This window comes from Ammospiza nelsoni, chromosome Z (assembly GCF_027579445.1).
Source record: "Ammospiza nelsoni isolate bAmmNel1 chromosome Z, bAmmNel1.pri, whole genome shotgun sequence".
NCBI classification, from domain to species: domain Eukaryota; kingdom Metazoa; phylum Chordata; class Aves; order Passeriformes; family Passerellidae; genus Ammospiza; species Ammospiza nelsoni.
The window spans coordinates 44,781,396-44,925,574 of NC_080669.1; the positions used below are offsets into that span (position 1 = coordinate 44,781,396).

Sequence of the window (144,179 nt, forward strand, 5' to 3'; positions counted from 1 at the left end):
TTAATATCCGATCTCGCATCCTTGAAAATACAAAGAAAACAGCATATACATTTGATAACACTTGGCTACATTGTTTTTTCTCTCCCCGCTTCATCTCCATTTAAGATTTTGATGAATTCACAGCACTAGCAGAATGATTCAAGAAGTGCATGCTTTTTAGTTTACTTTTTTTAATGATGCATATGTATTTTTGAGTTACAATTTTTCTAGAAAATAGGTAATACTTCTAAAGGGGAATTAATTTGAATTAAATTAATATAATGAGTAAAGTACCAATGAGAAAATATCAAGCTCAATATCAAAACTCAATTTTGTGTAATTCTGCCACTTCCAATGTGCAGTAGATGGAATTTGAGTCTATTGTTTGAATGCTAGGGTAATGGTTTATTTTAACTTCAAGCAGGGCTGGATCAGTGTGAATACAATGGAAAGAGGTGTGCCAAAGGCTGTTGAGTACATGTAGTATGACATTAGGGTAGAACCTTGTTCTTAGCCTGTTCTATGGCTTGAATTCTCCTATAGGCCTGGAATTTGGTATGTAATAGGAATTTCTTGCAGAATTAATTTGCTCATGTAAGACATTGAAAGGCAGATACGAGTGGTAGAAATAGCTAGAAAAATTTTGCAAGTTCTACCTAAAATCTTAACAATTGTGACTGAAAAGCATGGAGTGCTGTTAGGTCCGCCCTTAAATTGGGATGTGAACAATGTATGTTCCTGACTACTACTGTTACTGGTTTTGAATAGTTAGAATGATAACAGGTAATAACAGGAACAAACTTCAAACTTTAGTTTGCTTACTTAAATATTTTTATTTTTTATTTTGTTTGTGTTAATAGACCTAGAACCTCTTCTGTCTTTTAGGAAATCAGTGTACTTTTAATTGTGTGGCTTAATCAGGCAATAGCACTTAGATTTCACACAGAATTAATTTTCGGAGTGGAGATGCAGGGGATGCTTATCTTGGAGCATCCTTATTCTGTGAACTAGTACTGCTTAGAGTTGAGGGAGCACATTTCTCTTTGCAGCATAATTTTTTTTCTATGGCTTGCAAACCACAAACGTTGACATAAAACATACTCTTAGTTCTTACTGACAGTATTCATGTCTATAGTATGTATCCATTTCAGTGCTCTAAAGTTTGATGTATGGCTAGCAGAAGCATAGGAAAATGTTAGATTAAAATAGTGATTAATTGGATCTAAAGTAGAGAGAGATGGATTTGATGGTTGGACTCTTAAGGGGATGAGAATTTGGTTGGTTGTTTGCATCCAGAGGGTAATGGTCAAGGGCTCAATGTCCAGTTGGAGATCAGAGATATGTCAGCAATGTCCCTTAGGAAGGAATTCATATTGGAACCAGTACCATTCAGTATCTTCATCAGTCACATGGACAGTGGGATCCTTAGCAGGTTTGCAGATGGCACCCAGTCAAGTGATGCAGCTGACACACATGAAAGGTGGGATGCCGTCTAGAGGGACCTGGACAGACTTGGAGAGGGGCCCATGTGAACCTTAAGAGGTTTAACAAGGCAATTGTGCAAGGTGCTGCCCGTGGGTCAGAGCAGCCCTGGTACCAGCACAGGCTGGGCATGAACAGATCCCAGCAGCCCTGCCCAGAAGGAATTGGGGGTGCTGGTGGCTGAGAGGCTGGACATGCCCCAGCCAAGGGCACTGCCAGCCCAGAGAGCCACACGTGTCCTGGGCTGCATCCAGAGCAGGGTGGGCAGCAGGGCAGGGAGGGGATTCTGCCCCTCTGCTCTGCTCTGCTGAGACCCCACCTGCAGGGCTGCATCAGCTCTGGGCTCCCAGCACAGCAAGGACAGGGAGATGTTGGAGTAGTCCACAGGGGGGCCATGAAGATGATCAGGAAACTGTAGCACCTCACCTGTGAGGACAGTCTGAGAGAACTGGGGTTACTCAGCCTAGGGAAGAGACAGCTCCAGGGGGACATTATCGTGGCTTTTTTTGGCACTTGCAGGAAGCTGATAAGAAAGATGGGGACAGACTTTTTAAGTAGGCCCTGTTGTGATTGGACAAGGGGTAATGGTTAAAATGTAAAGGGAAGATGTAGACTAGACATATGCAGCACCGAGCGGGACAGGGCACCGCTCCGCTCCCGAGCGCGCCAGGGCTGCCCCCCCCCGCCCCGTGGCTCCTGCCTTCCGTTCCCCGTCCCTGGAGCTGCGGCGGCTGCCCCGGGCCCTGCTCCCCGGGAGCCTCCCAGCGCCGGGGGCTGTCACAAAGCGCCTTTGTTACCGCGGGCTGCCGGGGCGGGCCCGGGCGCGTCCCGCAGCGCTCCCGCGGCGGCTCGGCAGCACCGCCTCCCTCCCTCCCTCCGTGCCTCCGTCCGTCCGTCCGTGCCCCGGCACACGAGGCGCAGGTAAGGCGCCCGCTGCCGCGGAGGGCGAGGGCGGCCGCAGATGCTGCCGCGGCCCCGGGGCACGGTCCGAGCCTGCGGCGCCCCGCTCCGAGCGGCTGCGGCGATGTTCCGCGCTGGGACCGCGCCCCGGCGCCGCCGTGCGCCTGGGCGGGCTCCGCCTCTGCGTGCGCTCTCAGTGGCCTTCGGAGCCCCGAAAGGCGGAGAGCGATTTCAGTGGGGTTTTGTTGTAGCTTTGTTGTTGTTGTTTTTAAATATATGTGGCTGTTTGTTGTCCTAAGTTCACTACTTTGCCGTAAAAGCTACTCTCTTCCCCCCCCCCCCCCCCTCCCCCAGTTTTTCCCTCAGTGGGGACAAGGTATTCGGTCTTAATCATAAAGATGCTTGCCTTTCTCATACAGAGCAAAAGAAGTTTTTAACTACGTTACTCTTAACTTTTTTAGTAGCCAAGAATATAAAGGAAATTAAAGCGTTTCTAACGGTAAAATTCTGAGAAACAACTTTTGAAGCTGTTCTTGTTGGGGCACTGCTGTGTGCAGTTTAGAGATGTGCCACTAAAAATCCTTCTTCACTTTTACGGCCTTAACTCGTGCCTCTGTATCTGATCTTATACAAAAATGGTTGAAGTTCTGCTCATAAATCTTTTAAAGCACACAGATGTGACTGAAAATCTACCAGATGTTTTATGTTACAGAAGTAATTTGCTCTTTACTGCACATTGTGGAAATAGGATATCAGGGGGCATTTTACTAAGTGGGATTTTTCCACATAAGTAAAGATGGAGCTGTATTCTGTATGCTCAGGATGAAAAACTGACAGGACAACAGCTGGTGGAAATATTGAACTACTTAAATGCTTTTGTTTTTCCATAATGGGTTCGAATATTAATTGAAACAATGAAAGTGGTTGTGTAGGTGTATCTTGGTAATAGGCAACTCATCTGGCCTTCTTAGTTAACTTGCAAATTAGATATTTATGCCAATGATTTGTGGAATTTTCAAAAACTTACCTACAAACTAGTTGAGTTGTATCTTTCAGGCTTAGCATCATTAAGACAAGCAGATACCACCAAACCACATTAATAGTTAAAAGAGGGTTATAAGTTGCACTTCTCAATGGAAGCTGCTGCTTTGATTATTGGAATTATATTTAATGAATTTTGGTATAAAATTTTTTTCTGGTTCTTGGTGTAGAGCTTGTAGCACAGTTCTAGTTGTCCATGAAGATGGAATACCAATTACAAAAGTATCTTTAAATACACAGAATATCCTCTTGCTTTCTTAATTGTAGCAGTTTGGTGGATGGCCAAGCCTGAGGGATGATGAAGTGTCACAAGATAGCACTGGAGCCCTCAATTTTATGCATTTGTAGAACCAAAAGTTTCTGGTCCATTTCTTTGCTACCTTGTCATTCAGCTGTACAACTGTGATGCATGAACTATTTCAAGGGTTTGCTGTTGCTCTGGGTTCACAGAGCCCAAACTAGGGAGTAATAAATGGTAAAGCCGTAAAAAAATTCACAATTAGAAAGCTACTGTCTTTGTCAAAACAGGTGTTAAAAGGAGTGAGGTAAGACAGGTGTCCCACAACATTATCAAACATATTTTATTTATTTCAGTAACCTTAGTAATACATTTGATTTTATTTTTGCCTTTTGGTAATGTAAAACCCACATTTCACATTTTTAAGGTCTAGGGCCCCATTTTCTTTTTAGTTGAAATGAAAATGCTACATTAAGAAGGTTAATACAGGAATACATAAAGAATGTATTTTGCCAACCTCAACAGCAGACTTCTGTCAGAAAAGAATTTTTTCCCGTGTTTTAAAACCCAAGGCTGTTCTTTAAAGGTGAAGAAGTATGGTCCTTTTTTGGAGACTCTTGAATTTCCTTCTAAGGATCACAAAACGGCTATGCTTTTCACAAAATAATTTGTGTGTATTTTGGTATTGCAATAGCCCTAAATGGGGTGATTTTTTTGAAATAAGATTTAAGCTTCTGTTTGTCTCAAATTGTTGAGAAGAGTGACATTTTAAAAGATGGTTAGCTATACTTCTTCTGTTCAGTTGCCTTCAAGAGCAGCTAGTGTCTGGTGAAGTATCAGCGCTAGTGCATGCTGCTTCATGATAAATGTGACAGGCAAAGGTTTATTTCACCTCTCAGTTTGAGTAGTGTTAGAAGGCAGTAAATGAATGTGCTTGTGAAGCTATGAGCTGAGGGCTCTGCTTTGTCCCCTCCCTATTGCCCGATGCTCTCTATATGTTCAAGAGACCGTAGTGGAAAAATGGAAGATCATGTCAAAAACCTTGGCTGTAAAGTTAAATCTCCGACTTTGGGAATGTAATATTTATTATGTATGTATTTTCAGCTTGCTAGTTTTTTCCCTTTCATTTATTTTATCCAAGATCTTTTAGTCAGGTTCAGAAAAAAGATCTGTACTTAAAAGACTGTTCTGTACCACATTTGACCTGGTGGCTGTGCAGTGTAGTTCCTGGTGCTGGGGAAGCTGTGAGTGAGCCTTTGGTGTACTAACATAACATAACATAACATAACATAACATAACATAACATAACATAACATAACATAACATAACATAACATAACATAACATAACATAACATAACATAACATAACATAACATAACATAACTCAGATGGAATCTATAAATTCAGGAACACAGTTTAGTTCTGTTGCTGTGCTTTTATAGTGGGAGCTGTGGGATGAGTGTTAGTAGTGGGCACTGGCTTGTCTGTGAGCACCATACTGAAATCTCACAGGTTTTGAAGAGTATTAAGATCTGAGAAATATAAACAGATTATTTGCGTGGTCAAAAAAAAAAAAAATAGAATGGTGGTAATGGTTAGTTACACAATCAACAAGCAAAAGAGAGCTCAGTAGAAGACCTCTTGATCTGCATGTGCTGCTAGACTTCTACAAGACATTTTGCTAAGACAAATATGTTGGATTTTAAAGCATTACAAATGATGCTCTGAGGATTCGTGCTTGCCTTCCAGTGGCCTCTGGGGGGGATGCATCCTTGCTTTATTGTTGTTTTGGTTGACCACAAATACAGATTTAATATTTCTTGATATAGTGGTAATAAGACTAATTCTCAGTGTTTTATAGACATGGGTTTCAGTGTGACCGTCACCAAAAAGAAGTGTAGTTAAAAAGGAAGAATTGAGTTCCAGGACACCTCTGCAGAATCATTTAGGGTTTATTTATATAGTATATTTTTGGCATTAGGTCAGTTGCTTTGCTGTTACGAAGCAGCAGGTCTGTGGCATGGATTGTGATCTGAAAGGAGAATGTAGCAAACAGAGTACAAGCAAAGACCTTATGTTTTGTTACCTTTGAATTGACATTCAATTGATATTGATATGGGAGTATGAAATTAATGTTTTGTACCACTGCTCACACTTTGCATCTCTCTGTAAGGCACAGTATTTTTGCACAAACTGATCTGGTGCAGCTTAAAGAGCTGTGGAGGCTTGCTGGAACAGCCACAGAGCACAGAGAAGTTCAGTGAAGTTTGTACAAGTGACTGCTGGATTGCAGAGCAGCATCAAAGCCAGAGTGCCATCTTTACATTCTCTGTCTCTTTCTTCCGCAGTGATATGCTTTTTTTACAGGGAAGAGGAGAGACTTAAGTCCCTGGTTGTGAGCTGAGTTGCTGTAGGATCAGGAAATGTCTTTCTGTGTTTAGGAAAATGCTGCATAGAGAGTAAGTGCTAGGACAGCCAATAGTAGTCAGTGTTGGCTGAAGGGTCACCTTGTCAACTGGTAGAAATGCCTTTCTGCTGATAGTTAAATAATGCTTCCCCTTATTTAATTTCTTGGTGTGTACAGAATAAAAATGTTTGATAACTGACATCTTATAATGCAGTTAAGTAAATAATGGATGTCTTTATTTTCCATGGGTTTATTTTCTGTCTGTAGTCCTTCTAACATATCTTGATAATTGGGGAACCCATACTGTAAAATGCTAAAATTTATAATGTTGAAAAAATTTGAATATATGACAGTCCCATAATTGACAACCAATAAATAAAATATTGGGTGAAGAATATCGGAATTACATATTCCAGCTATGAATGAAACCTCTACTGCAAGTCTTCCCAGTTTGCACCATATCACAACATATGATTCTATTAAATTAACTGCTAAACTGGATGCTGAAAAGGTTTTTTTGTGTGTATAGACGAATTCTGCTACTGCTGTCATTGGCAGTGTGGGCAATGCCTGAAACCAGACCTGTTTGTTAGATGTCCGTCGTGCTGGTTTCTGTGTCAGAGGCACAGATGTCAGAGGAAGGGATCAGGTGTTGCTCTGTGAAATTATGTGCATTCATGATGTCGGGAGCCTGACCCTGCCCTTGCTGTGTGGGGTAGGACTCTGCCTTAGCACTGGAGAGGATTTGTCTGCATGGCACCTTGTGTGCTCTCCTGCCTTTTGTGGACGTGGGCAGTTCTTTGCTGTACAGAGGAGGTGAATGGTGAGTAGTAAGCTGCATGTGTGGTGTCTCTTTCAGTCCCAAGATCTGAAATGGAGATTGCACAAGTGCTGTGCTGTAGCCAGAGCTGAGTATTTCCTCCCTACGTGCATCCTCTTCTTCCTGCCTCTCCCAGCCACTTCCAGCAGCCAGGCTGAGTTACTGTAAGCCCCAGACAGAGGAAAGACGTGAGCCATACACGTGGAATTTTTTCTAAACAGCCAGCATTCTTAAGAGTGTGAGAAAAGCAAAAGAAGCCACTTAGTACTGTGTGTTGATATTTATTGATTGTTCTGCAGAAAGCAACAAGTACCATTAGATACTCCTTTGCATCCAGGAATCTGTTGTAAGCTGGTTTGTCAGGCAAGTACACAGGGAAAGTACTGATACTCTTTCAGCATGGTTCCGGTCAGTGCTGTATGAAAAACCTTGTTTGGTTCTGATGAGCTTATTCATCCACTCAAAATTCGTGTTGAGCTAGGTACTTAGTATTTCCAATGCCTCAGGCTCCCAGGGGATCCACAGTGTGATGCAAGCAAAGGGTGGAGGGAAGCTAGGATGGCACCACAAGTGAGTTGTGTTTGTATTTGCCAATACAAAACAACTTTGTTGTGCTGGTGATGGAATTTTTATCCTCCAAAGGAAGAGCTAAGTTATGTTTTCTTGCTCACGCTTTCTGTAGAGTAGGTAGACTAGACTGAGTACCTGCCTATCTCATCCTTGCAGAGGAGGTAGATGTTGAGATACATCTCTTAAGGCTTTGGAGGTCAGAATAATAATTTGACAAAAGCATCCAAGAGTAGTTCTTACTCCCTTGGCATGGTATAATGACTGGAATGTGATCATGTTTTCTTGAGGAGAGAGGAGATGGTGGATTTTAGTTTGGATGTGTTCCTTGAAAGATTGAGAACCATTGTAGGTGGAGGAGTTTCATACATAGGAATAAAGCAATGATGTCAGGTGGCTGACTAATGTGTCTCTTGTTTCAGACAGCCATGAAGTGATGCCCACTTCAGAAGAGCAGCCGTAATTGTGAGGCCTGGGATAGATATTAATGTGGGTCATCTATTCTGTCAGCTAACACTTGTGGAGGGCTCTAGCTTAAACTACTCCTTGTGGAACTAAGGTCACTGTTTCTTAACTTCTCTTGTAACCGTGTTTTCTTCTGTACCAATAGGGCTGTGCTTCACAGGCTGGTGCTATTAAGGTTGGGCTCAGGATGCTGTTGCTGGAAGCTGCAGAGCTTTGTCTGTTGAAGTGAGATGCCGTGGAGTCAGCTGGAGGATACCTCCTTTCTGCACAGAAAATAAGAAACCCCTCTGCCTGAATCTTAATGCTGAATAGGCTGGCTGGATTAGTGTTCGCCTTGATATCTTTTTCTCACAGTATGAAAGGTTTGGATGTTTTTTGGCTGAATCTTTGTGACCAGTGATTTTGTACGGGACTTTGCCTTGTTTTATAACTGCAAGAATGTGTGGATTTGTGAATGTACTTGAATTGATGGGCACCCAAAGATGAAAATTAACAAATTTGAGGTACATGCATGGATGGTAATCTTTGGCTTCAACTGAAGCCATGGATTTAATTTCTGCATTTGTAGGCAGGGAACTTCTCAAATCCCATCTGACTCATACAATGCTGTATATATACATAAGCATGCAATGAGCTGCACAACTGTGTTGTTCTTGGAAACTGTTCAGCTGTAAAAACAAGGCCACATCTGAGCTGAGACAGCCCTCTCTTAAGACAGGCTTCTTTTTTTGTAGCCAGTTGTAGCAAGCTGAGGAAGACTTGTGCATAGTTGTTGAGCCCACCTTGCTGCTCTTGTATGCTTTTCCCATTTGAAAGGAATATTACTTTTAGACTATGAATTTTGAGGGTGTAGTGAATCTCAAATATAATTATGGAAATCAGAGTTGCTATGATGACTGTTGCTGTATTAGATCTGGTGAGGACTTGTCTCAGTAGTTTGCTGTTTATGGTAGTTAAGGCAACCTGCCCTGGGGATGACTTCTATCAAGTTGCTGAAAAAAATCAACACCAGATACTTGGGAAATTGGTGGGGAGTAAAAGTTGCTACAATGCAGTTCAAGTTCAATTCTTAACTTCTAGGGATAAATCCTGAAATTCCTGCTCCTTAATTGGCTGCAGCTAGGAGTGTCTCAGCAGCTGGGCTCAGCCTGACCTGTTTTGTTCACTGTTTCTATTATCTGAAATGCATGCGACATGTTAACTAACACCAGCCACCCCTCCTCCAGCCTTACATAGGCATTATGTGACTCTGGTGAAAACCAGTGTTTTCTCATTCTGGGGAGATTTAGGGCAATTGATAAGCTTAACATCTTTTCTCCCACCTTGCCCCTCCCAGTTCTGGAAGATGTTGACCTAGTTTGCAGACATGAATTGCACATTATATCAAGGCCTCATCATGGGTGTGTAATAATTCCACTGGTTTATTCTGTTTTTAGATGCTGTGACAATGGAGTTAAGCTGCTCTGAAGTACCTCTTTATGTAAGTCCTACAACACTAGGCTTCTGCCTGGAGAGTTGCTTTCTTTCGGGTAATAGCTCATTCAAAATCAGGATGAATGAAACTAAAGTCCATTCTCTGTTTTTCTGAGACTGGAGGATGTTGAATGTTGCTGTCTGATGACACACATGTGAAAGTGATAGTTTCCAGTAGTGCAGTTCAGCTCTCTGAAGGAAGTTTTAAATTATTTCTCTTTTGTGATAATTATTTTATTCTCCTTCAGTATTCTCAATTGCAATTTTCACAATCAGTTTTACTGCCTGTGAAGAGACACCTCTCATTTGCTTTCCCACAATTTTTGGTTGTTTTTTTCCTTACAAAATTCCAAACTACCATTCCCTCAGTTTCCACAAAGCAGGAAATTTTGTGTTATGTAAAAAAATAAGTTGAGATTTCTAATGAAATGGATTTTTTTTCTTCAAAACAATAATTGCTTAATTGCTTAAGATAGATGTAAAATAGAAATAATTGCTTAAATTAGATGAACTACAAGTTAAAAAACAAGTAGTAGCGTGACTGAGGACATACATTAGATAACTTAAATTTTTTTTGTGCCTTCAGGGGGATGTGATTGTGAGTATTAAATCTTGGGAACTCTTAACAGTTATTATTTAAACAAGTTTCTGTGTTTTTTATACCTGTTCTGCTTTGCAATGAGGGTAGCAGTGGTACATGGATGATGCCTAGTGGAAAAATGAGAGAACAGTGAATGGTTTTCAAAAGGGTGGTAAAAGATTAAACAAAGAAACAAAACAATTATCTGCTTATTGTGGCGAGATGGGGATGGGAAAGGAGGAGTACAAATAATCTGTACCCTGGAGCATTTAAGGAACATATGATTGGTAATGCACCATCACAACTTTTCATTATATTGGTCAGCTTCAGACTTGGAACCTCAGGCTTGCAAAAATTAGATGCAGTATCTTTAAAGACTTTGGTAGAAAAGTATTTTTGAGGCCTGCTCATGTGATGTTTATTATGTGGTGCAAGGCTTTAAAAACAAATTTTTACAGGAAAAGTAGTAAGGGACATGGTGATAGCTGATCTGACTGATCTGGTATCTTCCCATAATGAGGTAACTGACCACTTTGCAAAAGGCAATTCAGTGGTTTTAATCCAGGTTGTTGAAAATGAAACATTTGGTACTGTGTCTTGCAGGAAATTCTTATGGACAGTAAAGAAGGGGAAGATTAATATAAAGAGATAAAGATGTATGGGTACTGCAAGAGCTCTTAGGGTAGAGAGGTCCTTAAGTGTCATACTTAAGGCTACTGTAGTACTTTGATTATAACCCTATGAGTCAGATGTAGGTTTGCAAAATATATGTAAATCTATTGACATCATAGTTTTGGGAGATGCTGGTTAGTACCGAGAAGAATTCAGTGATTATGTGGGAAGATTGAATTTTCCCACCTGTTATTTATGCCAGTGAGAAGTGCAAAGAATGATACAAAACGGTGCATTTGAAGACTAATAATGGTACATCTCTTATGAACAAGGGACTCACCAGGGGAGGCTTGGAATGTTTTAGTCACTTGTAGTGTGTTGGATGAGAGAATGTGATTTCAGTTGAGAGCATTCACCCCAAGCTTTGCACAGGTGAGAGTCTGTACCAGATCTAAGGTTTGCTGATTGTCGTCCTGTGCTTTGGTAACTTTCCAGTTGTGGTCTTCAGCCTCTCACCAACCCAGGTGGATAAATTCCAGAGGGAGCTCATAACTTGCTAGAAACCCAGTGAGAGCAGTTTGAATTGTCACCAACTCATTTTCTTGTGGGGGCAGCAGATGGAGATGGTGTCTTTCTTGTGGGTCCCCAGTGTCCTAACATGCCTGAGGTTAGTGGAGAAAAATGGACTACCAGGGACTTGCAGTGGGAGCACCTGGGGTGAGTTTCTCAGAACCTGGGATTGTAGTAATTTTTTAACAGTCTCCTATATTTATTTCTGTGTGTACGTGTCGGAAAGATGGAAAGTTTTCTTTCAACCCACATCTCAAACTTGGAAAAATCTTAGCAGATCTTATACTGACCATTTGAGGTTGATGTAGTTAATCTAATGAGTTGGTGCCTGAAAGTGTTGCAGCTTCACAGTCTTGCACAGCACAGTATTGTTCATAATGGAAGTGCCTTTGCAGTGTGTTTGGGAAAATCAAAGAGTTCTGAGTGTCCTGAAAAAGTCCTTGAGTAAGGGCAGTTATCTTCTTTAGTTAGATCCAGTTATTCCATAAGTTCTGGAAACGCCTTCCAAGTGTTTCTGCTTTATTTAAGTGACTTTGTTGGAAAACACAATCAAATCAGCATTTAAGTTAAACATGAAGGCCCTTTCTGATTATTCAGTTGCTTTGTCAGTTTTCATTAAGCAGTTCTTCGACAAGCTGAGCTTGTCTAAATACTGTTCCATCTCCATCAGCTGAATGTTGCTGCCATGTTCCATAAGCAGGGATAGAGAAAACATCTCTGGACAACTGAGGAAACAAGACAAATATTTGCCCTGCTGTGAATTTAGGTATCTGTCTGATGTATTCCGGTCCCTTCTAAAAGGCCACAGTGGAACTGCAGAATACCATGTCATGGCAATTGCACACTGTTCACATGTGACTTCAAATATGTCAGCATATGGTTCTAACACATTGTTTTCCACAAGAAAAGTGAGAGAGATCAAAAAGTAGGAAGTAATATCTTCCTTCCAGCTTCTGTGAAAGCATAGGTTTTGTTCATTGAGGGAGGGAGAGATCTGCTATATGCTGGGTCCAAAATTAGGATTCTTTTCACACTGTGTGTAAACATGCTTAGCATCTATATCCACTGGATTTTACCCTCTTCTTTGCGGTAAGGATGCCTGTTTTGAGAGGTTTGTATTTCATGCCACATTATCTGAGAATAACTACAGTTTTGTGTTTATAATATGCATTTTTAAAGATTATATGTAGGATATTTTGTTGATTCACTCTATGTGAGCAGCTGTTAACACAGCTGGAGCATCTGTCCATACAGTGTGGCTTCTTCAAACTGTCACACTTCAGCATGAAATGTGACACTGAATTACTGAATTTCTTGGCAAATCTAAAATAGTATGTGTAATCTTGTTGGTCTAGTGACGGCTGTTCTGTTTTTTTACCTAAGAGGGAATGCTTTCCAAAAGCTCAAGGATCTTGCTGATTTGATATAATTTCTGTGAAATATCATTTAAGAATACTCTATACAATTCCTCTATTGTGAAAATGCATTATTCAATACTCTTCTTCTGTATTTAATTTTGGTGGCAGCAGTACATTAAAATTTAATTACAGCACACATCAGTGCCATGATTTAAAAAAAAAAGGTAATGAAACAGAAAATCAAGTATTTGAAGCACATTTCCTCAGTTAATTTGAAGAGCTTGTTTCTGCCTTCTAGGCAGCAAATTATTGTTAACCACTCTATAAAGTTACTCTTTACAAGCCAATATAGTGTTCAGGACTGAGTACACTGACATAGTTCATAGTTCATCTTTTTTCAATGCTAATAATACATCATTTAAGTATATAGAACTTGAATGTAAGTAGCTTTTGCCCTCCTAAATTATGCTTTTTTAAACCGATACAAATAAAAATATATTTAGCCAATTCTATTTGTAAGAGGAGCAGCAAGCTGAGTTTTTAATTTCATTGTGTACTTAAGACACAATATGGAATAAAACCTCACTATCTTCTGGAAGACACTGGTCTCATTGTAGATGGAAAAAAGTCTATTCATGAACGATGAAAGATAAAAGCAAAATATTTGATGAAGCACTCTTCTGATATTAAAGAATTCATGTATGGCAGTTGTTCCTCCTATTGTAGTGTGGAGAAACAAATCTCCCTCTTGGAAAAGCATTCCATCTTATTTAATGGTAAGTAACTGGGTTTTGTTAGTTTTAAATAAATGTTATTGATTACCAACTTTGATATTGGCAAAGAAATACCTTACTGCCATGGGGCAAAAATACTGTGGAAGTAGTGAGTTCCCAAGAGCAGTAAATAAGTGTTCTCAGCAGTTTGTAAATGATTTTCTGCTGGGAACCTTAGGAATGTTTCCCATGGGAGCAGGAGAGATAAATAAATAAATAAATAAATAAATAAATAAATAAATAAATAAATGCTGAGCCACGGGGGGTATTCCCAGCAGTTTTGTGGAGACACCAAAGGGACCTCATCTCTCCAGGAGATGGTGCTGAAGGGTATGTATCTGTCTTTCCAAAGGAACTTGTGGAATTCTCTGTGAAGAGGCAGAAGCACAGGCTCCTGCCTTCAAGACTCAAGATCTCATGGAAATTAGAACTTTCATTTGCTCTTGTGCTGCAAAGTGCTTACTATTCTCAAAATGTACTCTCCTAAGGTATCACATGTTCCTATGTAACCACTGGAGCTGGCTTAAAGTCCTTAAGGTTTAAGCTTAATTACCTTCTCTTGTGTTCTGTTATACAAAGTCTTCCTCTTAAGGTGCCCCTGCTCCAATGTTTTCACTTGGGGACAGTTTTGTTTCTGACACTATTACATCTTCTTGGGCAAAGCACAGGTGCCAAGGAGAGAGAGGTGCTTAATACTGATGTATGGAAATATTCCTACAGGGAAGTTTTGGAGGCGTTCTTGCCTGGGTTGGGAAGGGCAGAAAGTAGGATGTGGCACCAGGCTGCTTGCAGCTACAGTGTCTGAGGGCCTGGAGACTCTCAGGCTTTGGGTAAGCTCAGTGATAGTCTAAGCCTGGGCTGGGTCTGCAGAGTGCCAAACTCTATTCCAGCATGATTTTGTGTGATTTGGGTGGGAAGCGGCAGTAGGACTTAGGTATTGATTGTGAGTAGTTGACTGTCTCCCTTGCCCAAGCTGTCTGCCTTCCCAGTTCCTCCATGCTGTAGTTGATGTTTGAAGAGGGGTGGAAAGGGATGATTTTCCATGGTTGGATACAGCTTGTGTATTTGCTGCTCTTGCCAGATAGTTGGTATCTTCTAGCCAGCCCTTTGTGGAAAGAAGATGGTTTCTGGCCCGTCTTGCCCATTCTGTGCTTTCACTTTCTTTGCTTGCAGTGGGTCTGGCCCTAATTCTGGGCCTATCTTTGTGTTCAGTGAGGCTGAATGACTGCCTTACTTAGACTTCAAAACACAAAAAGTAAGTGTGGTTTAAAATGTGAATTTGTATTGGCCTTTCAGCATACCTTTGCTAATGCACAGAGCTGTGTTGCACGGAGCTGATCCAGCTCTGGCTGGAGTCAGGAGCAATTTGTTGTTCTCTGCTCTGGGAGCCTGGTCAAGTCCATCGTGGAATGCCTGCATGGGGATGCACAAAAGAGTATGCACAGGCTGGCCTCTGGATGCAGGCTTGCTGCCAAAATGAGACTGAGAAAATGTATCTGAAAGTATGGGACTTATTTTAAAAAATATGAAAGAAAAGAATGGGTGCTTCAAAAGGTGTCCATCAGCAGGCAGATAATTTTTGTTCCACTGGTATATTAATTTTTTTCCCCTCAGTCCTTAAACTGAGATTTTTCTGGGCAGGGACTTTGAGCTTACATGTTTTTGTGTAGTGTCTGCAGCAGTAGAGCCCTGATATTACATAGGACATGAGAATAATAACTGGTCTGATTTGTATATTTTAAACCAAGTCAACTGAAAGAGATTACTCCTTTTCTTTTAGTCAGCAGTTGCATGTCGGAAGGGAAGTTAATTTTCTTATTGCAGAAATTTTCTGACCTATGTTAATATCTCTTTCTTAAGCTTCCTAATTCCACCATATTACTTTATGCATGAACATAAGTTGTGTCCCTGATGGCAAAACACTGAATGATATTTTCAATGATAGATGAGCAAGCACAGTAATGTATGTTTAAGCAGTGGCTTTAAAATTTTTTCTATTTCTTCTGCTTTCTCCCCTCTCCTTTCTGATAAAAGCATTCCAGATATTTTTATGTTTATCCAGTGTTTCCAGAATTAAAAGGTATCCCATTTATTTATTTATTTATTTATTACTTCTGTTATGTTGCTACCAAATAGGACTCTGAAAATTTTTCTCCAACTTTGCTGCTGTCTCAGTTTGATAATTAGCTAAACACAGCTTTAAGACTGGTGGTGCCAAGGTAAGGAAAATAAAGTCAGTTTGATGTAAAGTGCTGATTTGCTGTAGACCTGTGCTGCGGTTCAGACTGTTTAAAAACACTGGTAGATTAATTCTGCATGAATGGTCAGTTCCATGACTGTCTCTTATACTGCTGCTGACATAGAGCAGCCGTAAAAAGCACAAAGCCAGCAAAAGCTCTGTATCGTATGCTCTCACTGATGCCTTAGGATTTTAGCTTTAATATTTTTCATGTATTTGTAATCCTGCAATTCTTTAGTGTATAACTCTAAACTCCATATAGAGTGCTATTTAGTGCCTTCCCATTTTGATCAGACAAAACAATTCCTCTCCAGGCCTGGGGATCAAGGGTTCCTCACTGTCTCAGGCGCTGAGAAATGTGGACAAAATGTGGACAAAATGTAGACAATTACAGCTGCAAGTCATGAAGTCAATGCTGGGCAAATGGGGGTGGGAGCAAACTTGGGGTAAACGACTTCATTACTTGCAGCTGTAATTGGAAGATTAACCCCCAAAATGCAAACAGACCAAACTTATATAAGTACAAAACCCCGTGACCCATTGTCCATTTTGGGTGTAGTCCCTGGGGAGGCCTTGTCTGCCCAAAATGTACCTGAGGGCCCTTCAATAAATATAATTGTTTTTTCTTCTCTTAATTTTGTCTGGTCTCTGTTTTTTGGTAGCTCCAGCAGACACCATTCACTAATTCAGCAAAAAAGAGGTTGTGCACCCAGAGTCTGACATGAGTCAGGTTAGTGTGACTGGATGTTGCTTATGGTGACGTGGAAGTGGTGGTGGTGCCAGCTGTATCTTAAATTGAGTAAAGGACTGGTTGAGAGGAACAGGGGTTAAACAGAAGAAACTCCTTAGGACTGAGGAGGACAATTTTTTTGTGGTAAGATAATGCCATAGAAAATAAAGATCTGGAAAGCATCTGGACATGTTGCATGTGCACTAAATGAAAAACATATGTCTAATACATGATTTTTAAAGTTGGTAATGTTAGAGGCAGCTTAACAGTGCACAGTAGCGTAGTACATGACATATGTACTTTGTTTCTTCTGTTACTTTGTTTCTTCTTATTAGAGGAATTTTTTACTGTTACTTTGTTTCTTGTTATTAGAGGAATTTTTTTTCTTTCTTCTTTTTTTTTTTTTTTTTAAATTCAGTTGGATTCTAATTCCTTTTGCTGGAGGCAAATCTTGCAGTTCTCAACAAAAGCCCTTGTTTTTCTGTTTGTGTCTCTGAAGAGAGTAAACCTTTGTTGAGGCAAGTGAGGAGGTAGAAGGTGTAACTCATTTTGAGACATCAGCTTTGGGTAAAAGCCAGTGTATGCAATTTCAGAAACTCCCAATACATCGGATGCCTTTCAGGCTGTCACTGTAAGGGGAGTATTGCAGTAAGCTTGACTGAAAACCCACAAGGTGTAAGGATGGTCTCCTATTAAACCCCAACAACATAAAACAATCCTTTCTCTCTCTTCCCCTAATCAAGGCCAAAGACCAAAGTCTTGTTGAGCTGTTAAAGAAGCACAAAGTTTGTACCAGGCTCAAGAAGTGTGAGAGGCCAGACAGGGATTGTTTGGGTGGGAGGAAGTTTACAGTGCTGTGTGTTAAGGGACTGTGTGAGTGGTGTTTTCAAGCAGGATGAGGAAAATCCATCTCTGGAGAGTAAACTTGGGCAGCTTTTATCATATTGTGAGGCAGGGGAGTCAGCTAGTTAATTTGTCAGTATCTCCTCCATCCTTCTTTGCTTGGAGTGTACTTTTGTGGTCAGTTTGGATGTAATAGAGTGCTTAATTTTTTTCCAGTTTATGTGGGCTACTTACTCATAAAGGTGGCTCTAACATCTACCAGTACTTACTTTTTCTTTAAAAAAGGCAGTGCATCTGAACCAAAATGAGGAGCTTCCTGCTTTTTCATATCAAAAGAGGGAAGCTTATTAGGAAATTAGCTTAATTAGGATTTTCTCTTTCAGTTCTTTTCTATTCAAGATAGTGCTGGGGCCTTGCTAGAGGCATCTTTTAGATTTTGATTTGGTGGTCACTGAACACTTTCTTTTCTCACTTTTTTGACAAGAACAGAGAGCTGCCTCAGCTGCTAGTCAGTGGACTTCCTGTGTGCTGTATTGCCTTGAGCACCTGTGGGGGTGATGCTTCTTACTTGTGCTGGAGGTATCTGTGCAAATGCATCCTCTGCATTTCTCAGAAACCTGCCACATACTGAAGAAATACCTGCAGGTGGTTGATGCATAAAGCTGATGTGGTTTGGAGAATCTGCCATGGTGCACTTTTAGCTATACAATTTGAAAGCTAATGCTTCTAGAGAAATGTTCAGCTTTTATCTCTCCTTTTTTTTTTTTTTTTTTTTTTTTTTTTTTTTTTTTTTTTTTTCCCCAGTTTGTAACTTCTTCCCTTCCCTGAATACAGTGTTGCTGTTTCATTGCATTCAATTCAGTTGGAGTGCATGCTTTTTAAGCAAGTCCATAACTGCATTTGCTGCAATTTGTAGACAAGGTCTGTCTGGTGGACACTGTAAAAACATCACAGAACATTGGAAAGGCATATTTATACCTTTTTCTTGCTATTAATATTTTGAATATGATTGATTTGGATTCATTTAGAATTTTCCTACTGCTAAAATTTCCCTATTTTAGCATCTTTTGTGTAGAAGTGTTCACAGTTGCAGGTGAGTTGCAAAAGGGTCATTAAAACTATATGGCTGCTACTGTTCTTGTCCAGGCACAAGTAAAATATAAACGTTTTCTGAAGTGAACCTTCTCAACAGTGAAAAAATATATATGTGAAATTGCAGTGGCCAGTAGCAGCTGACATAGAGGAAAATATTCCTATTTTAGCTGGCAATACTTGGAGATTTGCATTTGCTTCAGTGTGTTGGGACTTGTGTTTTGGGAACAATTAAGCCACTGTTTTACCCCAGCACATAAATATTTTTCTTACAGCATGTAATTACAAAGCTGGTATTTGTTTGTCCTGTTACATTTGGAGATGATATTCTTGAAACCCTGCATAAAACATTACTTCTCAAGCTATTACACTGCATGCTTAGTTTGGTAAGGAAATTTTAAGCATACTTTAGAATGTGTTATTTTTCTGGTAAAAATCTGCTGGGAAAGTAGATTTTTCCAGGCTATGTATACACGGATAGAGAGCAATTGTTGAAATTAAGCATGGTGGCTTGTATCTGGAAGTCCTGTAAAGATCTTTTTGTGCTGCACCTGTTTTGCTGGGGCAGGTTCCTGGTGAGGAAGATGGTGGTATTCAAAGTGGAAGAAGCACAGTTCACATTAATGGCCAGTTATTTGTTGAGGCATGAAGTGTCTTGCAGCAGGCTGGGGATGAGGCATAGTGGAAGTGCCATGGTCAAACCCCTCCTGCCTGCCTGGATGCTGCTGTGTTTCAGCTGTGAGGGATTCCTACCCACACTGCCTTCTCCCCAGAAAGCCTGCCTCAGTCCCCTTCAGGGAACAGGGACATTCCTCAGACCCTGTTCCCCCGCAGAACAGGGTCAGATGAGTGTCACGAGGTGGAAGTTCTCCCAGGTCTGGCCTTTGCTGTTTCCTGCCCAGGACAGGGGTTCAGTGGGCTCTGTTGCTGCAAAGCTGACGTGGTCAGTTCTCAAGTGCCCTAGACAAACCAAGGGGAAATGTGTGTCTGGAAAACCTGATTGGTGATGCTGAAAGAGTGCATAGGCCTATAAATCCTATTAAAAACACAAACCTTGCTAATCTGCTCCCTGGTGCCAGTACCAGGACAGTGCCTTCCCTGGTAATGAAAGGTAGACTTTACTTTATGGATCCCAGAGACACAAAAACTAACACTTCCTCAGCCACAGGTTTAATGTGTTCGGAGTTGAGTCTGTGTCTCACTCAAGGTCCCCCCAACAAAAAGTCTTCTCCCCAGTTGCTGTGTATGCTTTTCTGGTTTTTATTTGAAGGATTACAATGACAATCTTGGCTTTCTTTAAATTGATGTCAAAACTCCTCTTGGCTGCAGTAGGCTGACGACTATAGGTTGGGTCAAAGGTGTTGCTGACTAAATTACTGCATCTCATTGCAAGATTTAGCCTGCTCCCCTCTTCATTGTGTGCCTTGTTAGGAAAGGAGGAGGAAGAAGGGAGCTGGAATTGCTCCCACTCCTGTGACTCTGAGGTAATTTTTCTGTGGTGAAAAGATCTGTTCAGGTAGTTCCTGCTGCAGCCTGCTCCTGGGGCTGGACTGACCTTGCATGAGGGACTCAGGATATAAATACTTCTGCAGGGAATGGGTACAAAACTTGAATTACATTCTCAAAGTATTTTTCTACATAGGAATTTTCAAGAATGGACTGTAAGTGATCTTTTTGGATAAAAAAAGTGGTTAAATAGGTCCTGTAATATATTTGGCTTCATACAGAGACAATTTGAAAGTAAACAGATACATGTTTTAGTTGCAGCAGCAGCAGAAAGAAGAAATAGTTTTGAACAGAGCAACATGAAACAGGAGTATCTGAAGGCAGGGTAGAAAGTGCTGGAGATGATGATAGGAACTTGTATGAAATAACTGTTTCTGATGTCAGGTGTGATAATCATACAGCACAAAAAATAATATTCCACTATTACTTTCTGTGTTGTCTCTGAATCTTATACTGTAATACAGGGTTTAATCTCTTTTTGGATAATTTGGGACTTTCCAGTTGAATCACTTAATTGTTTGGCCAGATACTAGGTAGCTGCCAATTTCCTTCTTTTTGTAAAATATTTGCTTAAATGACCATGACTTGAATTTTCTTTAGTGTTGCAAGGAATGAGCTCTACAGAACTTGTTTTTTATTATGTGTGCGCAAGCTTTCCACTGTCATTTTTCCTCTAGACAAGGATTCGTGAAATTCTCTCTCATGCTTACATATTATGTAATGTAATTAGTTTAAGATATTTCTCTGTCTTTTGTGAACCTGTGTTAGCATTTTTTAAAAAGGAGCAGTATTGCTAAAATTTGGCTTGAATTTTTTCCCCTGCCAACAGTGGCTAATTAAGTGAGAAGAGTTTCCACAGAATATCTCCCTTATTTTGCATAGTTAGGGCAAAGAAAACATGAAAACTGTGTGGCTGTGTACTTTCTCTGACTCAGGGGTCCAGAAGGCATAGAGATGGTTTCGGAGTTGTGGTCTCAGGCACCCATGTGGAAGAAATTCTGCTGTGCTCCTGTTTACTAGGCAGCTGAGCTCACTGGAGCACACTGTGGAGGGTCTTCAGAGACTTACCCTACTCCTGTCTCCCCACATTATTACTCAACAGACCAAAATGGTTATTCACAAATACAATAATTTCTTTTAAAAGAAGACTGTTTTAATAACAACAGTAAAAGCAGCAACTGCAATAATCATAACATGTTCTGGTTATAGTAGTGCAAAACCCAAAGACAAATAGGAGAAACACTTTGCAGCTATAATAACACTTCAGGCCACTTAAAAAAGGGGTGTTATCAGTGTTTGGGGATAACAGGCATGTATGCTCTTGATACTGAACTCATAATGTTGTTTCCATTTGTCCTTACGGGAAGAGTCCTATCTGAGGAAGATTTTGGGCTTGAAACCAGTCTTTGCCTCTTGACCCCAGTTCATTAGATTTGTCTGCATTGAAGAGGAAAACACCTGCAGAGTTTGCATTGTTTTGAGTGATGAGAAAGATGTCCTTGGGAAAAGTAGGCTGAGGTCCGAAGTTGTTGAGGGTGGCAAGAGTCACCCTGCAGTGAAGTGTTTGGCTTATAATGACCAGGGTAAGGACAGTCAGAGGTGTAAGCGTGGCTTTCAGCCACTGAAATTTCTGTGTTACTGTGTTTTGCTTTGTTTTTTACAAGACTTGTCTGTCGAGCTGGTGGAGCCAGTGCTGTGGTAACTGTTTGAATAGAGCAGGGCAGGCATCTTTGGAAATATGGCTCAGATATTCTTTTGTAGCATGCTTTCTGCCAGATGTTGGGGCAATTCTGCCTTATTTAGAACAACTGTGGCAGTCAGGAACTATGCTGTAGCACACTATCCTCCTCCACAAGGAAATGCAGCTTGATCTAAATTTCCTCCCTCAGACTTGTCAGGCATCTGTTATTGTTTGCCACTTCTTAGATCCTTTTCCTGCTCTTTTTTGAAGCTATTGTATGACAGGTTTTTCTTGGCCGGTTGCTTTCTATTTACTATAAAGAAACCCACAGACAAATATCTGGGAACTAGTGTTCTTTGAAACCATTTGTAGAATTGCATTGGTGCTTCTTTTTGAAGACTGAAGTCTAAGGTAATTTAAATAGCTTCTGAATTTTTAAAATTTTTTAAAACAAAACTTGCTTTTGTAAATAACAAAATATTTGGGTTCAGTTATTCTGATGCATTTTAAATAAAAAGCCAATTGTATTTGTGTGGGGTAAGATGAAATAAATTTCTTTAAAGATATTATTTAAAAAGCATTTTTAAAAATTAGCTTTGCTGTTGCAGGCATAAAACCAGTGTTGGTTTCTAAGTGGAAGTAGGAAATGGAAGATTTGTCACTCTATCAGGGCCTGTGTATAGCAGAGTTATGAAGATTACAATAAGCTTAGACCTGAATTATACATCAGTGGGTCTGTTGAAGATGAGAAATTTACTGGATGTTTCAGAATGCACTTTCAATTTCAGGGACAAGTGACTGTACATGCAAAATTTGACAAAGACATTTACCTCCCAGTGGATGCTGAGTTTTACTTTTTTTGTGATGGATCCCTGAAGAGACACATAATGTTTGCTGAGCGAGTTAGTGACAACACTCTTCAGTCCATAGCTCCAGGTGAGCCTGAGTTCATGTTTATATTTTTCCACTCTTTGCTCTACCCCAACCCCATTTCAAAGCTCAGCATGACTGGACGGTTTGATAAAACTGTTTTATGTTTCTGTAATGGAGAAAATGCAGGGATTTGAATGATGGGCTTTAGGATCCAGGTTGAGTTTGACTCTCCATAGGTGATCCTGCCTTTTGTAGCAATCCATGCCAACGCAGTATTGGATTAAGTTTTACTGGACTTGCACCACGGGGTGTGCCTTAAAGTGCAGTCTTCAGGGATGGCAGAATTTTTAATGTGACTTGATCCTGTGCCACAGCCATTTGCCTCTGGTAGTCCTAACACCTGCAAAAGTCCTGTTATTTCTGAGCCTTCTGTTGGTGCAGCTGTCAGCCTGGCTTGCAGGACTCTCCTGCTGGTGATGCTCAGAGCTCTGCTGGAGCTGCACATGGTACAGAAGGGTCTGGGAAACTGTTCCAGGGTGCCTCGCTGGAAACAAGGGACATCTGTGTTGCCTCCCAGCTGGCTCTCTGCCTTGGGCTTGTCTGCCTCATGGATGTAACATATACCCTGCTTGTCACCTTTATAGTGTGCTTTGTGACCTTTTCATTTGTGTGAGTAGGAGGCAGTAACCTGTGCAATTGGATCTTCTTGTTTTCTCTTGTGTTCTAAAGGGGATTTAGAGTCTGAAAATAAGTGCAGAGTATAAAAAAAGGGAAGTTCATTGCTGTTACATAGTGACTCCTCTGAACCTGTAAATGCTAAATAGTTGTCATGGATTACAACTGGGAAAAATACAATGCTAGGCTTGTTCCAAGTGGGTTTTAATTTTGTTTTTAAGATCTCAGCATATTGTGTGACACTGTTAAATGGTTGCATCTGGGGGAGGAGCACAATCCAATGGCTACAGGCAGCCCTTAATCATGACTAAAGCCATGAACACATTACAATAAAATGTGAGGTTAAACTATATCCCTGCTGATATTAGTGTTATTTTATGGTAGCCAAATTGCACATAAGGGAACACAGAACACTTTAAAAACAGCTAGTTGTGGCAAGTACATGCTTCCTCCTGCAGTTACTAGATTGCACATGTGCTCATAGCTTTTCAGAATACATTGGAAAATTTAAACTTGGGCCCTTAGTACATCGCATTTAACTCTCCAGTGAGAGGTACAGCTTGCACCTCATTTAGATATCCTCTTTTAGGCGTCCACCCTGCCTTAGATGTCAAAGGAGTAGGAGAGAAAGACAAAATGCTGATGAGGTTAAAGGGATAAACTCCCTTGGACTGGGAGGGTCCCAGCTGTAAGTAATAGAATTGATACAGCATTTAATCAAGTTTGCCAAGGCCCTGAAGAGTGCATTAGTTAAAAGCTTTTGTGTTCTGGCCTGGGTAAATGCAAAATTTGTTTTAATAAATAGATGTATTACTCAGAATTAATTTTGCAGGCCACAACCCCACTCTTTTCAAGAGCATCTAATTTTTCTTAATGCTTATCCAAGAATCTTTATTTCTTTCTACTGTGGTTGAAGAACCCTCACCTAAAAAGACTGGTTCTAGAATTAATCAAGTTGGTATAATTGGGAGGACTGTCAGTTCAAGTCTAGTTGAATCCAAGTTCATCAGTATAAATTCTTGGTGGATGTCTAAGATGAATCAGTGTAATGAAAGGGAAGAACAAAATAATTCTGAATGAGCAGCCACAGCTCTTAGATGCAGATGAGATGAAAAATAACTGATGTATTTTCTGAACACAGATGATGTTAGTGATTAATTTACATTATAATTACAGGCCACGGATACCAAGAAGCAGTTTCTGTGTCTGTGTCAAAGTACGCAGTGGGTTTCTCACCTGTGGTCCTCAGCAGCTGTCCCATCACTTACAGAGAGAATCTGTCATGCAAGTTGTCTCGCTTTCTGGTTGATCACGCAGAATGTGTCACTGCCAGTAGTCACAAGATGTTGCTGGATAAGTTTGGGCTAAGGATGAAAGATCTGCAATCACTGGATAATGACTTGATGATGGCTGTTGCTTATGAAAAGTTGCCTTCAACTTGGAACATCCTTGGAAGCTGTCCAGAAGGTGGTAGAGTTTTATTCGAAGTTAGAAAGCTTTTATCAGTGGTTTGGTGCACGGTTCAGAGCAGAATATTTCACTGTTTGGTCCAAATTCTCTACTCTTGTGCTTTATTTTGAGGTTAATGTGAAAAATTGTTCAAGTGCGAGAGGGGTAATCAGAGATTTGGTTTATGCCCAGAGAGTTAAAAAGGATGGTTGTTGTACCTCTGTCTCCCTAGAAGGTTTTTCTGCCTTGACTCACTGTAAACACAGTTCTTATTTATAATTAGAGCTGTTTAAAAGAAGCAAGAACTGTATCATGAAGCTTTGCAGCCATAATTCTAACCAAGTGAGATATTTTGTCTTGGGAGTAAAAGGTGATAGAGGAGAGTATGTTACTGTAGGCATTCCAGTGTGCAGAATGAACATAGTTTTTGCCATTGTTCTGTCAATGTTTATCCTTCATTTATGACTGTGGTCATTCTGTGGGGAAATACCATTAAATAAGTTTCTAAGTGGTTTTTATTTTTTTGTTTTCAGTTGCAGAGGAAGTGGAATGAAAATACCTGTGCAACATTATGTTAGGGTATGCTACTGAAAAATTTCATAACAAAATCAGGTGGGATTTTCCTAGTTTCAGGTTTCATTGCAAACAAAGAACTGTAGATAGGGTTTGCTGAAGAGTTTATTTTTCTTTTGCAGAGTCAGCTGATTTATAGCTGAGGGTGGAAACTGTGTTATACTTGATAGCTTCACATGTTTTTCACCGAAAATTTGGTAGTTTTGGCTGTTTTCCTTTTAGTACTTTAAATTGCTGAAAATTAGAAGACAGGCAGTTTCCATGTCAGCCAAACTGAAAGAGATGCATGCAAGCTTTTGGGAAATAAAAACATGTCAGTTAAGCTCATTTCTTTGGGTAAGGGCTTTTTTCACATCTTAAATCTTTCTAATTCTAAATGACAGATAACTTAAAATCTGAAGAATGTTTTTCGTCTGTCTGTTGCAAACAGTTGTAAAACCAAATACCAAGTCTCATTCAAATATTGGCTAGACAGGAGAGGATAAAAAAGGCTGTTAGTTGTTTCATTTTTTGTGGAGTAAATATTTGCTCAGCTTCTGGAAAAACTGTTGTATTTTAGCAGTGAGGACTTTGTATCAAAACCTGAAGAAATCAGTGTAGTTTTGTTCACAGGCTTATCTAAGCATTTAATCAGCTGAAACCCAACCCAGAAGCATCAGCAGGATGCCAGGGGTACTGAGAGATGCTTGGGCATAGCCAGCTGGGTGCCTGCTTGCTTGAAACATGGGGAAAGGTTATCCTGGTTGTGTTGTGGGCCCAGAGAGTCAGAGATCATCTTAGCTGGTATCTCAGAGTAAGCTCTGCCAGGGCAACTGCTATCCACACAGCAAAATTGTTTAATTTTCAGTTGTCCTAATTGTTAATTTTCAGGTGTACTGCAATGTTTATATGGAAAAAAAATATGTTGCCCTTGCAAGACTTTTATAGATCTTGTATTTTTTGTTTCTATGTATTTTTCATACTTTGTTCACTTTTCAGATTAAAATACTATATATAAATGAAATTTCATTGCAGCCAAAAATGTTGGGATATGTGTCCTTATTGCCATACAGAGTCTCTGTGAGCATCTGAAGTGTTAGACAAGCATGTCTTCAGCATACTGTGGTGGGGTTGCCTCATGGGCACAGTTGCACTTGAAGAAGTGACATCTCTTTTTGTGCAACAGATGCTGCGCTTAAATGAAACCAGGGTCTTTTGCCTGGTTTCTGAATAAAATAATTCCAGGGACCTGGTAGCAATGCTCATTTACAGTGGGATCTGTCAGTGCATTCCTGCCTGGGCAGTGCTTGGGCCCACCTCCTTTCAGGGGGACTCCTGAAAGCTTTTGGAAAGCTTTTCCTTCAGCCCAAGGGAGGCTACTCCTTCCCGTGTCTCGCTCTGAGGTCCAGGCTTGGGCTGGGCCTCATATCTATTTTGCTCTCCTCTAGACAGTATGTATAATATTTCTTAAACTTCTGTATCCTTTCTTTTTCCTTTTGGAAAGTATAGTTTTGATCCTCTCTCCTGGCTCTGAGAAGGACCGACTGGAGTTGCTTCCTTGTGCTGTCCCCATCCCTGTATTTTTGTCCCCAAAGCCAAGAAAGCCCAGCAAAGCCAAGAAAGCCCAGCAAAGCTGAGGACTGTCTGTGGCTGAGGGAGGCCTGTGCACAGAGGGGAAGGAAGGGGAGGGAGAAGGGGATGGACTGAGTCTGGAGAGCTTCATGCTCAGCACATGAGGAGAAGTCCTTCATTTTCAACAGTGAGCTAATCAAAGGTTATCCCTGTGCTTTTCTACATGCTCTGAAAGTTCAAAATGGGTGAGAAATAGGATCAAGAAATTTATGAGTATTTAGAAGTAGAATGAGAACTTTCCCTACCTGCTGTCCCTATGATTCCTCGTACCAAAGATTGGAGATACCTTGACACTTGACATTGTGAGGACGTTCTTTTTAATATGCATGTTATAAAATATATGGGTGCTATCATCCAACATTACTTAGGGCATAATACTTTTGTGATTCAGTCAGTTTTCAGAGCTGCAGGGCTATTTTTGTTGGAAAAAATACTTTTGAGTGACATGTTGCTGGAGAAAACTATTGCACTATCTGCTGTTTTTTTACCTCATTGATTTTTATGAGGATTTAAAAATGTAAGGGTTGATGGAAAGATAGAGGAACTCTTTGGTCATAGGAGTTTTGGTATTCAGGAAAAATGTTTGAATTCCTTATAAGAAGGATTGGATAAAGAGAGCCAAAAGATTATCTAGAGAGCATTGCAAATAATTCAGGAATTTAGTGTAGTTGCACAGGTCAGGAGTTGTTTGCCACATTATAGAAAGCTGGACAAAAGAAATAAGAAAGCATGACCCTCTTTGTAATCCTTCCCTTTTTCTTTGTAATTAATGCTACTCTTTTCACTTGGTAGTCTTTCTAAAGTGCACAAGCTCAACCCTGACCGATGGATGTCAGGATTGTGTTGTAAATTAAAGAAAATTCTGTCTGTGTCTCCTTTCAGCTGGTATTTTAGATTACTTTTTTTTTCCATTGAAGGAAATGGAAAGGAGTGCAAAGTGCTTGTTCTCCTTCACAGAATTAGAAAAACACTGGGAACAGTGGATAAGTGTGTCTGGGTCTGGTGAGATTTGTGAGGAGAGGTAATTGTATTTTGGTCAAAGAATTCAGGAAGTTAGAGAAACAGATAAATCTTTGTCCCAGTTGGAGTTTGTACTTTTGGAAACTGTGCCTGGCAGAGGGAGGAGGATGCTAGCTTGTGCGTTGTGAAGCAGATGTGTGTCTTCTAGAGCCTGCTGCTGACCCAGAAACCTGCATGGGGCAAGATATTGTCAAGCACATTATGATTCTCATCTCCTGGTCAGTGGAAACAATGGCAGAGAGGAGGCATTTGGTGTCCCTTTGACCATGAGGAGGTTTTTCTGGGAAAAGTACTGAGCACTTGGAGATACACAGAATGACAGGAGAGTGACTACTCTAAGAGATACAGAAGATAAAGTTTCCCATTGAGGGCAGTAGAGAGAAGTGGGGCTCCGGAGCCACTCTGCTGCTGAAGATACAAAGCTGTGCTCTGACCCAGACCAAAGCCTTCAATCAGCACTGGGCTGGAGAGCCCTGGTCTTCTCCTGGCTGAAAAGGGGTCCCAGCTGGTACTCTGCACTTGGATGGTGCTCAGCAAACAAGTGTCTTACACCAGACACCTCGGGGCAGTGTTTGGCTGCAGTACTAGAGGACGAGGACTGTCCCTCCCAGCAACAGACACCATCTCCTGTGGTGTTTTGCATCCTAGCTGGGGTCACCCAATCTGTAGAGTCAGGTGGAACTCCATCTGAGGCGTAGGTGTGGCTCCATGATGCGTGGGGCTGGTGGATGGGAGCCTTTTCTGGCGGCCCTGCTGCTAAAACTGCTGGGGCAAGACTCCCTTTGCAGTGGATTCCCTTTATCTTCTCTCCTTTTCTTCTGTAGGATTGATGCCAGTCTCTGGGAGTTGGTTCGCGTGGGTATGCTCTCAGATGGTCTGTCACATACCTGACTTCAAGCATTGTAGCCTGATGCCCCTCAACAGAACCACTTGTGTGGGTTTTTGCAGAAGTGGGGTGCACTGGAGACAACTTTATAAATAATCTTATTTCTAATGGAGCAATGAAAAAAAAATAACAGTCATGAAGTATGAAGCCAGGAAAAAATTCAATTTGTTAGCCAGTTTTGATGTCACCCCCTGCTTTTCAGTCTTGGAGTTTTTAGTCTCCTTCCAGTAAATGAATGAGATTCAGAGCCCAGAAGGGGTTTAGTCATTTCTGTCAGAGAGAAATATTTGGTTTTAGTTTGTTTTTTTGGACAGAGGAAGGGATTCAGGTGCAAGGAAGAACAAAAGGATTTTTTTTAATGTTGAAAACAGACTGTTTGAGTCAGCTCTGTGTAACCCAAACAGAATGTTTTGGCTGGAAAACAGGGATGCAATGCAAAACAGTCTTGCTAGTGCCTGTCATTTACAGCCCCACTACAGCTACTTGCAGTAGCTGACCCTGTCTAAATCAGCCAGCAGCATGTCCTTCAAATCACAGGAGTGGTATTGTTTGTACATTGATGGATAATGGCATTTTATACCATTGAAATTAAATATCATTTTATACCATTTAAATATGAATATGTTGAAGAAGTCTTGTGTTTTCCTTCTTTTCCTTATTTTGTTCTTGCTTGCCACAGAATGCAGTTGAATTATGTTGGGTTTTTTCCACAATATTGGTCTATGTGTATGTTTATTTCTGGAGAGTTTTCTTTCTGTTGTGTTTTCTTTGTGGTTCCCCCCACCCTGCCTTTATGCCACACTTGAATTCTTCCCCAGAGGTATGGGAAAATAAAGTGAGAAATGTAGGAAAATGCCATTTGTTCTGCCACAGTGAGGAAGTATAAGAGAAGGTGGTAAAAGTAGAGAACTGAAACTAGAAATTGTTCCTAAGGGAAAGAATTGCTAACCTCCTGTTGTTTCAGAACTTTACCATCTTTTAATGAAAATATTTTCTTTATAGGCAGGTCTGTTTAAAAAGCTTATTATCAGTCATCATGTCTTTTTGAATTTTTTTTGGTGGTTTTTTTTTTTTTTTTTTTTTTTTTTTTTTTTTTTTTTTTTTTTTTTTTTTTTTTTTTGTTTTGTTTTGTTTTGGTATTGCTGGTTCTGGAATAGGACAACAGCAGATTTTGGATGTAAGCGTCCCTGGAGGTGGCCAAGCCCAGTGTTCCTGGAGGTGATCTGGTCCTACCCTCCACTTGCAGCAGGGCTGGCTTTGGAGTTGTATCAGGTTGCTGAGGATCAGGTTTTGAACGCCTCCAAGGACAGACAGTCTGTAACCTCTCTGGGCCACCTGTCCCAGTGCTTCACCCTCCTTGTGGTGAAAAATCCTTGTACTGGAGAGCATACTTACCTTTCCATTTATCCTTCAGAGTAGACAGCTCAAATTTCAGATTTTCCTTTTGTGAAGGTATTAGTAATTGCTTTATGTCATCAGTTTCTGTTCACTTCTGGGCAAGCCATGTGGGACTAGTAAGAAGAGAGTAGCCTAGCAAACACATTATCTAGAGAGATAAAGGATGGGGAGATATCTGAGTGTTGTTTCCTACTAAGTATATCAGGGCTGAGAGCAGACACTGAACCTGCAGGGTGGTTCGGCTACCATGTGCATTCAAGCTGGCCATGAACAAATTTAGCATAAGGTTAGATGGAGGTTGTTAGGTTAGGCAGATAAAGATCAGTTACTAGACTATTTGTGGTGAGATAGTAGAACTTATTGTTTCAGATGGCGGTTTCAGAAGACAAAGATTAATTACTGTTATTTTTAAAACTTGTTCTTTTGCAGCAGACTTATTCATACTGCATTGTTTGTAAGATTTGGCTGCCAGAAGAGTAACTTTATTTGCTGCAGTATTGGAGCAGAGAGAAGGCTATTCCTCCTCAGGGCTATCTAAGGGCTCCCTTTTTTGCTGAGTGGGAAAGTGCTAATCTTATCATCCTCAGAGCAAGCTTATCTGGCTTTTTTTGCATTGTTATAGTATACATTGAAACCCAGCGGCCACCGGCCAATGTTCAGAGTAAAGTTTACCTTTTTGTTTCAATGCATTTAGTCTGAGGATTAGGGTTACATCTATAGATATTTGGCATGCTTAATATTGAATGATGTATTTGCATGTGTTTTAATTAGATTAGTGTGTCTGCTGTCTTGTTACTAACAGTGTAGTGTAGTGTAGTATGGTCTACTAGAAGCATCTGAAGAACACAGCTTGATGTCTAAAGTGTTAGCACTTTACACATCAAGACTTTAGCAGAGTTTCAGTATGCCAGATCAAGAAGCGATTCTGAAATTATTTTTTTTTCCTGTGAATGCATAATATTTGTTCAGGGTCTGCATTTTGGACCACATAATTTTCTGTGTATTTAAACATGAACTCCCTGGTGTACATATAAACACTCCAGACCAGGTTTTCTGCTGGGCTCCAGATGGGTAGCACAGCCTTGAGTCTGCTGAAATCCTTTCAGGGGAGACTCTGAAGTACAGAAATAGCACTGGGGCCAGTGCTGAATATGCAAAGCACACATGATGTTATCAATCTGTATTCAGATATACAGCTAGGGAAAGGGAAGATACTGGCACACATTTTCATACTGTGACTGAATTGTTAGGTCATTCTCTGAGTGAGTGAGAGATCCGGGCTTTGAGCATTGTTTTTCACTTCTGACAACAGTATAATGAGAAAGGCATCCACGTCTAAACAGCAGAGACTTCTAGCTGATTGTTGCATTGTAGTCAGTCTGCTGTTTTTTTGCTTTTGTGCCCTGCATCCCCTGGATTTCCCTCTGCACCATGCCCTATTTTCAATTACTCTGCAATGGAGGGAACATGGTATGCTTCCATCAGATGAAAACAGACTATTTTTTGGAAGAAATTTGAAGATGTGTATGCTCAAATCACATCTGCCTGGGGGGGGAAATTGTACTGTGGTCTCTCATTTTTCAAGTAGCACATTATCCACAAGTTTTGAGAAGCCTTAACTGTGCTTGTTTAAATGTCCTCCATAGAAGAAGGTCTCAGGTCCAAGCAGACCATGGTGTTTGATGAGGAATGTTTGACTGGGCTTCGAAACAGTGAGTAGCAGTCAGATCTTCTGGGCTGCGTTGGTCACGGCCAGGTTAGATGGTGCTTTGAGAAACTTCCTGTAGTGGAAGCTGTCCCTGTCCATGGCAGGGTCTTTGGAGTAGGTGGTCTTTGAAGTTTACTTCCGATCCAGGCGTTTCTGTGGTTCCATGTTGCTTGTGGTTCCGTTTAGCAAAGCAGTCTGCAAGGGCTTCAGTTGGATTCAGTGGTGTAAAGATTGCACATGCTCAAAAACTTTGAAACATCTGTGCTGTCTTGTTTCATAGATGTGTAAACGCTATAGATCATATTAGTGTTGGTAACTAAAATGTAGCAATGATCATCCTTTCCAAAGACTGAAATAAGAAACGTGTTGTAGACCTCGGAGGAAAAAAACTCCCCATGATTCATTACTTTCCTCTGTGGCTCTGGATCCTACAGCAGATCCTGTGCCCAGATGGACATATATTTTCCTATAATCTGAAATGGGGAGACCAAGAAAAAATTTTAAAGACTGAAACCTGTGGAGAAAATTGTTGCATAGGCAGGCTAGCAGGTCACATATTGGCTAGCCACAGTGAGATGAACTTTAAAAAATAGTGGTGTGACATTTTATATGTGTGTTCCACAAATACTTAGGTACATATTATGTAAATGTTTAATGATATTCTGATATGAAGAATTCTCCCTGTGTCTTGTTAATGTGTCCACTTCTGTTAGAACTGCAATAAAAATAGTTTTCAGACACTACATTCAAGTGTGCTGGCTGTTAAAGTGCTCAAGTGCCTGGAATTTCTTTCATTTATTGAAGGAAGCATGGCGTCTTTTTCTGGGATTTGACTGTCTGGAAGTTTTGATTCCATCTGAAATGGAAGGGTAAAAAGTCTGGAGGGGTTGCCACCAAATACTCAATACCAAATACTCAGATAAAAAACTGTATTACCAGAGGAGATCCAACAGCGATTTTCCCTCTGTAGTGGTAGGGAAAGTTTCTTAAGTTCCTTGCAATTCTGGCTCTATAGGATATGGAGATAAAGGATTTTTTGGACTATAATAACACTCTTAAGTCCAAGAAGGAGGCTAATGGCTTTCCCCCCATTGCCTCCAGAGAAGACATTCGGCTTTGTAGAACACAGCTCTTCTGTTAGAATGTCCAGAGAGGATGTATTTGGCTCAGACATGACAGCAGCCTTCAGTTATGCAAAAGGAAGCTGTGAAGGGAAAGAAATGGAAATTTCAGTAACATTTATTAAATCACTGGAAACCTAACACATTTTAGCTGATTGTTCTGAAATCTGTAGAGCAATGGTCCCTAAATACTTGACCCTTGTGGAGGAACACTTATGTTTAACTTCATACCAAAATATCAGTGTAATAAACTGGTTGAGTGGCACTTGAGAATATTTTATTTATTGCCTTTATACTGCAGAGACCTTTTGTTTGAGAATATATGTATTGAGGCAAATAAATCCTTCCTTGAAGAGAGGCCAGGGAATGGTGTGAATGATGATTCAGCATCTAGTGACTAAATCATGGTTGTGTACTCCTTTATTTTAAACTTCATCCCATTGAACTTGATGATTATGTGCTAAAAAAGTGGAGAGGAGAGGAAGGATTGACACATGCAGTTAGCTTTTGAGAAGAGAGAAGCAGGAATTATCCAGCATATTCTATGTATGTGTGTGTTATTTTATAGATTTCTTACTGTCCTGATAAGCAGCCTGCCTTGAGAAATTATATCCCTTTTTGAAATATTTTAAATTTTTTTTAGTTTAGATACTTGGCTCTGCCGCTGGATGTTTTGTGTTGCTGAGGCAAGGCAGATTGCAGGAAAATTGTTTTTTACCTATCTTCTCCATTGGGACATTTACTGGTGCTGAGTGCTATATTACATACAGGGAATGAGAGAAATAATAATTAATTAACAGCTGGAATTATCTAATTTCAGCTGATTTCTTTGACAGAAGAAATTATATAGCATTTAGCTATTCTTTAGCTCTGCATATGCAATTAAGTAGGTAACTGGTGTTTTCAGTGAAAGACCTAAAATCTTCTGCCAAAAAGATTTTGTAGGTCTGAACTTGAGCTATATTATTTCTGCAGATGATAATAAGTGTCTTTTGATGCTTCCCAGCAAGTAAAATGCTGGGGTTTGTTACTGATGATTTTGATCTGCTTGCTGTGTTTATTTTTAAGAGCCTGAACAAAGAGAAACTCTTCTCCACCTTGTGATGAAGTTGGGCTTGGTTAAGCTTTCCCTGTTCTTGGCAGCCCAGCCTGGAGGGTCATCAGCCTTAGCATTACCTAATGAGGATGGAGCAGCACCTTTAGATTTGGCATTGCAGATTGGACACTCCAAACTTGTTGAGATCTTTACAAAGTGTGTATAATGCTTTCTTTGCTCTTTTCTTTGAAATGGTCTCGTCATTTAAGGGATATGGGGAGTACTGTTATTTATCTGGAGAGAGTTGCCTATTTTGTGCTGGTTTCTGCTGCTTTTTGCCAGTATTATAATTTTTAATGGTAAATTTGCATTTACAATTGTAGGAAGTTTATTATTTGTGTCCTTCATTACATTTGAAGTCAATTAATAGTTATGATAGAGGACCAGCTGCACCATCAGGTACCTCTCTCAGCACTGTATCAGCTGAATCCTGAAACACTAAAAACATGCAAAGACCTTCTTTAAAATATATATAAAGAAATATTTATATACGAACAGAACCATAGGAAAGCTCAAGTTTGGACAACAAATAAGGGAGAATTAGCAACGAAGACAGTGCTGCAGTTATGACTCTGTTTTGCCAGAGTGCTGCCACACTGACAAATAACTCAAAGGACAAGTGCTTTCTGGCACCTTTCAGCTGTCTGGAGCTCTGTCTGTACAGTCCTGAGGAGCTGCATGGGGTGTATGTATGTGTCTTGGGATACCAAACGGTAAGCATCAGACACGCCTTTTTACTCTTGGCTTTTCTTTGCAAATAGAAACACACGAGAATTAGGGTGCATTTTAATTTTGGTATGTGGTTCTTTCAGTTTTGGCTCCATGCAGCCTGTAGTTTATGTGAGACTTATCTGTACTTCAGCTTAAAAAAAAATACAGCATGGGTTCAGTACATTATGTTATGACTGTCTCATTTACTTGTTATGTCCAAACAATACCGTATTCCCTTGAGATACTTTCTGTTTTTCACTCTTGTGGGATAATAAATCTGCTAGCTGCCAGTTGTGTCCTACTGCTATATATGGCAACATTGACAGGAAAAGGTACTTTTTTGCTCATTTACAGCAATAAGGAGAAATAGGTATTGTCACAGCTTGTTCGTTCTGGCTTCTTTAAGTAGTAACTGTCTAGAGCTAACATTGTTTTTTCCCAGTTGATAGCTAGAAGTAACTCTGTGTTCTTAAGGCTGAAAAGAGTCATTGGTAGGTTTTTGTTTGCCCAGCTGTGTTTTCAGTGGCTGTTTCAGATTTTCTGACTCTGGTTTTTGCGGTGGGTGTGTTGGGGTCCTGACGGGCTGTGCTGGAGGCGAGCCGGATGCTCCCTGTGGCAGCGCTCTCATTCTGCCTGTGCAGAGGGCATCTGCTGTGGCTAAAAGGGTTTGTCATTTCAGCTTCCAGGGCAGTCAGTCGCTTGACATTTCAAGAGCGGAGATCAGCGAGGGTGCCTGCATACAGTTTGTTCATTCATCTGGAGCTCTGACGCTGATGTTCAGTCGCACTGCACAGCACTTGCTGGAGTCAGACAGTAAGCTCTTCAGAAAATACTTCTGGGACAGAGACCTCTTCTTTACCAGGTACCACGGATTTTCTTCATGATTTCCAGCTGTAGACTTTTCAGGCTGGATTTGTTTTCATTGAGTAGCCTTTTAATTTAGGCTGCCGTGTCACTGATCGCCAGTATAACTTTATGATTACTGGTTTGGGTTTCTACTTTGTGTAGGTGCAGCACTTTGTATGTCTGAAGCTGGAGCATAAGAGGCGTTGAGAACTTCGTAAAAGCCTCTTTTGCCTCCCAGGTTGTTTTTCAATCATGGTGGACTCTAAAGGGAGTATCTTTCCCTGAAATCTCTGTGTCTTCAATTGCATTGCCATTGTATTAATGTTTGTACTTGAAATATTTAATTTAGTTCCATTCTTCCGGTAGTGTAATGCCTGGGAGCCTTTATCAAGAGCCAACCCTGGTCTGTTATTTTCAGCAGAAATACAGAGTACGGACTTTTTCTATGGAGTTTAATTTAGTTTTTCTTATTTTAATGTAAAATGTCTGAAGCACTGTTGACTTATGCTTCAGGACATCTCTTGATTCAGTAAAATAAAGAGAATGCTTGAATGTATAAGTTCTTTAATAGCAATGCAAATGCTTACCTGTATTTTTAGACTGAGACTGCACAACATGTATAAAACTAGTTAACACACTAAAAGTTGGCTTTTTTCCTGGTCTTGAAATTCAGCTTTTCTTTTCCATTCTTAGCTTTGGGTTTCCTCATTTGGGCACTGATTTTCCTTGTGTTACCTTTATTTCATGCTGCATTTTTTTAAACTTAGAAAATTATTTAGATGTTATGTTTAATACAGAAATTTAAGGCGCGGCGTACTGTAATAGTCCTTATGTATATTCTTACATAACTACATTATTGAGATTTTGATTTGTTTCCATACAAAAAGTTATTCTCTGTAGTTTGCAGAATCCCTGCAATTTGTGTGTGGCTTTTCCATTAACAATAATGAACTCAAAAGGAAAACCAAAACTATAATCAAGAACGCATTGTTATTTATATGATTGCCTTTTTCTTGCACTCACAAAGTCCTTGTTTTGCATTCAGTCTTTGAAATGGAAAAAGAAAGTGGCAAGTGGCATGTTGGGTATTCTCAAAGACTCTGAAAAGCTAGACAATTCTGCATTTGGTATTTTCAGGAAAGAGCCTACTGCCCTGGATTTGTAGGTTCCCCTTTTGCCATTCCTCTAGCTGCAGCAGTCTAAGTTCTGTTGTGGGGACCTTATTCCCCTCCTGCTCAGCATCAGTGTTGCAGCACTTTGAATCAAGCAGGAATAGACCAGAATAATTGGGAAGATCACATGGTTCATTTAGTTAGTTTCTTATAGAAAAGCTGTTGTTTTTAGGCTACGTATTATGTCCAAAAGCAAAGATAAAATTAATTTTCCTTCTGTTGCAAACAAGAATTTTGAGCTCTTTGGTTGTATCCAAAGCATTGGGAGGCAATTATAAATCTTGGGTAGGTATTAGAGATTTCACAGTACATAATCTTTTAAAAATAGAAATATAATTTACTGCTGTCCTAGAGTATTCATTTAATTTATAGAAGACTAAGGCTGTACATCTGGTGTCTTGAGACTGTACCAATGACCAATGATTGTCTCAGACAGCAGCACATCTATTCATGCAAGAAAAGCATGAATTTTTCCCAAGTATATTCTTCGCTCTTTGCTGTGTCAGTTCTTTCAGTTAAAACAGTAATGGAGAAGTTAAAACAAGCTGCCAGTAAGCTAAAGTCACTTGTATGGGAGCCATGCCTTCATTCAGCAGTTCAAAAAGTGGAAACTCTGTGGTCACTCTAGGCAACAGAGATGGGGGAGATAGCTGAAATTGCTGAAAAAGAATGTGAAGTTGCAAAATTCTGTGTGACCTCCTTGGGGCAGAGATTGCTGTGTGGTAGTGGTGCCTGCCAGTGGGACGATGTGGTTGGTTCCTTGTGCACCTCCAGTGGAGACCTAGGCAGCAGGAGAAGGTGATCCACGGGCAGTCTGAGCTGCGGCAGGCAGCACAGCCAGTGCAGGGCCCAGGGCTCTGTGGGAGCAAGTGAGATCTGGGGACTGATGGATACATTTGAAACGTGTCAGAGTAATAAAAGAAGCCAGAATTGGCAAGCCGGGCTAATCATCCAAAATGATTACTATAGTTTATGGTCATTTAAGTAATTTTTTTTTGCCTGATGATGGACAGATTTAATAGTTTCCCAACTTTCTTTTGACTTTTTCTGCCTGACAGGTGTTCAAATGGGAAACTGCCTAGCACAGCAAGAGATGAGCAGAGAGAAATGCAACTTGCCCCACTGAGGTGGGACTTCATGGCTTTCAAATTAGTTTGGCTGCAGTATTCAACCCAGGGTCATCCCTGGCTTTTTCTTTTGTGTTCAGGTTACCATGTCTTTTCTCTGTTTGCAGCTCTTGGTAGTTGGCAAATAGACAGACAGTCTACTAGAGGGAAAGACTAGAAGCAAGCAGAGTAGTAGACGAAAGGACACAAAAGAATCCATTCTTTCTTCCTCCCACTTTGTTTTTAATTTCTGAGAGTAATTTCTAAAATAGGAGACTGTATCCCAGCCCTCTCTTCCTTTTGAGCAGGAGTTGGTGTGTATCTGAGTGAGGGAGCAGCCTGGCCAGAGGCTACAGACACGGGGAGTGGAATGTCTCCTGGCCTCCCGACTGGATCTGTCATGTAGTTAGTGTTTAGTCCCAGTTTATTCTCTTTGTATTACCTATCCCTCAAAATTGCTTGCTTTACAGGATGCTTTTAATGTAAACTAGAATTCTGAATGGAGCTGTTGTGCAAAGCTGTTGTGCTGCTTTTCTCATAGAGAAGAAGGCTGTAAGCAGTGAAATGCAAATGGCAAATCTGTTCCTTTAGATCTTTCATGTATTGTAAGCAGGAGGTGACTTCTCTCTGTGGTTAAAAATATTTTATTTCTTTTCCTCTTGAGGGATTGCCGTCAGTTTCCTCTGGAAGGTAGCCAATAAAATATTCTTTGTGGAATTTCTCTCAGTCATCTTAGTATTGCTCATAACATAAGTGTTTGTCAGTCTTCGATACTGTTCTTGAGTTTTCAGATAAATGTCTGGGCATCAAATACAGTTACTGTAATTTTGATTTTTTTTTTATAGAGTATTAATTCAAATGAAGTTGAGACAGTGGAAGGTCCAAAAATGCCCTGCAATACAACACACTTTGTAGAAGGTACAGTGTTTTTATTCCATAATGTTGCAATCTTTCAAAGCTCTAGAAAGTTGACACAGACTCATACATTAATTATTTCTTCAGAAAGATCGTGTTTCATATGGTTTTAGAGACCTGTTAGTACAGAACAGTGGAATAGGTAAGTCATACATTACAAGAGTTTTGTAAATCATGATACTCCCCACAGAGCTTGGTTTTCCAATGTCAGACCGAAACTATTCACAAAATATTATGACGTTTATAGTGACTGGAAAAGCCTTAACTGATTCCATTTTAAGAGCTAGAAAAATGTCAGGTGGTTCCAGGAGAGGGCAGTGTTTAACTGAATGAACTCTCCTGCAAATTCCAGTAAAGCCTAATAAGTTAATAAAGATAGGAGCAGAGTAATGATTTGTATGGATAGTTCTGGGATCCGGCCTAAACTTCTTAATGTGGCAAAATCCTCATTTGTTTCCATTAGATGTTCACTATTTTGGTGAGCAGTTTACCTCTGCAAGGATTGTGGGACTGTTCTTGCGGGTGAGAATGCTCTTTCATTACCAAAATACCTCCCTGTGTACCTCAGAGCAAGCAGGTCTTAGAGCTGAAGAGAAAATCACAAAAAAGTATCATTCTTCAGCATCAGAAGCATGAGGCTTGGAAATATATGATTCTTAGGAATGAATTAAAAGTTTTTATCAGTTATCCATCAACCTTCCTTGAGGGCAGCAGAAATCTGAGCACCTGCACAAACTGCTGACAGGACCAGGACCTGATGCAGGGAAAGAAAGGACGGGCACTCGTTTGATGGGCATCAGCAAGTAACTTCAAGTGAATGGGTAAAATAGGGACAAAGTCATGAATTTAAATGTATATGCTGCCATTGCTAGTGCTGAAAAACAGCTTTATACCCAGTTTCTCTGTCCATCTTCAGGCAACAAGTATTCTGCCATTAGAAGTTAAATTTGCAGAGAAATAATAAACAGTTGTTAACAGTTACAAGCTACATATCTGTTATTGTGAGTGCAAGTGAGAATTTATTGTACGGGTTTTGTGAATGACCTTGCTGATACAGTGTGAAAATGCATTTACTCTGGGTGTTCACCTGAGCACTCCACTCTGATCAGGGTGGTCTTTATGCTGCTGCTTGGGGATAGAAAGTGAATGGCCTTCATTGGCAGTCTATATGTGGCAGTCACTTGGCCAATGTGACTTGTAGGTGGTGATTACTTCTATATTTTTCACAAAAAGCAGCTTTAACTTGGTCTGACTTGCACAAGCAGAATGCAAACATCAATGTGTATTCATAGCCCAGAGAGAGAGCGAGAGAGTCTCCAGTTCAGGACATCTACTCTTATTTTGGATTCTGATAAGCACCAGAAATATTTGGCATAGCTATATGTGTTTTCAGTGGAAGCTGTATACTTTTGTGCCTTCATGCATCAGAGTTACTTTGCACATGTTTAAAAAAAAAAAAAATCATTTCAACACCTTGAAAAGCAGTTTGTAAGTATTGTAAGTACATTTTGTAAGTATTCAGGACCAACACAAACAGATTGTAGTAAACATATTGCATGTTCTATGCTCTGTGATATCTGCTTGTAGACAGGAGAAGTCTATAACTACTGTTTGTATGGTGTTAGTCAACAAAGTTTTTTCATCTTCTGGTATTTGAATATTTAATCGGTTACCATATTTCTGCAAGGCAGACTGTTTTCTAACCACCAAGTAAAAAAAATTAAAAATCACTGAATGGTGGTTACTGGTGACTAGTGGCTTGTCTTAAAATTACCATTTGCCAGCACTCAGGAGATCAAAAGAACTTTGTTCCAGATTGAGTTAAAATTGTTGCTGCTGGAAGCAAAATTATATGAAATTATTGTGCTTTTTTACTACTTTCTGAGTTGCATGCACTGAACTCCTTTATAAAGTGTCTGCTAAGTTCAGGATTTTATTTTGGCAGACTCATGTCATGAAAGTATCCCCCTCAGATTTTAAAACTGCTGCTGTTCCAAGAAGGAGTAGCTACTCGCTCCTAAAGTCAAGATCAACAGGCCTTTAAAACCCCATGCTATCAGAACCTCTCAGCTGTTAATGAGAGGAGGCTGATATAGCCAACCTCCTCCATTTCTTGTGAAATGCCATCATATGAAGGCAGTGGGTCAGTGTAAGGTGATGCTGCTATTTTGATCTCCAATAGCAAGTTAAATTCAAATATATGGAGTGATACATTCTCCTGACAGGATGCAGAACAAAAAGTGAAGTAGGAAGTTTTTTGGCTAATTTTGTACTTTGTGCTTTTCTTTTCTCTTTTCTGAGTTTGAAATTCCGTAGCTGTGAGTTGACTGAACACTGTTACTAAGAATATAAGCCAATTGTTGCTACTGTATATATTGTACAGAGAAAATGGCTTTTTATTTCTGACAATTGTGGAACTGAATAATAATAATAATGACAAGTGCATGTCAATACTGTAGCAAAATCTCATGGAAGCTTTAAAGCACTTACAGAAGAAATAGTCTGTTCCTACTAGCTGAAAGGTGGAGTCTGGAATGTTTAGTTTGACAGCACCAGGGATTTTGTGTTCTGTGGTTGTGCTGTATTAGAATCCAAGGGGAGATGTATTCATGAGTGCTGCAGGAGTTTAATTAAAGAAGGTGGATTAATTCAAAATGAATCACTTGGGTATTGATCAGCATGGACCCAGTCCTAACTCCTGCCAGTGTCCAGGTGCCCTGCCGAGGTCAGGGACAGCATCTTGCAATGGGCACATAACTGCATCTCAGAACTTGTGTGATTTAGGTAATGGGCAGCATTCTTTGAATGGTTTTTTCCAAGATGTATTGATAGAACTCTTTGTTTTAAAACCTTGAGTGTATACTTTGTTCAATGCCAGTAAAGGTCCCCAGGCTCCATATACCTCAAGGCACCCTATGCTGCCTGCTGAAGCATGCTTAGTTTAACTGTTTGCTGGAGCTGGAGAAATGAAGAGGATGTCTGAAAACAGATATGAACCTAGAGTTGAAAGATGCAGTATAAAATGAAGCATATCTGCCATGATGACTCTATCTATATGATTTCAGTATCATTTGATTTTAAAATATGTTTGCTAAACAATAATGTTCCTGGATGCATGAATGAGGCTTGTGTCCATTTACATTCCTGTATCTTTGCTGTTTCACAGTAGTCCTTCAGGCTGCATTTGTGTAAAACTTGAAAAGTGTGGGAGGTGTTTTTTTTTGGTGTTGCTGTCTCCTTCTCCACATCCCTTGGAAGAAAATATAAACCAAAACCCAAACAGACAAAAAAAAGAGCAACGGTGAAGTGAAGATATTTTTTACATTTTGGGTTAAAAATGCAAAGTCCGATTTCAGAAGATGCATGACATCCCTGCAAAAGAAAAGCATTGGTGTGAGGCACAGTCCTGGAGCTGTTGATTTTCTGAGTGTGTGGGGGTTAATCAGCCCAAACATAACTGTGACAATAAAATAGCGCTTGTTGTGAATCCAGCTTGCATGCTGCCCACGGGATCGCTGCTGCGGGGAGATGCATGGGCTGCCCATGTCCATTGTTCTGGCTTGCCTGCGTGCTTCTTGTGTCCCCTTTCCTATCTGAAAAAAGAGACAGACCAGCAGCAGAAACCGAAGCAGACCCAGACTGAATTTCCTTGTTATGAAAGGCAGCAGTCTTTGCTCTTGCAGGTCCTCTGAGCTTGGCTTCTGATGAGCTGACCCAGGATGATACAAAGGTACAGATTGCTCTTTTTACTAACAGGTAAGCTTTATTTAGGGTGAGAAGCAGCAACCTCTGCATGCCTATCTGAGCTAAGAAATAAGATCTAGCCTGCCAGGCAACACTTCCTGCTATTTCTAGGCTGCAGGAGTAGTTATGTATGTGGATTATAATTATTTGAAATAACCTATTATGTAGTTGTGGGTTGGAATGCTAGGTTACAGAAGCAAGCCCTGCTTTTGGACCAGAAAGCTCTTGTGTTTATGGTGAAGCTTAGTGCCTTTAGGGAGCTGGCAGCTGCCAGTTTGGGGTCAGCACCAGACCTACGTCCAGCGTAAGTTTCATCCTTCAGACAGCGTGGTTCCTTACATCTGAGGAGTTAGTCTCTGAGGGAGACTTTGTGGGTAGCTGTGAGTCCTTAACAGGATGCAAATGACAATAATGCTTGATGCAAAAAAATACTGCAAGTTCCCATTGTCATCTACTTGGAGGTATCTAAACAACTTAGGGGAGAGACCAAAATATGTGAGAAATGCCATTACATCTGTATTTGTGTCAGTTGTACTTGATCTCTAGTCTTATATTCTGCTTTTTATTTATATGTATTTGTTTACAAAACTAGAAAATCTTTGTCTTGGTATTTGTTAAGTACCTTTAAATCAGGAGCTTGATTAGTACCTCAGTGGGTATGAAGCTAAAATAGTAATTTAGATTAAGAGAAACAAAATCTGGTCAAACCAGGTAAATCTAGTAAAAGTGATATCCATACCAAGTGACTACTGTTGTTTTGGGTTCTTTTAATAACATTTGAATGTAGTGGAATGTTGCTGAGCTGACATGTTAGGTAATTTTTATAAATGTGATGACCTCTTTAGGCTTTTTTTTGTTTGGTGTCTTGGATTTCTTTAATTTTTATTGCCAACTGTGAGGGAGATTGACCATTTGTTTGGAACTCACATTTTGGTATTGTAATCTGTGACATCTCAGAATTAAATCTGCAGTATGCATACATTTTGGAGTCTATACTGAAAGTGTGTGTTGGAGGACAGTGTTGCAGCTCATGAGTCTTGTTGGGGGGAAAAGATTCTGGTCCCATGCTGATTGTCTCTTGTTTTGATCTAGCAGAAAGAATATAATGAAACTCTAATTAGTGAACTGAACTGTGACATTTCTATAGGTATGAACAGCTCAGGCATTAGAAATATTTCTAATCTTAGAAAATATTGCTGTTTTCTCCATAGCACTGTATATTGGCTATAAGCCAATAAACTTCGTAAGAGGCTGAAAATCAAGTTTGCATAGGAAGTAAGATATGATTTGGTCTCTCCTTTGATTATGGTTAGGATTTCAGTCCTTGGAGTTCATTTGCATATGGAAGTAGTGTGCTGTATCAATTGCATTTATGAGAATGCCTAAATTGAATAGTACTTGAACTGAATTATGAAGACCTGTAGCACGGTTTGCAACTAAGCATAAATACAGTGTTTGTCTTCAGAAATATAGCTCACTTTTTCTGTTTCTAGCCTTTCCAAGACTCTGGGGTTCCTTCTAAAGAAAATGAAGATAGTGTCTTGGTGGCCTTAGGTAAGAAAGAATTAAAAATTTTTACTTCCCAAAAACTGCTGATAGGTAGTGTTATGTCAGTTACACACAAGACAGTTTCTTTTAAAGAGATGAAGGTAATTGACATTGCAGAGTAACTTGCTGAAAATCAGCCAGTTGTATCTATGTCAAAGAGGGAACCTCTTTTGTCCCTGGCTTACATAGATGGTGTATCCAACAGTACTGTGATTCCAGGACTTTTCAGTAATGTGTTAGGTGTTGTAGGAACAACCACCTTGAAAATAATATCTAATGGAGCAAACATTTGTGACTGAAGCCATATAGGTGACTGAAGGCGAAATAAAGTCTGCAGAAATATTTAAATGACACAGCAAGTTGTAGGCCTGGTAGGATAATATAGCCAGCTGTGCTAGACAGCACATTTATAGGTTGAAACTCCACTGGAAAGGTTTTTTCAAGCCTTGTGGAAAGCTACAAGAGCAATAGACAAACATGGGCTGGTGGAAAGCACAGCAAGTTGGAAAATATAATAAAATAAAAAATATAACTAAGCTCTGCAAGTGGGAGCTGCCACTCTGATGTCACTGGCTTGTGGTCCTGTGCTGAGCTCAGAAAGAGCAGCCCAAATGGAGGCATTCTGTATGCAGATTTTGGTGCTGCAAAGTGAATATCCACTTGGTGTGTGCCGAACGGAAGGGGATAGATGTGCATGCATAGGGGGGATATATGTTGGAGGGAAATGAGCTGGCATAAACTCAGAGACAGTTCTAAGATAAGAAGCTGGCAGAGTGTTTTATTGCCTCTCCCTAAATCAGCATTTAGTTATCTGTTGTTTTAGTTACTGTTATGCCAAATACCTGTACTTCAACTATTTGATGATGATTTTCTCACTGTCCCATACAGGGAATACGAGAGCACCATGAGGGATTCAGGACTAGTAGCAAAAGCCCTAATATTCACAGTCATTCTAACTTTAGTACTTTTGAGAATAGGACACTGTACCACTCTTTGCCTTGCTCAAAAATGCAAGGTATGTGTGATGTTAGTGCCCATGGGTTCAAATCTGTTTTGTCAAGCAAGACTAAAGTATTGGACTGTATCTCAGTGTAGGAGTGTGTGGAGCCACTGGGGAGTGATTATGGTTTGTTAATATGAAAGCCACATTTGCTCTGGTCTTTGTTCCAGCTATACCATCTAGACAGAACATAAAGTAATTTAGAAGTTGACAAAGTAGAAGTTCTCCACTCTGAAATGATAGCTGATATTTCTTTTTCTTACTTCTGAAATGCTTTTTCCTTCTAAGGCATCATTTGCACAGAATTGCTTGTGACAGCTGAAACAGAAGCGAGGCCCTCTGGCTTCAGACCTGCTCATTCTCTTGTGCTTGCTTGGGCAGATGCATCAGATCCTGAGTCCTCTTGGAGGAACAAGCAAGTGACTTTGGCCATGGTTCATACTGTTAGGAGTGGTAGTGCAGATTTTTAGAGGAGCTAAGCGGGTAAAAAGAGTGGTGAATTTGAGTATGATTTGAACAAGTTTTAGGTGCTTAAAATTTGATTTAAATAAATTTTATTAGGCATCTTATTTGCATAAAAGTAAAATTATAATGTGTAGATATACCTATACGTGTTCATACATGTGTGTACATGAAATGTGTCCTCAGCACAGGATTATCTTGTGCTAAACTAAGAAAACCTCCTTGTTGTAATGCCTATATGAGAAAGAAGCAGCCGTCTGTCACCCTCTTTATCTTAATTACTTTAGAGTGTGTTTAAGGAGTTGACTTGTGGAAAAACTGCAGTGAAATCAGTTCTACTCATTTTAGAAGTCTCTGTAACTGAGAGTTTGACTGCCCTGTGTAAGGACTGGAGCATGGATTTGCTGCTGGCCCTACTGTGAGCTGTCCTTGCCCATCTCCGGGTTGTGCTCTCAAGTTGGGCAAAACACTCATTATGTAGACATCCAGTGGGATTTTGCCATTGACCTCAGTGGGGCCTGAAAGGCTTCCATTGAGCACTGTGCATGAGATCTGATGGGGCTGGATTGCAGGCTAGGGAATGAGTGGACTGTTGGGTGTGCAATAAAAAGTGGATGCGGGGAGGGATGAAGAAGGATGGAAATAGTTTGGTGACAGCCAGAAATTTTTAAGTTTACCAAAGCTGTGTTTACTGGTTTATGTGAATGTAAAAATCAGCATATGTTCTAACCTGACTCATTTAACCATATTGCTGAATATCATAGTTTTCTTACCCTGAATTGTTCCAAACTATTCTTAAAAAAAAAAGTTTGTTTGGCAGTGCTGTTAAATGGCAGTGGTTTTGGCAGGAAAAGCACACAGTGGGGGATAAGAAGAGAAATTCAAATAGTTGTCAGTGGGGGAGAGGGAAACAGCTAAAGGGGATTGAATGAAAAAGAATGAATAGAAACAAACAAACTCTGGCATCTCACTAGTAGCTGGATGTGCAAATCAGAGAGTACTTGTAAAAGTGAGAATGTGAGTGCTCTTTGAATGGGGGTACAAAGTCCCCCACTTCTGTTTCTCACTCCTTTTCCTATGTGGTTCTTGCTTTAGAGATCTTCACCAAAAAATCAATGTTGTCATGGAATGGTTTTCATTGGAAGGGACCTTTGAAGTGACTACTGGAAGGGCTCTCCTGTTCCTGCTCTCTGTGTTCTTCCTCAACAACCCTTTCAAGCATGTTGTTCATTATGGCACTTTCTCCACAGAGTTTGGGAAGTGCCTTTGCAGAAGTGCTATCAATGTTTGGTTGGGCACTAAAAGGGCACCAACACTCCCTTCTCCCTGTTTTCTTCATCTTTGGATTGGGACCTGGCTGTCTTAGGCACCAGGTCTAGTAGTGAGTCTTGTAGTTTGGTTTTGAGAATTGTAGTTCAATTTTTGTTATGCAAAATGTTTCTCATCCTCCAGGATCTCTGAAGAGCCCCAGGGATATCAGTCCAGGGGGTGATGGGCCAATAAGAAGCCAAGAAAATGATGAGTTTTGGGTTTGCACTATTTAAGAATGGAAGGAGCAGGAGTAGGGCACAACAGGATGCTAGACCATACTTAAGGAGAGGCTGTAGGGAGATGCTTCAGTGCTAGTCATGCCTGCCCGTGTTCTTTCCCCTCTTTCTGGCTCCTTTGGAAATTGTTAGATATCTGTTTTATGTATACAAGAGAAAAAACTGCTAAACAAAACCCAAAACCAACCAACCAAACCTCACCCCCCCCCCCCCCCCCAATGGACTTTTTTCCTTTTTATCATTTAAGGTAAATGTGCTGGCAACACTGTGAGAAAACCAATATCTGTTGGGAAGAACGAATAAAAGAAATAAATGGAAAGCAACAAAAAAAGGATTTTTTTCCCCCCTCTCAATATTATGCATGTGTTTTATTGCCAGGCATTATCATCCTTAGAATCAGCAACCCTGTATGTACATTTTGGGAAAAGTCTAGGAGGTGACAGCTGTATGCTGTCCCTGCTGGGCATGTAAAAGTGTGAGCAGAGCATGGGTTTTTAAACATTTTTAATTCCTTACTGTTCTTCATAGCTGGTTGGGAAAGATAATGTTCACAGGGCCATTTGTAAAGCTGCAAAAGTTTCTCTTTCCCATTAAGAAAAAGTGACCCAAACATCCAGTTTTTCTTCCAAGGAAATAAAGCTTTCCCCCACATCTCCCCTAAACTTCAGGAAGGGATGATGATGATGATGACAATTTTTCAAAATAATTTCCATTATCTCCACGTTACATTGCCAAAAACTTAGTAGTGTCTGTCTCTTCTATTCTGTTTGCTCTGCCAGTGATGAAAAACCCCTGGAAGCCATGTTTTGCCAGAGATGAAATTACTGATGCCAAATTTTTGGCAGTTCACTGTGTTACCAGGCAGCTACAAAATATTTTTAGTAGAGTCTGCCCTTTGATTTTCATGATTCCACAGAAATTCTCATTTATCCACGGATCAGTTTAAGGAACAGAACATAATTGCCATACTGATCTTCTTTTCTGTATACCAGTGGGCCTGTACTGAAATATGCAGAAAAATCTGGTCTCAGTGTTGCTGTTTTGTTATTTTCTTTGATTAGATTTCCTCACCATGGTGGGTAACACTTAAAAGTGGTATTTTTTTTTCTTTTAAGACAGAAAAAAGCATGTTCCTGCTGTCTGGAATTCTACCTTTGTGCACTTTTTAATGCATGTATATTTATTATATTTTGTACTTACTGCAGCAACATATTTTGCTCCTTTTTTTTTTTTTTTTTTTTTTTTTTTTTTTTTTTTCCTTCTGGGGTTTTTAGGGCAGAATGTTTGCATTTGGAAGTGTTTGGAGTCAAGTGTGCCTGTTTTGACATTGGAACTACAGGAAATAATTTTATGGTTACTGATAGGTAAGAGTGAAAGTTAGTGTGTTAAGTGTTGCCTATTTGAGACAGTTACAGGAGTTCTCTGATTCAGGCTGTGCAAATCTTTTCTGTTTGCAGTCCTTTTTATGTTCTTCTGGCAGCTTTCCATCCTATCTTTGCTTTATGTATGCTTTGAGAGAGGTGGAGTGATCCAGAATAGCATTTCTAGTCCAGGACCTGCAGACTTCTGCTTCAGTTTCTCTCCTTAACAGATTTCTCACAAGACTTTGGGCATATCGCTTGTCTTTTCTCTGCAACTCATTTTTTCCTGAAAGTAAGAGGACTATAGAGAGCAAGCTGATAAAAAGGCACTACAGTACTTGGATGATTGGAGATATGCAAATACTCAGATTGGTTGTGCCAAAGAAGTTCAGTGTGTGGTAAAGGAAGATTTAAACCCGCTAATTTTTAGTCAAAAGGTAGATGATTTGTAAGTTGTGGAGAGAAACATCAACTGAAGAAAATTTCAGGGTTACCACTGCAGCTAATGATGGTGACAACTGCACTCTGGCATTTTGGGCTGCAGCAGTGCTGCTTCTTCCACTTTGCAAAATCTTTGCATGGTTCCTCACATTAGAGGCATACCTTGGGGTTAGTCTGTCACAGTACTGCCAGCACCACCAGCCTTTGAACAGCATTTAAACATGACAGTAACGTATTTCTGTAGATAAAAATATTCACATTTGTTTGGAGTATCTATAAACAATGCTATATTGAAAACTGCAGAATAGTTAAGAGCTGCAAAAGATACAGGAAGTCACATTTTCCTGGAAAAATGTTCCACAGTTCAGGCTGTGAGCCTGAACTGAGTTTAATTAAAAAGCTAGGGAGAAATCTGGAAGAAGCAGCATTAGGCATTGAAACAAGCTTGTTCTTGTTGCTTGGAATTTCCTCCACTCTTGATTTTCTGAGGCAGTATAATTCAAGCTAACCTCAAAAGGAAGAAATAAAGGAAGAAAGAAAAATCAACACGCTACAAACATATGGTTTCTGGCTTCCCAGAACTTGTTCTATTCCTCTGCCTAAAATCCCAAACAAATTGGCTCAACAAAATAAGCCTCCATAAAGGCGCTTTTAAAAAATGGATGTTTTAATTACCTTTTTTTCAGCCTGTCTTCTACCCAGTTTCATTTCATGCTAACATAAATGAGCAATCTGGGATGTATCTAATGTCAAATTACTCTGTAAATGTGAAATATAACCCAAAAATATATTATGAAGTAAACAGTTGTAGTCTTGAGAGTGCACACAAGAAAACATTTCTCAGCTTTCTTCCTCCTCAAGAGGCAACCTTCCCTTGAAGTCTTCCCTGAAACATAGAAAAATTGATTTTTAATGAGGTGGGTGTTTGGTGAACTTTTTGGCATCACAGTCTGCCTGTGTGAGTGTAGACTCAATACCCAAGTCACTGCCACAGCTTCAGTAGAAGCGAGGTCCAAGTCAAACTTCGGTTTGCTTTCACATGAGGCAATATGCATGCTCCCCGTTCCTGCTCTCACAGGCCTCCACGGACCTGAAACAAGGAAGACTAATCCCTTAGCCCTCCTGCTTTTGCAAATGATCTCTTATTTTCATCAGGGAGCTTTTCATCAGGATACTGAACAAAAAAGTGACGAGCTTTCCACCCACATTTGTTCTGTGTTTCTCAGCTAGTCTTTTGATCTGAACAGATACTGGACAAGGAGATCATTTAGGCAAATTATCTCTATATGTGCTGTGCTTACTGGTTGTTTCAAGAGTCAGGGCATGCTGACCGCTACCATGTGAAAGTAGTATTTATGTGCTTCTTATCCTCAACCGAGCTTGCTTGCTACCCTACAGTGATACTGGTGTTTTATAAAAAGGATATAAAAAAGAAAATATCTGCCATCAGCCATGAACCAGACATCAGAAAGGTCTGGGTTGGAGGAATGCTGTGAAATCCTAGCAGCATGTGAGTGAACTAGGCAACACAAAGATTTTGAGACAAACCCCAAGATTCTGTGTGTGTCCATGGGCTTTTTGGAGCTATGTTGAGTCAGTACTAGGCACAGGTCTCGTTCTTGCCTAAGTTTTGTAAAAATATTGAGCCCTTCTCTATCCCAGTCTGGCCGGTGTTTTCCAAGGATCTTGGAGTACTAGTACAGTTTGTGCAAAGCTATTTTTTTTAAATTTGTGAAGGTATATTGCTTTTTAGTTTATCAAAGAAAGCCTTAAGTCCCACCACTTACAAACTGCTGCTTTTCAAAAGTGGTACCTATGGCTAAGACCCCTTTGTAGGAGAATGCATCATTCATTGAATATCACAAACATAATATTTTTATCATTTATAACAGTGTTATTCTTATTATAGGTGTTCTAAGTGTAGTTGTCACCCTGCTTTCAAAGAAAGCAGTAAAAAAGTAGCCTGAACAATTAATTCAGTAATTCACATTAAAATTAGAAATGTATCTGCTGGGGAATAGTAAGGAAGTCGATGGAAATTTAGATAGTATGGTCTTCTCTCAGTCTGGATGATTTGCTGCAACACAGTGATTCCATGTGCCTTGTCGGGGAATGATAAAAAGATATCACTACCTTTGGAAAAGGATATATAACTACCTTTGGAAGTAAATGCAATTAAGTACAAATACTTCTGGACTGGAAGTCCAGCTTAAAGCAATCCAGAAAGCAGTGTGCACAAATTGTCTCTGCTTTTTCTGCAGCCTGCCATGATTGCAGAGTGTTTCAGTGAACTTGCTGTGTCTTAGAACAGTGCTTTTGGAGATGGATAGGATGCTCTCAGCAGAGTGTCTGGGAAGGCAGCAGCTGCTCTGTATTCTTTCCAGGCTAGTATCCAAAAATTGTTCAAATAAGTAAATGAAAACTTGACCCAATTTCTAGTGCTGTATTGTTATCTTATGTTTTTCCTTATTCTTTCTGTTATCTGTTTACACAAGATCTACAGAAGATCTACTTGTTACAGTAAGAGGTCCCAAATGGGTATGAGTTTTATCTTCAGCTGTTTGAATGGAAGAGTGATGAACAGAACATGAGGGGGACATGTGAGCAGGAGGTTTATGGGCTGGCGATCAGGGCCATTTAATCTCATGTCAGAATGTGGCCGGCTTTGATACCTAAGTCACCCAGGACTGTGCTTTTCTGGGAGTGCAAATTCTGCTGCTTTAAACTTGTAGTAGGAGGAGCAGGCTCTGTGATGATGAGTGGCTATGATCCTCCACCCTGTTGAAACCTGTGGCTTCATCAGGGTTAAAAGCATGGAAAACAGGCATATACCCCGTTAATGTGTATAAATTATGAAAGGGTGGGTGTCAAGAGGCTCTTCTCAGTGGTGACAGGCAATAGGACTAGAGGCAGTGAGCAGAAACTGATGCACAGGAAGTTCTACCTGAATTTGAGGAAGGAGTTCTTTACTGTCTGGGTGACTGGGCACTGAACAGATTGCCCAGAGGGTGTGGAGTCTCCTTCACTGCAGATACTCAAGAACTGTCTGTGCTCAGTCCTGTGCCATGTGCTCTGGCATGACTCTGCCTGAGCAGGGAGATTGGACCAGCTGACTATTGTGGTCCCTCCCATCCTGGGGTTCTGTGATTCTGTTTGCAAGGAAAGCATGCAGTGCAAGAATTTTTGTGTTCTTCCTTCCCCTGCCCTTCCCAGCTCTGATCCCCTCTGGGTGATGCAGTGTGGGTGGGCTGCCACAGGGTGCTGGAGAGGGAGAGGGAGATGGAATCCACCAAATACTGCCATGACATTGAGTAGTGGTGAGGGACAGAGACTGCCTGCATGGACCATTTGAAATCCACTGCTGAACAGTTTAAATCCCAAACTGCTTTGTTACTTGTGGGAGACCTCTGCTTGCAAAATAAGAAAATAATGGGTCAGTTCCCTAAAAAAATGCCTGAATCTCCCATCAGAAACTTAGCAATAAGGAGCATCATAAAGAATAGGTGAATGAGGTTATCAACTAAGATCTCAATGATCTGGACTTGGTCCTTTTTTCTTTAGTGATTGGTTCATCAATGATTTGGGAAAGGGAGAGGGAGAGAATAGTGATGTGGTGAAGCTTTTCTAACTATTCTTGTATAGACTTCCATAAGAAAGACCCTGGTCTTTACTAGAGAAAAGAAATGGTAAAACTCTTGTCTGTGACAAGCCATCTTTCGAGACATATGAAGATGTTGTCAGCCACAGTCTGCATAGCCATTGTGACATTTTTGTGGGCTAATAGTGTTACAGTTGGCAGTTGCTTGGTGCCTGGCATCTGGTTGGTAATGTTTTCCTTTAGTTGCCTTTTTGCTGAGTCTTTTTAAGTCTAATGTAGGGTAAAGCAGATAGTTTGTGTAGGTGCATTGTCTGATCCTCTCTGTGGGAAGATATGCTCTAATTAGTAAGAACAATGGAGTGAAGAAGGTAGGGAAGCGATGTGTGCCTGTGGATCACAGAGACCAGTGGTGGAGATCACCTAACCCTTTCTACTCCATTTTATTTGTCAGATGCTTGGATGTACTTTGGGAAAGGATTGCAGGCTCCACTGGGCCTAGGACAGAATCAAGCTGGGGGAAATAAATTTGATCGCTGATACCAGAGGAGACTATTCCCAGAGCAAAGTGAACAGGGTGGTTTTGGCAGAGCTTTTGTTTAGGTGGCTCTCATTCTACCAAAAGTGTCCAAAAGTGACCCCCTCCTGCTCTGTTTGTGGTTGTTAACCACATTTTCCATCCTGTATATGTCCCTTCTCCATCTGGGGAGGGGGTGGTGGCTCAGGGTTGTCCCCTTCTGCTCTGCCTGAGAGAGAGAACTGCCAGCTGTGGTTTAGCAGTGTGTGGGGACAGGCAGCCCACCCACTTGGTACCATAGTGCTGTTCACTGCACATGCAGGGAGGCAACAGTGCTCTTGCACGGAGTCTGCAGATGTGGTGACATTCCTTTTCTTCCTTCCATCTTGCCGTGAACCACAGGAATGGTATGACAATAGACAATACACTGTACTATCTCTGAAAAACATTTAGATTTTATGAATGTATTTAGGTAAGCAATGGTTGAAAGAATTTAAGGCATTACATTATTTATCAAAAGTGTTAGCTCTAGATAATACACATGTTTATGTGTATTATAGTTGTTCTTTATCTTCCCATCTGTGTCTTGGTATATATTATGAAAAATATTTTGTCAGTGGAAAGAGAGGTTAATATTTTCCAGCTAAAAGCACCTTTTATCTCATAAGCGGTCAGATCTCTTCAGTAGCTGCCTGCAAATGCCACTACTTTGGAAGGAAGGAGTGGCAGGTGAAAAGTGGGTTGGATCACCCTACAAAGTGCAAGAAACAAAATATTTTTAGTCAAAGACTGTACGGCAAAGCCCTTCTTTGTAGCAAAGAACAGCATGACATCTTTCATGGTTGCATAAAGGAGTTTTACAAATAAGAAAAAAGAAGCCTTTCACAAGGCCCAAACAGAGCAAGTAATGTGAGTGATATTCTATTAACCCTTCAAAAGTAGGGGTTAAGGTTGACAATTTATCTTCAGAGTGGCATTGACAAATTCTCATGCAAGATCCTGTTCAGGAGAGGTTGCAGTGTACAGGTGAAAAGCCGAAGAACTTGGACAAAAAAGAGATGATAAACAGCAGGAGTGCATGTTCAGGGTTTTATCACTGCTGAAATTTAGTTGTTGGATTCTCTGAGAATTATGTAATAGGGCTGCTGTTGAAAAATTATTTAACAATCTTAATTACTTGTTTTTGTTAGAATGTTAAATGAACACGGCTTGCTTAAGGAAGGTAGGGCAGGCAATAACTGAGCAGTCAGTGCAAACATTTATGCAGTGTACAGAGGTCATTCAGGAAAGTAAATGTCTAGGCATGTAAAATATTTTAATGCCATTAAATACATTGGCTGCATTTCCTCATGGTGAGTGTTTTGTTCAGCTCTAGTCACCCCTCCCTAAACTGAACAGAAGTCTAGAAAGGCCAATGAGAGTGAGTTCTTTTAGCTGAATCTGTAAGTGAAAAAAGCCAGATTTGCAGAAAACAGTCACAAATGGAGGTATCACAGAAGTAAGCAAATTTTACCATTTCTTGTAAAACAGAACAAAAGAATAATTGATGAAATTGAAAGGTGAGAAATTTTACAACAGCTCTCTACATTTAAAATGCCCTTTGTCCATGGAACACTGCCATTTGTGCATGTCTGAAATGAAAACTTTTATTCTGGTTGATGTGAAATACATCCAATGAGCCAGACAGCACACTTGTGTAGAGAAAGTTACTGTGTAGAGGGGAAATCTTCTCTGTTGGAGCAGTTGGGAAGGCTTTCCTTGATATGTTTTGTGCTATCCATTTCTCAAACTGTGGCCATGGTGGGAGGCAGGCGAGTGCCCTGGGTGGTGTGCAGGTGGGAAGGGCTACGTCAGTGCCTGCGTTCCTGTATGCCCAGGGGAGTTATCAGTGCAATTTGAACCTGACATTCCAGGGAGTGGAGATATTTTGAAGTGGATGCTTAAAGCATGGATTTATATCCTCCCTGTATTTTCCATTGTCTGTTGTAATTCCCTGGGGCTGTTAATTATACATATAAATCAAACAAAGTCTCTGAGAGTGTCTAATATTTAAAGTGAAAGTCTAAGGCTTCCAGTGTCTGGGGTGAATTATTCTTTTCAGGCCTAACAAAGCTGGCAGAACTTCAGTTAAGGGAAGGGCAGAACAATGATGTGTTTCAACTGTGTTTTATGTAATTTGTGCATTTTATGAAGGGTTTGTATAATTATTTTATCCCTGAAAATATGATGGATATTTTTCTAATGGGTTTTGAATTAAATTTGCATTTGAATTGCATTATTTCCTTCAACAAATACATTGTTATCTCTGACTGAAATGTGGATCAAAGAATCACTTGAAACATAATACAGGAGTAGCGCCGCCGACCCTAGCAGCCTGAAAAATAATTGAAGTGAAGTAAGGAATGTTAACAAGCTCAAATGTCATCATCTTCCAAAACCTGACATTTAAGCTGATCCACATTCCCTCTCCTTCTTTATGTGGAATACAAAACCACATGCATTGTGGGGTAACTAAAAGAAATGTTTGCTGGAGTTGGTTAAGAAACAGTGGACATGTTATTTTTGTATTAGCTCTTGTATAGCCACATATAAGCCTGTTTGAAAAAAATGTAGTTTGTGTAGCGTAAAGATGTTGGGGGAAGGGATAATGAGTTCCTACTGAATACTAATTGCCTGTGAGTTGTTCGGGGAGACTGTATAAGAATGGAAGATTTGTTGTAAATTAGTCACTAGCTGTATTGTGCATTGCAGTGAGGTTAGACCAGAGCTGTAAAGGTGCCAGCTCTACAAAATCCTGATGATTCACTGTCTAACTTGGTGATTGTGTGAAGGAGAAATTAGTGTGCAGACTAAATATTATTGGAAAAAATGCTCCTCTAATGACAGTGTAATCTTTCTTCAGGACACTTAAGTTTTAAGATCATTTGAGCTAGAAAGATGGGAGTGACAGATTTTGAGTGAGTTATCACTGCTTTTCCAGCTGCAACATCCCAAGGTCTGCCAAAATTATAAACGCTGAGAGGAGGGGTATTGCTCTGGAGTGATATAGAGCTCAGTAGATTGATTAGTCCTCATAGCTTGGTGCTCATCTTTGGCTACCTTAGTTCCAGCATTTTGCCTGACCTTAATTTGAGATCTTCTAACCCCCACTTTTAACAGGGAAACAAAGCTTTGCAATAGTTTATTTGCTTTTGAGAAGTATTTTCTCATTCCTTACTTGGCTTCTATTGTTTTCATTTGCATCGAAATGGAAAGGTGAGTTAATGATTCATTGGCACACAGTGACCTTTCAAATAGTTCTGGACCACGATGCAGCAGCTCAGCTCAAAGCTCTCATACTTCAACCTTCTTGCTTCTGCTTTAATATTTGCAGCCTGATCTGTCTACATGCCTGGACGCCTGAAGAGAGCAAACATTTACAGCTTCTCCCTCCCCTGTGTTTAGTGGGCAATTCGATCCTTCTTTGTCCATTCGTTTATTCCACATTACTCTTAGGCTTGACTTGCTGTTGAGAACAACAAAGTGCAACTTTGGGAATCTTCTCTCTGTTTATTTAGCACAAAAATGGACTCAGACTCTGATTCACCTTTTAATTACTCTTGGCCTTCCTTACCTAAAATGAGGATTCGAAGAAGGGCATCCAAACCAGGTAGAAAAAGCTATCTTCTTTTAAATGACTCTTGCTTTACAGCTCTGACTCCTTTTCATTTTCTGCTTCTGTGAAGGTGGCTCTATAAACTACTTGTGTGAGGTAGATTTTTTTCCTATCAAAAGTCCATCTCACTGTTTTTAATGCCTTTTTAGATAATGGAGTTGCAATTCTTTAAGAAGAAAGAAAGTATTTTTTCTCCAGATTATGTACTGTTCTTTACGATTGTTTTTATTTCTTTACTCTCTTAAAGCTTTTTTTTTCACTTCTTGATGTATATGTATCTCTAACTGAACAATTCTGACACCCTGGAGCTGCACGGGATGGCAGCAGCTGAAAAAGTTCTGCTGGTTGCAGTTATTCTCACTTAGGGAGAATTTGGCAATTCAATTATGCCTCAACAGCTAACAGGTTTTTGGGTTTTTTAAAATAATTATGAGAAAAAGCATACCAGAATGAAGAGAAAAATGAAATGGATCAGTTACTGTCTTTGCACAGTTAGACATTATCTTTCTTTGTGGAGAAATCTTCGGGAGGTAGGGATTACAGATGCTGTCAGTATGGGAAAGGGGGGTTTTAAGGAGGCTCAAAGACACTGACTGGTAAGTTTATGTAAGGAAAAGCTATGATTGGAAGTTTTAATGAGGAAAGAAAATTTTTTACTACATATAAAAGGAAAAGAATGAAGAAAAGAATGGCAAAAATATGATTTATGCTTCCTTTCTTAGAATTGGGAGGGTTTTTCTGTTTCAGAAAGGGAAAAAAACAAATCAGAGAAGTAAGATGCATCAGTGTCATTAAATACAGTAAGCCAAGAGACTCATTTTTACACAGACTGAGACTTTGACCTAGTTTAGAGTGGAAAATGTGTACAGAATTCATGTTTTAATGTGCAAGGCACTTCCTCAACTTTTTCCTGCTTTTCATGAGGAAATCCAGTATTTCCCAGCTGCACAGGAGTTTGTGCTGTGTGTATGAATGCACATGCAATTTGCAGAGACGAAATGAGTTGCAAGTTGCAGAGTATGTGTTTACTCCATCTCAAAAGAGGGCTTGTTTTATCTGTAAATACTGTAGCTGTGCGCTTAACCATCATTCACCTTTGTTTAGACAGATCTTTTTAAAATATTTGACCAGTTGTAAAGCACGGGATACAGATGTGGTGTTAGTGTGTTACAGTATTGCACCTTATTTTCCACCCCTGCTAATAGTATACCAACACAGTATATACACTGCTGACCTTATATGTGGGGTTGTTGGAGCAAGAAGGTGCTTTTGGGTACCTGTGCATATTTCAGTGGCAAAGTTCAAGGGTTTGTTTGTGCTTGGCTGATTGAAATTCTGTGTGTTGATGTGGTGGGAGAAGTGCCTTTGCAAGGGGAGAGCAGGCTCATGATCTAAGCACGTGATCTGTGTTATTTTCTGCAAGTGTTTGAACGTGACCAGTTGATCCTGGTGTGTAGGTGTGGGGCACCTAGCTTATGCCTGCATTTCATTCCTGCAGGGCTTCAGGTCTCAGTGAACAAGAGACTTGCAGTGCCTGGCAGGAAACAGTGCAGGGTTCTTCCAGACACTCCACAAATCATGAAATCTGTGCTGGGTGCTCCAGCTGTTCTGGACCATGGCATTTCAATGGCCACCCTTCCCCTCTGGAACATCAGGCTGTTGGTATCCTGACCTAGGGCTGCTCCTCTTGAGAGGCCGGGGAGCTGCACAGACTGTCCCACTCTTTGGAATGGAGAGTCAAAGTTATCACACATCACTTCCCATCATGTACATCAGTGTTTTCACGTTTTAAGGCCCAAAATTTCATTGCTGCTCAGGAACCTTCAGACTGTGTGTTCAGCTCCTGCCCTTCCCCTGAACTCCTGAAGTCTGTCAGGAGCCAAGTGCAGACTTATCTCCTTTGGGACATGCATTGCAGATTGCCCCCTCCTGCTGAAGTTGCTGGGCATGGAATATTTAAAGGGTAATTAGGCTATACAGAGAATGTGAACATGACTCTGTCTTAGTGATTGGACTGGGGAGAGGATCTAGGATTTTCTCCTTGTTGCAAGACACAAAAGATATTTATTTTGTTTTTTTTATGTGAAATTGTCACCAGGCATAGTCCTTGCTCTGCACAGTCCTACCTGCTCAGAGACAGTGACTCTCTCAGGCTTTTTGTGAGCTTTAAAAACCTTCAGTGGTGCTGAGAGTATCTGTCTCTGATAAGTCTGTCCTACCGCACTGGGAGGTGGGAGTTACACACTGAGTTCACTCTTGCAGAGGTGTGAAGTGAAACCAAACATCCCATATCATGGGAAAGTTTGTTGGGTTTTTTGTATACTGTTCTGTAAAATGAGACACGAACTTATTTCTGTTTGCATATTCATTTGTGTAGTAGGTAAGGTGCTTTCTTCAGGGAGGGAGTCAAGACTGTGAATCTCATGTTGAAAACAGCCCACATTTAGGTGAGCCCACATTTAGATGAGCAAGACCAAAAGTCAGATTGACAAGTGATTTTATTCTTAGTGGCTACTTTGGGATTACATTTTGAACATGTTGGCATTATTTTCCAGCATCTATATGCCTGATCCTCCTTGTTTAGTATACAGGTAACACAGTGCTTTAGTTTCCACTTTGTAGATTTAAGACAGTTAAATGTTCATCCATGACAATAGCACTTCAAAGCCTACCTCATTTTTCCTCCATGTAGGCTTATTCTCAAGTACTTGCTTAATTTTGCTGTCAGAAGTTGTGCTGTCTGAATGAAGGCCTAAGAAACCTCAATTAAGAGTGCAGTTCTCCCCCTGAAACTGATTGTATGGTTCATTCTGTAGATGTGCATGTTGCTTCAGTTGGACCTCTGCTAGGAACTTCTTTTTAAAAATTCAGGTGAGCTGTTTTTACAGCAGTAGTTCTGCAGTCCTACATGACCCATGCACTTAGCTGTCTGTAGTTTTCCCTGACTTCCAATTATACATTAACCCCTGTTCAGATTGCTGGGGGTAAATATGATGAGCTGTTGGAAAACTGTTCATGGTATTTAGAGAAGGGAATTCCTATTTTCTTTCCTGGCTCTTGGCTTGGTCATGTTGATGTATTTAAATGCTCTTTTACTGTGTGTTCTCCCATGAAACAGGTTAAGTTTTGATTTTTGTGAAAAAAAATCAGTGTTGTGTTCTTGCCATTTTCTGACACAGGCCATTCAAGGCTATGTGTTTTCTTTCACCAACATAAACCATGTTTTTAATTACTGCTATGATGATCTTTAAAGTTACAGTATTTGTATAAACGTTGTGGCTGGCAGAATACACAGACCTTGCTGTGTAACTCTACAATACTAGACAAGATGTAGAGAAGAGAAATTGTGCTTAGTTAGTCTTTGATCAAGGTCTTTTATTTTACCCATGTTTGGAGATTATTCTTTCCAGCATGATAGCTAAATAACATGTACATCTATCTTGACTGTTTATCAGGCAGATGGCAGAGAGCCACAGGGTCTTCTAAAGAAGGCATGTCTTTATTCTTTTTCTGTGATCACAGTGTAGAGCCAGAGGGTGTTCAGTTCTGGCAGAAGGGTTAGCTTGTTGAGCTGTGCTTGCTAGGTTGTTTCGGCAGCAAAGGTAATTCTCCTCTGTTCTATTCATGTAATTCTTACTGTAGTAAGCATCTTGAAATCCATTTCCAGTACCTTACAGAACCTAAACCCTTCTGGGGACACCTTTGCCGGTTTGCTTTGGCAGTTCTGTCTTTTCGCAAATGATGCTGAATTTTTGCATCTGCAATGTGAATAACCTCATTGAATGCTCAGGGAAGATTTTTGAGGCGTTTTATTTGAAAATGGATTTTGTTGATATGCTTCATATTTCAGGCAAGTTCAGCCTTGCTGCATATTACTGCTGGCGCCCAGTACACTGAGCTGTTACCTGCTGCCATGTTAACCTGGAGGGAAAGGTGTGCTGATGGTCCCTGTAAGATCAAGAGCACTTGTAGCCAGCAAGGCAGGCTGGAGGCAGTTAGCAAAGCTGTGGGAATGCAGTGTGTGATTTGGACATTTGCAATGACTTTGTCACTTTTTAAACTATGTGGGCCTTTCCAGTGGAAATAAGTTACTAGCACAGTCAATGTGTAATTAATATTGCTCTCCCCCACATTCAGCAAGGCTTTAAACTTCTCATGTTACAAAGTTAGTTTGATGTTGTCATTCCTTCACATGTTTGAAATTGAGGGGACGAGACAGCAGAGTGGGAGTAAAGAGGTACAGTGGGGTCATACTGCCATTGCACTCAATGATCTTGAAGAACTTTTCCAACATACAGAATTCCGTCATTCTATGAAGCCTGAAATAATTTGTTACCTTTTAAAACTCCAATGAATATTAATTTAGTCATCTCACATTTAACCACAGGCTAACTGGGGCATCTCCAGGAAAACATATGATATTTAATGTGGATAATTAATAAAGGTTTACAGACTGAAGATACTGCAGGTAGCATATTGTGCTATAGCTTGTACTTGCAGCATTTTTCTCCAGAATTTGTTACTTAGGTTTTTACTCTTGTACAGAATTTTAAAATAATGTAACATATTATTAGAAGGGGGATGGCTTTCTGGCTTGGGATGTTGCAGTCCACTAAGTGACTGTGAAGACCCAATGTGACATCCCACCCTGAAGGGGAAGAGATCACCCAAGATGCTCATAGATGGTCAAAATGAATGGCAAAAGAGAGCCCATAAAAGCTTACAAAATTTTAGTAGTAAATTACAATGTGGCATGGAAGATGTTATAAGGTAGTTCCTGGTGTCATCCTGTGTAAGCACACAGCAGTGGGTTTTTGATAAAGAGGTGGGTTGAAAAGGGAGATCACAGTCCTGGCTTCAATGTCAGTCCAGGCAGTGGGCTGTCCAGAGTCCTGGGGCTCATGTACAGCCCAGGTTTAGAGAAGTATGTTTATTTATATAATTTTTTTCACACCCAGGAGCTGAGTTTCTTGCTTTCTATACAAAAGAGTTATCATGCACAGTCCATTTTTCTAGATCTTTCTTGACCTGGGTAAGAGGGCTTTTGGCGGTCTTGGGATGTCTTGACCTTTCTCCTACAGTCCATGCCTACTTCTTTACCTCTTTCCTGCACTTGAGCTGTATTGTGTTGTGCTTATCTCCAGGATCCAGAAGAAGGATATTTGTCTCAGAAAAGTGCTGCCCTACCTCTTGAGCCACATCCTGTTCCTTCTCACAGCATGTCATTATGGACAATCCTTGGCTGGCTCCACAGCTGTCTGTCTGTTGGTGTTTGAGACATACACATCAGCCCCCTTATCTTTGAGGTTTCTGCACCCAGCAGTAGGGACTATTGCTGAAATCAAGAAACTGACTTCTTAGGGTGAGGTTTACGCTCTGGTGTGGGAATCCCTTAATGCCTGTTTTTCGGGGTATGTGTTGAACCTTTGCCAGCCTAACACTGGAGGCGTACACCACCCTTGCCTGTTGTACCCCATGGGTTTATATAAGAGAGGGAGTGCAGGCTGGAGGCGGCATTAAGCATACAAGAAGCAATGCAGACTGACACTTTTTTGCCTCGTTGTTGGTTTAAGACCAGCCCTTGGAAAGCTTTATATGCCTCAAGAAAGTACTGTCAATTTTGCCAAATCACATTTCCTTATGATGTGAGATGCCAGAGTTTGATGAGCTGCTGTACAAAACAATGCTTTTATATTATTTATAAACAAAGGCTTTGGGATCTTGTCAGACACAAGGAAATGGTTTGCAGCTTTAGCAGTTCTCAATATGAGAGTCACTAAAATCATGTTAAAATTCTTGCATTGATGGAGAAACAAAATGAGATGCGTAAGGATGTTTTAATGGTATGAGATCCCACAAGTCCTGCCAGGACTTGAAACCAAAAATTCATATTGTGCCATTTCTAAATGGGAATTGCCATCTTTCTCTAAGTATAGAAGTTACTGTTCTTAGGCTTTATGAGATGGAATCTTAAAATTAAATAAAAGCTGTGGTGTATCATTGCAGATTTGGCAGTGGTCTTGGTTTTTTATTTTTCAAAGCAACAAATGCACCAGATCTTAATAAGTGTTGTTTCTAATCCAATTCTATTTTTTTTTATTATGAATTTTCTTGCAATCTGATTCCTATAAGCGTCTTGGATGGGCTTTGAGCAACCTGATCTAATGAAAGGTGTCCCTGGGCATGTTTATGGGGTTGGATTAGATAAACTTTAAACTTTTCTTTCAACCCAAACCATGCTATATGGCTCTGTGACCTTCCAAAAGCAGTTACATTGCTATATTAATATAGTGTGAGGAAAGTCTTTAGTGGTATCTTTTCCTTTACATCTCAGTAGAAAATAAATTTCTGATGCAGCATAGAGAAGATTTTAAAAATAATATTCAATAAAAGACAAACTCAAATTAAATTTATTGAGTGGTTTGATTTTGGATATTTTACTGTGTGGAATAGTTTCCTCTATCACATCATTCTTATGCTAGTGTGTCTCCATTCACTTCCAATGGCAATGCTTGCCTTACAGTGTTTTAAGGAAAACGGTATTATGAACTGTATTTTTTTTAGCCCATTTTCACACAGTCTGTAGCAGCCTGTTTTTGTGCTTTGTTAAATTTTACTTGTTTTACATTCGGAAGATAACCCAGCTCAAATGCTGGACCCTTCATTCTTATAGCCAGTTTTAAGAGAAATGGGCCTGTAGGACAAGATTTCTGCTGCTCAAAGGCATAAAATACACAGCCTGTCCAGCTTTTTTTAATATTTGTAGTCACGAGCACACTTTCAAAAACTAAACTCTGGCTTTCTGTTAATGATTTCTGGTGAAACTGTTCAAAAGCAGATCAGATGCAGTATTCATCCTAAACATCCTCTTAATGGATCAAGTCTTCCTTGATTGCTGTCACTCTGTAAAGGCAGTATTAGTGGTATTTTATTTATATCTCTTTTGCAATTTTATTGTGTTTTTCTAAATTTTGTTTTTTTGTTTGTTTGGTTGGTTTTGTTTTAAGAACATGAATTTGATTCTTTGGTCTAAGATTAATATTTATGTGGTTGCCAGTAGGTAGAATACTTTAGTAGAATCATTATTTGATTGCAGTTGAACAGTATTTCATTTATTTAATGTATCAAGTGTCAGGCATTTAATGTATAGGCAGAATCATGCATAATTCTTCCCAGCCCATAAATCTTGTGCTGTGTTCTTCTGCAACCACAAATCTCTGCAAAGTTCTCCTTAGGTGTAAAATAGTAGCTTTTGCTAGCCAATACACAGGAACATTTATTTTTTATTTATGTGAATTATTCTGTGGTACCCTTGAGAGTCTTGACAGCTGTAAGCTTCCTGGAACATATAGCAAATATTGGGCAGTTATGAAATGAGCACATTTTGCTGTGGTAGCACAAGTATTACTCAAATTGTAATGCTAAGATTTGGTTCTTAATGCTTAACTTTGCATTTTTTATGGTAGTACATATACATGAGAAGGAAATGGTTTGAGATTTAATGGAAAATTTCCCATACTTTTTATTTTCCAGAGCACAGACACTCTACCCTTGATGTTCTTAGGAAATTGAAGTCTGCCCCTACTTTCTTTGCTGCAACCAGGCTTTCTCCCATGCTGAGTGGAAGTGATGAAGTATATGCAAACTGCATGGTAGTAGACCAAGTAAGCTTATATTTGAACTTCTGGCTAATTTTTCTTCATTTTTGGTTAATTTAGTTGCATAATAGTAGGATCTTCTGGATCTGTCAGCAGTGCTGCCAATTAATAAAATTTTAAATGAAAACCAATAATATCTTACTCTTCTCTGCTATATATTGTAACCTTTGTATGAGGTCTCTTTTAACAGATTCAGTCAATTATAGGAATTACTCTCCCTAGACTGCAAGAAGAACTCTTAAGGCAGGCTGTCTCTTCTGTGTGTTTGTGAGCTAAACAACATGTGCTTCTCAACAATATTACTTGTTTGTGTGCATTTCAGATTTCTGAATTCTGTGTACATTCACAGTTCAGATGAATTTGCTGGATAATTTCAGATGTTAATTATAAGCTCACAGTGAGGCCTACAGGCTCAACAAAAACAAGACATTGGTGAAAAGGTGAAGTTGATGTCCTAAAGCTGTCATGGAACACTCTGATATTGGAGGTCCTCATTAGAATTCCCATTTCTGATTTGTCACCAACACTGGAGATGACCTAAAGTGACATTTTACATCACCGTGTTGCACCTGGAACCTTTCTTTCATGTTGCACTCAGATACCATAATTTAGAATGTGGGCATGAGTCTGACTAGTCACAACTTGTGTGTGGTGGCTTGGTCTAGCTAAAGAGATGCCAGATTCTGCTGGTGTGTAGCTATTTTTCAGTGATGCTTTAAGATATTTATGTATTTGTAACCTGCTTTGAGCTCTCCCTTGCCCGAATGTTGGAATATAGGAGTAAGAAATTATCAGATAATGTTAGAAGTCTAAGATGTTGCAAGTGTGATTTTCCCCCCCTTTTTTGCCTCCTGCCCACCCCTACCCCTTTGCCTGAAACACTTCACCCAGTGCATTCACTGCAGATCCAGTTCATGTGACAGCTGAGATGGAAGTTTGAGTCAGAGGCTTTTTTGTGTTCAAAATGCACAGAAGAGATGTAGTATAGATTACATATATATGTGTAGTATATCTATATATTTATCTATATAAACATATCTATATATCTGTAACATATATTACAGATGAATGTAAGAGATGAATGTATGTAATAATGATGTGCATAAGTGAGCATCTGTCAGGGGACTATAAAGTGCAGTCTTTGAACCCTTGATTTGAACAATATTGAGTTTGGAAGGACAGAGCTGCATCTCCATTACAGATGGAGATGTTACCCAAGTGTATTGCTCAGGGGGCCTTCAGCTTGGGTTGCTAACCTTTGCTTGCCATGTGGCCACATTCTGCTTTTTAAAATTACTGACTGGGGCCAAATTCTCTCTTAAGCACCACTCAGCAGGAGCCAGAGTGGCTGCTGGAGAAGGTCCCTCTGGTGCTGAGGAGGAACATTGCCCAGACAGGAATAACTTTTCAGGGGGAAACAGCTGCATAAGACCTGGGAAAAGCATTTTACCTTCGTGCATGTCATGTGCACAGCGCAACAGAAGTATTTCCAGACTTGCATGTGCTGTAGCTTTGAATGCATATGTGGGCTGCTGCAAAAAGGCCAGCAGTTCTTCCTGTCTTTTACTAAGAGAAGCATAATTAAGATGGGGATGAAAGCACATCTCAAGAGGAACTCGAAAAGAGGAAGTAGCAATCAGAAACAGCAGGGCTTTAGAGATGCTTGCAGTCCTTCCTTTATTCTTGCCTTGATACTGGCGCTTTTTGTAGATTGAGTGTTTTAACTGGCAATGTGACTTTTCAGTATTATTCAGTATCTAATTACGTGACTGTTGCCTCAAGCTAAAAGACTAACAGTGAACTGTATTTTAGTATCTTCTGCAGAGTCAACAGGGAATTATTTGTGACTAGAGTCTAAATCCTGATCCCTGTACCTGAGAAAATAGAATTTCCAAATCCATTCCTGTCTTTCTGCAAAAGGAGAGGTGCTTCAGGGCCCAAATTGCTTAATGGCAAAAAATAAGAGTAATTTCCCTTCCTTCCCTGGAGAAACTGTGTTCCAGGTCATGTATATTTATCACAAAGCTTAGGAAACTGGTGCTGAAAAATTAAAAGTGCATGATGTGTAGGCTGATTTTTCCAAATTAAATTGCACAATGTTTGAATTCTCTTCCATATGTCTCCCACATGAATGTATTATGCATATTTTTTGCTCACCTTAAGGATAGTTTTTAAATAAAATCTATAAATATTTGTATCAGTACATTTAATAAAATGTATAAATATTAGTGATAAATTCAGAAGACTTGGAAATACTAATTAATTGCTGCTCTAATTAGGAAAAAAAAGTAATGCAAAGTCCAGAATCCCTTAGTTATGTAAATTGCCTTAAATTCATGTGGTGTAGAAAGTAATAGGGAAATAACCCACAAAACATATAGCCATAAATAAAATGGCAAACTTCTCAGGTCCTTGCTTCCTGACAATCTGTCAACAATATGTTGTTGCCTCTTACCAGCACTCATTTTTTACCTGCAGGCTGGAGACTTAAAGCCTAACTACATTCATGGAGATGGTGTCAGCAGTGAAATGTGTCTGAACCCTACCAACTCAGTCCCGATGGATACAAGCTCTTCGTCTCCCTCCCTTGAGGAGAATGATCAATTTATGTATCTCCCAAATGAAGAACGTCAAAGGCCAGTAAAGAGAGAAGAAAACACGATATTAAGACATGGCATTTCATCTTCTCATCTGTATGTGGCAGATTCATATCTTCCATTCAAGACCCATGGATCTATTAAGGATCGGAGCCAACTTTATGCTGACATGAAAAGAAGAAGGTATGGAATTGACTTGATGGTATGGCCAGAATAAGCATTATTTATTACCACCTTTTGTTTGAAAAGGTGAAGCAGAATCTGAAGTGATAACTACTATTATTGGGGTGAAACCTCTGTTTTTCTTCACTAATATTTATTGTCCTAATAATCTGTTTTCATAAAATAGCTGTGAAGACCTTTTTAGTAAATGTATCTTGAATGCAAATGGATACTTTTATACCTTTATTTCTTGTATGCAAATAGTCTTAATAAATAAAAAATAAAAGAATCAGCTCTTCACTGTCACTGCCATTGTAGCATTTTTGACAGATAACAGAATTTCACTGTGGTTTTCCTCAGTTATATGTTCCATTAAGAAAATTATGAAAAAATCTGTTGAAGTCTCTGGGAATCTTTCAAGTCTTTAAATAGGCCTGTAGAAGGCCTCCTGATTCCATAGGTATTTATCTCAAAAGACACAGCGCAGAGTGTATCTGCTGTTAGGTTCAGACTGTTTTCTTCTCCATTGCTGGTACACAAGGTTTGCTGCCATTTGTCTGAAGACCCTCCTCCAAACGGCTTCAGAAATGCAGAGAGCTTTGAAGATGGAACTATAACTTTGGTCATTAAACGTGGATTTTTAACAATTAATTTAAAATTAAACAATTTAACAATAAATTTTCTTGATGAAAAACTTTATTACTTCTCTGAATAGACGAGATTCCTTCTTATGCAGGAGGAAATCTGAATCTTGCTCCCACCTTCTGGGGAGTATTAGGACTAGTTGGAAGTAGAGCATCAGATCTATGTAAAAACAGCAAGGAAGAGAAAGGCCAGCCAATTATTATTTAAAATGGGCAATAGGATTTTCTCTACCTTAATTCTGAGTTTCTTATGCAACTATGAAGTGCCACTAGCAGGAATATTTAACACAGATAATATAATAAATGTCAGGCAGAGTTTTTCTTTCACACTCTTTTTTTGGTGTTTGTTGTTGTTTGGGTTTTTTTTTTTTTTTGTTTGCTTTTTCTTGCTAGTTATAGGAATGTCATGTAGCATACTATAATCTTCCTGTGCCTCTAGTCAGAACCATTTTTATCCTATGTATTTTTAAACAGCCCCACCCCTTTTAAGACCTTGGTTAGGTTCCTGTATGAGAACTGTATATAAATATATACACCTGTATGAGAGTGTATATAAATTTTCAGAGACGTGATTTGCCTTAACATGTCATATGACATATGTAATTGATCCAAATATTAGGCATAAAATAAGACCAGTAATATGTTATTCTCTTTTTAAAACAGCTTCTTATGTCAGAGAATTTCCCTAGAGAAGTTACCACAGTAAGTCATGGACACTTGTCTGTTGACACAGACATGTACTGCTTTTTCAATTTTAACATGTGACAGTAACTGATAATGCATTTATATAAGTTGCTTCTGATATGTCATGTGGGCTGTTATTCAGAAACATTGCAAAATATTGTCCCCAGAATTGTAATAAGGAAGCAGTTTCAGACAGTAGTGATAGATTTGTGCTTCAAAAAAGTAGTGGTGTGTGAAGGAATTTTTGTGCGATTATCCGTGGTAGGAACTCTGGCTATTTAGAAATACCACACATAATTTAAAGTTTTATGTTGTAAGGCTGGAATGCTGTTGCAAGCAGTCAACCATTCCTTTCAGACACTCTGATGAAGAGACCATGAACTTGCTCTTGCAGGTAACAGGCCTCATCCTGGAAAACTCTGATACTGCTGAGCAGCTTTGGTGCACTCTCCTGTTCAGGAATCTTTTCCAATAAAATAGTCTCTATGTGTCTGACATATTGATTTAGCCAGAGATTTTTCAGTCTGCTTGTTGCTCTCTATGTTTTTTGATGTCTATCTTTTGAACTGAACCTCATAAACTATCTCAAGACCCTCCTTAATCTCTTCTTTGTGTTTTTCTCTTCCATCTTCTGTCATGAAGTCACAGATGTAGATAAAAATATCTGTTAACAGCCATGTCATACCTTCCAAATACACACACGTACATAGTATCCATCTATATTCACGTATACTAAAATCTGAGGTAGTTCTCTCAGTTCCCCTTACTGTCTCAGCTCTCCTTATCTTCTTTGATGTGAGACAGGTTTATGCCTGGAACAAAAAATCTCATTTTTTGGGAGATGCTGAGCATGTGTCTAAAACTCATGATCCAGAGGTGGCTGGCTGTGGTGGGAATGTGTGTGATCCTGGGTGATGCAGATACCTGCACTGTAGATCCGTGAGATGGCGTCAGAGGGTCCTGGACAGGGAAACTGACTGCCTTGACCAGGTGGCTGCGGACCTGAGAGACACCTCAGGACATGGTTTACCTGACATAGTCATGGTGCTTTGGGCTGTCATTGGTCAGAGGATTCAGCCAGAACTTTGCTTAATGCATTAAGGTTGAAGTAAATTGCTGTGAGGAACTCAGGGAAGTTAAAGATTTTGTTGTCTTCTTCAGTTCAAGTCTCGATGACCTTGAAGTAGACAATGCAAGTGGAGGTGTGTCGGACAGATCCCATGTTCACTACCGTCCCCTCAGCTCTTCAGAGGCCATGGCTTCTAGCAGAGATGGATTTGACTTAACTACCAGTCTGCAGCCCAAGGTATTTGACTCTGTCTTGGTTTGAATTGTTTTCCTTTTAAGTAAATCACTGAAACTATGTGAGAAACATCTGAATCTGAAGGAGAAAGATGAATTCCCAGCTGGCAGTCCTAGTCTCTCCAGGGACCACTCACATTGAGTTGTGAAGCTGAAACTGGCTGTGGCTGAGCTGGGCACCTGCCATGGGAAGAAAGTGTCCATCAGAGATTTACCTCAGCTTTAAAAAACACACCATCTAATGGAAATGTTTCAAAGGAAATATTTCAGGTTCAGTGAATCAGCATTTTTTTAACCAAAATATTTTTAGCGAGAAAATGTTTAACCAGCTCTAGTTATGTGAGAGAGTAATGGTTTGTAAAGAGTAAAACTAGCCTGCTGCCTGTTTTACAACAATTTCTACACTCAGGGAAATTCAGTTGGGGTGTCCACTGATTGATGTAAATCTCTTTGTTATGGTTTTCTGAAGTATCCTATCTACATTAATTTTCATTAGAGGTCTTCAGACACATACATAGAGTTATTTCTTGTTTGCAGAGATTCTTTATGATTTTTTTAGATGCACTTTCTGCCACTATAGAACTTTATCTGACCTTCAGCAAATGATTTCATGAAGGGAGAAAAAAGAGTTCAGCAAAAAAATTAATTATGATAGGGCTTCTTTAAAAACCAATAAGGTAAGCATTTTACAGGAGTTTTAGGAATAGTCTCTATTTAAGTGTAAATAACGTATCAAAAATTGGGGGATTTCCTTTCAGGTTTTGTTGTTGAGATATTTGGTAAGTGGAAAATGTTTTCAAATATGATAATGATTAAAAAAGCAAAAAACAACATAGAGAAAAGAAAAAGAGGTCAGCTCCTTTCTTCGGAAACTCTGACATCAGTAATTACTAAGGCATGCCAAAGTCTCCATGAAATGTTGTTCAAGTATTAAAGTAAGATCAGTGCCTTCCTTGGTAAAAGGAGATAGCTTGGTCATCAGAAATAATGGCCAGCAATACTGTGGGGATGTCACTGGTTACCAAATTGTAGAAGAATGTAAGCTTTCTTTTTTTTTCTTAGTCAAACTTGCATCCACAACTTATTTCCTGTAGCATACAAAAATTTGTCATGGTGAAAGTATGGCAGACTTCCTAGGAATTCACATGAAGTTGTCAAAAATTCAACTTGAAGCCAAGAAAATTGATGTGACTGGTCAGTTGTTCCTGATTTATTTTGGTTTTGTTGTTGATGCAGTTCAAAATGACACAAGATTTCATTTGCTGCAATTTCTCATAGGAATACACAGTGTTTGGAGTTCGGTCACGCTCCTATTCCTACTCCTCATCCAAACGTGTGGTGGGAAGACCTCGCATTCCTCGTGATTTTGGAGCTGGGGATTCAAATGGAGGTCAGTTCTCTGGCTTTGCATTATTCAATACCTGCCTACTTCAGGCCCAATGTTGTTACTTTACAGATGTTACTTTACAGAGCTCACCAGTGTCTATGTTTGGTAGCTCCTTCAGGGCTAGTAGTAGCTACTAGATGGTATCTAGTAGCTACACCATCATCCCTCAATTTTCTCCCATCTATAGTCCCATCATGCCCCCATGATACAGCGACTGTCCTTGACAGGGCATACAAATGGAGAGAGCAATAGCCACAGAAACGAATATAGACAGGGCAATAATCCTCTCATTGGAAGATCCTTACCCTAGCCTCCTGCTAAGTGTCTGACAGAGACCAGGAGGAAGCCCGGAATGATACAGAAGAGGCATCAAAGAAGACAGATGGTTCCAACTTCCCACAGATCCTAAGCAATCTCTGAAACACAGGTGGGCTGTGGTACCTTTACAGGCTGGGAAGTAAAACCCACCCACTTCATCAAGTAGAGTCAGAGATGTCTCTGAAAGAAGTTTGTAATTTTTTATGACTTGTGATTTGACATGTTTTATTTTCAGACACATAGTTTCATGTTTAGAAGACAACACACACTTTTCTCAGTAAGGATATGGGTTATATTTAAAAAAAGCCTGTCCATTGCCATACTTCCAGCTTGTTTCTCACTCCAGTATACCTTCAGTTTTTCGCTAGAGACAGGACATGTAAGCCACAGTGGACAACTGGAGAAGTTTTGGATGCTGTATCATTGGACGTGTTCAAGGCCAGGTTGAACAGGGCTTTGAGCTACCTTGTCTAATGGTGACCTCTCTGCCTGTGGCAGAGGGGCTGGAACTAGATAGAATAATCTAATTAAGATTGGAAATGATTCCAAGGTCTACCCATTCAATGAGGAAATTCTTCCTTCAGGATGTCCAACCTGAACCTCCCTTGAAGCAGTTTGAGGCCTTTTCTCTTGTGCTGTCACTTGTTGACTTGGAGAGCAGGCCGACCCCCACCTGGCTGCACGCTCCTTTCAGGCAGCTGTAGAGAGTGAGGTCACCCCTGAGCCTCCTTTTCTCCAGCCTAAACAGCCCCAGCTCCCTCAGCTGCTCCTCATATGACTTACTCTGTAGAATCGTCACCAGCTCTGTTGCCCTTCTCTGGACATGCTCCAGCCCTTCAATGTCCTTGGAGTGAAGGGCCTAAAACTCAATACAGGATTCCAGGTGTGGCCTCACCAGTGCTGAGTGCAGGGGGTCAATCCCTGCCCTGCTCCTGCTGGCCACACCATTGCTGGCACAGGCCAGGATGCCATTGGCCTTCTTGGCCACCTGGGCACAGCCTGGCTCATGTTCAGCTGCTGTCACCAGCACCCCCAGGTCCTTTCCAGCCATTCTACCCCAGCCTGTGGCACTGCCTGGGGTTGCTGTGACCCAAGGGCAGGACCCAGCACTGGGCCTTGTTGAACCGCACACCATTGGCCTCCGCCATGATCCAGCCTGCCCAGATCCCTCTGCAGAGCCTTCCTGCCCTCCAGCAGATCAGCACTCCCATCCAGCTTGGTGTCTTCTGTGAACTGACTGAGAGTGCATTTGATGTCCTCATCAGATCAGTGTTAAAGATACAAAACACAATTGGCCTCAGTGCTGTCCCCCTAAGAACAGTGTTGCTGACAGACTCAAAACTGGATATAACTCCACTCATCACCAGTCTCTGGGCCCAGCCGTTCAGACAGTTTTTTATCCAGCAGAGTGCACCTGTCCAAGCCATGAACTGCCAGCTTTCTCAGTTGGCTGGGCCTGATGACCTGGTTGTCGTGTATGTGCCAGTCATCACTCTCAAGATACTCTGTTCCATAACCTTCCCCAGCACTGAGGTCACCAAGGTCAGGCTGACAAGGCTGTAGTTCCCCAAATCCCATTTCTGACTCTTCTTGTAGATGGGCATCACACTTGCAAACCTCCAGTTATCTGTGGTGTCCCTGGTTAAACTAGGATTGATCATAAGTGATATAGAGTGGCCTTTCTAACCCTAACCACTCTGATTCTTTGACATTCAATGTGAATGAAACATACAAAAAGTGTGAAAATGTTGTCATTAACTTTGAAAGCACTTAACAACTTCAAAAACTGTTGGGGGGGTTGAGATACACAATGTCTGCAGGCTTCTTTTTTCCTAAGAAACTGAATTAAGCAGTGCAGCAAATAACTTCTATCATGTTACTCAAACTCACGGTATGATTTCATGTCACCTTGTAAGGAGGAGTAAGTATTGCAGCCTGCAGGATGCAGCTATGTTGTACTTTCATCCATCTCCTAAAGTATTTGTAATTATTTATATTCAACGCTTTAGGTGAAAAGTCTTTGAAAAAGACTAGAAGAAAAAGCTAGAAGCTCACAGAATTAAAAGCTAGCAGAATAGTAAAGCCCTGTGTCATGCTTAAAGTTAAAACAGAATTCCTTTGACACTGCAGCTGAGGGACTTTCTTGGTGTCACAACCCCTTAAGTTTCACCCAGACATCATTACTTGCCCTGATTTGTTATGGGCTTGAGTCCATTTTCTTTTCATTCTTTCTCCTCTTCCTTCTGGGACAGTCATTGTTGGAGAAGGTGGAAGCCCATTCTTGTCCAGACTTTAGAAGCAGGGTGTTCTACGCCTGCACCACAGATGCAGTATAATGCTGGGAGGGAGGGTGGTGGTTTGCTGAGCTTCCTGCTGGCACTTCCTTCCACCAGCACTGTGCCTCTTTTTGTCAGCATTTTCCAAGTATGGGAGCATTGAACACAGTGTTTGGCAGCTGGCAGTGGTGATTACTGTGCGAGGCAGGCACATCTGTGCTCACTTTGAGCAGTTTTATCTGGGTGTGTAACTAGCCTGGGAACTTGGTCCAAGAAGCTGGCTCAGATAGTTCATCCTGATCATCGTGGACTGTAGCAGGATTACGTCTGGGCTTGTGCAGGAGTCTGCACGTGGAAGACCTCCCCCTTCACCTCAGCCTAGCTGCCAACACTTTGGACATCTTGCTTAGGGCTTATCTATGCAAGAAGGAGATGCAGCTGCCCTTGCACATTGCAAAAAATCTAAGCTAAAGCAGATGAATTCAGAATGACAACAGGACCTTTTTTTTCCACACAAAATATGAGAAAAAAAGAGGCAAAACACCATCCTTTTCTTGTGCAAACTTTAAAACGTGCTCAGGTTTAAAACATATTACCTGCCTTTAATTTGGGAGGGTTTTACCAGGCTGTAACAGTAAAGGATTTGTGCCTGCTCTGTAGATGGTGTGCTCATGAACAGAGGTTCATTCCTCCTCCAGGCCCTTACACTCTCCAAGTCTCAGCTCCACGGTGCTGTTTTGCATGAGACATCTCCTATGATTATGTGGTGTTGGTTTTTTACAGAAGCTTCCTGTGGCACAGATTGTGCCTGACAGCTAACTGAAAGGCCCATTTTGTTTTGCTGCCTCTTTGGTAAATATTCTAGCTCTTGCTAACCTGATGTCTGCATTTCTCTGAAGAGATGTGGATTCAGCAAAGAGTGTTTAAGCCTGTATCTAACTTCAAAGAAAGCACAGTCTGGTGCTTTGACTTAGGCAAGCACGTATCTTTCTGAACTGTACCTGTGGTAGCTTTGCTAAAAAGATCTGCAAAAGGGAAGTGGCTTTTAATTTGAAAATGGTAGTGTTCTCTACAGTATTTGGCTTATTTTCATCCAAAACAACCCAACTGAGTTGTTTTTCTTTTATTTTGCTTTTTAGAGAGCTTGTGAAAAGTATCGCCTTGGGTCATGTGTTTATAGGATCGTAGAATTGTAGAAGACACAAATTTGTAGAACATTAAACATCCTAGGCAGTACCTAAGGTAGTATGACTCTGTGTAGAAGGATTTTTTTTTTAAATAAAGCTGCATAAGATATGTAGCTGCAAATGGTAGAATAATGTCATTAAGATATTTTATAACAAATTATATGAAAAGAAAAATGAAGGGAGAGTCATTCAAGTCTATGTTGTTAAGAAAAACAAAAGAAATAATTTATGCTGTTCTTAAAAACAGCATAAATTGTTTGCAGGGACTGGCATTCAGTGATACCCTTCTCAGTTCTGTCAGAGCCTGTCATCTAAAAGCTTAGTAGGAAGTGGTCTTAACCTAGAAAAAGCTGTTTCTAACGTATGTATGCTTTTGCCTTCCTGATTTTCAAATGACATTGCAAACCCTCCATGGTAGCCTTATGGCTTGGTGGAGGTTGTGAGTTTGAAATGAGCCAGATGAGCTTGCAGTGTGAGTGCCCTGTGGCTGTTTGTGTCTTGCAGAGCGCGTGTACAGCCTGCCCGAGCAGTGCCGGGAGCAAAGGTACGGGTGCGTGTCGCGGAGAGCCGGCAGCAGGTCTGTGCCAGAATGCCATGTAGGGAGCCCTTGGGCAAGAGACCTTCCTTCCACGTGGGCTTTGAGCAATGGGGTAGAGGCTCCTGGCTTCTGTGAACTCATGCTTAAACCGTGTGCCAAGCTCAACCCAGCTCTCACTGCACACATCCTGCAGCAGGGATTTACTGGGATGTGCAAAGCAGGGATGGGCTGCTGCCTGCTGCTGGGGCTCCTGTCCACTGTAGGAATGTCCAAACCACTGCAGTAAAAGCTGGGCAGCTTTTGATACCAGCTGTAACATAGGCAAGCTTGTTACACATTGCACAGGAAGAGTGCTTATTGGCAAGTGTTACTTCTTTTTGTATAGGAATAGCAATCTTTTTCATGATACGTTAAACCCACAACAAAGCTTGTAATTGTAAATGTTAGGTGAAACAAGCACTGTCCGGATTCTGCTATATGTTAATTAAAGGAGTGTTGCTGTTAATTAAAAGAGTGAGGAACATTTTTTCACTGGTCTCTGTTTTAGAATACAGGAAGAGGGATGGAATAAATATGTTGTACCCTCAAAAAATGAGTCTGAAAAATATAAAGTGAGTCGGACTTTCAGCTTTCTGATGAACAGGATGACCAGCACACGGAATAAAGGCAAGGTAATTTGGGATTTATGTCCATATTATTACATATGATTATGTCACTGTAATTAAGTGTATTATAGATGGAAGCTGCTTTTTCGTGTAAAGATAAATTGTTCATTACAAAACCACAAAAGTCATAGGAAGACTCTTTTCACTTTTCTTTTTTTAAATTTAAAACACGTGCAGGTTACCCTGAAATGGTATTTGTATTAAAAACCAGCTTTGCTTTGATGTCATTAGGAATTCTGTGTAGTGATTTAGCAAATATTTTAATGTATGAATTACATTTAAGAAATATTTTCTTTCTTAAATAAAATTAAGAGATATGGGCCTGTTCTTGGAATTGCTCTCAAAACATAATTGAGTATGTAAAATTCTACATTAGGATGTAATTAGTTGAATTTGCCTTATTTGAAGTTAATGCCAATTCTTGCATAAGTAAACAATGAATAGTGTTAAAGAGTTTGAGAATTGAGGCCTGCACAGGCGAACAGTCCTACTACAGAAGGTAGATTACAACACTGTAACTTAATTCTAAGGCATATTAATTTTAGATTAATGACATCAGTCGGCAGCTCGAAAGACAGGCTTGGCCTCCGGGATCTTTCTGGGTGGCCTTTTGATGGCTTTGCAGGCTCCCTAGTATGCCCTCCTGTGCCCCAGGACAACCTAACAAACACAGATGTGAAGGTGTTTGTCTGAGACAGTGCCTTCAGGAGTGTCAGGGCTGACTATGAACATGTGAACATATATGTCTGGTTGTGCAGCTTGTGTCTGTAGGTTCTCCTAAGGTATAACAGTCAGTAACTAGAAGTATAACCTGTATACCAACTACGGTAGTGGAAAAATAGGCAGAATTTATTAAATTTTTTACCACTCATTAAAAATAAGTTGTTTCTAATGTCTTCTAAGATCTAAAGATAACTCTTCTAAATTTGCATAACTGCACCTCTATCTGCAGAGGCATGAGCTATATACATGTGGAAGATATATACAATGCGTACAGTGAATGATCAGCACTTCTAAAATTTTGTTTCCTGTCCCTCCTCTCTTTTTAGATTTCTAAATGTATTTCTGCCAGTCTTCCTTGATAATGCTTCCAGGCCTAGCTGCCAGTGAAAAAAAGGCCTATGTGATTTTAGAGCTTTAGCAGTATTGGGTATAAGAGTACAGTATGCTGTTGCAAGTCTTCCAGGACAGGAACTAAATATTCTACTATCATTTGGTTAGATAAGGGAATATTTTTTTAATTTTTAAGATTGAATAATTTTTATTTAAATAATTATTTATTTAATTTTAAAAATTTATTTATTTATTTATTTATTTATTTATTTATTTATTTTCCTGCCTCTGTTTTTGGGGATGAAGACAAAAAGTAAAGATACCAAAGATAAGGAGAAACCAAGCAGGCACAATTTTACAAATGGGACTTTCCCAGGAGTTATCCCATGTATGGTCTGCGAAAAGGCCCTCCTAGGAAAGGAGTCACTGCAGTGTTCTTGTAAGTAGCTGCTGGCTTTTACTTGTGCATTTACAGTGCTCTAAGTGCTGTTCTGACATCCTGGTTCAGTGTGATGTTTGAAACCTTGTCATCATTTGGATGTACCTGCTTTATGTAATGAGCTGAGGTTGACAAGGGAGAGGGAGGAAGGACAGCAGGTAACAGATTCAGAAAGACGTGTTGATCTCCTAGCCCTAGCACATTAGGCAGAAACTTCCTTCTAGCCTATATCTGTACTCAAAGAATCCTGAGGATCATTTTAATAAGTGAATATCGAGTTTTCTCTGAAAAAGGGAAAACTGAAGCCTCAGAGTACATTTTCTGCAGACTGGGGACCTTGTTTGGTGCCCGGCTTTGAAACATACCTTCTCTTTCAGATTGCAGTGTGATTGTGCATAAAAGCTGCAAGGAGTGCGCTCCTGTGTGCACCAAGGTAACCTCCTACACTGATCTTACTAGAGGATACTTGCTTTCCAAGGGGCTGGAAACAATGAAGGAAAAAAGAAAATACAATTAGGCTGCCCAGCCCAAGCGTCTGTGTGTGAAGGGCTGCAAGGATGCTAGAATGGCTAATGTGAGCAACAGAGCAAGCACTGTTTGCTCTGTGTGCTTGAATAACAATTTTTACTAGGGGGTCAAAAAACAGTTTTACAAAGTGTTTGTATTTTTGAAGCTCAGACTGTGAAATGGTGTGCCTGGACGGTTACAGAACAGGTTGAAAAGAAAGGCTTCTCAAAACCTCAGAGAGAAAGTGCCCTTGTGTACGGGGGGGATTTCATATGTTTGGAATAATGGAAAGCAGAGACGGAAGGGGCTCTGACCGGTGACCTCATCTAGCTCCCCACCCTTGGGCTGGCTCTCTTCTTGGTAACAATTTGGTCAGATGTTTGTTCTAGGTAGCAATTTGGGCAGATGTTTGTTTCACCCATTCTGGGAAATCTCTGGAGGAGGAGACTCCACAGCTGCCTGCCTAGGCAATTGCTCCCAGTGTACAGCTGCTTCTGAGCAGGGCAAAACCAGCACTGGAGCTGATGGATACTACCTTAACAGTTAAGAAGGAATGCATGCATGGTGAGGTTATCATAACAAAGGCATAATCTTGAAAACCGGGTGTAAGGCTACTGCCCTCAAGCAATAAAATGGGACTCAAAGAGAAATGTGCCACAATGATGCAGGTCATTTTTCACATTTGTGGAGCATGTCTTTCTGGTGTAGCTGGGTTTTGCATCATGGTGGCTTTCAAGGAGAGCATGATTCCATACTGATTCTACAAGCCTTAAACTACATAAATCAAGCTGGTTTAATTTTGTTTATAATTTTCACGTCATGGTCTTGCACTAATTTCTGGGAAACTTTAGGCATTAAGACTGCTGAACTGACAGCTTTGGTTCCTGGGGATGGTGGGTTACTTGCAAGATGACACAAGAGCCCGCAACTCATCTCAGCAAGAATGCAGTGCAGGAAATGTTCACTGACACACCTGAAGTGAAGTATATGCCCAAGTACAGCAGGCTTTTAGTACAGATTTTGCAAAAGTCCCCTTTGGAAGGGGGAACGGTTCTGCTTTTGGTACCCATGCTTCAGATAGTGTACTACCACAAATGCTTTGATCTTATTTGAGTATGAAGCCCTGAATGTGCACTTTTCTTGCAGCCTTTGCAGCCAATACTCATATAGAGAAAGTAGAACATTGTAACTCAGTCTGCTTAGAAGAAATAGTTATGTATTGTAGTATAAATAATATCCTACTTTGAATATTATTATCTATCAGTGACTAATAAAATTAGTTATTGGAATTAATTAATACCATAATTTAGGACCACTTTCTTGTAGCCCTTTGTGTGATGGTGTATGTGAATGAGTTACTGACTTGACTGTTAAATATATTATCAGCTATGTGATTTCAAAAAATTCTTTTTTTCAGAAATCCCAGGAGAAATACCATAGTAGAAACAAGGTCCAAGTTGGTGTAACAAGTAAGTATAAACCTAGCATTTCTAAGGTAGGCCTTGATTAAAAATCGTGGGACTGACAGCATGAACTTTCCCATGTAATTTCTCTGTTTCTAATTTTTCTTTCAATATCTGTAAGAAAGGGCACACCCTTCCTTCTACTAAAGACACACTCATCTTCTATTAAAATGAGTATGAATTTACTATACCTTCAGTGAAAACAACAAAAAAAGTAGCCAGTTCTGTCTACGACATTTATCTTGTGCACAAGTATTCATACACCTATAGAGGATGTATGATTTGAGATTATTTCTTTATCAAGTGATAGTCACTCTGGGGCTATTCCATATTGCCAACAGGCTTATTTTTATATTGTGTGATAGAGCATTGAGGTCATGTACCTTGGCAAGTGGGCATTCTTGATGTCTGATGTAGGTCAATGTGAATACCAGATAGCATCTCTCAGTATAAGTGTGCTGTTGGTGACATACGCTGTCAAACAATGACAAACTCAATGTTTCTCAAAATGTTGCATTGTGCTTTGCCTCGCAGATTCCCTACCTGGAGACATTTCACAGATGGTGCTGTCCTCAGTGCATCCTTCTTTCTCAGTGCCTATTGGACTGTCTCCTGGAAAGAGGGAAGCCTCACAACAGCCCTACCTCTTGTCCAAAAGTGTCCCCAGTGCCAGTTTGGAAAGGTAGAGGGGCAGATGCCAATGGACTATGCTAAATACATCCTTCAGGGTTTCTAGGAAGATTTAAACCATGAAATAAATGTGGGTTTTTGTAATTTTATTTCTGCTCTAGAAGAGCTACACAATTTTCTGGACAAGACTCTGAGACTAGCACCTGGAAGTCCAAGTCACAGTCTGAAGAGATGTTACAAGCATTAGGGACCTTTTCTTCAATGGATGCTTTTATGATGGAAGGTGAGAATATTGCACAGATGTTGCATCTTATAGCTAGTATTGGAAAGTGAAAACCAGAAAAACTCCTTAGCTGATTTAGGAAGACACTTCATCTTCTCAAAGAAGAGCACTTACTTTTGATAATTACATTTGCATCCCTCTTTACAATGATGAAATCAAACACATTAATCTTAAAAATGAACTTTTCCTTTCTTCCTTGTAACTAACTATTTTATAACTTTTGGAATATTTTAGTATGCTATTACCATTTTAAAGTAATAGGGATAAATGTACTGGCATCCTTTCAGAAACAGAACAGTAATACACTTTTCTTTTGCACTCATCCAGATAACTCTGCTGACAGTGTCCATTGCAAATTGTAAACCTGCAACACTTGTATTTCCTCAGTAGCCCAAATTCTTAACTCCTGATAATAAGCTGTGCTGTTACAATAGCTGCATAGCCTTATGAAGCAAATAGAAATTGATTTTTTGTATAGCTAGGTGTGAGACTGAATTTGAAAGCTGAAGGGCTTTCACTCACGCAGGATGGTGCACATACCACTCACTGGACATCTGGTATTGGAAATGTTGAATTTTATTTTTAAATTTTAAAAGGTTTATGCAAGCAAAGAGTTATAAAAATGATTTGAGGAAAGAAGAGTGTTTTTTACCTATTCTCCTCCCCTTCTGTCGCAAAAGCAATTCAACACTTTGGTAATAGTATTCACATCTGGCAAACTTTGCTGTAGTAAAGACAATGCCAGCATTTGCAGAAGTCTTACCTGTGATGTTCATCTGTGTGATGTGTTCCCTATGTGAATAGATCTACATGTGCCAAGGGACTTCCCTTACTCTTTGTACGTGTGGTGTTAAAGAAATACAAATTTTGTCATAGATGATGTGGATTTGTCTCAGTGGACTGATCTCTGCACAGATGCAGAAGAGTTTGAGGCAGACTCCTGGAGTCTTGTTGTGGATCCAATGTTCTGTAGCAAGCAAGAAAAGGATGTCGTCAAGCGGCAGGATGTCATATTTGGTCAGTATTTCAAAGCTGTGTGTAGGTTTAAACGCTATTTGGTGTATCAAATAGAGAGGGAACCTACATGGTTTATGGCCAGAAGAATGAGTGCTTCAACTCAAAACAATACGAAGGTTCAAAGAACATTTTTATCGCAAAGTATGTCTCCTAAACTAAGGAAATTTATAGTAGTGGCTACCAGAGACATACCTAGCCTGTTCACAGAATGGTTGAAATTAGAAGGGGCCTCATCTGATCCTCAGCTCAAGCTATTAAAACCACAGCTTGTTCAGTGGGATACAGAGAGAATTGTGTCAGAGCCAGATAAATTAAGTCTTCCTGCTGACATAATTGATTTGGTTTGAGGCTCACACCCAAAAAGGAGTTATGACTGTGTATTTGATAGAGTAAATTCTGTCTTATAAAGTGTGCAGAATATTCAGGGGATTACTACACTATCCTTTTTTCTTTTATACCACAGAGCTGATGCAAACAGAAGTACATCACATCCATACCCTGTTCATTATGTCTGAAATATTCAGGAAGGGGATGAAGGAAGAACTGCAGCTTGACCACAGCATAGTGGACAGAATATTCCCCTGCTTAGATGAGCTACTGGAGGTGCACAGGCAATTCTTCTGCAGAATGAAGGACAGGCGGCAGGAATCATGTACGGCAGGGAGCGAGCGTAATTTTGTCATCAGCAGAATTGGAGACATCCTTGTGCAGCAGGTAGAAGCATCAGTTCTGTTAATCCTTTAAGTGCTCAGAGTTCCAAATTTAAACAGTTTTTTTACTCCAAAACTTCTGTGCGCAAGTAGACAATTATGGTTGCTCAAAAAGATTCAAAACCTGTCCTCCCCTGATTATTTCAGGGTGAAAGAACAATGCGAAAAGATATCATTATTGTGACGTAGCTGTGTGAACTTGGGGTGAGTGACAAGGGAAGTGATGAACTTGGTCATGTTTGCAGTAGAAGGCTTCTGTCATACTACGGACTGCAAAAAATGGAAGTAATGGATTCACTTTATCAGCTGAGGAGAGATGTGAAGAACTGATGATGGAAACTACCCATTAATTTCGTGCAGTAATCTGGCATCCCAGATCAGTTACATCCCAGGATACTGCTCAGTAAGGAAGGTGTGGTTGCAGGGTGTTTCCTGTGGCTGAAAAATAGCTAACTGATGGCTTGGCATTCACACCTCAGTTCCTTGTGAAAGGGAGGTGTCGCTTTTCACCTTCCATCAGTCTTTTTTAACTCCACTAAATAAAGAGCTGAGATGTTAGTTTATCGAGAAACAATGTGGAGATGGGACAAAAGTAAATGAACCTCAGAGGGTTGTGTTTGAAAAGAGGTGAAGGAAATGCTGTTATAATGTTCTGGCTGTTACTGGCAAGAGTACAGTGTAGGTTGCTTGTGCTCTCTCCAGCCTGCGTTCCTCTTCTTGCTCCTAAAAACAGCTAGCATATTTTCATTCTGTAGTGACAGGCCTACAGACAGGTTAGTGAAATTCAGAGAACTTGATAAACCCTTAATGTAAAAGTTCCCAATTTGTACAAAATTCACTAGTTAAAATTCAGTTTCCTGTTAGATAGAATGTTGAGCACAATCCACTTATGAATTTCTTCAGTTTTCAGAGGAAAATGCAACTAAAATGGAGAAAATATACGGAGAGTTTTGTAGCCATCAGAAAGAAGCTGTTAATCTCTTCAAAGAGCTGCAACAAAACAAGAAGTTCCAGAATTTTATTAAAGTAAGTTAATGTGGAATCATGAGCACTACTGACAAAGTGCTCAGGAAAAAGTTACATAGCCATTACTTAGATTTAGGGTTGGAATTATATTCAGTAACTCACTTTAAATGGCTAATAAAAATGGCAAAAGTTTTTTTCTCCTTAACTAGTGAGCTGATAAATCACAGTTTTCTTTCAAATTTTAGAATGCTTTGGCATCCAGTGTGTATTACACACATGTTCCTGTTACAGTATGCCTCATCCCTCAGCACAGCAACTGTTCCTTGGGGATGGTTCCAATTACCCAGCATTTGTTTTAACTTATTCTAATGCTTTTAGATCATATTTCTTATTAGTCAATTGGTGGTTTAATATGCATTTACTACCTAAGGTATATATTTACATTTGTGCAGCTGAGAAATAGCAACCTGTTGGCACGACGCCGAGGAATCCCTGAATGCATTTTGCTTGTCACCCAGCGAATCACCAAATACCCTGTTCTGGTTGAAAGGATATTGCAATACTCAAAAGGTAAATAAAAGCTAAAGTGTAGCTTCATGTCTGAAATCCTAGCACAATTCTAACATAAGGAATTTGCACAGCTACAATATCACAAAAGATTAAATTTACTGCTCTGTAGAGATACAACCAGAGCAACATAAATACCTACTGCTCAGGCAAATGTCACCTGAACAGGGCTGTCTGGTCTATATAGGTCTTGTCTATCTTCTAGGTGAAGATTTCTGATATTCCAGCCAGGTAGGCCATAGAAGTCCAGAAGAACATACTTGTTTTAGGAAAAGACCTTAACTGAAGTATGTGAACTAGCTCAGATACATGTGTACCTTTGGAATTTATTCTGGAGGAGCTTTTTCTAAGTAGGGCTGGGCAAACATTTTGTAAATTACTCTCTGTTTTTTCAGGCAAAGCTTGAATGCCTCTGGAACTTAGTATAACTTTCTACAATTACTATTAACTTACAGATATTGCCCCCTAAATGGGCAGTAAATAAGCATTGTAGAAAGCTGCATATACAATGCAAATCCTTTGTACTTGCAATCCTGTTTCAAAGGTACTTTGTCTAGCCAGAAAAATAATATGCTATATGATTTACTTGGCCACTGATTTATTTTTTGAGTGCTCACACCTCATAAATATGTCAGAAACTATTCAATGTGTTTTTTTGGCTAATGAATAAATCTGAGGTACTGGCCATCTTTTAATAGGTGAGTCAAAGTTATATACCTCTAATAATTCTAGTAAAATGGTTGCAAGGTTCAAATTTAAATTGATAAATTTATCAATTGAGTTTTGCATCATGCTGTATTTGCATCAAGGAATTATATCTTCTCTTGAAAATGGTGACTAGTGTCATGTTGTTTATTTTTTTTTGTTTCATACAGAAGGAACAGAAGAACATAAAGACTTGTGCAAAGCCCTTCGTCTAATTAAGGATATAATAGCAACAGTAGATTTGAAAGTGAATGAGTATGAGAAAAAGCAAAAGCTGTTGGAAATTCTTTGTAGAACTGAAAACAAAACATACACAAAGCTGAAAAATGGCCATGTTTTTAGGAAGCAAGACTTGATGAGGAAAGAGAGGATACTTCTTCATGAAGGCTTAGTGTATTGGAAGACAGCGACTGGTCGGTTCAAAGGTATTTCATCTGAGCAGTAAAGTCCTTTAACTCTTTATTTGCAAATAACATTCAAAGACTGGTTAAAGAGTGAAAATACTTTCTTGTGCTATATTGAAAATAAGAATGTCTGAGGTAATGGTATTGCCAATTCTGGATGATCAGTTCCAGAAGCTGTGAGTAAACTGTGTAAGAACACAAATTCACATACAATACCATTTGCATTTCTTCTTCCAATCCCCTCCTTCAAGTTTTTTGTTTTTCAATTTCATTTCATAATATAATGTTTTCACTTGTACATTTTATTGTTCGCAGTATTTGCCATTGAAAATAGCTTATTAACAATTCAGTGGTAATGAGACATCCGTAGTAGAAAAGAAATTCTGAAGCCACAATTGGCTGGAGCACAATTTTTACACGCAAGCTCAGATTTTGATTTTTGATGTTAATCATGTATTAGGGTTTGGGCTTTTTTTTAGGAAAAAACACTAGTACAGTTTTTGCTGTACAACTTTATAAAGCTGTCTCTTGATCATTATTCTAGAAATGCTTTTACCAGTGTAATTCTGTGCTGTGAGTTACAGCACAGACAAAGCAAGGTTATTAAGATAGTCTTTGTCAGGCTTAGGGAAGTTGTACTGCTGTTGGTGCAAGGATTTATTTTTTCCCTGGGCCTGTTGCAGCATGGTGCACTGTCCTGGGAGATATCAAGCAGGGATATGCAAGTGCTTCATGCAGACCATGGGCTAATTCAGATATTTCCTGTTTAGTTTGCTGTAGGATTCTACAAGATATTTCTTCATCAGGGCTTCTCCCTTTATTTTAAAAAGATAAAGTAAGAATCTAACACTGATTGCACTAATTTTAACTAAAAGCCATTATTTTCCATTTCTCATTTTAAGACACTTTAGCTCTGCTTCTCACTGATGTACTACTGTTCTTACAAGAAAAGGATCAAAAATACATCTTTGCAGCTGTTGTGAGTATATTATCAGATATTTTAACACAAATGTTGCACATTTACTTGTATCTTTCTCAAAACTTAGGTCGTTATCCAGCTCATTCCCACATAACTTATGTTTTTTCTAAAATCCTGGTATTGTATGTCAGTATATAGAAAATTTAATTTCTTTTTAAAAGTAAATTTTTTGTGGAGAAGGATAAAAATAACAGAAGTTTATCTTTAATATTGTGCCTTACATGACTGTGAAGGTGGGAAGTAATGCAGGCTCTTTCAGCTGACTAATACAAATTTTAAATTTTGTTCCATAAAACAAACAGAAGAACAGTTTTTACTGAAAATATAGTAGTAAACACACATAAAAGACATGAAAAGTCATGGAAAGAAGTTCCCAAACTATATAAATACAAATATTATATGAATATTGTGTCTCAGTATCAGTGAGCCTCTGAGATTTTCTTTTGAGCACATATCTAGTGCTTAATTTGTTTGTTGACAGTGTAACATATTTTCAAGAATAGTTTAAAAGAATGTCTGATTACTCAAAACTTTCAGTAGTCTGACTATACCAGAACTAGTGAAAACTCATGTTTTTCCTAGAGTGTGGTGTTTTATAAGAAAGTAATTTATTATGTGTGTGCTTTGACTGTTTCCTGCAGGACCAGAAGCCCTCAGTTATCTCCCTTCAGAAGCTCATTGTAAGAGAGGTAGCCAATGAAGAAAGGGGGATGTTTCTCATCAGTGCTTCATCTGTGGGGCCTGAGATGTATGAGGTTCATACCAGCTCCAAAGAAGAACGTAACAACTGGATGAGGCATATTCAAGAGGCAGTGGAAAGGTAGGGAAAAAGGGGTTTGGTTTCCATGCTGGTAGTCCAAAGCAGATGGGAGGTTGGTTGGATATTCATGGCAGGATGTTCTTTGTTCTCCATTGTACTGGGTCTATCTGTGAATTTGGGTTTTCCTTTGAGCTCAAGGTGCTAAAACCTCTTAATCACCCAATCACCCCTGCAATACTTCCATATTCCTCCTGGTTTCCCACTGAATCAACAGACCCTTTCTGTTCCTCATTAGACATCCATTTTACCAGCCTTCCCCCACCTTTGCCTTTGGCACTGTCTGCCTTCCAGGGTCCTGCAGGTGTCCATACAACCATTTTGAGGAAATCACAATTCATGCCTGTTATCTTGGCATCAGGTCATTAAGAATGGTGGGGAAAACATTGCTTCTGATGGGCCCAAGGTTCTGCTTGGGACAGCAGACCTGTGGGTGTGCACCAGCCACTCTCTCTGCTCAGTGCAGCCGTACCAGAGTAATAAGGAGTCCTTCAGTCTGCTTGATGTCCACTTGATGCTTCTTAAAGAGGCAGACAAATGGCATGCTTCTGGATTATTGCAAAAGGTGCTGGTGTTGTGTTCTGTTTATTGTGAACAGAATATTGTATTGAAGATGAATATATAATGTGCAGATCTTGCTTTATCCACCTTTGTCTTTTATCTTTGAAGTTGTCCAGAGGAAGAAGAAGAAGTAAAAATGAGTGAATCAGATGAGGACAGACGTATTGCTGAGGCCAAGGCATACAGAATTCAGAAATATCAAGGTGTGGTACCCTTTCCTGTTGCTCTGAGAGCTCCAGCATCCTCAGCATTCAGGATGAATTAGTCATGCACCTATACTGGCTGATGTGTTCAAAATGGCTCAACAGGCAGAATCAGAGCAGAGACAGATGAGGTGGTCTGATGGTATAACGTAAGTGTAGTAAAAGAGAATGTTTTTTCAAACACTTTAGTGTTTTTGCTACATTTCTGTAACTAAAAAATAAAAGTAAAAATTGATGTTTTCAAAACAAACACTGAATTTCACAGATTAGCATCAGGACCAAGTAGTTCTGGGTTTGTGAAAATACCTTGAATCTTCGAAATTGTGTGGCTTTGTGCTTGTTTATGGCACTTTGTCCTTTGCTGCTAATATTTTTATCTGCAAATATAGCTAATAAGGATAAATTCTGGTTCCTTGATGCCCCTACATCTTTATACTGCAATGAGGAGAGAAATTGCAGCAATGTCTGTCCTATTGAGAGCCACATCCTCTGCTGAAAGTAGGTGCTCTCTGAGGTTGAGGCCCTGAGTTATTAGCACACATGAGCCAAGTGCTTTTCCAGGAGGTAGAACTAGCAGGTTGCTGTGAGACAAGAGCAGTAATAAGGGCCAGAAAGGGCAGCCAAAGGCACCTCATTGGGGTAGGGCTTTGGCCTAGACTCTGCAAGGGTATATGTTAGTTTTCATTTGGACAGACTGTGGGATGAACTTGGATGAGTTTGGGTCCTGGCCACTTAAATGAAGCTTAACTTGAATTAGCACTTCCTACATGGCATAAAGATTAGAAAGGTGAATGGGGAGCGTGCTTTCCCTGCAGCATAAATAATGACCACAGTTTTCAATTTTTGCACTGTTCAATTTTTGGTTGACAGAATCACTGAGTAACCAGGACCAGCAAATCTGCAGTTATTTAGAAGAAAAGTTGCGTATCTATGCAGAACTGGGAGATATGTGTGGGTTTGATGATGTCCATGTAGAACCTCACCTACTTATCAAACCTGATTCCGGAGAAACTCCACAGGCTGCTTCACTGCTGGCAGCAGCACTCAGAGAAGGTGAGTTTGCACTGGAAGAATGGATTGGTGGCTCTTCATGTGGGCAGATATTTTAAGGTAACCAAGTGCAGACATGTGGCCTTGTGTTGCAATTCTGCCAAGTCTCAAGAAGTGGCAGTGTCAAAAATTGCCAAAGGGCATAGAAAAAAATCTGCTGCATTTATTGTTGTCAGATACAGGAGATGGTACCTGCCAGATTTTAAAATAGCGGATATGTTTAGGGCATATCATCAAATATGCAGGCAGGGGCGTGGTGTTAGGTTCTTAGCTGTCCTCACAATACAGCTCTGTGAAGCACAGCAGGGGAGAAGCTTGGATGCTGTATGATATTGCACCTGGTCCCCAACTTTCACCTACCTTGGCTGATTTTGATGTCACTTCAGAATCTTGTATGTTCACCTACAGAGCAAATCAAATTTCTACCAAGAAACACCTGCCACAATTGCTGTAGGAGCCCTCATTTCTGCCTGCTATCTCACAGGATATTGGTAGATGGCCGCACCATCTATAGTGCTGTCCTACAAAGGAAGGAAGGGAATGGTATTTGTAGATACCTTCCCTAGCTGGATCTTCAACTAAACTTCTCCTAAACTTAGTGGAAAGGAGCACTGGTAAACAGAGTCCTGATTTTAGCATCACCTAAATTGGGAACTGTGTGCTACTAGCAACATTTCAACCTATAAATCAGTGGAACTTGGTCTTCATCATCATTATAAAGTCAAAGAGCATTTTATTGATAAAATTGATTAAATGTTTGTGTAGGGTAGTAAGTAAGTCAGTGATGAAACAGAAAATACTTGAAATGGAAGCCTATACTTATTACACACCTTATTCTACCCACTTCTGTACTTTTCGCTTTCTCTCACGCTGTTGTTGATGTTGATGATGTCTTGGATTTCGGGACTCTACAACACTTTCTGTGATCTTACAGTTGTTTACATTATAGACAAGTTGTGGGGATCATTTTCCAGGATGGAAATACTAAATTCCTGAGCTAATAGCAGGCTCTATGGGAATAAAGCATTGCTTACAGTAGACAAAGACAGAATTACACAGTACTTAAGCAAATTAGGTATACACAAATCCATGAGATGAGATTGGATAAATCCAAGGCTGCACAGCAAGCTGGCCAATGTCACTGTGAGGCTGTCTTCTGTCGACTTTGAAAGTCACAGTGATCAGGAGAGGTTCCTGATGACTTGAAGAAAGCAAGCCTCACATTCCAAGAAGAAATATATAGAGAGCTAAAAAACAGTCAGTCTCACCAGCATCTCTGAGATAATTCTCCTGGAAGGCATTTCCAAGAACCTGAAAGACAGGAAGATGATTTGGAACAACTGTCATGGATTAATTAGGGCAAGCTGTGTCTAACTAACCTGACAGTTTTTAAGGTGAGAAAAGGGTGCATGTTGGTTACCTTGACGTTTCTCAGACCTTCCACACTGTTTGCACTGTCTGTAGTGTGCTTACATCTGAATTGATGTAAACTGCTTAACTGGGTGGAAGACAGGCTGGACTGCTGGGCTGAAGGGGTCAGTTGTATGACATATGACATCCAGTTGGTGTCATGTTATTACGGGATTCTTTTAGGGGGTGTATCCTGACACCAGTAGTGTTCAACACTTTTAGTAATGCAGTTAACCTCAGGATTGAGTACACTCTTAGCAAGCCCATGACTGTTATGGCAAGAGGTGGAGCATTCAGTGAGCTGGAGAGACCCCTACAGATGGGGAAAATGGTAAGAGGTACACTTAGACATTTGACAAAGAAAAATGCAAAGTCCTGCATCTCCAGTGATGTAATCCTGCATGTTGGTACAGACTGGACACTGATGAGCTGAAAAATACCTTTGTAGAAGTGGACCTGGGAGTGCTACTCGACAGCAGGTTGACCATGAGGCAGCAGTTGCCCTTGTGCCAAAGATGCCCAACTGCTTCCTGGCCTGCTTCAGTAGGAGGAGAGTTGCCCGCAAGTTGAGGGAGGTGATTCTTCCTCTACTTAACCCTGGCGAGTCCTGTCTGGGCTGTCATGACAAATGCTGCACTTTCCCTGGCCAAGGGAGACATTGACAAAGTAGAACAAATCCAGTGAAAAGCACCAGAATGACTAGAGGGTGGGAGGGCATGATGTCTGAAGACAAGCTGAGGTGGCTGGCTTGGTGGGATCTCATTTCTGTCCACAGCAGCTTAATGGGAGGATATAGAGAAGCTGGATTTTTGCAGAGGCACATGACAATAAAAGAACACATGGACAAGAGACAGTAGTCCTGTGATGAAACACAGGTAATTCCAATTAACTAAAATTAAAAATGAAATGCTATGAGAGTGTTAAAAAATTGGAACAGATTGCTCAGAGAGACTTTGAAGTTTCCATCTTTGGAGGCATTAAACGCTTGTTGTGCAACACTCTGAGCAACACAATTTAGACTGACCAGGTTTCAGTGAAGTGCAGGACTAGGTGACCTCTGAAAGTCCCTTACAAGCTAAATTATTCCATGTTCAAACATTTCTATGTCATTGAGAGCATTCATGCAACTAAGGAGCTATTTAAGGGATGTGTGTAATTCTGCATGTTTTCCTCTTTAGTTGAAAGTCTCCACACTGCTGTAACAACCTCACAAGTGAGTGAAACAGACATATCACCAGAGGAAAGTACTGAGGAATTAAGTATCAAGCATAGATTTGCTACCAATGAAATATTGGAATCTGTTCTGGGTGGTGAGTAAACTTGGATGCTTTTACATCTTTAGATTGCTAAAATAATTGATACCAGACTGGTTTTTTGGGAAGCCTCCATGGTTTAGGACAGAATCAATAGAAAATAATGTAATAGAAGTTGTCTTTGGGCAAATGCTCAGGTAGTGTAAATTGTTACATTGCTTTGTTGAAAGTACACTTTCTTGTCATTGTTGTTAAGCTCTGCACCAAGTCTATGTTGCAATATAGGCCATTTCTCGTATTGTCAGGAGGGTTGAAAACTGGGATTAATATTCCAATAATTTCAGCTGCAAAGGGTGGCATTAATTTCTCACAACAAATTTGTGACTAAAGTTGTGTAAAAAACATTGCTACAGAGCATTTTTAGTGTTATGGTTACACTTATCTCCAACCTTTCATAAATGAAACAGTGCTAATTTGTATGGTAGGAAAACTGAGTTGAGCCATGTGTGCCATCATGGCTTGCAAATTAGTTTTTCCCCAGCCTAGGATCCATTATGTAACTACAAACTATAAAAATCACTTTCTCATAGTCCTGAGTAGCTGTAGAAAAGCATGCTCTTGTTTTTCTAGTCAATATATGCTTTGATACCTTTCTTATGAATTTTCTTGGGGCTTTATTTGTTAGATGCAGAAAGAAAAGAAACTGAAGAATCACCAGAAATTGATCTCAGTGTTGAAAAGGAAATGGCAGGTGATCTTAAGGATAAGGTATTGCAAACAGTTTTTCTTCCTGCATTGCACACAGCAGTCTGGGCACTGTGCATGTACATGCTATTCAAATTTTTATGGGGATTTTCACTCAGATCCAGGTAATTCAGTGTAATAGAGGTCACAGCAATTGATAATAAAATCTTAAAAAGCAGCCATAAACAATCCAAGCACAGAACGATTTTTCTGCAAGGCTTAAGATCAGTGAGTTGTAATAGCAGGCAGTGTTTTCAAACCACTTGTATGGGCTGTTCCTGTTCACAGGATGATGAAAGTCTCCTACAGTGACAGAGTCCTCAGCTAATGCAAGGAACACTTGTGCATTGGAAAAACTTTGTCCTCAGAACAAGCACCAGATAGGATCAATGTTTTTACACCATCTTGCTTCAGAATTTGAATCAAAACAGAATAGAGCAATTAGAGAATAGAAGAGAAAGTGCCCATTTTTCAAAGTCCTATAGCTAATAAGCAAATCTGGGGAGAAAAGCAGAATCAAAAATCAGTTCTGGGCAAGACTAGGAATGACAAATTTTATGTAGCAGTGGAGTGTTGGAGTAAGCAACATGAATTACTGTGTGAAAATAAAGTGAACTGTAACAACGTAATTCTTAGGTGGAGAATAAGAATCGCAAAAGGAATAAAGGGGAGAAACAAAAATGTAAGATACAGACTTTGAAATGGAAAGAAAACTTTGCTGAAAAGTTTAGCACTAACATACTGTATTTGCATCAGGTCTGAAAGAGGGCTTGTGTGCCCAAAACCTTGTGTTTGTTTGTTTTCTATATTGAGAATACTCTTGCTAATACACTAATCTCTCTAGTGCTAAGCAAATATATATGCTTAGCACTAGATCATCTTACTTATCAGAGTGCTGATAGAAGGGAGCAAGATGAAGAATGTGAGTGGAAAAAATTATTTGAAAACAAAGTGAGGGAGCAGGTGAAGAGGAATAGAACCTAGAGAGGGTGGAGGGGCTCAGATATAGCCGGCTAAAAATTGCAGAATCTCTACATGAAAACTTTGCCATTGGGGTTATAGAAAAGGTAGAGATGGGCTTTTTTCTTTTTCAGAAGTGTGCAGCAAAAGGATTACAAAAAAGGTAGAGATGGGCTTTTTTCTTTTTCAGAAGTGTGCAGCAAAAGGATTACATTTTGCATTAGGGAAATTACAAGTTGCAGCAAGGGAAATTATGAGTGTATATAAGGAAAAAAAAATCAGTGCAAGGATGATCAAGGAGCAATGCTTGTCCAAAGAGGTTGTGGGGGTCTCTACCATTGGAGGTTTCCTGGATTTGACTGGAGAAGGCCTTCAGCAAGCTCCTCTAACTTTGAAGTTATGCCTATTCATAAAGCTGGAGGGACCTGCCTTCAACCCTTCCACTCTAAGTCATCATCCTGTTATTTATGGCCTATTTTTTGGGAAGGCATGTATCACATCTTCTGATATCATGTCAGAATCAGAGTTACCAGGAGGTGGCAGAATGAGCAAAGAAAACAAGCAAGGCAAGGGCTTTCCGGAGAGGTGGATGTGCCGTCCCAGGGTTGTGGGGTGACGGCTCTGAACTCAGACCAACTAGCTTGGAAAAACAGGAGCTGGACAGGGGGCCAAGAGCTCCCAGCTTGGAGGTTAGATGCTGACTAGATACTGGAAGGAAGAGCATTGTCCTTGCAACGTGAGGGCTCCCCAGTGGGCAGCTGTGAGAAGTGATCCCCGTCTTGTCTCCCCTGCTCCTGCCTTTTAAGTGTATCTGCCCAGGCATTGTTCAAAGCACAGCGCAGCCTGCCCTGGAATCTGACCATCCTCATCTCTCTGAACCAAGGTGATCAGGAGGAGAGGCAGAGAGATGGCCTTCAGCACATTCAAACACCTGAAATTACTGCTTCACTCCTAGCTGGACTTGCAGGGATGTGCCAGCTCAGCTAAGCCTTCCTCAGCCTCATGTCCTAGCACTCAAGTGGTGCTGCAGTGAGGGGACCATGGGCACTGGGACTGGCCACTTGCAACTCCTTGGTCAAGCCAATACCAGACAAACCTTCCCCCTGTGCGCATCCATTTTCAGTTAAAAAGAGCTTAAAAACCTGAGGGAAACCCTGCTCTTGTTCAGTGCACAGGCTCTCCCTTGTTCACTCTTCCTCACCCTTCCAGCATTATCTCCTTTCTCTCCCTCCTGGCCCTGTGCTGCCTCCTTACCCACTGCACACCCTACAGCTAAGGAGGAGCAGAGCTATCTTGAGTCCATTGTTGTGCTGCACAAAGACATCCACACAAAATACTCAGCTTTCACAGGAGAGCTGAGCTTTTCTATGGCTTGGGGATACAGTGAGAAGGAGGAGGTTAAGATGTGGAGGGGGAGTGGAAGGAAATACTGAAGAGATATAATGAGAGAAAGAGTAGTGGAGGAAATGATGCAGCTGGTACTCCCTTTGCCTCAAGGGTGTCTGTGCTGGATTGTGTTTAGGGGGCTGGTCTTTCTCATTTTCATTTTCAGTTATTGCATCTAATGTAGCAGATGCTTTGCTCTCTGTGGCGGAAAATGAGACTCAGTAGAGAACTTAAGAGAATCAGAGAGAAAAAAAATATTCCCCAAACTCTCGTCAGCTTCTTTGAAAAAAAAAAAAAAAAAAAGGAAAAATCATACAGGAAGTCTTGTCAGTGTAGTCTCAGAAGGGATTGTATTTGAAACAGTTCTCACCATTTCATCTTATCTTTCTCAAAGGAGCTGTTCTTCATGCTGAAGGGATTATGGGTAGCTTCACCCCATAAATTTTGAGAACTTCTTAGGAAAAGGGAGCAGGATGGAAAGTGTGAAGCAGATGTGCCTTGCTGCAGCAGAGGACAGTAGTGACCATGCTGGTGCCTTTTGTAGCATGTACTGGGCATAGCATCTCACAGGGTACCTAAGGCATTTTTTGTGATCCAATAACATGCCTTCATGCTAGTTTCTTAGTACATTATTATCTCTAATTTTGAAGATTCTTATGCTGTTTTGTCCTACTGTAATTAATCTTAACCTACTGGGCTGTATATACAGAAATCTGTATACAACAGATATATAAAAACTCTCAAGTAAACAAAGAATGAATTGAAATGTCTTTTCTGTGTAGCATTACTCATAAGGGATTAAAATTGTAGATGAAATAGTTTAATTTGTACAGTTGTGTTCAGAATCTCTAGTAATTTCCATGGAAACTCCATTATTGATGTATTATTAGTCTTCACAGATTGTTGTTTTTGCCTTTTTTAATATACCCACATAAAGGGTTGACTCAGTACACATTTCCTAGCCACATGTCCCCACTAGTTTAAAAAAAAATTAATTTGATGATACAACTTTAAAATTTAAAACAACTTTTTAAACCTACATGTGTTTATTTTAGGGAGCAAATATGAATTTTTCAGAATCTACAGGGACAGAGGTAAGTTAATTTAAACTTCAGACAGAATGTAGTAATTATTTAGTTAACAGTGGTCAAACCTTTGAAAATCCTTCTCTTTTATTTTCTAGATTGTACAAGCAATCCAGAACTTAACCCGTCTCTTATACAGCATGCAGGTGACTACTCCACTACTAACTTCAGAGAGTAATTAGTTTGTCCTAATAATTTACTTTTAAAGAATTGTTTTCATGTTGTCCTACTTTTAGACATTATGTTAATTGATCCTGATCTCTTTTGACTGTTGCATAAGTTGTCACAGGATACAGTTTTATTCTACATCAATGGTAGGTTTCTTTTAAGACCTGAATAATACTAACCTGCTTGGAGATCAGTCCCTCCTCCCAAAAGAGGATGTCTCTACAGTCCAAAAACCTAGCAGGAAAATAAAATGATGGCTCCACTTGAGCTGATGTCATTCCACATACAGATTTCTGAAATTATAGTTCAAAGAATTGAAAAAAAAATTGTATTTTGATTAGACTGTTCTCCTGGCTAGTAATCAGCAGTAATTTGGCCAGGTAGCTCAGGTAGCAAACTCAACCCATTTTAGGTGCTTAAATCTCACTTACTTTGGGCCTTACTTACTTTATTACTTACTTCACTTACTGTAGGGCCTTAGTATGAAGTATTTATCTCGTTTATGCTAAGCTTGAATATCTTAACTTACTTCTTCTTATTTAGCTGCACTTTTATAATTCTATTTTTAAATGTTTCACCTAAGTATACCTAATTTTTAGACCCTATTGCCCTTAGCATATTTCATAATAATCCTGGAAACCTTGTGCTTAGAAGTTAAGTGTATTGAAACAATACAAAAGCAAAATGAAAATCCTGTAATTCACGCAAAAAATTTTGAGTAATTGAAAAACAAATAGGGACAATAAAGTAAGGTTAGGATAATGCCTTAACTGCTCAGACCATGAATGAACAGTCAGGTGCTGAGAAACAAGCATAGGATCTTGTCTTGTTTACAAATCACTGGAACTGGCCCAATACTGGAGGAAGAGTGAAGAAAAGTGCAGATGTTACATTGCATGAAGTAAAAAACTTTCTGGGGTGAACAGCATGTGGCAGTGGCGCTATGTGAGTTCTCTGGGAATGTCTCCTGAAATAGATTCCCATGTCAGTTTTTAAACATAGTGCAATAAGTACCTCAGCAGATCTAGGGTTTTCTTGCTTTTCTTTCTTCTTAATCCCAGCTATTTGTTTTTGCGTTACTGGAGGATGTCACAACCTTTATTGCAAACAGTGTCAAAACATCCTTGTGACGAATGGAATATAGAACTCCCGACTGTAAAATAGGAACATCAAACCTGAAACCATTACCATCCTGCAGGTTTATGCTTGCACTGACACCTCGGTCAGGTGTGTGTAGTGGTACAGTCCTGGTGACATGGCTGTGTCGGTAGGTGCCGGTAGGACTGGCGTTAGTTGGACTGCAGTGTTGCAGGTTAGCAAGGAGAGCCTTAAAGACACAGTGAACTCACTTGGAAACAGTACAGTTTTATGTGTAGAAGTCACAGCTGTGTTAGGAATACTTGGGTGAATATAGCATTCCCAATGCCTTATTGCACTCTTCAACCATGAAATATCATTTTTCCTGTGTGTCTTTACATCCTCTGACAGAACAGGACCCCAGCTGTAATTGAAGTGCATATGCACAGCTGTAACATAAACATGTATTATAATACTAAGTGTAAACCAGAAACTTTTAAAAAAGTGCTCAAAAAAGTTGAGTTTTATTTTAGAAATACCCCTATGTAAAGGCATTATCGCACAATTTTATCTATTTCCTTGAGGAATAACCTCCCAAAAAAGTTCCAGCATTTTAATATAATGATTCTATGTAAAAACACATAAATGTATTAATGCTGATATTTAAACATTTATGTCTGATTTTGTTGTGGTGTCTAGGCAGCACTGGCTATCCAGGAGAGCCACAAAGAGCTCCATAGGTTACTACTGCAAGAGAATGAGAAGACCAGTCGGAGCCATGGTTCTCGGCTGAACCTCATTTTGGAACAAGAGAAATATCAGAATGTGGAAAAACAAAGGGTGGAACTGGCCAACATAGACAAAACGAGGCAGCAGTTCCAGCAAGAGCAGCAGCGGTGGCTGCGAGAATGCGACCAGCGGCAGCGGGAGCAGGAGGCGAGGGCGAGCTGGCTGGAGCAGCGGGAGCGGGAGTGCCGGGCCCAGGAAGAGCTGCTGGAGCAGAGCCAGCAGAGCCTGGCGCTGCAGCTGCACGAGTACCAGCAGAGTCTGGAGAGGCTCCGGGAGGGCCAGAAAATGGTGGAGAGGGAAAGAGACAATGTGAAAATGCAGAAGAAACTCGTGTGGCACTGGAAGCATGGTCAGCAAAACGACCTCTTTTCACACACAGGGGACTATGAGGTTTGTGCTTCCCCATTGTAACTATACCCCTGACTGCATTCCTAGAAACCTGCCTTGACGAATAGGCCAGGATCTCTGGGTTTTGTTGGTTCTTAAAGTAACGAGTGAGCATGTGGGAAGCTGAGATTCAGGCATATCCTAGCGTTTTCTTTGAATGTCATGAAGTTTAAGCGAGGAAAGTGCGAAGTCCTGCCCTTGAGAAGGAACAACCCCATGCATGGGTAGATGCTGGTGGTCACCTGCTGGAAATCAGCTTGACTCTCTACAGCTACCTGAAAGGAGGTTGTAGCAAGATGGGAGTCAGCCTCTTTTCCCAGGCAGTGAGTGAGACAACCAGGGGAAATGACCTTGAGATATGACAGGGAAGGTTTGATTTGGACATTGGGAAGAATTTCTTTGCTGGCATTGAAACAGGCTGCCTAGGGAGGTGGTGGGGTCACCGTCCCTGGAAGTGTTCAAAAAGTGACTGGACATGGTAGTTAATGGTATGATTTTGTTGATGTGATGGTGGTGTGTTGGGTCAAAGGTTGGACTTAATGATCTTGGAGATCTTTTCCAGCCTTTATGATTCTATGATTCTGTGAAAAGGACTGGAGTCCTAGTGTAGAATATAAGCAAACAACGGGCCCTTCTAAAAGGGTGGTACATAGTGTCCAGGGCTGCTCTGAGTAAAGTAATGCTAGTAGGTCAAGTGAGGGGATCCTTCCTCTCTGCTCTGGACACCCCTGGAGTCTGGCTCCCCCAGTACAAGAAAAGCACAGAGCTTGGGGTGGAGAGGAGGCAGAGGCAGGAGGATGGGTGTCTGGTGAAGTGCCTGTTTGAGAGGCACTCTCCAGTAAGGAAGGCTGAGACTGTTCAACCTGGAGAAGAAATGGTTCTTATTAATGGGGATTCCTTATTAATGGGGGTTCCTTTTAGTGTATAAAAACACCTAAATGGAGGTTCTAAAGGAGATGGAGCAAGGTTCTTTTCAGTGGCACCCAGTGACAGAACCAGAGGCAATGGGCACAAACAAAAACACCAAAGATTCGTTTTGAACATCAGAAAACTATTTTGTCTTGTGGGGGTGATGGAGTCCTGGCACAGGTTGCCCAGGGAAGTTGTGGAGTCTCTGTCATTGGAGATATTTCAAAAGCCACCTGGATGTGGTCCTTGGCAATTGTCTCTATGTGGCCCTGCTTCTGCAGGGGGGTTAGATCAGATGACTTCTAGAGGTCCTTTCCAACCTCAACCATTCTGTGATTTTAAGCTAGATACCTAGAAAACCCAAAGTTAGGCAAGTGTTTCTTAAATTGAGAAGACAGAAATTATAAATATGAGAATCTATGTTTTATTCTGCTTTACTACTGTGTTTGTAAGACCCATTGTGTCTCTGCATCTTGTAGAAATATTTAATTATTGTAATGCTTAAGCATATACATATAACTTAATGAAGTTTTTGGTTGCTGTTTTTTTTCCTGGACCACTAGCTCCAGGGAGGAAAAGGTGCACCTCCAGGAGTAACAAACATCAGGCTCTTGTTAACCCCACATATCAGGCCCTGCTGTCCTGTTCCTTGAAACAACCAGCCCCCTAGGGGAAGAGGTTGGTGTGTGGCACCATCTCTGACAGTATAAACCCTTGGAGATGTTTATTATTTGGGGGTGCAATTTAAAGTAGCCCCAAAACTGCTTAAGTGTTTAATAATAAAAATGATTAAGTTTTTATTGAGGTTGAAGGGTGCAGTCTGCCTCTGAACTCAGCTGTCTGGGTGCTCACCGGCCAGGTAGGTCCTCATCTCTAATACCTGCTTCGTGGTTGTGGTCTTGATTTCCATAACTGTTCTCTAAAGTACCTGAAAATCAAAACATTTTGTCTGGCTTTTCCACGTATGGAAAGCTCACTGACCCAGACAGCTTCTTTTTCCCCTCAGGTTCTCGTTTTCACAAGGCATTCTGTAGAGCCTTTCTTCAAGCCATCACCTCCATAATTTTTCAGCTGGCAACTCAACCATAACCATTTGGCATCTAAGATTGTGCCCGCCTGAGGGGTTAAAGGATTGGCCTCTGACCTCCCCCTTTTCATCTGGCTTTTGTGAACACAGTGTGTACATGACTTACCCATATATGCTTGCTAGCCCAAACAATTGGTTTTTTTCTCTTTCTGCAGATAATGGGACATAATCAATTGGACAGCTTACATGGTGAAAATGCATTCTACTTCAATGAAGCTGTAGTGTGTGTGTCTCTCAGAAGAATCAACAGATCAAATTCTTCTCTCGTTTATGAGGACGGTGTGTATGGGATGAATATCTCAAATTCTGATGTAGCAGGGACTAGTGAAAATCAGATGGACCTCAAAATGGACACTTCTTGTCAGCCAGCATTAACTAGTGCACTGTGGAAATCCACTAGTCCTTACCAGCAGATGTCTTTTTCCTGCAAAAGCAACAAGGATTCCTTTAATAATGGTAATTAATATTTTATTTAATTAAGAAGTAGTACAGGCAGTTTGCCCCCTCTCTGGCTGAATAGTCCTAGGAACAAAGCTTAGTAATAGCAGAAGCAAGAGATTTTGATAAAACAGTTGCATGTCTCTTTGCAAGATTTTTCATGATAGGTGAGAAAAACAGCAGAACAAAAATACAGAAAATTACTGAAAAACCCCATGAAACTCCTTTTTGTGTCTGCATAGTAGTACTCAGAATGTGTTTTTCTCTCAGTCTTTTCTCAACGCTTTTTGACTTATTTTTTTGTGAGCAGAAATCACTCTTTGTCAAGTGTATTTTATTGATTCTTTGAGAACATATGTGCATTACTTGATGGTTTCTGGTTAAAATAGCTTTTGATTTCCTGTCTTAGGATGACAGTCAGTGTTCGAACACCTTTTCTTACTTCATTAAGGAATGAAAATATCTTGAAAGATCTGTGGACAGACAGTGGTATCTCTTCTAAGGAATAATGTAATGTTTGAATAAGTTACATCAGTAACTCTTACTGCCTTACCGTTCTTTATTCCTGCATTTTACCAGTACCCCCAAAGATATGTAGGCTGCATGGCAGTTACTGATGGTGGCTACCAAAATGGGTGGAAGAGGCTGCCTATCTGAGCACTGCATGCACTGAAAATTCCTTGAAGGTCTTAAAAACTTATGAGAAACTCTAAACTATCTGGGGTTTATTTCTCATTTTGCACAATATTAGTTTTGATCTAACTTCTTTCATTAGTGTGAGTTGTAGACCAGGATGTAAAAACACAGCTGCTAAAAGTCTTGGGGGCCAACGGTGCACTTTTGGGGTAAGGGATTAAATGATCTGGTGGGGTTTTCTCCACAGTTGTGAAATTCAGGAGACGTGGCATGGCAATGCTGCAGCAGTGCCTGAGCTCCCATTTTTGTGCAGTTGGCAGTGCAGAATAACTTCTGTTGTCACACCAGCTTGCAGGTCACAGCAAAGACCAGTGGGCAGCAGAATTAGGAACTGAAAACATACACAGGCACAATGGTAAATTGTCTTACATCGGTGATTAAGGAACTTGCTCTTTAGTACTCCTTGTAATGAATTAAACAGACATCCAGTACAGCCTTACTAGTCTTTGGTATGTGGATTGCCAAAACAGCATGTTATAACCAAAGGTAGGGCAGGCTAGTCACATCACAACAATCAGCAAACCAAGCTGATTAGTATAAGAGATTAATATTTCTAAAAATGCCTAAATAAGTAGCCTGGTGAAACTCGTTCTAGTTTGGCTGCGGTTGTCATTTTAGTTAGTGTGAGTTTGAAAAGGAACACATATGTGGGTTTAAACCTCTCAAAAGTGGCTTAGCTTGCGCTGGCAGACATACAGATAGAAACTAACCAGATGCTTTCTGTTGAGCCCACATGAGAGCATCTCTTTTAATTAAACTGGCTTGTACCAGTTAAATTGCACTGATTCTGAGATAAGCTGGTGGAGCGTCTTTGTCTCAAGACACAATGGACCAGCTTTGTGTTCAGCTGTTGACAATGCATACTGTGTAGGCATCGTTATCTTGCCCAGGTGGCAGGGCACCAAGGCAGTCCCATCACTCTTGGGGACAAGCTCTGGCTCCAGAGCCCGCCCAAGAGGCCAGTGTGTCTGACCAAGTTGTGTTGGCAAAATGTGCAGGTACTGCCTGGGTGGTGACACAAGACACCTTATGCAAAGGAGCGAAGCAAATCCTTGCAGCATTCTGATGGTTCAGATGATGCTGTGAAGCCTACCACTGCATTGCTGGAGCAGGCAGGGCTGGAAGCCTCCCCTCAGAGAGATGTAACATCACATTCTATGGTTGCATTTATTACTGAGAAGGTGACAAGAATTTTATGCTCTGATCATGCAGTGCATGAGTCTGCATGATTCAGACTTGCTTCTGTCTTGCATCTGGACCACTGTACAGGGAGGGACTGGGGAATGAGAAGAGTGATGAATTTCCCCAAGGGACCATGCACGGGGAAATTATGCAAATCACTTGTTCCTAAGCAATGTCAATCAAATCGAACAATACAAAGATTTCATACTGGGAAACGGATTTTTTTTTCTTGAGTAATTTTGGACATGTTTTCTTCCCCAGAGAATTTAGCAGAGTTTCAGAAAATCTCCAACTTTTGCCTCCATTTTCTGACACCTCTGCAGGATATAGTCAGTTCCAATCACTTTGAAAGAAAGCCATCTTAAATTCAGTGAGGGAAAGAACTTAAAAGTTAGCTAAAATCATCAATATTTTCACATGGATGAATGTTTCATGGCATTTTTGTGTGTTTCCATGCATTTTCCACCTAGCTTTGTGTATAAAGTCTCATAATCATCTTTAAAAAAACATTCTTAAATAATTTGTCAACATAGAACTAAGAAACAAATACTGAGTATGGTTTACTGCATATAGCCATTCACCACATACATACATAGCCAGAGCTAATATATAGTTAAAGTTTTGTGTGCACACAAAAGAAATTTCTTGGGTTTGATTAATTTTCACAGAATTATTAGGCATTTTGTAAGAAGTCTGCTCAGTCAAAAAAACCCGCTTAAATTATTTAAAGAGAAGCACCATCTAAACTCGTTTCCAAGGAGTTAATCACACTGCATTCTACCATATATTAAGTGGTATTCAATTAAGCTTCATAAATATACAGAAATGGAAACGGCTACATTACTGTAGTGCATAATTTTCCATTCGTATTTCCTAAGGTAAGACATAGGTGTCTTCCCATAGCTAACATCATGATTATGTATCATTGTTCTATATGGGAGGGAACTTCAGTAAAGACCTTCAGGCAAGTTCCCACTGAACTGAAACTGGCATAAGTAACCTCACTGGAAAAGGTGTGTCAGTCAACAGGAGGAAAATGTGATTGAAAGAAAAATGTGTTAATGCTTTACAGTAATGGTTATGAAATTATCTGCATGAAAGAAGCAAGTACTTTGGCTAATTAGGAAGGAGGGGAAGTATAGGTTTTGTGTCAGACTAGACTGAGAATTGAATAAATTAGTGTTGCATTTAATTGACATGTCAAGTTAACTAGCCAAGGTGATGCCTGAGGATTTACCTATGAATTCACCTCTTTGATTTCTGGAATCAGGGCAAGTTTAATTCTTTTAAGCTTTGACGTGAATAGATTGTTTGCTGCTGCTACCTTAACTTCATTAATTCAGACACTGTAGTTGCAGAAATAGAATTGAAAAGTGATATATCTGGAAAACTGCTGAAACTTGAATGTGGGTTTTACCTAAGACATTTAGTATGAAGGATCTATACATGTGACACAATGATAAACAGAGTTTAAATCTTTATGGGGAACATAGGAAAACCTGTGATCTTCATAAGGAACCAAATGCAAACTCAAGGAGCAAAAAGAGGACTCTATTTGACTAATGTAATTTAAATATTTTTTAAAGGACAGAAATTTGTACATAGCTGAGTATAAACAAATGAGATTGCTTGATTTTGGAAAAATTATTTATTTATAGTGGCTTTCATCAAAGTAAGTGGTTTCTAGAGATGTAGAATATTTAATTTGCAACAGAAAAAGCAAAGATTCCAGAAACACTGTGTAGTATCCTGTAACTACATATAGTTTATATGAAATTTCCTTCCTATTCCCTAAGGCAGATTATGCTAATGGCGATTACTCTGTTTAACCTGATCTTAAAACTGTGTATCAGATTCATTTGCTTTGATTTCCCATTGTTAATTTAGACGGCATTTAGAACAGTGCATTTTTGTCTGTGCTGGTTTCATCTGGGGTAGAGTTAATTTTCTTCTCAGTGGCTGCTATGGGGCTGTGTTTTGGATTTGTGCAGAACACAGAGTTGGTAATACAGAGATGTTTTTGTCATTGCTGAGCAGGGCTTGCCCAGAGCCAAGGCCTTTTCTGCTTTTGGTGCAGCCACACTGGGAGGGACTGGGGGTGCTTGGCAGGCTGGGAGGAGACAGAGCCAGGACAGGTGACCCAAACTGACCAAAGGGATATTCCAGACCATGTGGCACCAAGCTCAGAGTATAAAGTGGGGACAAGAAACAGGAAAGGGGGGGACATTTGTGGTGATGTCATTTGTCTTCCCAAGTAACCATTTTGCATGATGGGGCCTGGCTCTCCTGTAGATGGCCGAACACCCGCCAGTGCATGGGAAGCACTGAATTAATTCCCTGGTTTGCTTTGCTTGTGTGCACAGCCTTTGCTTTCCCTATTACACTGTCTTTTTCTCAGCCCATGAGTTGTCCTGCTTTCACCCTTCCCCAGTCATTTTGGTAAGAAAGGGGGCTGTGTGGGTCTTGGTTTCTGGCTGGGGTTAAGCCACCACTAAGGCTTAGCTAACCGAAGTTGTGGTGTAATGGCATTGTATAAAAGTATCTGCTCTTTGTTTACATCAGAGAGGTTGAGAACAATAGGCCCGGCTCTTTTATCCTATTTGTGTTAAGGTGAATTTGTTGCAGTCAGGAATATATACAATGTAAAACTGATGCAAGTGTGATAAAAAATAAGTGAAATATGCTTTGCGCCCCAGTGTTAAAAAGCCATCTGAAGTGGTACAGGCTCTTTGTCTATGCTTCCAACTCAACACTGGATTTTGGCAAGGAGCCTTATTCAGATAGCATAGTGCTGCTGCCAGTGCTGGAAGTGGCTGATGGGATACCATGATGAGAACTTAGTTAAATAAGATTACTTTCATCACTTGGAACCTGGTAAACAATGATTAGCAACACCCCCAAAAAAGTCACCACAGTTCTGCATATGTAATCATTGTAAAGTAATTTTTATATTGTTGTTGCTGAAAGAACTCCTGATTTTTCTAAGCCGGAATGTAACTGTGTCCCATACAGCACACATTTTAAAACAGCATCCTTTGGAGTCAGTGACAGGCCAGCCCCTTACCACTTGCAGAATTGCATGTGAAGATATGTTTCAACCTATTTTTTTCTGGTATGTCTAATAATATTTTTAGTAGTGCCATTTTTTTCACTGTCTCACAGTGACTGAATTCTTTCTGATATTTTCTTTCACTTGGAAAGATGGAAAGAGGGAAATTTTTAAAAAGCAAAGGGTGATATGACCCACGGAGGGTGATATGACTCCCCGTTTGTCAGGGACCCTCCTGAACAGGTGTCATATTTTGTGCTACTTTAATTTTTTTGTCTTTTTTAATTGAGTAGATGCCACATTGAGAACAATTCTAAACTGATTTTTCTGTGTTTAACATTTCCCTACTAATTTAAGTGCAGATGGCTACAGAGGTGAGCACAGGGCCCATTCAGTGCTCACTGTAAGTTATAATGAGAATAAAATTAAATGGAAATATATAACAATATGAATTTGAGGAACATCAGCACCAGCATCTTCCAAGTTCAAAATCTCCTTGATTTATTAGAGCAATTGAGCTGTTACTTTTGACTCTGCAATAGGCAACAGCAAATTCTCCATACCACAAAACACTGATTTTCATGCTCTGCTGGAAGATTTCCATGGCTCTGAGATACTTGGAGGAAATGAATCAGAGAGGAAGTTTTCTTTTTTTCTCTCTCCTGAATAACACTGCCATTTGTTTAAAGCAAATGGCAAAAGGGATTAAATCACACAGCAGTGTGATACCAAAGTCAAAAATATGTCATTATATGTCACCTGCAATTAGTATATTTCAAGACACACTTGCTTTTCACCTCTGTAGAAGTCAGATTTTGTTGTTCTGTTACTAATTTTCTCATCTCAAAACACTTTTCTAATTTCTGAAAATAACCACAGTAGATGCAGCACTGTAACATAATCCTTTAATTAAGGCAGCTAATGTTATTCTGGTTTTATTTTGTACAGTAATGTAAGTAATGCCTATCCTGTGTAATGTCTGTCTGATTTTATTCTTTCTATTATCTTCTCCTTTAGAGATCATTCATTTGTGGAGGGAAGTTTAAAATAGTGCACATCTTTAAGGTTACAAATGGAGTAAAAAAGATTGCCTGACCCTGTCTTTTGAGATACTACTGGTGTTGGTGTAAATCTGCACACCATATTCAGGCTTTCATTAACTGCAGACTTACTAAACAGCGACAGGATGATGGCTGAATCTTTCTAATTTTTCTCACACTTATGGTTCCACCAACTTCACTGTAGTGGTTTATGGAATCAGTGGAATTAGTGGTATCAACAAAATTGGAGTTTTGTGGATTATCCCCCTTATATGCAGATTTATTCTGTACCTGTATTGTGTTTTTTCCATGGATAGAAGTTTCAGGGAAGTAGAGGGATGAAAGGAGAAAGCAGAAAACCATGGGCAGAGGGTTTTTAGTCAGACAATTGGTTTATAGTGAACTGGATCCTAAGCTCCAGCTCTGGGATGTGCAGGGATGTGACTTGGATAGCAAGTCTGCAGGGGAAGAGGTAATCTCAGGAAAAGGGCCACAAAACGGCAGTCTTGCTGGTTGTTTGATGTTAAGAAGATTCCTCGGGAGGTCTTTGTTTTGCTTGGGAAGTGCTCTCTGTGGGTGGAGACCTGGCTGCAGTACCCTGCTTTAGTACATTAAAATATTTTGTATGTATTTTGTAATGAAGTTAGAGCCTGAAATAGAAGCACTAGTGTAAATAAATAATTCATTATAATAGCTGAGCGAAGCTGTTTATGGATGATCAAATTTTGCAAGATATTGAGTATGCAAACACACCCTGTAAAACCATGTAGCTGAATCACCAAGTGTATCTGTCTGGCTTAGTTTGGAAAGTACAACCTCATTTTAATTATTTAATATAATACTTTACGTATTCCAAGAAATGGCCTGTAGCATGTTGTACAAAATTAATGAAGTGTTAGTAATATGAAACCTCCTCATCATCATCTGCTGTTAAATATTTATTAAGACACTGGGGAAGATTGTCTGTTTTGTGCGGACACAGGAGCCCCCAACTGCCTTCCAATAAATTTCATTGGCTGTCAGCAAACTGGTAGAGGAGATTTCATGGAATATATTGTTCCCCCTTGCCAGATGCTGTAGAAAATTTCTTTTGAGTGTGAATTTTTAGTGGGGCAGTAGAGAGGAGAAGCCTTGGTGCTGGTATGGAACTTAGTTATAGTTTAATCAGATAGGAAGACTTCCAACAGTCACCTGCTGGGATTCCTTGAGTGTTCCTCAGAAGTTTGATCTAAAACTGGGACATAAATGATAAAAAATAGATATGATTTTTCTGTATTTGTTTAGGATCTGTTGTAGAAAAATCAAACCCATGTAGTTTAAAAACAAGTCATTAAATATATTCCATGATAAAGAATACATGAGAGACAGGGAAAGCAGGGTTTTTGGCAAGGATGATTTTTTTCTTTCTCTTTGTTAATTGAATTTTAAAATATAAGGTAATTGTTGCTGACAGAAAAACTGCAGGGAAGCTGTCTTCTGTGCAGAGCAACTTGCCATTGAAGCACAGTGCCACTGGGGAGGGGATGAAGGTCTAAGGAAGGCTCCTGCATTAAACATAGGCAGTTCAGAGCTGAAGTGAAAATGAATATAGGCAGGTGTTTTAAAACTTGTAGTAAAGGTGAGGTAGAAGGAGGAGGTGATGAATTCAAGCTTAAGGGTAAGACCAGTATTGCTCATACACAGGAGGAGTGGGAGCAGAAGAGAGGAAAGTGGATCCAAGTGCTCTCCACCCACTCGTGGGATGGACACACATGCTTATTTGAGAATTGTAGGGTTTAATGGCTTTGGTGTACAATTTTTCCTTTACCTCTTGTGCAAACTGTTTTCACAGCAGTTATATGTTCACACAACTTTTAGCAAACAGTTAAAAAGGGCATTCATTTCAAAATATTCAATCACACTGAAAATTCCTATGCTTACAATGCAAAATATGGGGAATGTGCAACTTTTCCATTTTTTTCTTGATTTTTTTCAAGGACTCCAAGAAGAAAACATAAGTGCATATACTTCTTGCCAAAAATGAATAAAAATGGCTGTGCTAATACTCAATATGCAATAAAAATGTAGTGAATATTTCCCTCAGTTTTGACCTTGGGAGAGAACAAGTATCTTTGCGACTGTAGATAATAGGCTTCTCTCAGATGCTCACTCATATAGTCGTGCTTGTATTTTTTCCTGTATTAATCAACAGCAGCAGTTTCTGTTAAAGGGTAAGATTAACATGTAATTGATTTGAAACAGGTGCTTTGCCTGATTTTTTTCTTCTGCAGCAATTCTCTATATTGACTTAGTGATCTTCTGCTGGTCTCTTTGAGTTTTGATCTTGTCAGCTTTTATGAGTAAGAAGTGGTGGATCTGGTCTGTTGTTGGGAAATTACCCTATAAAACCAAAGTGCTTAGGAGGAGACTTGAGTGTTTTATAAATTACCTCACCCTTTTGGCTCTTGTAACAGAGCTGTGCCCTTCTGCTACTCAAGAAAATGTTTGCCAAAGTCCAGAGCACTCTTCTTTATGTTGCACCTGAAAGACTGGCCAAACGCTGGGGACTAAATTGATTTTTTGCCAAGGTCTTTGATTTCACGTTTATTTCAAAGTGAAAAAAAAAAAAAAAAACCCAACAAAACAACCCGCAACCAAAGAGTGTCCATAAAATATGAGGCAGAGTTAATCAACACTCTAACATCTGTCTGTGGTAACAGTTCAGAAGAAGAGTTTTGATGTGTAAATGTCCCCTTTCGTTTCAAAGGGAATGACTTAATGTTCCAGAGACTGCTTTTTCAGGGCTAATGCTGGCTGTTTCTCTTTTTTTCAGAAGGGAAGGAGATAAAACCTCACTGCAGTGTTTTGTCTTCAGGGTGCAAATTGGGACAGTGGGTGAGGGAAGTGTGTGGATGTGGTGGCAGGCGGCAGAAAGGGGAACTGGTTCATTGTCCCTTGAGTCCTTGGTAGTGCTGTTTGTGTCTGTAACTTTATGGGGTTTCTGTTTCTCCGTTCAAGCAGGAGCATTCCCTACTGATGGCCGTTTTTTTTTGTTTTGACTTCGGCCTGCTGGCCAAATGACTTCAGCAGATGATGGGCTGGGAGGAAATGCTTGCAGACCACTTAGTTTACACCCGCGTTGGACACCTGAAAAAGGAGGCCGAGGGTGTTTTCAGTGCTTGCCCACCACCGTTGTCAGTGGGCCGGCGAGCTGCCCTGCCCCTGGAGAGGTGCTCTGTGTGGGTGTGCTGCTGCCCCGGGCGCGGCAGGGGCCCTGCGGCGGCAGCTGGTCACGTTCCTTGTGATCCTGTGTAGGAAGGGTGTTCTTGGGGTTTTATGGCTCTTCCCTCTTGATCGTTTGAGTGCAGCTGTGTTTAATGAGCTGGAAAAGAAGTAGGTCAATAAAACGCGTGTTCGTTGTTAGCAGAATACCTGTTGGACCACGTGTTTGTCTGTAATTGACCATCTAAAGCTTCAAAGCTTAGCACAAAGACAATTTAATAGGGAATTCATACTTAAATAAATTAATAATAAGCAGAAGCAGACAGCTGTCAGGCAGTCTGCCCTCCCAAGGTGAGACTGTGGGTATTTAATGCACAGACAAATTATGATTTCAAGTCAGACCTATTTTTAAGTCTCTCATTGATACGCATTAGAAAAACAACATGCCAAAAATAGCTTGGAACCTGTGTGCTTCAAAAACCAATACATCTGATAACATAGCCATGTAACTTGGTTAAAATTTTAATCAACCTAATCAATTTTAATCAGCATGCTATGAATTTGATGTCAAAGTGACACTATCAGTATTTGAGCTTGATTTAGTTTTAAAATATTTTCTTTGGTAAACACCACTGTTAGAAATAGTATATTTACTGGGCCTTAATAAAAGGAAAATGACTGCATCATCACATTACTCCAAAACCTGGAGTATGAGTTGGAACTTTATGATAAATGCAATTTTGCTGGAATAAATATGTATTTTGTGTTTCTGGTGCCAAGAATTAAGTCCAAATTGTCTAGATGAAACTTCTCTGAAGACTTATGAGGCAAAGCCTGAAAATGGACCTGTATTGTTTTACCTAAGCCAGCAATTACACAAAGAGTGGAAACATGCAGAATAATGGCAATCCGAGTAATTTTACCCTGATCAAAAATGCAGCATTCAGATACAGAGAAGAGTTATGTTTCAGAACCTTATTCATCATACACTTTGAATTCCTTCTGTTCTCTCTTATAACAAAAAATGCACCAAAATATGCAAAGACTAATTAATGTAGGAGATCTTCTGAAATAATTTCTCATCTGATTTTTTGTGTAAAGATCTCTTACTCATGAAGGTGCTTGTTTGCTTAAGAAATACAGTGGCTGCTTTTTCACAGGGTTGGGCTGGTCAAAAGTAAATAACAGCATTTCAATTCCCAGACCGATTTTCTTGACTTATTCAGTCAGCTGGAAATGGATTGGGCTCCTCTTTCCTTGGAAGCTTTAGGGTCAAAATATTTTTTCCCAGTGTTTTTTTGAGACCTGGTACCAAGTTCAGTTCCTGCTGTGAAATCAGCTTTATTGAGTTGTGAAGGGCCTGGTTTGTGATGGTATGAGCTATGTTCAACTGCCAGTGAAACTGTTGGGAATTGTGCTCAAATCATCAAGGCTCGCACATAACTTTTCTATAGCAAGTGCTGTGTTCTGGATCAGTAGCAGCAGTATCTTGGTTGTTCCAGGTGTTGCCCTGGTGTTCCAGGTGCCCAATACCACTAACTTTAAACAACTGAACCTGCAGTATGGAAATGCTGCATTGCAATCTGGGAAAGTCTTAGTAGGCCTTAAAAAGGGCAATCAAAACAGGTCATGTTCCCTTTTATGGTGAGGAAAGGGAGAGAGGCTGAGGTGCTTGGAGTTCCCGGGGGAATTGGCTGTCTGTTGCTAATGAATCTGCATGGAAACCGCTGGGAGCATCATTAGAGACAAAGAGCTGCTGTGGGATTTGCCAGTGGGTTTTTCAGTGGATCCCATGGGGAGTTAGGCTGCCATTTGCTGTTGAACTGTGGTGGCAAATGAGAGCCTGTTACCCTTGAATTCCTTTGAATATCCCAGACCCGGTAGACACTGGTTGTTAGGTGTCTGCTTGTGCTTTGCATTATGCATGAGTGCCAGTGTGGGGATTAAATAGAGCAGCTCTGCCATTTCAAATAGCTGTGACCTGAAGCTGATGTGTCAGCTGTCAGTCCAAATGAACTTGGTACCAAAAACCAAAACCCAACTCTATTTATTAATTCAGAAGGTTAGTGGTTTTGTCACTCTTCAACATATTTGTTGCTAAAAGTGGCATAAATTGCTCTTCATTTAATGCAGTTTTATTATGCAGTTTTTATTTTGTAAAGAGGGCCAGTTTGACAGATCTCGGAGAGTCACAGCAAGGTAATTGTGGTGCATTCCTTCCACCCTCCCTGCCCCCCCTTTCCCCCCCCCCCTTTTTTTCTTCCCTTTTTTTTTGTCCTTCCTTTTTAGAAATGACTAAGAAGTAAAAAAGTATCCAGCCTGCCCTAACCTCAGAGCTTACCCTGCTTTGAGGAGGAGTTTGAATCTGAGGCCTTCTGAGATCCCTTCCAATTTGAATTATCCTGTGGTGCTGTGAAATCAGGGTCAGAGCTGAAGGAGGAACACTAAGGGCTTTCTGTTCAAAACACAGAGACTTGAGAGGTTTTTTGTTTGGAGTGTTTCTTAGTGCCTTGGTTCTTCTGTCCTTCCCACAATCTTCACTGTGTGCAGTCTAGCCTTAACATCAAGAGCTCTGATCCTGGGGGAGAGAGAGGAGGGGTGAAGGGGGTGAAGGAGAAAATCTGTGGCATTTATTTGATGTGGAAGTGCTTACATCCTATGACAACAGACAGGAGGTGAGAATCAGTGTGAGTAATGAGTTGTTTACTTGGCTTTTGTATCCCCTGCCCCCCCAGGTACATGGGCTGTGTTTGTTTTTGTATGTATTGATTTCAGATTCCTGCAAATACCATTCCTTTGTCCTTCACCTTGTCAGCAGTTTGTGAGATACTACTAATCCTGTCTCTTAATGCTGTGGAAAAGGTAAGGTAGTCAGGATGCAGAATGCTACTTATTTTTTCTTTCTTTTCCTGTACAACAGTAACATGTTTTCAGACAGGAGCTGTCGTTTCTCAGAGTCTGGACCCAGACCCTGTTTGAAAATCTGAGGTCCCCTTATAAACTCCCTTGAGAACTGATCCCACATACGACAGGCCTGCCATCTGCCATTGTTTTTATATTGAGGTGGTCTAAAAAAGAGTAGAGTGCCTCTCAAACAGTTCCTGATGTTTGTCCTCATCGTACCAGACCTAAACCCAAGGAAAATGGGCAAAAAAATTTGAATTTTAGTGTTGAATTTGACAGTGTCTGTGTGAATGAGACAATTTGTGATTAGATCCAGAATTTGTTAGAAACAGCCTCTAACTCCTTTTGCAAAAATTGGTGAGGAAGACTGCTGGGAATGCCTGGGGTTTCTTTATTCAATGAAATGGTCTTGGCTGAGATTAAAAGGAGTAAAAGCTGTACTTTAAGAGTATTTAATACTGAGGTGTGGCACAGGCTACAAGTCCCAAAAAGGCTGAAGTGCTGTCACAACATACCTAACATTTGGTCACCAGCCTCAAGCACACCCTTTTTTCCCTTGGGTGTTTGACCAGCGCAACTTTGAGAGTGGATTTCTCTGGTCTGCTGTTCACTTTTACCTACGGTATCCATGATGCAGCTGTGGATCTGGCCTGTTCTTAAGGAAAGACTTACCTGGAATATTGTAGGAGAAATATGTTTTATGTAAGTGAAAAACAGGTGAAGGGGGTTTCAGTTTGTGCATAAATTCTGGGGGCCATGGTACAGAGAGATGCTGACAGAGTGGGAGGGAGCAGAAGGCCGTGCCAAGAGTGGACTGTGGAAGGATCTGAGCTACAGCTCAGTTTTGTTAAAGCTTTGGAAATAGTCAGGGAGTATTTTCTGCATTTATCTAACTGTGAAATTAAAACAGTGCAGATGAGCAAGTGGATGGCTATGGCCAGGTACAGTGCTTTGGTTTGTCCTCTCTGGGAGGGTGTGAGAGCACGGCAGCAGGCAGAGCCCAGCCCGGGCAGCAAGGGTGTGGGCAGGGGCTGTGTCCAGCCTTTGCCCGGTGCTGGTGGTGTGGGTGCTGGTCTGGTGGGCGCGCTGTTGAGCCAAACACAGCCTGCCAGAGAGAGCGTCTGCTGGTTGCTTGGAGGACAGCAGAAAAAAAGGGTAAGTAAATGCTGAATTTAAACAAAGGGGATAACACAGAACTCATTTTATGGCTGATTTTGACAGGTGAATTACAATCACATTGATGGAAACTCATAAAAGGCCAATGGTCTGTATTTGCCTGACTCTTGATCCATAGTGATTCTGATGTTTGCCTCAGTGCAGCAGAGAATGGGCCTGGAGAGGGACTGGGGAGTTCCCATGGGTGCCCCAGCTGCCAGGGGATCTTTGGAGAGCTTCTTGGGTATCACTTTCTGATAGCAGCCCCTTTGCCTTGCTGTCTGCACAAATAATCAGTTTGTTTTCCTTTTTTATTTTCATTAAGCATCCTCAGCTCTCAGAGTTCTTTAGTAGACATCAGCTGATGTTTTCAAGTCTTGTTTCAGAAGTTTCCTCCTTGTTTTGGGAGAGCACTTCAAGAGGAAGGTTTCTCCCACCTTTCTCCTGCTTGGTAACAAGGGCGACTCAGTTTCCCCATGCTACACCAGAGAGCTCAGGGGAGGCTTCTTGGCTGCTGTTACATTACAACAACCAAGGCTGACTGGCCGCTCAGTCCATTTTCTGTCTCCCTTCACCTGAAACTGTTGTTACCATTTTTAGCACTTCTTCCACACTACCCTTGGGGCACATCACGCTGCTGCCTGTGATACCAGCTGGTCTACTGGCTCAGCTGCTTCCAGCATGGCACTGAGCAGAGAGACAGCAGCCGCCCTCCCCGATGGCAGCCTGAGTGTGTTGGCCTTGGGGACACATTGTGCTTTTGTCAGGCAGAGTCTGTGTTGAGTGCCACGTGAAGAGCATCCAAAACCAGCCCCTTCCCTCCTCAGTTGGATTAAGCACAACCTTTCCAGCCTGAAGCCACTCAGTGCCCCAGCAGCAGCTGTGCTCCTACCTCCTGGGTGCTCTCCTGCTGTTCAGGTTTCCCAGATGCAACATATTTAGGAAAAAAAAAATAAAAAAGAAGCTGAACTAGTGATAAATCATTTATTTTGATAGTGACAGGGTCTGATTTGTTTTTGTAGAATGCTGAGAGTTTTCACTGCTCAGCTCTGCTGCTTGTAGTTATGACAGTTAATGAGAAATGGTTTGGAAATAGCTACTGTTTTAATTGCTGAAGCAATTACTATTTAGTTTTGATGGTGGAAAATTATTGCATGTAAGGTGTTTCTTGTCTGCGTATTTTCAAATTTGTAATTAGGCTTCTCAAATTATGTACTTCTTAAACTTTGGAAACAGATCTTTCAAATAAGTGTTTACTCCCTGGTATTCTTATGTACATAACTTGGGTAATGTGAATAGACTCACAGGACTTAAAAGAAATATTAATGTGGGTAAAATTACCCAAAAATGTAAGTGTTTAGAAGTAGAGGAACTTCTGCTAGTAGGGCTCTTTTTAATAAATAAACAACCCAAATGCATCCAATTTCCATAAAGGTAACAGACAGACGTATTTTTGCTTTCTTCTGTGGGCTGGAAATTGCAGTAATTTTCTAATATAATCATCAAAAAGAAATAAATGCAGACATCATCTTCAAAAAATCAGGCCTGTTTGACTAAATTAGGGAGTCAAGATTTTCTGTGTTATGTATTGCAAATAACTCACAATCAAGCAAGACTTACTCTGGATTTTCATTAAGACTGAAACTTAATTCAGAATAAAACAGTAAAAGAAAGACAAATGACGACTAATTTTTGTAACATTCTGTGTCATCCCACTATGACCAAGCTCATTTACAAATACCTTGCTCCTGCCATTGGCTGTGCCGTCTTAGCAGCAAGAATAAGATGCATGTGGTTTATGCTGGGAGCTGCAGCCCCAAAGCCTGTTTGCTCCCCCCAGCTGTGAGAATATCAAAGAGGAGAAGATGCTGAAGGCAGAGGCTGCGATATCATGTGTTCCCACATGCCCATTGCATAATCATCCCACACTGCTCCACACAGCCCATGCCAGGGAGCAGCCAGAGAGCCTAGGCTTTTCAGGGTGCCAGCAAGCTTGTTTTGCCTTGAAGTCCTGCCTCAGCAAACAAGACTGATGAAAGTCTCATATATTTGGGGAATGCCAAATGTGGGCATGTGTCACTATGAATTGCTACCAGCTAAGCGACATGGTGTGTAAAAACACAAATAGGTCCTTCATAGCAGATTTCCATTGCACATACGCGTGAGAAGTAGGGACCAGAGCAAGCATGAAATATCTCTCCAGCTCTGCATGAGTGATCAAGGCTCAGAGAGCCCCAGTTCTTGGTTTGTGTGCTTCTGGCCATTTCCATGCTGTACAAGGAGTTCAAATCTCCCTTTCTTTCTACAGAGTCCTTTTTTGAGAGGGAAGAATGAAAATTTAACCTTCCTGATGTAATAGAAGAGTCGGTCAGGCTAAGATTACAGTGAAAAGTATTGCAGCATATCCATTACAGATATTTTTCATTGCTCTGCATGAGGATACACATTCTTTGTTACCTAGCTTGTTTTTATGGTAAAGTTGCTTTGAAGAAATACAGATGTAGAAAAGTCAGGTACTGAGATGCAGGTCCTGAGGGCCCAAAGTGCTACAAAGTGCTGACTAGGAATAAAACCCAACTGAAGTCATGTTGTTTTGGTTTATAAAGCTATATATGGATCATCATAGAAGTGTTCATTGTGGAATGCTGGAAAACAAGTACCTGATTCTCTGCATTTGTGGGAGAAAATTGGAAAGATAACAAGATTGTTGGGAAATAATGTTCTAGTGTTTGGGTGCAAGTGTTTCTCTACGCGTCACGCCAAAAAGATCAAGACAGAGTGGAGTAGGTAGTTTATGTCAATAAACACAGGTAAACTTGGTAGAAAAAGCGGAATGCAAATGCCAGCCATGTAGACTTCTAACTTTGGTCACTTAATTCTTTTGCATCTATAAAAGGAAGGCTTACGAATAAAATTCTGTGTAATGATGAAAACTGTATTAATGTTACAACTGTATTACTACTAGCAAAGATACTGATTATATGCTGTGTGCTTCCCTCCAGCTCAATTCTGACCTTGTTTATGTCTTTCCATTATTGTGTATCTGTTTAGTAAAGTATGGCCACACATTTATAATAATTATTATTGTTAAGGTACCTCTCACCAGGCCGTAGTATAATTTGTACTAGAGTACTGTTTTCCTTTCCAGACAGATGCAGCAAACTATAAAATGGTGCTAATGAAAAAGTCAGAATTTGCCCTTTTTGATGGCAGGGGCAGAAAATGCATTGTCCTTCTCTTGTGTGTTACAGATCTGAGCACATCAGAGACCCAAGGTTCCCAGACCAGTGTTCCAAACCAGGGATCCATCCAGTCACCACAGGTAGATGAACTGCTGCTGAACCACCAGCCTGAGAGCCTGCAGGATGCAGAGAGTGGAGCCAGAGTAGAGGAAAAGATTGTTTACCTCTGATAACTTGTTTTCTAATCTCAGTAGCACTTTGGAAAAGACAGCTGTATTTGCTTTTCTAAATTTCTGTAATTGTTCTCTGTATGACCATCTGGCTTTAAGGGTAGTATTTAATAGTAAATGCAAAATTTTCCCCATGATAAATATAGCAAGTAAGTTATTTTGAAGCCATTGTTGTATAATCTTTAATTTATGACATGATTTCAAATGCTTTGCAAGAAGCAATGAGTAGCAGGGGAGACATAACATTTTGAAATTGTAAAGGTGGCACCAAGGACTGTGAAAGCTAGTGTCGATTTTCTTGAGTCCTCTTCTTACAAGGATGAGCTAAGAGAGATGGGTCTGCTACTTGAGATTTCAGCGTGTATCAGTAACAGCTGTGATATGAGAAGACAGCAAAAAACAACGATGGCTGAAGTCTTTGCTGAAATGTGCTATATACCCTTAGCTGGTGGGTCATTTTCCTTATCTTCTAGCTCAGGAACTGCTCAGAAGGGGATGTTTTTTATGGTCTGAGCATAATTGCATAATTGTGTTTTCTCATGTCCCAGGGCTTATTACTATTTTGATACTACTGCCAATTTCTGTGCAGAGATGCACTAAATCAGTTACTGTGTTATAACTGTTCCTCATTTCAGTAAGTTTCCTTACACGTTAAAATTTACCAGATGAAACTATCTCACTGGTCAAAAGAAAAGAAAGGGGATAAATAGTAGGCTTCAGTTAACTGAACTCTTCTGAAACTGCACTGCTTTCCTATGTAGAAATCAGATAACTTTCTGCTTTCAGATTCCTGGGATTCTCTGTCTTTGTCTGTACAGGCAGTAAGAAACCTGTCTTGTGCCTTTTTGTGCTTTTTTGTCTTTCTGAAAAATACATACACTTTTGTCAAACTAAATAAATGTTATGTGCATTTCTATGAAACTGTAATTTTGATTCATTTTGAGATCCTCCAGAGAAATAAAAAAAACTGGAGGAAAAAAAAACGTGTCTCCAGGCCTTGTTTGCACTGAGGTGTGCTGCAGATGTGTGCTGCTCGTCCAGCATAGCCAAAGCCGTGTATTTCAGCTGACAAAACCAAGGATGTGCCTATCACTACTCAGCATGGCTGATGGCATTGGCAAGGGGGCAGCAGAAATGCAGCTGCTCAGCTCCTGGATGCTCCTGCACAGCTGCCTTACATCTGCCCACATCTGCCCAGCTCAAGGAGCAGAGGAACGCAGGATTGCTCCCACCCCTTTGACTGGGTCAGCCCCAGGTTTCCATTTTACCCTAAGCCTTGTGTTGTGCAACATCTTTTGCAGGGCACAGAGTCTTTCTTAGATGTCTGCATTTGTCAGCAAGGGTGTCCTGACTGAGAAGGATTCTCTTCCAGGGACTTGGGTGCTTCAGGGAATACCCGAAAGCAGAGCTTTCTGAGCTGCATCTTACTGGCCTCCAGAGTAGTAGTTCACTTGGTATTTTGGGCAAACAACCAACCACCTGGTGTGATGAGCAGGATGTGATTCTCAGCTGTATTAAATGATGTGCAAATGCCATCAGGGAAAGACTGGGCCTGCAGATGTGGTTTCTGGTGTCTGTGGTCAGCTTTCAAGACTCCTGCTAACCTGACAGCACTTTAAAAACATGTCTCTTTATAAGAGAAAAAAAAAACAAACCATAAACCTCTTTTATAATATCTAGAACTGTTTTGTCTTCTTTACTTTTCACAATTAGATTAAAATTAAAATGTGGATCCAACTTCTCTTAAGGGCCCTGCAGTAGGGACAGAGAGTCAGCAATGAATTCAAGGTTGCCACCTCAACAGCTTCTTGGCAAATTTCTGAGTAGCCAGACTAATTTCTTGGGATGCTGTATACCCCAGGATATGTGCCTTGCCCAGAGACCCATGGGAAATTGAGAAAAAATGAGCAGTTTTCTCCACAGTTACTCTCTCTGCATTTTATTATGCCTTGGCTGTAACATCTGGTATTGGTTACTGTCAAATCCAAACTGCTGTATGGATTGCTGCTTTCCCAGTTCGGTGTGGGAATTCCCACATAAGCATCTTGCCACCGAGAGAGGAAGAGATGATGCTGCTTCTCTCATCAGTTTTAATTGAGGGGCTGGGAGCTGAAAAGCGGCTGGCCCAGACTTCAGCTGTTGTGCAAAAAGTCCCTTAAAATCAGGCAGCATCTTAATTTGCTCACCTGTGTTTACAGTAAAACTTCTGGCATTTCAGAAAGGCAAAGGCAGGAAACAGGTGGCCTCTAGATTTAGGTGTTTTAATTGTATAAAATGTTTTAAGTATAGGCCAGTATGGTCTTGGCAGGTGCTCTTTGTAACAAGATGTATTATGCACCCCTGAACTCTGTCCATTATTTAGGCATTTCTTAATACTTAGCAGAATTTAAACACAGCCCCAGTGAGATTCAGCTGTTTTAGCAGTCTGTGTTTTCAGTTGCCATCAGGCATATATTAATGCTGGGTCATCTTTTATAATTAGAAAAATATATTCAGAAATTCTCTTCACCTTTTTGATATTATTTTGAGGCTGGCTTACTTGCAAAGCCTGTTTTTTTTCACTCATCCCATATATGGTGTTTTCTTTTTGCTATGCTTCTCAAAGCATCTTGCCTCTGAAAACTCAGATTCTAATTTAATCATTAATTTCAGTGCTTGAATTAAGGGAACAATTGCTGTACTACAAATATCCATGGTACCAGGATGAGGTTTGTTTGGTTTTTCTTATTTTAATTTTTTTCTCTATCTTCTAACAAAGAACTGATTTCTTTGCTGTAATGCCTTGACTTTTCCAGCATTTTCTCCTTAATGTTGTATGCTAGTGAAGTTGTCATATCAAGCAACTTTAAAAGACTTTTAAGAGAAACTTACAACAAATCTTTTCTTCAGCAAGTTTACAGTAATGGTAGAGAAGAAATTAATGAAGAGCTTGAGCTTACAGTGTGCTGGATCCAGACCCTTGGAGTTGTGCATTCAGTCATTTGTAGAATGAGGCCAAAAGGAAGGAAATTCTTCCCTTGGATGCTGTTTGAGTGTTAAGGTAAACAACACACTTAGCTGCATTTCTAAAAGATTTTTCACAAAGGTCATACATGTTATTTTCAAATTACTAAATTAAATACAGATTAGGCTATCAGCAAAACTCCCCAAAGTTTGTTTACTGAAATGGTTGAAAAAAACATGTTGGTGTTCCATGTAAGGAACACAAATAATTTTACTTGGAGAGGGCTGTTAGCCGCATTAATTTATATGCCACCCACTTAGTTCAAAAAAGTCAGTAAGATTTTTTGCTGCATCCTAATGAAGTAGGTGCCAATTTTGTAATGTGCCATATTGCTGCTGAAAACATTTTTGCAGTGTGATGGTGTTTATTCAAAGAAAAAGACATTGTGCTTTGGTAAATAACATGTGCAACTTGCTCAGGCTGAATTTTGAAAGCACTGGAGAGTTGCAGATGAGGCAGTTTTCCTTGTGCATTTGATGACAAAATGGGAAAATAGTGTGACTATTGATGACTAATGGGATAGGGTTTGGATAACTTCTAATGAATATTCTGTGACAAGAATTCCAACCCCAAATCCTTCCCATCCAAAACCTTCACTGTGACCCATTTATATTACGGAAGTAGAAACAGCACAGATTGTGGAGCATTAGCATACTGTAACAGGCTGGATGTCTGCTTTTACAGAATTGTGGGCCTGCAGTTGATTTGTTTCATTTTTCCAAGGCAAATGGATACATTTGTTGTTTTCTCATCCCTAGTAAGGATTTGTATGTAGAAGCACTGAGAAAGTATCTATGAGTGTTCTTGATAATCTTAGTCATAAGGACAGCTACATGTTAACCTCCAAAAAGATTTTTTTCTGAATTACTGCAAAATAGTGAGATAAGTCTGTGAGGATGGCCTGAATTCAATGGATTGAATTTTGCATAAAGGCTCCCTTTGGCAGGCTGATGTCAAAGAGTGTTTCATTTCTTCAATATAAAGGAAAACCCTCAAAGGATAACCTTAGAGGCATTATTCTAAAGTGAGGCTGGCATTATCCTAAAGTGTTGGCATCGATCCAGCCCTTTGCTCTGAAAAAGTGCATCAGACACTAATCTACTAGACTTCTATGAGGAGCTCATCAAAGACTACACGAGGAGCTCATCAAAGGCTTCCACATTGTGGAAGAACTTGCAAGGGCGTGAAATGATCCAGGTATCTCACCTAGAAATGTCAATGTCTTTCCCTGACATGCAGAGCAGAGCTGGAAGCAGCTCTATGCCGGTCAGTAGTTGGCTCACAAATTCCAGGAGAGCTATGTTTCTTATTCCATGCATCATCCCTGCCGAAGTTTCTTCCTCTTCTCCTCAGTCCACCTCAGGCCCAGATCAGGATGTTGCCACCTCTTATATGGAGAGGTTCTGCCAGAGGGAGGTCTGCAGCACACACCAAATTCTGAGCTTGAGTCATAAAATATCCTGGGTGGAGACCAGGAGAAGAGAAAAGAAACATTAAAAAGCTGCTCTGGATGTAGAAAAGGCAGGAAGAGTGCCCACTCTAATTAGATGTTTCTAAGCTCCTTCATGGAACAACATGGTTTATTCAGAGAAAAACACCTCTATTTATCACGCTACTATTGATTCCAGTGCCAGAGAGACCAAGTACCCTATATGTATGAAAAGGACAGTGAAGAATGTAAGTTCAAATAAAGAATTTCTCCTGTGGAGGCCTAACAGACCCAAGGGAAATTTCTTATCAGATTTCTGTAAAACTGCCAAGCCCTACTACAAGAACTATGCAGAGACATGAACCTTCCACTCACCCAGATTACCACTGCTAATAACAAGGACCAGCATGGGTAAATAATTGCATGAACTGAAGACAGCTTGTGAAGATCAATGTGAGCCCTGGCCTTCCCATGCAAGTGAACAAACAGGATGTCTGAATTCCCTGTGTTTAGCCCATTGAAGATGCTCAGGCCAAGCTGTGAATCCACTTGGGCTCCTTTTGAGTAGTACAGGAAACGTGAGAAATTGGTGTTGCTCATGATTAAAGTAAGTAATGTCTCATCTGAAATGAAAACTGTCCCCATTTCCTACATGTGCACAGCTGTACTAGCATTGTTGAACAAATGCTAAAACAAGCCATTACAGGTAAATTCCAGATACAAAGCAGCCAAGTGGACAAAACGAACTTTATTAGTACTGACAGAGCATCTCCTGCTTTCAGTCAGTGGAGACTAGCTATCCTTATCCTCTGAGGTTTCTTTCCGGCTTTTAATTAAGGAGCAAGTTTTCACAGTGTCATACTTGAATTGTCAGTGAAAAGAAAAACATTAAGAGTGAAAGCTACAAGGATATTCCTGTGGATGGCCCCTAAGAGAAATGCGGGGTGCTGAGGGAAGGGCTCCAACTCTGGGGTTTGTACATGGATATTATCAGTTCAATGGTGCTGGCGGCTTGGTAATCCAGAAAACCAAATCTGGCTGTGGGACCAAGACATTTGGTGTCACTGAAGCTGATGCCTGGAAGCATGGCTGCATGTTCAAACCTGCTTTGCCACACAGCAGAGTGATGGGCTTAACCTGTGCATTGCTCCGGTCACCTCCCTGCCTGGCTCCCATCCTTTCAGTGCCTATCTTGAAGCTGAATGGTTGTGTTAAGCCTGTGAGAGATGGCTTGCAGCCTTGGGAAACCTCTCTTAGCATATAAAATAAATGCTGAGCACTGAAGAATATTTCACACAAAGAAGTTATTGACAAGAGTAGGATGCATCTGCTGTTTTACTGGAAGTCACCATTTGCTCAGCACAAGTTCAATTTTTAATCCTGACTCCAGCTGTTCTCATTTAATTTACAGCATATTCTTCAAAGGGTTCAGGATAACATCTTTCAAGGACAAGATATGGACCCACTAAAAGGCAAAGAAGTTTAGTTTATTGGTAGATGGTTGGTTGTACTACAAGCAGGACTGTTGGAGTCTCATGAACTAAAAACCCCACAAAATGGCATACTTCCAACATATTTCTGAAGGACACTGATCATGTGTAACAGCATGGTTTGCAGACACCAAACTCAAAATATTCTTCTTTCTGGGAGTTTGAAGTTCAAAACACCTGGACTATTGAAATTCACCAGAATGCAGTCCTTCCATCTATAGTTTCAATTAAATCGAAGTCAGCTATGCTCACCACTTAATTTCACAATTGCCTTCTGATAAGCAGAAACATTTCCCTAAACATTGGTCAGATGCTTCCAACCTATTATTTCTGCCACTACCATCAACAGTTCTGGGGTAATTATAGAGATGGGCCTGAACATAAAAGAGATGTCAGATACTTGGAACATGCAAACCTGGGTCTGAGCTTGACAGGCTCAGACAAAATACTTCACTTCCACATAAAGTTAGATTATTAACTGTCAGACAAAGTGATAAGGACTCAAAAATAAGTGACTGTAGAAATAAGCAGCACAAGCAATAGTGGAAACTGCTTCTTTTGTACAGCATTCAGGGACTCACTGACAAAAACACCTGTATAGGTATTCTGTGAAATTACATTATTATAACAATGATGTCTTATTATTTGATTAAGGATTTTGTTAATGTGTATTTTGTGTATAATTAAACTACTAGGTAGCTCTAGTGGTGAAAGTAAAGCTGAAAAAGATGGACTGGGGTTTAAAATTTTATAGCCAGATAACAGGAAGTATTTTCATGGATCAAGAACCCACAGTGGGCAGAGAAGGAGAATGAGATTACATTGTCTCATCTCCTGGAGATAGTCTTGCCTTTTTCTGTCTACTGCTGTGTCTCAATTGCCTCCCCCACACAAAATCAGGGTGCTGTGGGCCCATTGCAGCAAGCACCTGGTCTGGGTTTGTCTCCCCAGGGACAGAGATGTTAGGGTGTGGGGAGCCCACAGATGTGCCCCATTCTGGTGAGGATGGCTTCCCCTCTATGCTAAAAGGGGGATTTTGCTCTGTATTGCAGAGAAACTGTGCACTACACATATCACACACTCAGCCTTCTCGTATATTTGGTGCTCTCTTTCATGTTGCCATGTAATGAAATGCAATTGACAAGGATATTAAGTACTACCTTCTAAAACACAACATCTCTGTGAAAATTCAAAATGTGTTCGAATTTTTGCGAAGTAACAAGGGTCAAGTATGGTTATAATAATTAACAACTTGTGTGTTGTTTAATCTTCAAAGCAAGCTTTACCTTTTGACATCCATAATTTACTCAGTAAATATTGTTCCTCTTACTTCAAAAGGAAACAATAATTAGATTATGCCTGGACTCAGATTAACATTTAATTTGTGCATAGTTTCAGACCAACATAGTTGTCTGCATACAATAGCAAAATAATTATTTTTAACTCTGTATGCTGCCAGTGTTTAAAGTTGTAATTTAATACCCAGAGGAAAAATATGGCAGAGTTAGACATGCAAGCACTCAGAGGTTTTCCAAGCCAACAATCTCTCCATCCAATTGTCACTTGTGCACTGTCACAGACTAAAGTTGCCTGCTCCTGCCTCCTTCCCATCCACTGTTTTATCAAAATCCCTGCTTGAGTCAATTGTCAGGGTTTTGTTTGGAGATTTTTCCTGTTTGTTTTTTTGGTTGGTTGGGTGTTGTTTTTGGTTTTGGTTGGGCTTTTTAAAGGGTTTTTTGGGGGGCTTTTTTGAATGTCCTGCTCTAGCCCCACCAAGGGAGCCTGGCCCACAGGCACAAGAGTCCTGGCTGGTCCCTTCCTACAGCTGTCCCTGAGGAACAGGCTGGCCGTGCACAGCTGGAAACAGCTGAGATAGCAGTCCTCCGTGCTCTGAGGCTGGCCCAAGAGGATTTATCTAAACAGCCTCCCAGTGCAGTGCTGGCTATGGGAAAAGATGGCTTGTGGGCAATGGTTTGCAACTGACCTTTGGCCACCAGGACTGCCTTCCCTAGGCAGGGCTGAGACAAGATTGTAATTCCTGGCAGGGAGTCCTGGCACTGTCATGATGGAGAAATCCAATTCAGTGCCTCTTTCAATGTAGCTGGGTACAAAAGGAAACTGAGAATAGAGGCCCATTGCCCACAGAATAACTGAAATAAGCAGCTTTTCCATTAGCTGGAATAACCTCTCTTACTCCAGCCTCTATTAGCATCTAAATGATGGGGATCACACCTTGCCGAAACATGTATTTGGAGCCTAAGCTGACAAGATAAGAGGACTAGTGAGATAAGAAATACACCAAAGAAGTTCTTATTTGCTACAAATATTTTCATAATCACCTTTATGATTTGAGTTGCAGATGCAATGCAAAACATTCCTATCCCTTTTATGAAGCCTGATTTTTTTTTAACATAAAAAAGTGGTAATGGACTTCTTTCTAGGCTTTGAAAAAGAGCGTGTCTGCTTTAATGTGACTTAGCTTGAATGCTATTATACATTTTAATGAGGTAATGTATGAGGAGGGGTCAAGTAGAGCAAGGACTCATTCTGTTCACATCAGCTCTGACACTACTTTGCTGGCACAGAAGTAGTTCTGCAGCCACAATTTGAATAAAATATGGAATGTAAAGTGCTGTATTGAATATTCCAAATCAGGGTAGTCTGTTGAGCATTGTTGCCATGGGGACTGTGTGAAGGTTGGATTAATTAAGGCCTGAGCAGATGCTCTGAAGTATGTGGTGTCATTTGTTCTTTCTGCTTGTAATTAACATGCATGTGTGCAGGGTGAGAAACAGGGGGAGAGATACCCACCTTAATTTGTGTGTGACAGCTTCTCAGGTAACATGAATTATTGGTATATGGAAAGCAATTCCTCTACACATACTAAAAATGCAGATTAAAAAAGAAAGGAAAAAAGAGACAACAAAAATCAGCATCTAGCTGAGTCACTATGTTTAGTATGAGAATGCCTGAATCAATGATACAAGCTTCCCTCCTTGTTACTACAAGATTTAGGAATTCAAAAGAGCCACCTCATCTCTGAAATAGATTAAGATTAAAGAAGAGTATCTTTCAATGTTATCATATAAAGTTAAAACTTGTCATAGCCTTGAGGGGTATTTTTATGCATACACAACTTTATGCACACAAAGAGAAAGGGGATAGTTTATTCGAGGAGTGTGTATGTAAAGTTAAGTCTCCTTTCTGGTTTTTGGAAGTCTGTTTGAGCTAATGACCTCAAAGGAAGCAGTGAAATAAAATTTCAAATCACTTTCTCTATGCTCAATAAGCATTCATTGTTGTCATAGCAGGGCTTGAAACCTTGAAGACAATGTTAAATCTTTTCTGCTTTGCCTGATGATGGAAGAGTAATGTCCAGCTCTTTATGAGTACTTCAGCACATGCCCTGAGCTTCACAGGGAATGTTTTTGGGATCAAACATAGGAGCACCTAAATAAACACCTTCCAAAGAGGGTGGTGAATATGGTGGTGGTCACCTGCTCTTCCACAGCCACTCCTGTTCTCTCTCTACCTTTACACAGGGACATGGAGATTCCCAATTTTTCAAAGCATCATTTGAAAACAAGAGCGAGGAAAAAATTCATAACTTATCCCATGAAAAAATATTATATGAACTTTTTCTTTTGAGCTTTTAGAAGTGGGAATATAGTACCTCAGATGAGGCACAGTTGTGATGTGACTACCTGGTGGCACTGGAATCACAGCTGCTAGAAGAAGAAATGCAAAGAAGTGCTCACAGTGTTTCCTGTGAGTACTCAGTTGAAAAGAAATCAACCTCTCAAAGCTGCACACATTTCGTACAGTGAATGAAAAGTCATCACAGTGCTTCCAGGTGAAATTTTGCAGAAGCCCAACAGCTCACTGTTTTAGGACAAAAAGTTTCCAGCCTTTCATGATTAGAAGATGAGTTTCTACCATTCCTAGTAGTAAGACAAAATTAGGCATTTTCATCTAAATATGTACAGGGCAAAAGCAAGGATATTAACTTGCTGACTGCTATTAAATGAAATATTTCTGTAGGACAGTAATCATCCTGGGTTCTATTTTGAGAATTCATTTTGTAGGCACTCTTGGTAAACTTTTATACCTGAGCCAACTGCTTATATAGCAATCAGGGTTTTGAAATACTTTTCTTTTTAAAATAAATTTATTTCCAGTGTAAAACTCTCTGACTTGACTGTGTGACTGTGGAATGAAAAGTAATGGATGTTTTTCTCCAGATTGTGAGAAAGAATAGTCAAGCTAATGAATGCTGAAGCCTTTCTTTCCCAGGTGCTCCGTACTCTCTCACTCTCTAATTTGCCTGCGAAATCTGCTGCATTTTCCTCTCATTTCTTAACGTTTAAGGATTATCTCATATGCTGTCTTGGGAAATGTGGCTTGCTTAGGGTTATGGAAGTAATTAGAAAAGATTGCAGCCTGCTTTTTGAATGAGTCTGGATTTATTTCTGTTTTTCTTTTTACTAATGGGAGGCTTGCTTGTTCTTACTTTGATTTAGATTTTTTTTTTCCAGAAAGAAAAGTACAGTCTAATTCACAATGTGAAAAAATAAATGTTTGAGTGAAAGCTGAAAAATCCACAGAAATTGCTGGATGCTATTGACCAAATGAACATGCTTAAAATAAACATAGACAGCCTTTTAAACAGAAGGGACTGGAAGAGACTGGAGGTATTGATTCAGTTACTATGTCACTAGGAAAGTAAGAAGATAAATTAATCATCTAGGAAGAATATCCTCAGATTTGTGATGAAATCCAAGTAAATTTACACTTGTCTCTGTCCCAGCTCTGAACCTTGAAGCAAATGACATCTGTACTCTCTCTATAAGCACATGTAGACTTGTCTCTTTAGACACATAGGACAGTTTCATCAAAAGTGTACTTTCTTACTCCGGGCTTTCCTTATGTGAATAGTTTCTGAACATGTATATTTAATTACCACCTTGATTTCAATGACAATTTAGATATTTTCTCTGTTTTAGATAAATGCCAAAATAAATTTTTGCCCTGGTCGCTACTTCTTGGCTCTGGTTTTGTATGTTGTTGGCTGATCTTACAGATACTTGCCATCTTTTCTGTAAATAACTATTTTCCCCTTCCATTAGTAATACACAGAGGGATACTGTTATGTTTTTATAATATTTTCAGGAAAGCCTTCCTTGAGTTCATTATTAGATCACCCTCACATACTATTCTTCCTTCCTGGCCTTCAGATTAGTCTGTATGTTCCCGGAGGTCCTTATTTGTCTTCCTGAATGAAACAGTAACTGAATGGTAAGTCTTGAAATTATCTGTGTCTGAAGGTGCTTGGAATGTACCTGCACCAACCACCACCTTTAAAAGGATTAGAAGCCTTCAGCTAGGTATAACTCAGCTGGCTGGGAAGCCAGACAAATTGTAGCTGTGGCCAATGTGCTTGGCAGGGAGAACGAGCTGTAGTGAGTGCCATACAGCTCTGTCTGCAGTGTTTGTGGTATCCAAACTAACTGGCTGAAATAGAGCTTGAATGTTGGCAAGGCATTTTGCATCTTACATGTAAAAAATGCCCCGGGATGTCTCAGGAATTGTTTGGTGCTAAAACTGTTACATAGGGCAGGCATTCACGTTCTGTATTTATGCCTTAGTTTCTTTCCCTGGCACTTATTACTAAATTTATTACTGGACTTATTTGTCAAGACTTTTGATATGACTTCTCAGGTTACACATCCAATCAAAATGGATGGGGTGTTTGTCAATAAAGAAAAATTCAAAGCCTTGCGTCTGTGCTGGAATAATGCTAAACAGCAGCAGAAATCTGAGAGATCCAGACCCAAGGGACCTAGAGACCCAGAAAAGGAGTGGTGGGCCCCAGTGGAGCAGCCAATAGGTCAAACAAAGCAATTATTTTTTCTCTATTTGATACTTGCGAGGCCATTTTAAGATGCTATGTCCAGCTAGGGGACCCAGCACAATGTAGTTACTGAAGCTCAGGAGCCCAGAGAAGGAGGCAGTGGGTGCTGCACAAGAAGAGCCTAAGGTAACCCCAATGGCTTGGTCCATGGACAACAGACCTGCGCTGGGGTCTTACTGCTGTCTTCACCTGCCTAATGGGGAACAGAGAGGAGGGGGACCTAGATTTCTCACAGTGGAAGGACAGGAGGCAACAGATGAGAACAGCAGCAACGGGAATTCCTACAGCATTTGAAAGAAAAACTTCACCAAGGTGTAGAACTCACCAGGTGTAGAACTGTACAGAGAGGAAACAGCTTGTACAGAGAGGCAGTGCCAGCTCTATCCCTAGATATTTTCAAAACATCTGTAGCCAAGATCCTGGGTTGCCGGACTTAACCTCGAGTTAGTCATACTTTGAGATGGAGATTGGATCAACTGCTTCTAGAGAACTCCATCCACTAAGATTACTTTCTGATTTTGTGGAAACTGCCATTAAATTTGATCTGTCCCATCCCATGTACAATTTATTGTTGGTATTGCTCCATTACAGCCTTAAGGTTCCATTTTGGGCCTTTACCGTCTCCGTACCTCTGATTCTGATTTAGAAGCCATTTAACATACATTTGCTGCTGTGAACAGATAAGTCTTTACTCTCAATTCAAATTACATCCTCTGCAATTACACAGAATTACTTTTTAAATCAATACAATTCTAGTGGTCATCATTCTTTACCCTGGATTTTTATGCACTCACTGGTCTCTGAATAGGACAATATGGATCTGTGTTACCTTAAATATAATGCCAAAATGGAGATTTGCTTCTCTGGATGATTTGTTCTGTTTCATTTTCAATTTTGCTAATCTTCTGAGGACAGTAGATTCAGGAGGTGGACTACAACATTTTCTCTTAAGATACCCTTTTTGGACTCAAGAACACAAGCCTTGGCTTCACATGCTATGTAGAAATAATACCTAAGGCAAACAAGGATCTGTAACATTATAAACATCAGTCTACATTGTTTCACTGAATAAAATCTTAGCTAACCTAGACTTTGTTGCTGAAAACCTGTGATCTTAATAGGTATTTTTGCATACCAGCTATGGTATATACTCAAAGCAATTTGTGCCTCTTTTTTATCATTTAAATCCTACTAATTATTTTCAAAACAGAGTGTTGAATTTCAAGTTCTTTCACTTGCACCAACATGTAGTTTGAGGTTATGTAGGGTTTTCTTTAAGCTTTTGAAGAAATCTAATGAAACAAAGGGGAAGAGTCATGCTTTAATGAGCCCAGCACAAATACCTTTGGGAACTTTGGGGAGAGTGTCAGCCAGATACTCAGTTGTCTCCTTATTTACCAGGGACAGAAACAGTAGTGGTGCAAAAGCCATTGCCAGACCACACCCGTCGCCCATAGGGGTGACAAAGACAGTAGGGGAATTTGGTCCTTCTTCCACTGACCTTGAAGGGAGTGCCTGGGACTGCTGGCTGCAGCCACAGCTCAGCGCTGAGTTTCTGCCTCCCCGGAGCAGCATGGAGATCCCTAGCTCCCATGTGGAGCTGCCAGAAGGGGATGAAGTCACGTTATTTAATGACCAGCTGGCCAGTGTGTGAGGAATTGGTTTTTCAAGGAGGTTAAAGAATTTGGCCACTTCTGCTGGAGCCTGTTCAGAAAGACAGATCTCGACAGCTGGACCTAGCACCAGCAAAAGGAATGTCTGATCCCACATGCTGAGCATGGGGAGAAAATTTTCAGACTCCTCCTGCCACACTGTGCAGCTTCTACACTGGGGTTTAGCACATAGCATTAGGAGATGCTGCTGAGGCCCGGGGCGTGTGAGCAAAGACTCCAGCATTTGGGTACTACACTGTTCTTAGCTGGTGGCTTAAGGATAGGCTTTAGGGATGGATGAAAGAAATTAGCAAAGCATAGCAAAGAGGAGATTATCAGCTGTTTGACAGACAGTGAGCAATTAGTAACCATTTTTTGAAAATCAAATCACCTCTACTATTCGTTGCTGTGAAGACTAGGATGTCAGCACTGCACTGATCTGAGATGATGTATTGTTTGATGATTTCAAGATGTTTTTTCTCATTAATCATGAAAGTTGGGTGTTTTCCCACCTTTAAAGGAAAGAGCAAAGGCTAATGGGGGTATGTCTGGCATCTGCCACATCTGAGGATGATGTACCCATTTGTTCAGTCTCTTAAATGTTACCACTTTTGATATTCGAGTATCAGTATCTAAGTGAGTTTCCCTTTTGACAGCCAGGAAAAATTATTTGGAAAACAAAAGCAGTAACAAACTCTAAAGATTCTTGGGGGTCTGGCCAACATAACTGCATGCCTCTCCCCTTGAAGCCCAAGTGGGCTAAGATGTGAGAAAGAGAGAAAATGGGCACTGGTTTAGTGGTGGTGTATCATTCAACTGTCCACGTGCTAGAGGGAAATATGGGACATCATGCTTCCTGTCTTTCTGTGGAGGGAAATATGGGACATCATGCTTCCTGTCTTTCTGTGGTTGTAGAGAGTCAGGAAGGGTAGGATTTGCCTCATTCCTGACTCATCCTGGCCATGCCTTGTGTGACCCTTCTCTCACCAGTTCTAGTTTTCTGTGGGAAGTAGGGTGTATGATTAATCCTCCTTGGGTTGCAGGTTGCAGACCTGGGTGTCTTGCTGCAAAAACAAACTTTATGCAACTGCAGGAGCAAGGGAAACTAATTTTCACTTTATGCTTGAGAGCTGAAGAGCTGATTTACTAAAGAAAATAGTGACAAAGTTTTCAGCACCCATGACTGATCTCTAAGTCTGGTGTTATTCATCACAGAGCAATGTGATGAATAGCAATGCTTCCTAGCACAGAGCCACTGGGAGGCCATGAATGCTGTAGAAGCAAGGGCCTGGGGAAGCTTTGATGAAGTTCTTGGGTCCATTGAAGGGCTAACAGACAGGAAATCTTCTACCTGGATTTCCCAAGACTTTCCTATCTGCTTGATCACAGCCTAGCTCTTTAGCATGCGAGACTATCAATTTTTCAGGAAGCACAGAGATAAGGTACACTCAGGGAAACAATTGATTCAAAGTCCTGCAGGTGTGTCCTTTCACACAAGCAGGTGCATTTTACTAATAGAGAGGGAATACATATAAACAAACAAAACAAAAATCAGAAAAAACCACAGCCAACAGTAAACCTCCTGCACTTCCACTAGCTGCAAGGGTTTAAACCTGCTATTTGCATGAGAAAGCTGATGCTTCTGCCTTTAAGCATTCTCCCTTCTGCTGATTCAAATCAGCATTGTACTGGTCAGCTGGACCTGCTGACAGAGTAGGTATGAAAATTCAGGTGTGTTGCTTTCTCTCTCTCTCTTTCCAGCTCTCTCTGCTCTGCTCTCTTTTCCTCTCCACCTCTGTACTAGCTTGTCTGACCATGTTTTACTGAGCAGATACGGGACCAGCCTTGATTTATGCTGGTGTGAACCTGTAACTCTATCTTTGACTTCCATGCCCATCTACATCTGTGGAGAGTGACACATTTTTTCCAATAATTTGGCACTTCTCAAGCTATCTCCTGTCACTCAGGTAGGAGGCATGAAATAACAGACTAGTGTCTCTGCTGAAATGCTTTCCCTCCATAGGTTATCCCTTGGTGAATGTATCTCAGGCTGCAGAACAAAAAAAAAATTTGTTTCTGTTTTAGCAGTTTTTTAGTTTTGTTGCCTTTGAACACTCTCTGGAAACAAATATCTTTCTTCTTTATTTTCCTCTGGAGGTTTTCAGGAGATCTGTTTTCAGGCAGTTTAATGAGAAACAAGCCCCTGTTGACAATGTTTGAGGAATGTGATTAATTGCTTGATTTGAGAGTTTCAGCATGCCTCCATCTAATACCTAGAAGAGCAGGAGAAAGGGGCAGGAGTGTGCCTTTTCAGCAATGTATCTGTGCCTTGGTGCAAAATAAGCCCATGCATCCCCTCCTTCACATCCCCAAGCTCTGAAATGTGATGCTGCAAATAGGCAATTACTGCCCTTTTTGGGTCCCATCCCCGCATCTTTCTCTTGCAGGTTTTCCACCTGGACATTTCTGTGCCTTGAGGACTCGGAGCTGCGCCTGCATACTGAATGTCCAGGGGAGGATGGGCCAGGTGAGTTGCAGCAGCCTTGCTACAGGGAAGTGAACAACAGTTTAGAAATCCTGAATTCATGGAGAATTGACAGGTCCTTGGTTCTCCCAGCTCTGCTAAAAAGCAGCTGGGCAGGCTCAGATTATGCCTCTAAATTTGCATAGGTTCGAGGATAAACTGAGTAACCTCATGCTCCAGGATCACCAGGATGTGAGGCTGTGGTTCTGCTTGGGGCTGAGGCCACCTGGCTGTGGGATCATTCCTGTTTCCCAAAGCAGAGCCTGGCACACTCCTACAAACAAGCACCATGGAAGGAAAGAAGACTATCACTGGCTTGCCCCCATCACCAGGTCTCTTTAGAGACTAAAAATTCCTAGAAAATACCAACAGTAATTTGATGACCTTGGGACCTTCAGGGCATCACTTCTGGTACTCTTTCCTGATGTGTGATATTCCTGGTACTTCTGAGATAGAGGAGACCCTTAGAGAGGATCCTTGATATTTCAGAGGCTGGTTTCCTCCAGGAGTCAACTTCCCTCTGTCCATACAAAGATTTTCCACCACAGAAGCTGAATCAAAAGTTCTGGGGTCTATCAACAGGGTTTGAACTTCTTCTGACCTGTCTCCTTAGAGCAGGGATGCATGCCCTGCACACCAACATTTTCTTTCCACACATGTGAGCATTTTAAAAATTAATTTATCAGTTTTCCCCATCTTGTGTCGGCATGGCAAAATGGCTTAGTGTTTGTATTTGATTGATAGCCTAGAAAATGAGGGGACAGTTATGATTCTTCTGGCCTAAAACAGACTGTCAACAGAAACATTGCCATTTATTTCCATAGGGACCAAGTCTTTGCCTTTGCCTGAAAGGAAGTGATCAAGCTTTGAGCTGGGTCTCTGAGGTCGTGGTTTTGCAAGTCAGTTTTCAGCCCTTCAAACCAGGCCGGATTTGTTTCCTCCTGAGGAAGTGTCCTTCTCTGTGCTATTTTGGAGCTGGAACTGAATCACAGCATTGCTTTCCAAACAAGAGCTCCCAAAGAATATGTATAGATTGAGAAAACGGTGATTCCTTCTTGAAAAATTTGACAGAGACACAGTTAGAGAAAAAGTCTCTTCTAGTTTTCTGCACAATTTTAAATCATCATAAGGCACCAGGACATGAGTCTAAAGTAATTTATTTCTTTTCACCACATGTATTATGCTTGAGGGAAAATAAAAAGCAAGAAACAAGTCTGCAAATATTCCTTGGTTTTCACATATGATTACTGGATGCAAAACATAATATGGTTCTTAAAATGGTGATTGACCAATTTGGATTGAGGAAATATGTTGGAAAAAGAGCTTCTGAAAGCTCTTTTCATTTTCTCTCTTGCCACTGCTGGTACTTATTGACATAGAAATCAAGACCTATTATGAGGGAAATGCAAAGGCTGACATCTGACATGAAGAAAGCAGCACAAACACTGGGTGTGAGGGAAAGGTGTGTCTAACACTGTTTGTCTCTGTTGTGCTGGATTAACTCACCCTAGTGTCTATTGCATGTATTTTAAAATTAGAAATGATATTGCAAAAATGCTACTGCAGCAGGCAGGAAGATTTTCAGAGCCAGGTGTGGAGTTTGCTTCATTCATGGGACATTCATTAGGGCTTAGGCATGCAGTAATTCTTAGTTATTAATATGTGATTCATTCTTCTGGTTGTATCATACAGAGTTATTTACGCTTTTGGGAAGAGTAAGCTCTGACTGTAAAAGATGGAGAGGTTTTACATTCTTTCATTGCATATGGATTGCAGAAAGCTCAGAAATCACACACATATATATATATATATATATATATATATATATGTATTATTTCTGTATTAATTATGTCCTCCGTAAATTCTATGGCATGCTTAAAAAGCTTTGATTACTCATCCCACCCCAAGCTGAGAAACTGCTGATCCCCACAAAAATAAAAAGGGAAGACTTTGAAGTCTTCCAACATTGGCTTGTCATAGAGTGAATGAACTTGAAAGAGAAATGTAAGCCCTTACTTCTGATATAGTAAAGAGCTGGCAAGTTCCTACAGATTTTTACTCCCAGATGACATCACTTACTCTCCAGCAACTTGCAGCTTGTCTAGCACTGCAAGGTAAATATAGCCATGCCACACAGTGCTCATCACCTCAGAAAGCATCTTCATGTCTTCCCATTCTAAATCCAGAAAGCCAACAAGCTTCAGAGCAGATAGTGTATGAACCTGCAAGGGCAGATCTACAACCAGTGGGCAGTGGCATATCTCCCATGTAGTGGAGACAGAAGTTATGCTCATTTATACCCTTTGAGATTCTAGCCCAAGGTAATGGCATCTTCATTCCTGACTTTAATAGGAGCAGGCGCTGGTGTTGGGAGTGAGGCTTCCTTCCACCAGAGAAAAACACAGCTGGAACACAAAGTTGAAGGAAGAGTAGCATTAAAAAACTGCCACAGCAGCAGTGGTTAGATTTAAACACTGTGCACACCTTTAATGTTCCTAAGAGCCAAGTTTCTGATGTGTAAGTGCATTTTTTTGTCCGATGCCAAGAAAACAGATGTGAGAGTTATTTCCCAATAGCCAAAGGCATTGTCACATGACTAATTCAGCATCTTCCAAAACTGGGTGCGTGCCTAGACGTGTGATGGAAAGATGGAAGGAAATTGCCTGGCTATGTGGATTCCTTGTGGTAAGGCAAATTTAGCTCAGTGAAGCCCATGACTAACAAATAACCAAGCACTCAACTTTTCAAATAATAGAATTGCAACACCCTAAAACCTGTTTATAAGCTCTCACAAAGCTTGGAATTTTTGGATGAAAGCAGAGCATTATAGGATTCAGAAAGAGAATTTCATGGTGGCAAATAGGTGCGTGCCTTAGTTGCTCTATTTTGGAATTAAGCCACAGCAAAATCCATTTGAGAGAGTATGTTCTGCAACTGTAACTGGTTTAAGAAATAATATTTTAAAAAAGTCACTCTCTGCAGGTTATTCTCTGCTTTGTAATTGCCGTGAAACTCGTAGAAAAGAATTTGATGGTACCACCTTCTGGCATGGAGCTATGGGAGTAGGTCACTCTCAGAACAAACTATTTCATAGACCATTAAACTAAAGTTTTTTCATTTATGATGAACCTAGATTAACATTAACATTAACGATGGACCTAGAATATCCTCCTCTGACTACCTTACAATTTGTCATTCTCTAATTACCCAGTGAGGTACATCCTGCTGCTTCATCAACTTTCTGCAGCACTCAGTATAGCTCTGCTGTTGGCCCCCCTTTTGTTTCTCTGCACCCCTTATCTCTGAGCATGCCTGGCCAGGAACAAAAATTTAACCCTGTTAACTCTGCAATGCTTCTTGAGCTATGTCTGTGCTGCAGAATCTGGTTTTTGTAATGGCGTCTGACCTCAAGTGTTTTTTTTCATAAGGAAATGTAACAGTGTATTTACATAGTCTCTGGAAAGGCTATTTATATCCGCATGCCTGTTTCCTTCTCCCTGTCCAAGGCCTCACAAAGGTATTTTTTAGGACAGAAGATTCAGCCTTTTGTAAGCTCAGATGGGCTTTTGCTCAAGAGGCAGGACAGCATCTGAGAAACAGAGAATAGGAATCCAAGTGTTGGGCAGAGGCTGTATACCAGAGGCCTCAGGGTTAAAAGGAAGGTACCTAGGCATGGCTGGACTCAGCAGCTCTCAGACACCCTGGGAAACAGGGATTGGATCTCACAGTACCTAGGTGATGAGCAGTAAGGACATTTGGACAGATGCCATCACAGGTGAATCATTACGTGCAAAGCTGAGTTATTACTGGTCTTATTTATAAAAGTGACTACTTCAGGAGCATGTACAACACCCCATTTAAAATTTCCCATTTAAATAAACATATTGACATGTGAAAAAAATTGTAGCTGCTTATGTTTTTGCCCTGCCACGCCATTGTGTGCCTGATGCTAGATTAAAATGCATGAATCTAGTAGTCACTTGTCAAGAAACAGACTGTGCTGCTCCTGGAACTGCAGCAGCTCTCCTCAGTAATTTTTTGCAAGAAGAGGACCAAAAAGCAAAGCTCATCAAAGGAGAGAAGTGAATGCAGTGCTAATATCCCCCATTACTCCCTGTCCTGCCTTCCTCTTGGTGTCATGTCCTCAGAGCTGCCACATCAGTGCAGATCCTCCGCAAAGGATTGTAAGCTGGTCTTGCATGTCCCCAGCAGCTCATAGCCCTCCATAGCATCCCCAGAGCCCTGGCAAGGGAGACAGTTCTTCTGCAAAAATAGCCAGACAGGTTAGGTAGTTTAGTTTCTATTCTTTTGAGCCCCTTTTAAAATATGCTGTAGGGTGATGGAACAGTAACTCACATTTGTTGTAGCCCTGATGGTTTTAAGGCATGAGCAGGGCTTAGGAGAGACAATGCAGTGAGGCTGTCTGTAGAAGGCTTTGAAGTGAATAATACTTTTGTTTAAACACAGAGTTCACATCCCACCAGTTTTACCACTGTTTTAATACTGAAAAATAATAGATTCATTAGGAAGCCTGTTAGTGTAACGAGTGGCATTTGCTGTATCTTGGTCCAAAGGCATGTCACTCTTCTTAAAGAAAATGTCTTTAATTTTGAATGAAAACTTTTGAGGTTTCTTTTGAAAGTACTACAGTTCCCTTGTTGAGGTAGGAGATTTTTTCTTGCAGTGTGCTTCATCATTTCTGCTCTCATGCATAATTTTTCAAATCTTCCCTCATCAAATTACCACAGCTTTAGGGGTCCTGAAGAAATTAGTATAATCACTCACTGTAATTAAATGTTTCATATTTTATTAGACACTGCATGCAATATGCTGCATGGAGATCTCATACGAGGCCTGCCATATCTTTGTGTATCTCTCGCACACCCGACTGAATCAGTAAGTGCAAAGATTTATTTCCCTCACATCTTTTGTGTTGCGGAGATGATGTATTGTATTGTGTCAGGGAGGATTTGTCTTAGAAATTGGCAGCTGTCATGAATGGCCTCACCTGCATCAGAGCGTGAGGCAAAGGGAGACAACATGAAGTCATGTTGTATAGACAATAGCCTGCCTTTCTTAAGGTGGAGAGATAAAAAGGACTAAGTAGAGGCCCACAAAACCACAGCTGCTTTGTTGTGCATCTTGGTACAAACAGCAGTCCTCAGCTGAAGTTTTAAACATCTCTAAAAGGGATTTTTTTCCTTCGTCCAGGACTTGGTCATCCAGGCTAAACAATGAAAACTGTCCTTGTAAATCTCAGAAAACTGTCAAGAAGTTAGGAGTTTGGCATTAAATTATATTTCTGGGAGTATTTTGGTGGTCTCAGCTTTCAAATGCTGAAGTGTCATTAGTGAATTTATGGGGTACTGTGGAGAGAAATTTTCGTTGTTGCAACATAAATTACTGAGAAGCCCAAGAGAACCGGTTCAGAAATAAACTAAGAGCCCACAACCATCAGCTCATAAAATAAGGAGAGAGTGACGTTAGCTATAAATGCCTCATCTCCTGTGTGGGTCCTGAAGGACCTGCCCAGGAGTTCCTAGGAAGTGATGGTGTTGCTCCAGAGAGAATGAGCCCCTTCCCCACATTTATTTATCACTTTGGATATTTTCTTTGTTTTCCAGATCTAGTTTTCTTTATCTCCTGGGTGTAAAATAAAAAAGGAGAAACAATGTGAGAGCCACATGAAATGTATTACTTGAAACCATGATCTCCAGAGAGAGAGGAAACCATGCAAGCAGACCAGTAAAAGAGAGGAAAACAAAAGCAAATTTAGTAAGTTGCAACAGAGCAGGAAGTTCAATGACATCAGCAACAAGAGAAAAAAAAAGAAGAAAAAAAGAATCAGAACTGTAAAATTCAGAATGAAAGCAAAGAAACAACATGAAATATTTGTTCCAGAACAGAAGGAGAAAAACTAAAGGAAAGAACAACGATAAAGGAGATATATATTACAAGTTACCTTAAAATAATGTTGAATTTATACCATCACACTAGTTTGCTCAGGACCTTTATTTTGTGACATCAGCACATTAAGCTCCGGATATTGCCTCAGAAACCTGAGCTAGGGTTGTGTACTCCAGCAACTGTGTCCACATCATTGCCACTGAAGTCCTGAAGTCCAGGCTGTGCAGTGAGAGGGCTAGTATCCTCCTCTTTGTGCATTGCCAAAGTTCTCAGCCCTTTTTTGCAGCAGTCATAATTTAATTACAGCACACTGCTTGAGTTACAGGTTGCCATCATTGTTAATAAGCTTCTTTCCCATGATACTAAAACGTGCAATCCTGATGACAAGGCTGAACTGGGAAGCAGGGAACCTGCCTGCTCTACCCAGACATACCCTTGGCCTGTTTTGGGATTTTGGGTACACTTTGCCACCTTCTTAGCAGGATACATGCTATGATTGTGCTATACATAAAAAACAAGGACATATATAAACGTCTTTGTGTGGATGCATATATATATACATAAATGAATATAAGAAGTATTATGTTTTTGCCTTCTTGATGCTTAATGCAGGTTGCTTGTATGAATGGAAAACCAAATTGCATCACCCATTGTTGTTTTTGATTTAGTAGCCCTCTTTAAATCAGTAATACTCAGGAGACGCCACACAGACATAGGACATTTCCTAGATACTGTGAATCCCAGCAGCCATCAGATGGTGCTCTCCTGCAGTTCAGATCCAGTCTGCTGTCTGTGCTGGTGCTGGCTGGAGATGTCACGCCTCAGCACTGATGCCCGTTTGTGCCTCCACACCTGGGAAAAGCAGGGAACAGAGATCAATTACTTCCATCACTCCCTCCTTTGCAGGTTTTTCACCCAGAGAAAGCAGTTGAAAATGTCTTTCCTAGGTAAGAAATCCCATTTCCAGTCTCAGTCCCATAATCAGAGAGGAGAAAAAAAGATTGGTCATTTCAAGCTGCCAATGCCACTGCCAGCAAATCTGACGTAGGCAAAGACGGGCTGGGAAAGTTACTGGCTCAGCAGGTACTGATAAAATGCTAATTTTAACAAATCATATTTTTTTAAAGCATATGGAAAATACATTGTGGTCAGATGTCTTATTGTGAGAGCGTTTTAATAAAATCTACAGCTTTACAGCTTTTCCTTATTATTTGCTGAGACCCAGTTTGTTACATGTTTCTGGACAATAAGCACCTAAACATGTACACAGTGCACGGGAAACCTGAGTTGCCTTATAGAATATCCCTGTATAAAACTTTCCAGAAGAATACAGGGCCAGACATGGTGAGGTTGTGCAAATAATGTGATAAATTGATGGGTACCTTTTTTCCTCTGTGTTTGTATCACAACACATGCACAGACAAGCAACCATGCTAAAGCACATTATTAAGATTGTTTTATCAATAAACTCAAATGTATGAAATGCCAGAGTGAAGATTGCCTGTGTGCTCTTATTTCTGTTGCTCTTTTTACCTTATGAAGTATGCACAATTTTGAGAATATCCTGTATTAATTTTCCCATATGTCTATGCTTTATTAAATGTACAGTGTAGATGAGCCCCCTTAGTGAGCAATTATTCAGTGTTCTATTCCAGCCTTGCTATTTAATATGAGGTTTTACACCTTAGTTATTACTCATCCCTATAAATCCTGCTGCAAGAATTAAGTTATTAATGACTTGATAGGCTTTTCTGTGGTATGTGCAATAATGAAGCCTGAATGTTTTGCAAACAATAATGAATATATACTCCCACTAGCTCTGTAGGACAATACTAAGACTTATCTCCATCTTAGAGTGGGAAATTTGAAGTACAGAATTAGAATCAGAAATATGCCCTAAGTTTAGAGGCTTAGTTTTGAGTATATGGACTACTAGACAATCTACTGCAGATTTTCTATGTCATTATTGGAACAACGTGTGTTTCACCCTTGAGGGTGAAATGTGCAAATTAGATACTGTTGGAAAAAACATATATTGTTACCACGTACCTGAGGTTTGTACTATGTTGTAGTTGGTGCCCAGATGGACAAAACAGCGTTCCTTACAGTCCACTGCTTTTTGCATTAGGTTTTTTTTATTTGTTCCCCTTACACAAAAGATGAATTTTAAACTTTTTGGCAGCCAATAGAGGATGAATAGTGAACAATTACAGCTTATGGCTTAGATTGTAAGCCACTCACCCCATCTCCACTTTTTCCCCACACCAAAATTCCAATCTCTCTTTTTGAGGTACTCATGCTGATTCTGTCTTTTATCAGTGTACCAGTATTGCTGCAGCCTACAAATGCAGCCAAGAAATGTAGCTTCTTTCCTAAGGTTAAAAAGCAGCACTGGTGTGAGAAAAAAATATTTGCCAACTTTCCACTAAGACATTTAGGCTATAATTTAAAGAAAGATGCCTAAGTACCAGAAAAATATGCATAGAATGGACAAAAACAGGCTCTTTTAAGATGCAGCTGAGTGAGATTCAAGATAAGCAAGTGTGTCTGTGGTGTCCCCAAGGTCTGGGGTATCTTTCCTTACTGTGGGCACCAGTCCTTTGCTCCTGCCTCAGCCAAAACAGGTTCCTTGGTCTTATCAGGTCCCTTCCATCCCAAGAAAGGTGAGGGCAGGTGCTAAAGTATGTGCATCTTGGTAGGGATTGTCTTTTTTTGCTTGTATCTAGTGTTCAGGGTTCTGAGTCTGTAGTCATGGCAGGGAGATTGAGAGCTTTGTTCTCCCTCTGGATTTTGTCAGTCAGCCACTGAAGATGGATGGACACGGGACCCAAGAGCTCTACAGGTGTGCACATACCATGATGTGTGCAAGACAGTTTTTGCTTAAATAGTCTTCAGAATTTCACAATAAATAAATAAAATAAAGCCTCCATTTGTTAGGGGTGATTTTTGTCCACTTACAAGCCAGACAAATTTGGGAACAATTTCCCAAGAAGGTAGATGTGTAGGAAGGAAGTAATCTTATTCAACTTGTCAAATCTTGCCTAAAGGTTACAACATCTTGGTTGCCCAGAGCAAAAGGCTCAGAAAGACTTCTTCAACAAATGCAAAGATATCATCCCTAGTGTCATGGCTTAACTCCAGCTAGAAACCAAGCATCACACTGCCCTCTGCTCACTCTCCCACCAGTAGATCTGGGTAGAGAATTGAAAGGGTAAAAGCAGGGAAGTTTGCGGATGGAGAAAAAGACAGTTAATTGGGAAAGCAAAGGCCACACACACAAGCAAAGCAAAACAAAAAATTAATTCACTCCTTTCCATGAGCAGGAAGGTGTTCAGCCAAGAAAGCAGGGTCCCATCACATATGATGGTGATTTGGGAAGCAAATACCTTACTCTTTCTTCTCCTCCTCATTTTATACACTGAGACAGACGTCGCATGGTCTGGAGTATCCCTTTGATCAGTTTGGGTCACCTGTCCTGCTTGCATCTCCTCCCAGCCTCCAAGCACCCCCAGTTCCCTCCCAGTGTGGCTGCACCAAAAGCAGAAAAGGCCTTGGCTCTGCAAGTCCTGCCCAGCAACAGCAGAAACATCTCTGTATTATCAACTCTGTGTTCAGCACAAATCCAAAACATAGCCCCAGACTAGCAACTGTGAAGAAAATTAACACTATCCTAGCTGAAATGAACGCACCTAGTCATGTAATTTTAAGTGCCTGTACTACAGCTTTCTGCAATTTATACAACTGCAGAAACCATTACTGCAGAAACTTGATGCAAACATCTGGCATACATAAATGTCAGTCCAGGCAATGTTTGGTGTATGAGGAATTGAAAAGAGGGTCTTACAATGTAAAGTGTCTGGTAATCTTAACAATGGGTGGAGTTACCAACCATATCTGTAATATTAAATTTCATTGCTTCAAAGCAAATCTAAAGTGCTCTGTGTCCTTGCTCTATGTCTTGTCCTTTTGTTACACAGATCCCTCATATTATTACAGTAAGATCTCTCATTCTCTACATGATCAGGGCACTCATATGAAGATACACACTGTATGTCATTTTTGGGGTGTAGTTTTTCCAGTGGGGTTCACCAGCTGTGTACTGGATCACAGTTCTGTGTGCACAGAAGGAAATGCATGTGTGTGTATATGCAATTCATGTGAGCAGGTGTGCAAGCATGCTGGATACTTACCCCATGACTGGTTTCATTCCAGGGCTATGACTGTGTCTTGGCATTTGACAATGGGCGTCAGAGCAGAGAGTTTCACCCTGCTGTTCCACTCCCCAGTAAATACATGCCCCTTTCTGCTCAGAACAGTTTCTTTGCTGTGCCCCCATACACCAAAGGTGGGGGCATGGCCTTGGGGTTCAGAAATTTCCCCCAAGCAAGGAGGCATGGTGTAGCCAAGGCAGCAGTGCACTGTATGTGTCAGAGCATTGGCAACAGTTCAGAAACTGCAGAGAGAACTTCCAAGACAAAGTGGCAATGGGATGACATTTGGGCGCCAAAGGCCTTGCTTCAGAGATACAGAAATGTGGAAACCCCTTCTATGAGCTGCAGCAAAGTAAGGCACAACAGCAGCATCATTCAAAGTGGTGCAGTATCACTGCCAAGCCGATAGTAGTTGGGAGGTGCACCAGTCTCAGCCTGGGGAGGCTGAGCAGCAGCTGGGCAGGCAGAGCATCACCGTGTGCTCAAGTCCCTGCAAGGGGGTGATGCGCCAGGATTTCAGGCACATTGTAGGAACCATCCCAAAGTATGATCCCACCTTTAAACAACCAGCTCACTGACAGCCAAGTGGCAATAGTATTCATGCAGGAAGGGAGATGTTCAAAAATTTCTTCACAGAGGTGAATGAATCTTCATTCTCCACACCTCAGGAGACTGTCCCAGCCAGTATTCCCACTCTAGGCTATGGGAAAGCCAGTGATGCTTTCCTCTCCCCTGTGCCTGGTGCAGCTGCAAGGAACACCCAGCCTCTCCTGGTGAGCAAGAGAAGGGTTGCATGCTGAGAACTCAGGGAAGGAAAAATCTCAGCCTGTGCTGCTAACACTACCTCTATATTTAATCGATATCTGATCAATGCAAAATACAGAAATAATGCAATTTTTACTTACTTTACGCTGATTTAAACTACAACCCCAAATGCTTTTACAGGATTTGTGTCTTACTCCTATTGAAGATTCTGACCAGGTAGTGAATGGGAAAGAAGTCTTTGACAATACCCTCCAAAGGCCTGTTTAAGATAATTTTAATTTTTTCTACAGGCAGACTAAATTATGAGACTTTGTTCCTAGAACAGTGACTATAAAAATAGCCTGACCCTCTCACTCTATAAACCTATAGCAAATGAGAAAAATAATTGCTTTAAAGTAGATTTTTTATAAAGCTTCTACTTGGGATGGCCTGAAATGAAAAGGAATTACTTTATCTAATCTTGCCAGGAAAAGCATTTCAGCACAAAGGAGTATGAAAGTGAATACTTGACCTTCCTTGGAGGCCAGTTTCCATATGGGGTCAGGCAGAAAGACAGAACCTGATGATAGCTGATGATAAATCCAGGATAAAACACGGAGGCTGACTGAGAGTTCGGTCTTTGTGGTTTATGCTTGAGCCTTTATCACCACTGAAAGAAAATTGAAGTGATTATATAGTACTTTGAACTTAATGGAAAGAAGAAAGATAGTGAATGGTTGATTACATCTCTTCTTGAAGTCCTTCAAGCACAGGCCACTGCCCATTAAACTGTTGCCAAGGCAGCTTTAGCTGGCAG

The 144,179-nt window shown here is 40.4% G+C and overlaps 1 protein-coding gene across 1 annotated transcript; it reads left to right on the forward strand.

Moving 5' to 3' along the window:
* The first annotated feature begins 16,116 nt into the window (after positions 1–16,116).
* ARHGEF28 (Rho guanine nucleotide exchange factor 28) lies at positions 16,117–117,375 on the forward strand. Its single transcript, XM_059492108.1, has 35 exons — positions 16,117–16,234; positions 22,145–22,292; positions 24,081–24,371; positions 33,739–33,922; positions 35,157–35,339; positions 38,449–38,519; positions 42,200–42,246; positions 43,754–43,814; positions 63,920–64,050; positions 66,523–66,824; positions 69,293–69,437; positions 70,712–70,823; positions 75,106–75,178; positions 75,687–75,810; positions 77,164–77,296; positions 77,674–77,729; positions 79,221–79,272; positions 79,801–79,948; positions 80,058–80,179; positions 81,056–81,196; positions 81,660–81,910; positions 82,810–82,932; positions 83,325–83,442; positions 84,315–84,569; positions 85,451–85,527; positions 86,169–86,347; positions 87,014–87,108; positions 87,979–88,161; positions 90,747–90,878; positions 91,507–91,589; positions 94,967–95,005; positions 95,095–95,142; positions 96,941–97,420; positions 99,569–99,869; positions 116,330–117,375. Exons 1-35 carry the CDS (start codon positions 16,226–16,228, stop codon positions 116,488–116,490), a joined length of 5,058 nt encoding a protein of 1,685 aa, XP_059348091.1. The 5' UTR covers positions 16,117–16,225; the 3' UTR covers positions 116,491–117,375.
* The last annotated feature ends 26,804 nt before the right edge of the window (positions 117,376–144,179 follow it).

What these genes read in the sequence shown, in the direction of transcription:
- ARHGEF28 (XM_059492108.1), top strand. An exon ending in CTACCAGTCTGCAGCCCAAG is followed by an intron (nt 69,438 to 70,711) that starts GTATTTGACTCT and finishes AATTTCTCATAG; the next exon opens with GAATACACAGTGTTTGGAGT. An exon ending in GAGACATCCTTGTGCAGCAG is followed by an intron (nt 81,911 to 82,809) that starts GTAGAAGCATCA and finishes GAATTTCTTCAG; the next exon opens with TTTTCAGAGGAAAATGCAAC.